A 144179-nucleotide genomic window follows, 5' to 3' on the forward strand; every position below is an offset into this window, starting at 1 on the left:
CCTGATTGCAGGCGACTGTTTCCAGGGAGATAAACTTAAAGATTGGCTATCCATTAAAATCAGAAAGTAATCTCCCCCTCCTTCAACAATGGACATATTTTCAGATTAGGAGTTACTTAAAAAAATTTACGCACTCTAGTGACCTGCTCAGACCCCTGACTGAACTAGAATCGGTTTGCCACAGCAAATCAACTTTGGAGAGGGCCACTTCAATTGCTTATTCGTGGCTACACAAATTTGAAAGGCATGGCGGAGGATGAACACAGGAGGAGGTGGTCGGAGGACCTGAAGACAGAGATCTCAACGAAACAATGGAGGTATGCTTGCATAATGGCACATAAATGCTCTATGAACACGAGACAGCAAGAAACAAGTTACAAATTATTAATGCACTGGTACAATACTCCTGACAGACTTCATAAATGGGATAATCAGAGATCAGAGATGTGCTGGAGGTGTCAACAAGAAACAGGAACATTGACACATATCTGGTGGCAATGTAACCTGATCAAAGATTACTGGGAAAAAGTCAGAAACTTAATCAAACTGATTACAGACACAAGCCTGAATCTAGATGCGGCATGCTGCCTATTACATGTGACTAACTTCTCTTTCAGGAGATATAAAAATTCCCTGACCAAACACCTGCTTAACGCAGCAAAATCACTAATCCCTTTGCACTGGAATTCACCCAGGGTTCCCTCCATCTCGGAGTGGCTGCTGAAAATCCGTGAGATTTGTGAGATGGAGGACACCTTGGCCCAGGAAAGAGGTAATGTGGAAAGATTTCATAAGACATGGCAACCATGGTTTAGTTTCAGGTATTCTCAAACTTACAGGGAAATTGCAAATAACGGACTCTCGTAGACACAGAGGGAATATGTGAGGTCAGAATACATTCCCCGGTCTCTATAACGGTGATTTAAAGTAAACCTAAGAATGGCACATTGGTTCTACATTTATTCTTCTTTATCTTTTTTTCCCTTCCTTTCTCGCTCTCCCTCTTCATCTATACATTCGACACTAAAATTTAAGCGGATGCGATGAATATATAGCATGAGATAATAATACGGACACTCTGTACTTATTAACGATGAACGATGTGAAATTAATGAAAGGAGGTCAGTAAGACTCCTTATAAGTCTGCATTTAACTTTTTGCTGATCAAATACAAGTACTGTAACCATACAATAAGATACATGTTTGTTTAGACTTATAGCCAATCTATGGTTCAAGGTTTGATATCTTCCTTGTTTTTTCTTATGATGTATTGAAAATCAAAACATCCGCAGTTGCATCTGCGAGTACGAACTCTGCATGTTATTACCCTTACTTTCTCCTAAATAAAAATCTTAATGAGAAAAAAAATGGTTCAATTGCAATCGAGCTCATCTTGTTTGCCAAGGGTAAACCACAAACTGAATAATTTTGAACAAAATAAATGCATCTTTAGATTGAGTACCAACATTAAAAATACGTGCCATAATAATAAATAAATGCTTTTCATTCAGTATATTTATTGTATACCTTTACAATAAATCAAGGCAGTGTGAAGTTATTACAATGTAGTTAATTAAAAACAATGCCAGTTCATACAGACAGGTCATTTATTGACAGTGTTCACCTTGTTACATTTAGTGCTTGCAATAATAAATTACAGATATAATACACCAATATAATCACAATTCTACAAACTACAACTAGTGTAGAAACATAATGGTAGCCAGATGATAGAAGTCACAAGACTGCTATATACTAATCAGAAAATGTATTTAGATTTACATTTACTAAAATAATTGCAATTTCGTGTTCTGTTTACTGTGGGAGACCATATATCGTGGATGCAGGATCCTGGGTTTAGTAACACTTTAATTTATAACTGTCTAGGCTTACTTATAACATATTTATATGTGCCCCTTTTTTTAGATTTACTTGGAGTCTGAACCTTGGTTATAAGCTAAAAGGTGACATCACAGCTGTCCTACCAACTGCCTTACCTCATTGTGATAACATTTGCTGTCGAACATGTCCTCTGTATACTTATCAATATTGAGTAGGAGAGCCCTGTCGCTGTGTGAGCGAAAAAAAAACAGGAGAGTCTGTTATTTTATACTGTTATACACACTCAGTAGATTGGAAACAACATGTTATCAGCATGCTGTCAGGATAGCAATGTTCAGACCTAAGAAAACTAATCAGCCATGATTCTCACGGTCAAGCCTGAGCATCAGACAATGTAGGATTCTTATGCAAACCCCATCATAACCCGAAGTCCACAGGGCACATTTTGAGAAAGATTTAGGGCAAAGCGCCAAAGCCTTGAAAGGATACAGTGTCCAGGAGCAGTTGCATTCACAGTAAGAATTCTGCAGGCTTAGTGAGTGAATGTAATCAGCACAAATTAAAGGCGTGTCGTGAGTGTTTTAGTACAAGACTGAACTAACAATACAGAGCAGTCACCAAAATAAATGTGTTTTGAACAGTGGCAATGCATATCAATATCTAAAGAGTACCCACGTTAATGATATCTACAATTATTTACAAAGTCACCATATAAACGGTTCAAATGCCTTGACCTGAAGGAGAAATCATTTCCTTTAGAACAAGATGTAGTAAGTGGTTCTGTTCAGCTGTTAAAAGTGGCCTGCAAGGTAGACAAAATGTGTGTTAGTAGTGATGGAATAGGGCATATAACTAACTATTACTATGATGGGAATACATTACATATTGTTACCTGCTATTAGTCTATAAGAACCAACAGAAATGGAATGTTCCTACATACTCAAATTGGAATGTTCCTACATACTCAAATTGGAATGCTAATAATTTATTTCAGGTACTTATATAGCGCTGTCAATTTATGCAGCGATTTACATATAAAAAATATATAATGCGGCGCTAGATTCAATAACTAAACAACAGTCCAAAGATGGTCTGAGGAATGGGAGGGATCCAATCACCAGGTATAGTGCAGATGAAAAGGAACACTTGTCACCACGTGGTAATGTAGTCTGCTTACCAGAAGGCTGTGGATAGTAGGCATGTATAGATATTCTCAATAGCATCCAGCTCTCTAGAACCCCTCGTACAAACAGACAACTTCCAGATGGATTCCTTCACAGATTAACATCTCGCATAAATCACATCAGCCATGGGACTTCCAAATATGCAGTCATCAAATACCCAGGGAAAGAAATAAGGGACCCATAGTGAAGCCCGCAATAATAATAAAAACAACTTATTGTAGTAACTTACAGTTGAAGTTTAAAAGTGCACGCATCAAATAGGACAATCGGCTGCAGCGTTCAGCATGCTGGTGTCAACCTGCCTAAGGCTGATGTGATTTATGCGAAAATGTTAATCTGTGAAGGAATCCATCTGGAAGTTGTTGTCTGTTTGTACGAGGGGTCCTAGAGAGCTGGATTTGCTGGATGCTATTGAGAATATCTATACATGCCTACTATCCACAGCCTTCTGGTAAGCAGACTACATTACCACGTGGTGACAAGTGTTCCTTTTCATCTGCACTATACCTGGTGATTGGATCCCTCCCATTCCTCAGACCATCTTTGGACTGTTTTTTTTTTAGTTATTGAATCTAGCGCCGCATTATATATTTTTTGGATGTTTACGTTTGATATCAACGAACTTTTCTGGCTGCTTGCTTCTACATTTTGATTAGCGCAGATTTCTCTTTGTGATCTAACTAGCGATTTACATATACATTCACATCAGTCCCTACCCTCAAGGAGCTTACATTCATACATATACTAGAGGCCAATTTAGGCAGGATTCGATTAACCTATAAGCATGTCTTTTCAGAGTGTGGGAGGAATCCGGAGTACCTGGAGGAAACCCACGCAGGCACAGGGAGAACATGAAAACTCCAGGCAGATGGTGTCATGGTTGTGATTTGAACCAGTGACCCTTTTTGCTGCTAGGTGAAAGTGCTACCCACTACACCACTATGCTGCCCCATATCTTATTATCTGTAGTTTTCCAGGAGTTGTAACATTTATTTTATTGTAAAAAATGGTTTAAAGGATATCAAACAATGGAACAAACTCTAAAGCAGGTGTTCTTAACCTGTGGTCCTTGGACCCCTAAGTGGTCCAATGAATGGGTTTCAGGGGGTCTCTATTAGTGTCAGATTAAAAAAAACAACATACTATACAGCCCTCCTACTTGTCCTAATAAATTATTTACCATTGAAAGAAAAACGCACCCTGCCACTGCCTATAGCGTTTCGCCGCTAAGCATCTTTTGACTTGTTGGCCCACGTTTACCATTTAAGCATCATCATTTTCTGCACAACCACCATCTTGTGCCACTCCATAACAGCAAGTGCTAGTTCGAGTAGTAGTAGTAGTAGTAGTTCGAGTAGTAGTAGTAGTAGATTTGAACAGAAACAGAATTAAAGTTGTTTTGTTTAACCACTTCAGCCCCGGAAGAATTTACTCCCTTCCTGACCAGAGCACTTTTTGCGATTCAGCACTGCGTCGCTTTAAGTGACAATATATATATTTATTTATATATATCTTATTATTAATATATTGGATTGACTGATCACGTGCTATATTGGTTTAGGATTTGATATTTACACTCATTGTGTGGCACTTGGCACTTTCTTTGTATTTTGCACTTATATGTATTGTGATATATAATTTTGCACTTTTGTCTCATGTAAGTAGAATATATATATATATATAATAATTTATTTTTATTCACTATGTACATTGGCACCAGATGAACATTTGCTATCTTTGCTTGGATGTCATTACATCTAGCATAACATTTACACGTTGCACTTTAATACATTGATTTATCTTTTGAATATCCATTGCTCTTATTTGTATCTTTTTGCACTAAGGGTGGAAAGGCTATTTATACAGTATCTTCAGCACATCATATACATATTATTTTCTTTAATATCATTTTCTTTAACACTTTGAATATTCTCTATATATATATTTACACCTCAGCGCAGCATATTTTTTTTTATATATCTCCAAAACAATACCTGTTTTACCACCATAAGAGTCGGTGACAGGTGCACTTTAATTCTAACATTTTAAATCATTCACTTCTAATGTTAGTAACAAAAGTCTACCCAGCTCACAAGATTGATCACTGCATTTTAAAGCTTTATAAACTAACTAAATACATTTATAATCAAGTTATACTTTAGGAATTTATTTTTTAAAAAGCATATTTTCTATCTGCCTGAAATAATGTTAAGCTAAGTAAGCCTTTGTAGAGAAGCTTATATTAAAGCTCAACACAAGATTGCAATACAAGTTAAACTGGAAATAATATTTTCTGAGCAGAGGGGATGAGGAGAAGAATTGCATAACATCAATAATAGCCTGCTCAGTGCTTGAATACTCCTTGAAGGCTTATACGAAGATAAACACAAGGATTAACCCTGTTAGGGACAGCTTGAAGTTCTATACATTTGCTGTAAAACAGCTACAGCATGTCTTATACATTAACAGTTGAAAACACCTATTAGAGCTGCAATTCTGGCTAAAATGAGAATCACAATTTTTTTTGCTTAGAATAAAGATCATGATTCTCTCACGATTCTCATGGCGTAACATTATCTTTCACATTATACAAAACAATTGGGCTAACTTTACCGTTTAGTTTTTTTAAAATTAATTAAAGGGTATTTTTTCCCCAAAAATTGCATTTGAAAGACCACTGCGCAAATACAGTGCGACAAAATATTGCAACTTCTGCCATTTTATTCTCTAGGGTCTCTGCTAAAAAGTATATATATGATGTTTGGGGTTCTAAGTAATTTTCTAGCAAAAAATATGGATTTTAACTTGTAAGCAACAAATGTCAGAAAAAGGTCTGGTCTTCAAGTGGTTAAACTGCCCTCATCTACGGACTGAAGATCATTCCTTTCATCCAAAATGAACCGAGAGATACACTGTACGTCTTCTCTTCTCTATCTTTCAGAGCTGAGGAATGTTGATAAACACTGGTCCGCTTTTTTTTTTTTTTTTGACAGCTCTGCACCGTTTACATAGACACGCGGAAACAGCTGATTAGAATCAAGAGAGAGGGTTGAATCGAGAACGAGATCTTTTAACGATTAATCGTGAAGCTCTAACACCTATCCTTCCAAAAAAAACAGCTTACACTAACAGATAACTAAAAAATGTGCAAATTTACCTTTTTTGTTTTGATTAAATGTACACAATTACACACAGTAAATTAAATAGAGCACTGTAGCACTCACCACAGTTCAACTTGAAGTACTTTAAGAGACTCTATATCATTTTCCTGGCACGCCATCTAAAAAGGCAAAATGAAGAGGCTCTTTAAAAGCTTTTACACACTTGAATAAAACTCCTTCCAAGAGTGTCTTAACACAAAGTTCATAAATTGTAGTATACTACTATATTTATTGACCATATGATACATTAGGATTTTTTTAAAAAATCACCTCCTCCAAATAATATTAAAAAGAAGCAGTTGTGGACAAAGTTTCCAGCAATGAAAGATATGCATTTTTAGTTTTTGAGGCCAAATCACTCGATTTTGGCACATGCTGCTTGGGGCTCACCACACGGTAAGTAAACTTCAGGAGGGATTCCTTGAGGCTGGGTTCACATATATATGAATTGGCGTTTTTAAACGCATCCAATTTGCATAATATGTGAATGTTAACGACTTTCAATGGAGCCGGTTTAAACATGTCCGGGGCGGCTGCAGTGCAGTTTGAAAAAGGGTCCTGTTCGTTTTTTGGGTCCAGTTCAGGTGCGAATTCAGGTAAAAACTTGCCCCTGAATTCACACTTGAACCAGTGAACAGAAATGCACTGGACTCCAGACTGCAAATTACAGCCTTACTGTGAGAGATTACTTTAGGGTAGCGTAAGGTTAGTGTTAAGGTCAAAGGTTAGGGGTTTTAGTTCAACTGTTAGGATTAAAATTAACCCATCATGTGCTTTACAATTCTGCATGAAAAAATTCTAGAGATGTCACACAAAGTCAGGCATAGCAGGTGTTGCTGTGGCCTTCCAACCATTTTATATATTTGTTTTTACAGTGGAGACTAATTAGTCCTCAGGAAGAGGCAGCAAAGACTATTAAAACATTTTGGTTTCTCTAACACTCGCCTCAATGATCACAATGACTAACAGCGTAACGTTTTAGTTACAAGGTGGGAGGCAACAGTAGGACTAAGTTCACACATGAGCAGACCTTGCCGTCCCTCTGAAAAGTAATCCCTGGTGGACCGCTTTTTGTCTGGCAATACGTCAACTCCTCAGCGCCTGCTTTAACTTCCTCAAGCCCACACCACTGTTGCAACCGGCTTCACATTCAGTGGTGGTACTATCCAGCAAATGTGATAATTTTTGCCATGGCTGTGCACGTTTACATCCCTGTATGGCTGCCTTTGCAGTAGGGGTGCACATCTTTCCTGGTCTCACGATTCGATTACGATTATGTCAACAATTTTATTCGATTCCACAATGCTTCACGATTACTGCCCATATTTTTATGTGGGCACGGAAGATGGCTGGCGAATGGCTGACAGACATGGGAGGAGAGATGGCGTGCTGGGATGACATCATGACGAGGCAGGTGTGGGGTGTACAGTATACAGGTGTGTGGGGGTGTACATTATACATGTGTGTTTGTACAGTATACAGGTGTGTGGGGGGTGTATAATTTACAGGTGCGAAGGCGCACAATATAGATGCATTGGTCCCTTCACAGTGTGGTATTGTCTCACTGACAGTGGGCTGTAAAAATATGACTCAACTGCCTATCTACCTTTTTTTCTATGCTTTGAGGTGTTGGTGTGGTGTGCACCAATTAAAAAAAAATATATATGATTCTAAATCCTGGCTTAGGAGTTTTGTTTTAGGTTAAAGTGGTTGTAAACCTCAGGCATGAAATATGTACAAATCATATCCCTCTATAATGTGTATTTGTCTCACTCCAGAGCACTAAGTGTAACTTCTGTCCACTGGCTCGTTGCTCTGCTATAAGCATGAATCGCTTCTGACAAGTTTTCCTGAAACCAAGAGAAATATGGTGACAGGGGAGGGAGCTCCAACTGACTGACAGCCCCAGCTTTGTTCCTGTGTGAAAGGGGTAGGTCTCTTCCCTCCAATCAGCATTCAAAGCTCTGTTCATGGATGTAGCTTCCGCTCTCTGCCACCTGCTTTTCAGAGCTGAGTGGTCCTGCTTAAATTCTGCACTTTAAATAGATGAAGGGGAAGACGCTGTAGGTAAAACACATACAACTTATGTAGGAGGATGTGTTTCATCTCTATGTATCACCTGAGGTCAGTCACTTTACTGGGTATATTTATATGCAAGGGTTTACAACCACTTTAAGTGTTAAAGGTTCACTTTAGCTGTTAGGTTAAGTATCTAAATCAAAAAATGATTTAAAGTGTTTGTTAACCAAAAAAAAAAAAAAACACTCATATTCTGGTTCCTTAAAGCAGATTAAAACAGCACAGCTCTTGAGCTGTGTAATCGTCCCCCCTCTAAACTGTAAAAAAAAAAAAAAAAAACAAAAACCCCTGAATATGCCACTTCCTGTATGGCCTCTCTAAACAGACCACGATTACCAGGTGCTGCTCCGCCCTGATCACCGTGGTCAAAGTGCCTCCCTCTGTGATAGGCTGCCTGCTGTGCTCTCTCCCCCCTCCTTTCTGGCGCTCAGCCCCGCCCCCCCCCCCCCCCCCATTATTGAGAAAAAATAAATAAATAATTGTCAATGCCAGCCCCTCTATTAGAGGCTGGCATACCACACTGTGTTAAGCATTTTTAAAATTGAGCACTGTAAATACCCATTTTTAGCTGACTTCGGGCCGGTCACGTAACTTGTGGCCGCTTTACAGCTGAGACAGAGCTTCTGCGGGGGGAGCCGAGAGGCCGCATGATCTCCCCGGCTGACGTCAGAGGGAGATCATGGCTCCTCCTGCAGAAACCATCTGTCGGAGCTGGAAAGCAGCCAGGAGTCATGCGACTGGCCTCAAGACAGCTGGAAATCCGTATTTACAGTGCTCGTTTTAAAAAATGCTTAACACAGTGTGCTATGCCAGCCCCTAATAGAGGGGCTGGCATAGACTTTTACAAATGGGTTCACAAACCCTTTAACCAATTTTGGATACAGTGCTTTTACTAAAGTTAAAGGGAAGGCATTTTCTTCATAATTTTCAGCATGGTACAGGGAGACCCAATTGATACATAATTCATTGGTGATTATCTTTACACATAAATGCAAAGTCCAGGGATGATGTGCTTTGGAGCAGATTAAAAAATTCCCCACAATAACAGCCCTCAAGTTATTAGGAATATGCTATGCTTGAGACGTAGGGAAATAATACTTGCCACAACAGATTGTAATAGCAGAAACACCTCTTCTGTCAAAAAGTTCACTGTAAAAAAAAAAAAAAAAAAAAAAAAAAAAATCTGTGAGTAAGGCTTCCATTGCATACAAATTGAAAGTGTTTAGGTTTAACCTCATATTATATAGTTTTGGCAATTCTAAAGGAAAATTGTACAGGATAATTGTATAATGTGTAGCCAGCCACTGTGAAACAACTATTCTAATACAATTACTCAAACACTGGCTAGTGCACACATTGTGTTTTTAATGTTCCCTCAAAATTTACGGTTATAGACAAATGTTATGATAACATACTGTGTGTGTGTGTTTATATTTATATTACACACACACACACACACACACACACATTGGCGTACCCTAAATTTTAAGAGGGAAGTTTCAGGGAAAAAAAAAAAAAAAAAAAAAAAAAAACTTTCCACAGCCTTTTTTTACATTCCAAAGCCCCCCTGCGCATTACACAGACCAAAGCCCCCCCACACACACACACATTACACAGACCAAAGCCTTGCGGGCTTCGGTTTACTATGACACTTACACAGTGTTCAAAGGATCTATGTGAAAGGACCGGCAGTGATTTTTTTTATTTTTAGGGTACGCCGTGGGCTGTCCCAGGGCCAGGAGAGGCGGGGTGGCCGGCATGACACCTCTAACCAATCCCCACCCCCTGTTGATAAACAAAAAAAAAAAAAAAAGGAGATATCAGCGTATAACACGCAGGCACGGTTTGTCCTCCGTTTTTAGGGGGAAAAGGTGTGTGTTATACGCCAATACGGTGTGGGGGTGTGTGTGTGTGTGTGTGTGTGTGTGTATATATGTGTATATATATATATATATATATATATATATATATATACACACGCATACATAATATATACACACACACACACACACACACAGTATCTCACAAAAGTGAGTAAACCCTCACATTTTATTATATCTCTTCATGTGACAACACTGAAGAAATGACACTTTGCTACAATGTAAAGTAGTGAGTGTACAGCTTGTATAACAGTGTAAATTTGCTGTCCACTCAAAATAACTCAACACACAGCCATTAATGTCTAAACCGCTGGCAACAACAAAATTTGTCCAAATTGGGCCCAATTAGCCATTTTCCCTCCCCGGTGTCATGTGACTCGTTAGTGTTACAAGGTCTCAAGTGTGAATGGGGAGCAGGTGTGTTAAATTTGGTGTCATCGCTCTCACTCTCTCATACTGGTCACTGGAAGTTCAACATGGCACCTTATGGCAAAGAACTCGGAGGATCTGAAAAAAAGAATTCTTGCTCTACATGAAGATGGCCTAGGCTATAACAAGATTGCCAAGATCCTGAAATTGAGCTGCAGCACGGTGGCCAAGACCATACAGCGGTTTAACAGGACAGGTTCAACTCAGAACAGGCCTCACCATGGTCGACCAAAGAAGTTGAGTGTACATGCTCAGCGTTATATCCAGAGGTTGTCTTTGGGAAATAGACGTATGAGTGCTTGTGTCTGCGCTAAAAATTACAGATATATCCCAATTGCTAAAAGGTGTATATATAATATAGAACTGTGCAAAAATTCAATATATTAAAACCAAAAAAGTGCCAGTAATACATGGAATGAATACAATCCTTTTGTGAAAGTATCCCATAAAGTGCAACATGCAAAAAAAAGAAAACAATATATGCATATGATTATAAATATAAGATCAAAGTGCTAATTGTGAAACAATCAAGTGTCCACATCCAAAAAAGTTTAGTTCATTGATAACAAGACGTAAAGTGCAAGTATATAGTGTCCACAAAAAACAGTGTTCATCATGCTCCTCCTTAATGGTGTTCACAATACAGCATGCTTCAGTGCTCTCCTGTGACCCCCCACTTGTGCTTGCGCTCACCTCTAAGTGTGTGACACGGTAATTAAACGGTGTCTAAACACGCATTGGAGCCACTCCTGGGCTCATACAGGGTATGCTGGTGTAAACTCCAACTCTCTCAGATGACATCAAATAGTTTCACATAAAAGAAAGAAAAAGCTCCATAGTGTGATACAGTTCAGGATTTATTAAAAGTATATTAAAACTTCCCTCCAGAAGGGTACTCACAATATGCAGGTGCGTGAGTGCACCAGTCTTTCCAGAGTGTGTTGTATGAAACAAGCTTTTGTATGGTGTGCGGTGTGTTGTTTCTCATCTGCTCCTATTGCTGACAGCTCCGTCCTACCCCTCCCCGACGCGTATTCGGCACAGGGATCACGTGCCTTCCTCTGGGGGATCTCATTGGCTGGATGCTCTGTGTGTTATTTATATGCTATCGGCGGCCATTTTGCCTAGGACCGCCGACAGCTCTAGTGATAGGCTACACACGCGCATAGCGGCCATTTTGCCTAGGTCCGCCTGCCGCTATAGTCATAGGCTACATCTACATGTTACTTCAATAAACAGCGGTGACAGCTGTAAGAAAAATATAGCAAAATATAGCGATAATAGTTAGTTGTTTTCTGTCATTAATGTATATATGTCACCTAAATACTAATCCAGGACAGAGCTGCGCAATTCAGATAACCCCACACCACACCTCATAAGCCATTACTATGAGTATCAAACTACTAAATTAATTATATAAAAAAATATAAAAAACATTACAATCAACCACCAAGAAAACCAGTATACATGAATAATATTAAACTAAAACGGATCCCAGCATATATAAAAGATATAAATCCCAAATCAATGCGTACTCAATTAATTCTCAATGTGAGATCACATCCTAAGTACTAAAACCACCCTAAAAGAAGAGGAATCTAAATCCTATATTCTTTTATTAAAAACTAATCCTCATCTTTAAGAGGGGGCTATTTATAATAGAATCTATCAATTAAAAAATATAATATAAAAACCAAATATATTTAATCTATAAAAATTAATATATTAAAATTATATGAACCCCATTAAAGGTGTCCAGAGGGGGTCTTTATCACAGTAGTACAACAGAAAAAACTTTGGTGTGTGGTGTGTCAAGAAGGGTAATATACATATCTTGGTGGAATCAATAATTCCGCCACCACCGTGATCTTACAATAAAAATCTATGCATACTGTAATCTAAATCTACATAGCCAAGTCGAATAATCAATTGATACATACCAGCCTAATCATATACTATCCGTAATGCGGGCATATATATGGGGTATAATAAAGTATATTAAAAATTACTGAGAAAACATTTTAAATCAAACTCCTTGTTGAGCCCACCAGGAGATAAGGAGCCCAGCTGGTGTATCCACCAAGATTCTCGTTTGCCGATTTCCCTCACAAAATTACAACCTCTTAATGGCGTCTGGGAGCCTCTATTCCCCAAAATTTCATACCAGCCGTGCTTTGATTGTGCACTTTTTTGAAATGTATGGATAGATGGTGCTTATCCGATCCTTTACGTATGTTCCTCACGTGCTCCTATAAGCGATCTTTCAAAGCCCTAGTGGTTTTCAAAAGTGGTTTTAAAATGTTTTCTCAGTAATTTTTTAATATACTGTATTATACCCCATATATATGCCCGCATTACAGATAGTATATGATTAGGCTGGTATGTATCAATTGATTATTCGACTTGGCTATGTAGATTTAGATTACAGTATGCATAGATTTTTATTGTAAGATCACGGTGGTGGCGGAATTATTAATTCCACCAAGATATGTATATTACCCTTCTTGACACACCAAAGTTTTTTCTGTTGTACTACTGCGATAGACCCCCTCTGGACACCTTTAATGGGGTTCATATAATTTTAATATATTTTAATAATTTTTATAGACTAAATATATTTGGTTTCTATATTATATTTTTTAATTGATAGATTCTATTATAAATAGCCCCCTCTTAAAGATGAGGATTAGTTTTTAATAAAAGAATATAGGATTTAGATTCCTCTTCTTTTAGGGTGGTTTTAGTACTTAGGATGTGATCTCACATTGAGAATTAATTGAGTACGCATTGATTTGGGATTTATATCTTTTATATATGCTGGGATCCGTTTTAGTTTAATATTATTCATGTATACTGGTTTTCTTGGTGGTTGATTGTAATAAGTTTTTTTTATATTTTTTAATATAATTTAGTAGTTTGATACTCATAGTAATGGCTTATGAGGTGTGGTGTGGGGTTATCTGAATTGCGCAGCTCTGTCCTGGATTAGTATTTAGGTGACATACATACATTAATGACAGATAACAACAATAACTATTATCGCTATATTCTTCTTACAGCTGTCACCGCTGTTTATTGAAGTAACATGTAGATGTAGCCTATAACTATAGCGGCAGGCGGACCTAGGCAAAATGGCCACCATGCGCGGGTGTAGCCTATCACTAGAGCTGTCGGCGGTCCTAGGCAAAATGGCCGCCGATAGCATATAAATAACACACAGAGCATCCGTCCAACGAGATCCCCCAGAGGAAGGCTTGTGATCCCTGTGCCGAATACGCGTCGGGGAGGGGTAGGACGGAGCTGTCAGCAATAGGAGCAGATGAGAAATAACACACACCGCACGCCATACAAACGCTTGTTTCATACAACACACTCTGGAAAGACTGGTGCACTCACGCACCTGCATATTGTGAGTACCCTTCTGGAGGGAAGTTTTAATATACTTTTAATAAATCCTGAACTGTATCACACTATGGAGCTTTTTCTTTCTTTTATGCAAAACTATTTGATGTCATCTGAGAGAGTTGGAGTTTACACCAGCATACCCTGTATGAGCCCAGGAGTGGCTCCAATGCGTGTTGAGACACCGTTTAATTACCGTGTCACACACTTAGAGGTGAGCGCAAGCACAAGTGGGGGGTCACAGGAGAGCACTGAAGCATGCTGTATTGTGAACACCATTAAGGAGGAGCATGATGAACACCTGCACTTTACGTCTTATCAATGAACTGAACTTTTTTGGATGTGGACACTTGATTGTTTTACAATTAGCACTTTGATCTTATATTTATAATCATATGCATATATTGTTTTTCGTTTTTTGCATGTTGCATTTTATGGGATACTTTCACAAAAGGATTGTATTCATTCCATGTATTACTGGCACTTTTTTGGTTTTAATATATTGAATTTTTGCACAGTTCTACATTATATATACACCTTTTAGCAATTGGGATATATCTGTAATTTTTAGCGCAGACACAATTACTTATATAATTTTGGTATATGCACGAAATGAAACGTGATCAGTGTTTGCAGCTTGTCTATAATTGATTCACCTCACAGAGGCATTAATCCATTGTTGGCTCGCAAGACCTTCACATAATTAGACGTATGAATGCTGCCAGCATTGCTGTAGAGGTTGAAGGGGTGGGGGGTCAGCCTGTCAGTGCTCAGACCATACGCCACACACTGCATCAAATTGGTCTGCATGGCTGTTGTCCCAGAAGGAAGCCTCTTCTAAAGATGATGCACAAGAAAGCCAACAGTTGCTGAAGACAAGCAGACTAAGGACATGAATTACTAGAACCATGTCCTGTGGTCTGATGGGACCAAGATAAACTTATTTGGTTCAGACGGTGTAAAGTGTGTGTGGTGGCAACCAGGTGAGGAGTACAAAGACAAGTATGTCTTGCCTGCAGTCAAGCATAGTGGTGGGAGTGTCATGGTCTGGGGCTGCATGAGTGCTACCGGCACTGGGGAGCTACAGTTCATTGAGGGAACCATGAATTCCAACATGTACTGTGATGTACTGAAGCAGAGCATGATCCCCTCCCTTCGGAGACTGTGCCACAGGGCAGTATTCCAACATGATAATGACCCCAAACACCCCTCCAAGATGACCACTGCCTTGCTAAAGAAGCTGAGGGTAAAGGTGATGGACTGGCCAAGCATGTCTCCAGACCTAAACCCTATTGAGCATCTGTGGGGCATCCTCAAACGGAAGGTGGAGGAGCACAAGGTCTCCAACATTAACAAGCTCCGTGATATCATCATGGAGGAGTGAAAGAGGACTCCAGTGGAAACCTGTGAAGCTCTGGTGAACTCCATGCCCAAGAGGGCTAAGGCAGTTCTGGAAAATAATAGTGACCACTCAAAATATTGACAATTTGGGCCTGATTTGGACATTTTCACTTAGGGGTGTACTCACTTTTGTTGCCAGCGGTTTAGACATTAATGGCTGTGTGTTGCGTTATTTTGAGGGGACAGCAAATTTACACTGTTATACAAGCTGTACACTCACTACTTTACATTGTAGCAAAGTGTCATTTCTTCAATGTTGTCACATGAAAACATAATAAAATATTTACAAAAATGTGAGGGTGTACTCACTTTTGTGAGAATATATTTATTTATATAATTTATTACACACACACACACACACACACACACTCTAGGGCTGCAACTAGCGATTATTTTCATAATCGATTAAGTTGGCTGATTATTGTTTCGATTAATCGTTAAGAACCTTAAGAAAAAGTGTGGTGTATAATTTAGTTAATATGTAAAGTTTAAAAAAAGGCAATTTATTCTTATATATCTCTATGCAGTGGTAAATATAAATAACCAACTATATGGTTAGGAAGCAAAATCTCTAATCCACTCTGGACAGAAGAGATATACTGTATATACTGATAGAGGAGATATACTGTATATACTATTAGAGGATATATACTATTAAAGGGTGAATCTGGTAAATATCAGAATCAAAGATCAATTTTTTTTATTAAAAAAACAATGTCTTCCTTAAAAAAAAAAAAAAAAAAAATGTAATTTTAAGAATGTTCGTTCGATTTTCTAATCGTTAGTGGGATCAAATCGACGTTGATTTTCAACCACAGTGACGGAAAAATTTGGAAATAGAAAACTTCTTGGTCAAAGGAATTTTCAGACAGTGTATGTGGCTTTCGTTCAGAAATTACATTCATTTTAAAAACGGAATGTTAAAAACAAGTGAAAATTTCAAACAACATTCTTTCATTCAGCGAATGTACAAAGATTTTCGTCTGAAAATGTATCCATGTTGCCAGCATAAGGCTCGGTACACACCTATGCATTTTGCTTTTGATCTATTTCTGCAGTGCCTTTTGCTTTGCGTTTTGATTTTTGCACACGTGATTCTGCTGCGATTTGCGTTTTTGCATTTTTTTTTTGGCCAATTTGTTGTTGGGCAGATTAAAAAACACAAATTGCTGCAAAAACGCATTACATTCTTTTCTGCAGCTTCTCCGTTGAAGTATATTGAACCAAAAAAGCACCGTTTTGCATTAAAAAAAGTCCCTGACCCTTTTCAAATATGCAGCGGTTGAAAAAACCATAGATGAGAACGTGTTCCATAGGAAACCATGTGAATGAACTGTAGTGCGTTTCTGCAAAAAGCACCAAAAAACACATAGATGTGAACCAGGCCTAAGACGTTTAGTAACAAAATGGGGTTTAAAAAAAAAAAAAAAAAAAAAAAACACTAAAATGAGCCCTTTATAGTACAAAAAAAGCAAATAATCACTACTGTAAGGGGTTCATTTTTTTTTACAGTAGAACAGTGAAAGTATTATTTACAGTAGCGATTATTTGCTCTTTTTGTGCTATAAAGGGCTCATTTTAGTTTTTTTTAACCCCATTATGTTACTGGCCGATTAATCGATTTATGAAAATAGTAATCGATTCATTTCATAATCGATTAGTTGTCGATTAATCGATTAGTTGTTTCATCCCTAATATACACACACAGGTGGATGCAAAAGATTACAGCAGAACGTGGAGAAAAGGGTACAGATGTAATTTAATAAAGATCTTTATAGTGGTTGTAAACATCAGACATGAAATAGGAACAACGCATATACCTGTATATGATAAAATATATATGCTAATAGTATATAACACCTGCGCCACACCTCAGTGACTTAAGTTAATTAGTGCAATGAGAGCAGCTGCTGTTACAACTAGTGAAAAGTAGGGTGATAGACAGCACTGGATAAACTCCGTGATTAAAAGCGCTTGCTAAATAAAGTGACAACAATATTAAATACAATAAAAAGTAACTGTGGAAAAACTATGTTGAAAATAAATTATATCAAATTAAAAAAACAATCCCTTTACGTGATTCCAAACAGTGAAGTTATAACAAAGTAAATGTGATATAGTCCATGTAGCAAACGATGCAATCCGTGTTCCTGTGTAGCTGATCTGACAGGTACAACTGTAAACACTCAAAATTCAAAGGCTGTGTGGCACATTCCTTCCCAGAGGTAAAGACAGACAAAGACGGATATAGATCCCTACTCACATCGTTGACCCTCTTTCTTATGACAGGAGTCTAATCGGGCACCAATTGCAGATTTCCAGCTGGGACTCCCTTATGCACCGTCCGGCGGTGCTAGATATCCCAAGTGCGGGCTTTCCCAGCTCTGTTCCTGTGAGCCTTGTGGATGGGCGGTGCGTCCCTTTCCTCAAATAGGCTCTCAGAGTTTTCCTAACGGTGCTCTAAAGAGTGTAACTTCAGCCCTCCTCCCACCCTTTTTCTGAACTCTCAGATAAGCTTTAAAATTCAGCACTTTGAACAGATTTAGAGAAGAAAGGGCTACAGATAGACAGGTACAACTTATGTGGGAAGATTTGTTTTATCTCTGTGTATCACCTGAGGCCAGTTACTTCATTGGGTATATGAAAGGGTTTACATCCATATTAACATACATACATTAAAATAGACATTGTATACAGTTGATATAGTGTGTGTGTGTGTGTGTGTGTGTGTGTGTGTGTGTGTGTGTGTGTGTGTGTGTGTGTGTGTGTGTGTGTGTGTGTGTGTGTGTGTGTGTGTGTGTGTGTGTGTCTCTCTCACAAGTATATGGTCTTATTATTTTGTTATTTATATTTCGATTTAGCAGTGTCATTTAGCAGTTGTGTCTGCATTTATATCTACGTACAATATAAAATTGTGTGTACAAGGTTGTGTTTTTCTTTTGCCAACAACCACCAGCTACAGGAGAACTTTACTATGTATTAGTATTCTTATTACATTTAAGTGGGTATTAACAACAATAATATTATTATTAAGTCTTACAAATCTCAACTCCAAAAATAACTAGTTATTTTTGAATCATAGCACACCTAAATTATAATACCAGTACACCTTACAATACCAGAGGTTTCAGTCAAATAATTACAAGGGCAACACCTGCTAGACAAGTAAAGCCAACAAATTACTAATCTGAGCCAAGATACTCCTCCCAGGGTTTTGCCGTCATCTCTATACTAATCACAGGATGAGCCAATAACTAAAACAAGAATATGGAAGCTAAACATTTTAGTGCACAGAGTTATGAACCTCAAAAGTTTATGAAATGTCCAATTCCCTATCTTAGCATAAAGCTTTTGTTACATAAAAAAAAAAATGTTAAATATATATATTTTATACATACATATACACATATAGGATATAAAAAGTCTACACACCCCTGTTAAAATGTCAGGTTTCTGTGATGTAAAAAAAGGAGACAAAGATAAATCACTTCAGATTTTTTTCCCCCCACATTTAATGTGACCTATAAACTGTACAACTCAGTTGAACAACAAACTGGAATCCTTTAGGTGGAGGGAAGTAAAAATAAAAAACTATAATAATTCTGGTTGCATAAGTGTGCACAACCTTACACTAATACTTTTGTTGTAGCACCTTTTGATTTTATTACAGCAATCTTTTTTGGGTATGAGTCTATCAGCATGGCACATCTTGATTTGGAAATATTTGTCCACTCTTCTTTGCAAAAACATTCCAAATCTGTTAGATTGCGAGGGCATCTCCTGTGCACAGCCCTCTTCAGATCACTCCACAGATTTTCAATCAGATTCAGGTCTGGGCTCTGGCTGGGCCATTCCAAAACTTTAATCTTCTTCTGGTGAAGCCATTCCTTTGTTGATTTGGATGTATGCTTTGGGTCGTTCTAATGCTGAAAGATGACGTTCCCCTTCATGTTCAGCTTTCCAACAGAAGCCTGAAGGTTGTGTGCCAATATTGACTGGTATTTTAAACTGGTCATACTTTCCTCTACTTGGACTAAGGCCCCTGTTCCAGCTGAAGAAAAACAGCCCCAAAGCATGATGCTGCCAACGCCATGCTTCACTGTGGGTATGGTGTTCTTTTAGTGATGTGCAGTGGTGTTTTTTGCTCCAAACCTATATTTTGAAATTATAGCCAAAAAAAGTTCAACCTCGGTTTCATCAGACCAGAACATGTTTTCCCACATGCTTTTCAGAGACTTCAGATGTGTTTTTGTAAGAAAAGGCTTCCACCTTGCCACTCTACCCCATTGCCCAGACATAAAGAATATGGGAGATTGTTGTCACATGTACCACACAGCCAGTACTTGCCAGATATTCCTGCAGCTCCTTTAATGTTACTGTAGTCTTCTTGGCAGCCTCCCTGACCAGTTTTCTTCTCGTCTTTTCATCAATTTTGGAGGGCTGTCCAGTCCTTGGTAATGGTTCCATGGTATATCTAATGCCTAGGAAATGGTTTTGTACCCTTCTCCTGACTGATACCTTTTAACAATGAGTTCCCTCTGATGCATTGGAAGCTCTCTGCGGACCATGGCTTTTGCTGTAGGATGCGACTAAGAAAAAGTCAGTAAAGACCTACTAGAACAGCTGAACTTTATTTTGGGTTGATCAGTGGCACTATAAATATTCGGAGGTGTGTACTACGCATATTTAACATCAGTTTGAATATGATTGCTAAATTCTGAACATACCTACAACCCCAGTTATAAGAGGGTGTGCACACTTATGCAACCACATTATTTTAGTTTTTTTTATTTTTACTTCCCTAAAAAGATTTCAGTTTGTTTTTCAATTGAGTTGCACAGTTTATAGGTCACATTAAAAGGTGGAAAAAGTGGGGGTGTGGCCTGCAGTGGAGCCAAATAGCAGCTTAATCCCGGAGCTCCGGTACTTTGGTGGATACAGCGGCTAAAATCGGCACACAGGTCTCCGTTTTTCGACTCCCCCAGCTGGCGAACCGATCCGGGCACCCCTGGAGATTATGATGGACAAACGAAAAGGGTCATCCATGTCTAAATGGCTGAAGGACTACTTTACACAGCCGCAGCATGGAGGTAAGCAAAATGGTGCTGGACCCTCACCCACCCGGACTCACAAACACAAGCCTAAACCGAATAGAGCAGCATCATCCCCTAAAAATAATGAGTCCTACAGCAGCCAGCACTCCCGCCCTTCCTCCTCACCATCAGGGAGCCCCGCTAAAGCCAAATTAAAGCTGGATGGCGCTGGATGCAGCCCCGCAATGAGTCCTGTAACAGACTCAGGGGATGACACCAGAGAACTCCCTGATTCAATTACTACCTTTCCCAATATGAATCAGCCTGTGATGGACCCTGTTCTTAAGGAAATGCTTGTATCTCTCAGACGCACACTGCAAACAGACATGATGAACTGTATGCATAGATTCGGTGGGGAGCTGAGTGCAGTGGAGACCAGGGTGGAGCATATTGAAAGCAAGATGGGGGAGTATACCTCCACCATAAATGAGTTGGTGGATGCAAATGAGGAACAAGAAGAGGAAACAGCATGGATTAAAAACAAAATTGCAGGCATTGAAGACAGGTCCAGCAGGAACAACCTAAAAATTAGGGGGATCCCGGAGTTGGTGCAACCGTCAGACCTGCGATCATATGCGATCGATTTATTTACTTCCCTTCTGGCTGACCTCTGACATGGAAGTTACTATAGACAGAATATATCGCTTACCTAAGCCATCGTTACTTCCTGATAAAGTCCCCAGAGATGCGATTTTGCACCTGCCCTTTTTTCATGTAAAAGAGCAACTAATGCAAACAATGCGCAAACAGGAACAAATTCCATCCCAATATCAGAATCTGCAATTCTACGCTGACCTGTCTCAGCACACACTGCAAAAAAGAAGAAATCTTAACACTATCACAAAAGGTGCTCAGGAACCATACCATACCCTACAGATGGGGGTACCCCACTAGAATCTCCATCACCAAACAGGATCAAACGTATGTTGTGGACTCCCTGGACAAGGGCATTTCCCTGCTAAAGGATTGTAAATTTTTTCCAGACCCCAGTGATGACAACGACGTTACAGCCAATCGACGAACACCCATCCCAGACTGGAAAACAGTAACGCAACGGAAAGCCAAATCGCACAAGTAACATTCTCTGCCGAATAGGAGTTAACATGTGTCCTTACGAGAGGAATCGGGATAGCCTTTAGGCTTGAACTCACCCCCTAAATAACTTGAGCAGCAATTAGCTGCACACAGGTAAAACCCACTAGAACCATATGGAGGACTTTTCCTTTATGGTTCACTTTAAAGTTTGTGGAAAGTTGCAATGTTACTTAACATACTATGTTTTCTATGTTTGGCTTTTCTTTTTCTGTTTTTTCTTATTATTTTTGAAGTTACACAGCTGCCTGTCAAGCCTCAAGCTCATCACACCAAAGTTTCCACAAGTCATGGAAATCAGACTGCATAAAGATCCGAAAAAAAAATATTTTGCATGTTCTGAGACACTCCTAGATTCACAGTGAGTACTTCTATCATGAGACAGATAAAACACTTCTCAAAAAGCCCACAAGAGGGAGCTCGTGTCTTATGTATGTTCACACAAAGATCAAATTCATCATATTTCACAAAAACTTCCTCATGGCTATACGGTTCTTATCTATTAACACCAAAGGGCTTAATCACCATGTAAAAAAGGAAATCCCTATGGAAAGAAGTATTGACAAATCAATCTGACATCCTATGTGCTCAGGAAATGCACTTTTGTAATGCGTCCACTCCAGTGTGCAAACACAAGAACTTTCCATTCACTTTCTTTGCCAATGCAGACTCAAAGGCCAGAGGAGTAATGACTGCAATAAGAGCGTTTGTAGCGTTGGCAAAGAAAGTGAATTGTAAAACAAACGCTACAAACTGTAGCGTTTGTTTTACATGCAGAATGTATAGAGCCTCAAGGACGTTACCGGATTCTGGTGTGTGACATCAACCAGGTGATGTATACTGTACTATTGTAAACGTGTACACCCCAAACAAGCCCCAGATTCGCTTCTTTCACAAACTCATGAGGAAAATAAATACCCACAGGAAAGGGTTTTTTTAGTGCTGTGTGGCGACTTCAACGTAGTGAGAAATTGCGTGAAAAGACTCCTGCGCTGTCAACTGAATCCTATACTAAAGGGACCCTGCTGCAACACACAAAACTGCTCCAAAACAGACAAAACAATAGTATAGATAAGGGGGTGGTAGTTGCGCTGTGATAAAGGAGGGGGAGGGGGGGGGGGGGGGGAGGGGAGGGAGGAGGGGGGAGAAGGAGGGGAACTAAACTAAAGTGAATATAAAAAATATCAGATGACCTAAATATATGAGTAAAATATGTGAAAAAAGGACTCACAGATGTAAATATATAAATAAAGAAGTGGAATACAAGCACAAAAAAATACCACTTAGTAGTGCATAACAAAAGTGCTATAATCGAACAAAAAAATAAATATATAAAAAATAATGAAACAAAGGTATATACCAGCAAGCAAGCAGTGTACAAGGGTATGTGAATCAGCTTCAAAAAGGTGCATAAATCCAAAGTATATCAAATATCACGAAAACTATCAAATGAAATAGCTTAAAAACGTGTATATATATATGTGCTAATATTATGATCAACGGATAGCATAAATACACAAGTGAGTAATTATTAACAATAAAAAAGAAAGAAAAAATGTGAATAAAATATATATAAAATTAATTTGTAAAAGTCCATTAAAAATAGTCCCAGTGGTTGATGTTAGTAACACGCCAACACTTGGCAAAAAAATAAACTCCAAAAATGAAAAAAATGAAAATAAATGCACTTACATTTAAAAATAGCTGGGGGGTAAAACATCCACGAGCGCCGAGCTCGTCACATCCAGCTAGTGTGTGGCAGCGTCCCGTTCGAAGTCACGTGACGTGACGATACGCGTTAGGAGCACGGGACGCTGCCACACACTAGCTGGATGTGACGAGCTCGGCGCTCGTGGATGTTTTACCCCCCAGCTATTTTTAAATGTAAGTGCATGATATTTCGTTACTCATCTAATAAAGTATACGGTATACGGGATTACGCTATGTGCGGTTTCTGTTTTCTATACCGCACATCATAACTCTGCATAACGGGCGGTGAGGAACAGGAAGCGGGGAGAGTTTTTGGAAGATCCAGAGCCTGGGATTATACGAGCTCGGCGCTCGTGGGTTGAGTCGTGCGCTCATTGCTTACAAGTGAGTGCAACCCCCCCTCCCTCTCTCCCACTTCATCCTCCCCCCCCCCCCCCCCCCTCCTGGGTCCTTCACATCAAATGGAATTATACTATATGCCGCTCGTTTTTTGTCTCTGCATATGATATACTGCATCATCAATCAACACCATCTGTTGTACCTTTGGATTTCCCCATTTGCTGGGCCTCCACTACATATGCTGTATACCTTACAGCTGTAAGATAAGGGGCCTGGGAACACGGAGGTGCCCTCACTTGAAGTACACTCTCCTTCCACCCCTTGTCCACCATTAGTATCTAATCTGCATCCAGAAGTGTCACATTTGGTGGTGGGACTGCTGTCACTTTATTTTCATTTTTTTCATTTTTGGAGTTTATTTTTTCGCCAAGTGTTGGCGTGTTACTAACATCAACCACTGGGACTATTTAATAGACTTTTACCAATAATTTTTATATACCATATTTATCGGCGTATAACACGCACCCCAATTTAGGAGGGAATTTTAAGGGAAAAAAAATTTTTAGGAGGGAAGTTGAAGGAAAAAAAAAACTTACATTTAAATGCCCATCATTGCAGCCTTCTCAGTGCAGCCTTGCCCCAGTGCAGCCATGTCAGTGCAGCCATGCATCCTGTGATCCCGGACCCCTGCCATCCTGTCCTTCAAAATCGCCGACCGCGATTTGAAAATGGCGCCGCCGGCGCCGAAAGACACAGAGCCGGTCCTCGGCTCTTCTCGGCGGCTGTCGTTCACTTTCGGCTCCACTCGTAGTCCCGCCCGGGATGGGCGTGACTATGAGCGGAGCTATCCGAACCTAGCCGAGCGGCGCTCGAGTGAAGACGAAAGTGGCCGAGAAGAGCCGAGGACCGGCTCTGTGTATTTCGGCGCCATTTTCAAATCGCGGCCGGCGATTTTGAAGATCTGGCTGCTCCGGATCGCAGGGGATCAGCGTATGACACGCACCCGCGATTTTCCCCTGATTTTAAGGGGAAAAAAAGTGCGTGTTATACGCCGATAAATACGGTATATTTTATTCACATTTTTTCTTTCTTTTTTATTGTTAATAATTACACACTTGTGTATTTATGCCATCCGTTGATCATAATATTAGCACATATATATACACGTTTTAAGCTATTTCATTTGATAGTTTTCGTGATATTTGATATACTTTGGATTTATGCACCTTTTGAAGCTGATTCACATACCCTTGTACACTGCTTGCTGGTATATACCTTTATTTCATTATTTTTTATATATTTCTTTTTTTGTTTGATTATAGCACTTTTGTTATGCACTACTAAGTGGTATTTTTTTGTGTTTGTATTCCACTTCTTTATTTATATATTTGCATCTGTGAGTCCTTTTTTCACATACTTTACTCATATATTTAGGTCATCTGATATTTTTTATATTCACTTTAGTTTAGTTCCCCTCCTTCTCCCCCCTCCCCCTCCTTTATCACAGCACAACTACCACCCCCTTATCTAGACTTCAACTAGTGCCTGTCCCATCCATAGACACTACAAAGGCGAAACATCAAACTACATCCCTTCAAGAAACTCTGCATAAAGAAAACTTATACGATGTGTGGCGGTGCTTGCACTCTCGGGAAAAAGACTTTACATTCTTCTCCACCCCACATCATATATACACATGAATTGACTTGTTTCTGGTGGACCAACAGACTCTAGCCAAAACTGTCTCTTCATCCATTAACATCATGTGGTCAGATCACGCCTCTATAACACTATCTATAACAGATGCCTCCATAGTCAACGCAATTCCGCTATGGAGAACCAACTCTTATCTAATGCAGCAACCAGAAACCAAACAAATTATTGAGGAACATTTACAAGATATTTTTTCCATAAATGAACCCTCTGTGCAAAACCAATTTACTCTATGGAATGCCCATAAGACATATATTCGAGGGATTTTCATAAAACTGGGGGCCAGGGCGAAGAGGCAGCGGCAAAAGAAATTACAAGACATCACAGATGAAATTTTCAACTTAGAATCCAAAAACAAACAACAATCATCCCCTTCAATATCCAATAGATTAAACCAATTGAGATATGATCTCAGACTCCTTTTACTAGAGGAATTAAAAAAAAAAAAATACCAAGAGACTTAAAATGACCCATTATGTACATGGAAATAGGGCTGGGAAGCTCTTAGCGCAACAACTTAAGGGCCATAGAAGTAAAACCAAAATTTCCTATATCCTACACCCCACAAACAAAACCAAAATGCACCAGCCACAGGATATAGCGGATGCCTTCAGCAATTATTATGGCACCCTCTATAATCTCAAAGATGATGCAGACATAACCCAACCCACTACCACAATGATAACTGAATTCTTAAAGCAAGTATCTTTTCCGACACTATCCCTGCAACAAAGAGTGCCTAAACTTGCCACTCGCCATGGAAGAAATCCACAAAACTATAGACTCACTACCTGCTAACAAATCCCTGGGCCCAGATGGCTTCATAGGGGAATATTATCAAACATACAAACTCCTCTTATCGCCTCACCTGGGCAAACTATTTAATGCAGCCGCGGCCTCTTCCTCCTTTACACAAGAAATGCTGAATGCTCTGATAGTGACTTTGCCCAAGCCAGGGAAAGAACCGAACACCCCAGCCAACTTTCGACCCATATCACTATTAAATACTGATTTAAAATTATATGCTAAAATTATTGCAAACCGCTTGATAGATAGTCTACCTCATCGAATACATTAGGACCAGACTGGGTTCACTAGGGGGCGTCAGACCTCTGATGCTACTAGGAGGCTAACAAACATTATTCACATTGCCAAAGCCTAGAGAAAGCCTTCTCTGCTGCTAGCAATGGATGCGGAGAAGGCCTTTGATAGAGTCCACTGGGGTTACTTAAACATGGTCCTAGGAAAATTTGGGTTCTCTGGAGCCATTCTGACGGCAATAATGGCCTTATACTCAGAACCCTCAGCCCAGGTATATATCTCAGGGGTACTCTCCAAACCATTCAATATAACGAATGGAACCCGCCAAGGTAGCCCAATCTCCCCTTTAATTTTTAACTTAATTTTAGAACCCTTGGCAACTTATATCAGATCACACCAATGTATCAAAGGTTTCCTAGTCCACAAATCCGAACATCTCATTAGCCTATTTGCCAACTATATCATTTTGATGGTCACAGACCCTGAAAAATCCCTGGCTTCAGTACATGACGCACTACAAATGTTCAATAAAGTCTCCTATCACAAGGTGAACTAAAGCAAATCCTACATATTAGGTATGGGCTTGAGCCCACGACTAAAAAACAGGCTCAGTTCACGGTTTCCATACATGTGGAGTAGTGATGGTATTAAATATCTGGCAATTACCTTAAAGTTACCTGTAGGTCCAAGAAATATCTCCTAAACCTACGCGGTTTAGGAGATATTTGCATAAAGACAGCGGCGCGCAGGCGCACTGAGCATCTCGCTGCTAACGGTGATATGCCGTTAGTGGCTGCTCCCGTGCGCATGTGCGGGAGTGACGTCATCGCGGCTCCGGCCAATCACAGCGCCGGAGCCACAATACCCAGAAAGAAGATGGACGCTCCGTAGCAGAGGGGACAGTGGTGACATCGCAGGCACCTGTGTCAGTTAAGTGACACATAATGGGCTACTATGCGATGCATAGTAGCCCATTATGCTTTACCTTTGCAGGGAAACAAAGAGGAAGTAAACCCATCAGGGTTTACTTCCTCTTTAACCGCTTCTACAGAAGACCTATTTATGGCCAACTATGTTCCCTTTCTCAACTCCCTGACATCGAGACTTCAGGATTTAGCTAAGTCGGAACTATTATGGTCAGGGTGTTTAGCAGCCTTTAAGATGGCGATACTACCTCAATTAATATATCTGTTCAGGTCGCTTCCTATTCCAGTTCGCAATACTTATTTTTCCAAAATTCAAATCTATAGTCAATAGGTTTTTGTGGAAAGGAAAAAAAAGCAAGCTGGGCCTTCAAAAAATCAATAGCTTCCAGAAAAGTGGGAGGAGTGGGAAACATCTTGATTAAAGATTACTATATTGCCGCAATTCTGGCGCAATTGAGAACATGGTTCCCCAAATCACAAGAATTAGAGGAAAGCCAAACTCTAAACAATAATCTTTATGACTATTTAATGGTAAGTACATTCAATCCTACCTGCATCAATTCTTTAGCTCCCTCGATGGAAGCATCACTAAAGGCATGGAAAACACTGACAGAAAAACAAAAAATTAACTCCCCTACCTCTTCACTACCGATTCCTATCACTAGTCTATCTGGAATCATACCTGATCTCCACATAACGCAATGGGTAGAAAAAGGTATCATGAACATAGCGGACCTTATGATAGGACCTACAATGAAAACGTTTAGAGCACTACAAATTAAATTTGATTTGGGAGAATCTGAACACTATAGAGACCTCCAGATCAATCATTTCCTCTGAAAGAACCCGCCTCTCTCCATACAACTACCCTGGAGAATAATATTATACTTTACCAAACATTCAACTTAAGGTTGAACTGGATGGACTTGTGTCTTTTTTCAACCTGAATAACTATGTAACTATGTAATTTCAAAGGAATCTCTCTTCTTTTATAACGCCCTAAACGATAAGCTAACATTTACTAAACTTTCTAATATCGAGGCTTGGGAACAGGAACTGGGAGAACACTACACCCCAGATCAATGGAAACATGCACTTCAAACAACGTATGCCTCCTCTAAATGCATTAACTTGTGGGAATTAACACAAAAAAATCTTACTGCGCTGGTATCTAACCCCACATAGAATCTCTAAATTTGACACTCATGCTTCCCCATTATGTTGGAGGAAATGTAACACTATAGGTACCTTATACCATATTCTTTGGGAATGTTCAAACATACGTAAACTTTGGGACAAAGTATTTGATATGATTGCACAAATAGTAAAACAAAATTTCCCTAAAACTTCAGGATTAGCTATTCTATCTTTGGGTATAGACTCACTCCCAAAAAACACCAGGGTGATAGCGTCCCACATCTTACTAAGCACCAGGCTAGTGATTACAAGACACTGGAAAGACCAGGAACCCCCTACAATGAAGGAAATAATTATGACGACTAACACACACACCACTTATGAAATTATGTTTGCATCATCCCAGGGTAAATTTCAAGCATCACACAAACAAACAATGGAAACCGTGGACTGACTGGTATAAGTCAAAAAGTTCTGAGTGCTATTGATGATTTACAATCAAAATCTAGGGAGTTGTGTACGCTAACGTTTTAATTTCTATTATTAATTTTTCCTTTCTCCTTTCATTAATGTTTAAAATACAGTGTAATCTGTTTCAAACAGTTGTATTTTCTTGCTCAAAGCAATAGCTAGACCCTAATCAAGATGGGTAAGTTGGTAAGCACTGCAAAGCCTGAACCAAACGCTAGTTCATTAACAGGGATACTGAATCTCCCTTCCCAGGGCACAGCGTGAACCCAGAAGGGGTGTCGGAAGGGGAGATTCACCCTTTCACAATTCATTAAGTTTTTTTTTTTTTTTTTTAAGATATTCTACTAAATAATCCATCATTTTCTACACTGTATAGGGGCTTACTATTGCTTGATTAAATATGAAAGCAGATACTACTTTTATTATGTTTGTATCATGCCATATTCATGGTATAGTTTGTACCTTTTTCTTGATAAAATTCAATAAAAACTATTGAAACTAAAAAGGTGGAAAAAGTCTGAAATGATCCATCTTTGATACATTTTTTATAACATCACAGAAACCTGACATTTTAGATTGTGTGTGTGTGTATATATATATTTTTATATTTATATAGTTCTGTTCTCAGAAAATAAACCCATCATGCTGCTAAACTAGAAACTGAAAGAAAGTCTGCTCACACCTGCAGCAATCTCTTAAAATCATCCACCAGCCCCGAAACCCATGGCAACCCTCCTGTAGTAGGAAATTCAGCTCCTGCCCCACCTTTTTTCCGGGCACCTTTAGTGGTCCAACAATGTGATAAGTATACTTCTGTGCCAACAAAGAAGGTAAGGTATCGGGGGCGGTATAAAGCTTTATGGCTGCATTAAACTGGTTATGTTTACAGTGCCCAAATTTTTATAACGCATTAACACCTAAAAACAAAAAAGCCACAGCAGTTATGGCACAGTGTATTAGGCCGACTATTCAAAATTAATGGGGTGTAACGCACAAAAATGAAGCGCAGTGCAACACACATTTAAAATCCACCACTGCATGAATGGTGTACTACTAAAACATGGGAAGTATGAATGAGCCAATAATAAAATGAAGATACATACCTCAACAGTACATAATGTTTTTGGGTGATGCTATTAAAATTGCATAAAAATTTATAAAGGAAATTTTGTTTTTAACGCCTCAAAGTCAAAAGGAGGCAGTTCCATCAGAAACAGGTACAGGAATCTACACACTATTTGTCATGTTTTGGCATTTATCGACGTGTACAACGTACATCAGCAGATTGCAATCATGTAACTGCTACCCTGTACGGAATTATTTACTTGTCTTCATGTACTTGTTTGTTTTATTTCTGTCCAATAAATGTTCTGGAAAGTAGACTCTCTTAGCTTACTCAGAGCTACAGTCTGAGCATTGCATACTAAGCTGTCAACCATGTCTTATGGTTGAGGGAAGAATGCTGGTGATATTATTGGAGGATTCCACCCCCAGTTGACATTTAGAATTGTAATGACACCGGAAATGGCAGTGAGAGACAATCAATTAAACTATGCAGGCATCTGGGGGGTGGGGGTGGGGGTCTGGAAGGTCCTCACCATGGTTGTGACTGTCAAAAGCTTCCCAGTCATACTTCTCTAGAGTCTGTGCATGTTCTGGTAGAAGTTTTTGAGGAGGCGGCTGAAATGAGAGAGAGAGAGAGAGAGAGAGAGAGAGAGAGAGAGAATCTTAAATTAAGAAATGTTACAATAGTTCAGATGCGAGATAAGTAAACAAAAATACAAATAAGCATTATGCCAAAGGTTTAATGCCATTTTATGTACTCCTCCTAGTACTGTAGGTTTGGGAGAGAGAAGAGTGGAATAGATTATGCAGACAACATGATGTTACAATCTGCATTAGATATAAATCACAGAGCTAGGCCTGCAAGAATATACAGCAATCATTCCAAATCTATTTTTCCTTTTCCAAGTCTTGATCAGATCCCATTCCATTAAATTCTTTGCTCTAGGTTTCACATTATCTTGAGATTCAAGTAATGTTAAACCTGTGTTTTTTTTTGTTTTTTTTAATTAAAATAAAAACAAACATGGTATACTTACCTGCTCAGTGCAATGGTTTTGCACAGAGCAGCCCAGGTCCCCTGCCAGTGCGCTCCAGGTCCCTTCTTTTCAGCGAGTGCCCCCATGGAAAGTGTCTTTTCATGGGGGCACCTGTGCGGGCTTGTGCTTGAGCCGCCCTGTCTGTGCCTATTGACACAGACTGGGCAACTCTTCCGACGCCTGTGCTCCCTCGTCACAGCATTTGATTGACAACAGCAGGAGCGAATGGCTCCCACGGCTATCAATCTGCCGAATGAGAAGGAAGACAGCGGCAAGAATTGCTGCCCTCCTGCACGTTGCTGGATCGGATTGGGCTCAGGTAAGAATATAAACCAGAAGGAGGATCCCATCATTTCATCTGGAGTATGGTGGTCCCATCCCTTTCAATAGAAATAGAAGTATATGCCCCCTAGTTGGGACTTTAAATGGATCACCAACTCCAAGGTTAATTAAAATTATTCTTTAATTTAATGTATTAAAATGCAAATACACAAGATCGCATATATGAAAGAATGCACATCATGTGCTACATAAAACAAACCAATGTATTAAGTGAAAACTCATACAATATAAATGCCCAAATGCACGACACGTTTCCGGTATTGGGTGTTCCAATACCTTCTTCAGGGGCCCAGGGTTCAGAAAGTTTAGTGTTTAAATACATTCTGGTGTAGTCATTCAGTGTCAAAGATCCATGTGAAGGACCAATGGGTTTATATTGACACTGCACACCTCACCATTAGTGGGAATTGTGAATAATTAGCGTGTTGTCTGAGTGGGTGGTACCCGCATAGTCTCACGAAGAGTGCTCCAATTATGAGCCAATGTGAGAGGAGACCAGATTGTTCATCCAAGGCACTGTTGTAAAGTTGAATAGCCTAGGGACCAATGTCCCAATGTTCCACCTTAAATGAAACAAGTCTGTCCCTCCTGCGTGGATGTAGAATTACTGGATGAATGCCAGGTAAGAATAAGGGGGGCTGGGGGGATTCTGCAGCAGAGAAGGCATTTTATGCATTAAGGTAAAAAAGGATAAAGTCAGGCTACTTCGGAAGGCTAGAGAGATGGGGAAAGTTTTATATGGCGGCACTAGGATTTCAATATATCCAGATTTCTCCCCTGATCTACAGAAGCGCAGAGCTGAATTCCTGGGAGTTAAACGTAGCCTGCAAAAGTTTGATGTCACATATGCCCTTCTGTATCCCGCCAGGCTTCGGATAAACGCACTGGGAGGAAGCCAGATTTTTGACTCTCCTGCCAGTGCGTTGGCATGTTTGGAAGACAAGAAGGATCAATTGTCAATGAAATAATTGTGGAAATTGGTTTGAATATATCACATATAGGTGGGGAAGGGTAAAAGAAATTAATATTGCTTATGTGGAGCAGGGATAGGCTCAGACACGGGTATAATGGAAGTTGGTTTTGGATGGAGGTGGATTAAAATAAGTGTTTATGTAGTTGCAGTGATGGGGGGGAGGGAGATGGGGGGGGGAGGGGGGAAGGGGGATTGGGAGTTACGAGTCGGGTGTGGGTGGGGTGGTATGGGACGGTCATTAAACAAGCCTCGAGGGGTAACCTAGAATGGTATGGGTTGGGTGGGGGGGGGGGGGGGGATTTTATAATTCTGAGTTGGGGAGGAGGGGAGGAGGGGAGGGAGGGGGGGGGGGGGTAAAGGGAACACAAGAGGAAGAACACATGGGAGGGTACGAGTGGGTACACTGAATAATAAGAAATTACACGGTACACTAGTTTATATAATAACACACCTGGCACAACAAAAAATCAGGTATGGCATCTGGTACACTGGGTTATGTAATGATATGCAGGGCACAGTAGAATATGAGTATATTAGGAAAGTGTGGAGTGTGGAAACATGGGTATGCTCTGTGAATAAAAGGATCACTAATTTAGTATTTGATAAATAGGGAAATTATTTCGTTGATAATGGGGAGTAAAGTAGAACAAGGGGCAGATTGGATGCAGGTGGTATTAGTGACGGTGGGAGTCCTGGGCATAATATAGCAAGACATCCTGCGATGTATCTCTCCCCTTGTAGTCTTTTCTGCAGATGTGGCTGATAATCATGTTACAGTATAGTCAATGGTATTGAATATTGGATCATGGAATGTCCGGGGGTTGGGTACCTCTGAAAAAAGGGCTGCTGTTTTTGATATGCTGGATATTTTTAAAGTGGGTATTGCCTGCCTGCAGGAGACACACTTGACCAATGACACTAAATGTCAAATAAAGATTAAGCATTATCAGTACCAATACCATACGGTACACACCTCGTATTCTAGAGGTGTATCGTGTTTATTGGTGGAGGGGTAGTGTTTACCTGCAGGCAGTGCAAGATAGATGGGGAGGGCCGCTATATTTTTCTACATTGTATAATAGAAAATCAGGAATGCATATTTGCAAATATTTACATCCCCCCTCCTTTCAAATTAGATGTTCTGTATTGTTTACTGGAGTTTGTAGCTGATAGACCTAGCATACCAGTTATTGTAGTTGGGGATTTCAATGTCGTTATTAACAAAAAAATGGATAGGTTTCTCCCAGGTAATCAGGGATGGGGGCCACAAGAAAAGCGTATGGGTCAATTTCTTGAAGAAGCTGGATTATTGGACCTCTGGTGAATACGGAACCCGGTGGCACAGCAATTTTCATGCTATTCGGGTTCCTATTCCACACTTTCAAGAATCGACCTTATATTGGGCAATAATTTAGCCTCCCAAATAATCAAAGATATAGTTTACCAACCTAGGGGGGTGTCGGATCACTCATTGTTGACAGCTATGGTAAATATAAGGAATAATAAATTAGGTGGGTTGTGGAGGATGAACCCAATATGGTTCGAAATAGAAGAAGGTCAGAATGAGATTGTAGGCAAGTTGAAAGAATTTATAGACTTTAATATGGATACAACAACAAGAGGGGTGATGTGGGATGCTTTAAAGGCGTATCTGAGGGGTTTACTTATCCAGCAGGTTTCAAGGACAAAAAAGACATCGTTGGAATGGGAGGTTAAGATCAGGGCAGAGTTAGCTGCAGCCGAAAGGGAGTATGTGAAGGAGCCATCCTCCAACACTCGTAGTATGTGGGAGAATAAGCAACAAACATATAAAGAGGTAATGGTCAGGAAATCGGAAAACAAAAGATTGTTCCAAAAACAAATAGCGTATGGGGAAGGGGAAAAAGTTGGTAAGATGTTGGCCTATATTGTTAGGGCCAGTGTCCCACCTTCCGCAATCCCCGCTATTAGAACCATGGGCGGAGAGATATCATCTGTGACAGATGAGATAAGCAATACGTTTAAGGAATATTATGAAGAGCTGTATAAGTCCCGCGGGGGTGCGGGAGGGGAGGAAATGGACAGTTTTTTCAAGAATATTGAACTACCCTCCCTCACAGACACTGACAGAGAGGTTTTAGAGGCCCCGATAACAATAGAGGAAATTAGAACGGCTGTAGCAGAGATGGCAAATCAGAAGTCCCCTGGCACCGATGGCCTCCCTGCTGAAACATATAAAAAATATGGGGAAATTTTACTCCCGGAACTCCTTAATGTACTTGACTGGGCAAAGGAAGAATGGAAATTACCTAAATCAATGACCGAAGCCACGATTATTATGCTGCCTAAGGAGGGGAAAGACCCCTTAGAGCCTGGGTCCTATAGACCTATTTCCTTGCTTTGCTCAGATGCTAAAATTCTGGCAAAGATTCTTGCTATTAGACTTAAAAAAAAATTTCAAAATTAGTTCACTCAGACCAAACGGGTTTTATTCCCCAGAGGACAATTAGTAGGAACATCAGGAGGCTTTTTTTAAACCTGCAAATACCTATAGAGAACACGGGTTCAAGGGCGGTTATGATGCTGGATGTGGTAAAGGCGTTTGATAGCCTTGAATGGGGGTTTATGTGGCGTGTCCTGAAGGAGTTTGGCTTCGGCCCATCTTTTAGGAAGTGGGTTGAAATTTTATATAATGACCCCAGCGCCAAAGTCAAAGTTAATAACGTTCTTTCAGATGGGTTCCGACTTGAAAGAGGCACAAGGCAGGGGTGCCCTCTGTCACCTCTGATTTTTGCCTTGGCCATGGAACCGGTGGCCGCAGCAGTGAGGCAAAGTCAGCTTATGGAAGGGTTCCGGAGAAGGGGGAGAGAGGAGAGAATTGCACTATATGCGGACGATGTCCTCATATTCCTAGGAGATACGGAGTGCTCACTTAAGCAAGTGATAGATATATTCACGAGTTTTGGAAAGATATCTGGCCTCACCATAAACTGGGAAAAATCAATGCTATTACCGGTAGACCCAATTAGGAAAAATGCATATTTGGATAGTATACAAATAGAAATAGTGGAGATAGTAAAATACTTAGGTATTTATATAACAAAGGACCCAGGTAACTATATATATCATAATTTGGCCCCCTTGTTGACGAAGTTTAAAAATAAAATAAAATTAATCTATGGAGGAGGCTCCCCTTATCAGTTGCTGGACGATGCAATTTGATCAAAATGCTGTGGTTGCCCCAGATGTTGTTCATATTGCAGAATTCACCAATATGGATTTATAAGAAATGGTTTAAAAAAATAGACACAATGTTAAGAGATCTTATATGGAAAGGGGGACAATCTAGGATAAGCCTACAAACCTTACAATTATCAACTCGAGAGGGGGGTATGGCGGTTCCACACCCCCGAAGCTATTTTTTAGCATCTCAGTTACAGCATATAGGGTCAGGGGATAAAAACAATGAGGGTATAATGACCATGGGAGCGCCACATGAAACATTAGCGGAGGTTCTGGAGGCAAATTCTTTTGCCTCTAGACCCCCCACAGTTAAATTAATGTTGAAAGTGTGGAAATCCATTAAAACTCTGGAAGGTGTGGGAGGAATGGCTAGGTATGCTCCCCTTTGGGATAATAAGAACCTACAAGAACTAATACCAATGAGGAAAATAAAGTCTTGGGAAACAAAGGGAATAGTAAAATTGGCTCAATTGTACAATGGTAGCAGGCTTAAAACATTCACCTCATTAAAGGAGGAATTTGATATTCCGAACTACACGTACTACAATTATCTACAAATAAGGCATGCCCTAAAGGCGCTATTTGGGGAACAGGGCCCGAGATGGAGTTTCTCCCCTATTATTTGCAGAATGGGTAGTTCGGATGGATCCAGGGGCTCCATAGCAGAAATGTATCCATTATTATGTAGAGGTAGTATGGAGAGACCAGGGAAGCTCAAGTGTAGAAGTAAATGGGAAAGGGATGTGGGTAACATATCGGACGAGCAATGGAAAAAGATGCTGGAGGGAGGACATCAGGTCTCGGTATCACCCGCACAGAAGTTTTCACATTTAATGCTCCTACACAGGGCATATTATACACCAAAGAGACTGTTTGAATTCGGGCGGAGGACGGATGCTAATTGCCCAAGATGCCAGAATACTGGAGACTTGATCCATATGATATGGAAATGCCCAAAATTACATCGGTACTGGACAGAAATATTAGAATTTATAAATAAGATCTTTAAATTAGGATTGAAAATGGATGCAAAGTTATGTGTATTGGGTGTTGGGGGAAGGCCAAGGTAGAGGCAACAATATAAACAAAGCAGTGGTGAGATGCCTTTTTCAGGCAAGGAAATGGATAGCTATGAGGTGGCAGGCGGAGGGACCCCCTTCAAAGACTGACTGGATTAGATCAGTGACAGAAACGGTTTGGAAAGAAAAGGTAGTATATGTGAGGAAAAATCTGAAGGAGTTCAAAAAAATCTGGAACCCATGGTTAGAAGAAATAGGGTACCCCATGTAAAGTGTGGGCAGGAAGGAGAGGTGTAGGTATAGAGTGCCAAGGAACTACCTAAGGAGTATCAGTTAAATTCCTGTGTTGGGGGGGGTAGGTACGGTGGGGAAAAAAAGGGAAAAAACGAGTGTACGTTTTAGGATATTTCGGTATTTGGAGTGTTGTGCATACGAATTTTGTAATGTTTACCGTTGATGGTAATTATTGTATAACACTGTGTAATGAATAAAGAATATTTAAATAAAGAAAAAAAAAAAAAAAAAAAAACCCTTAAGGCTTCAGAACCACTTTAAGAACACAATAGACTATAAACTACTTGTTAAACACAAACACACATAACCTTTGAATTTTAACAATGATGTAACACATCAGTTTTGTTCACGCTTTCCCTTTGCGACAGCTGGCCATAACAATATAATGAAAATCTTTTGGTTACCAAATATACTTTTCATTATGCTGGAGCCTCCCATGTATATCTGCTTTAAGTGCCCGTTCATACCAGAACGGAGTGCAGAAAACCTGTGTTACGTGCGCGTTGCCCACATCGTGTTCAAAACACACTACAGTTGCAATCTGCTGTGGGTGTCATCGCTGTAAGTTAACAACAACCCAAAAAAAGGTCACAAACGCAGTGCCTTTACCTGCACCGGATCGCTTGGTACAGAAATACCATGCAATCCAATTGCAGTGCATTTTTGTAAAGTAGTGATGCACTACTTTTGAGGTTTTCCAGTGCGATTTAACCCATTTAAAGTGAATGGGCTAAAATCGCATCACATGTGAATCTCACAGGAATATGCAACACGCTCATGTACAATTTCTGGTGTGAACTGGCTCTAAAAAAGTTTTCTTCACAGAATTTAGATCAATTATCATGCGACTCATCCTCGTACAAAACAATCAATAAAAAAAACCATCATGGAGGTTTGACTATACCCTACTTAATTAACATGTTGTGGCCCAAATAACAGATGTAAATTACTTCTGCGGGTGTCAGTTTTGTATTACCGGATACAACAGATAAACTATATTCCTCTGGCATGTAATTTCAGCTCACCTTCAACCCAGTGTTCAGGATTCTAGAACAACAAAAAAAATCCTCCTCACTACCAATAGCACAATTTTTTTTAGGTGAAAGTTACCAAAACACCTACTCAAAGGTGAAAAAGCCTTTGAGGAAGTCACTAGTGAAAGCCCAAATTAAAGGGCAAGGCATTATCTCACCAATTCACTTCTAGGTCAACTTATAAATCGGTAAGCAGATTGTGGGGATGGTGGAGGAACACTTGCGGTGATTACTGGAAGCACACAGACATGAGGAGATGCATACACTTTATTGTTGAATTTGGACAATTGTAATTACCCTTCACAGTCATCAGCGGGAGGATCTGTACGCTTTCATTTTGCACAGTAAAGTTGCTGCATATATTCATGTATTTATGTTAACTGGAATTTATTGATAAGACATATGTATTATGTCACTTTAAGTATTGATTAATACACTTAGTTTTGCATAGTTTTGCATTTTGTAGTGACATAAAACTGGCTATAGAACACAAAAGACTATGGAAAGGAATTGGACCCCAACAGTTGCAATACATTTTGCCGCACACAGCCATTTGGTTAACAAATTACGTTGCATGATCATAGAACAAGTGAGAAAGTCTTACAGGGGTGGTAGCTGGGATAACCTGCTCCTGAGAAAGGAAACATCTTGGATATAGATCCTTAATATAGGTATCCACAAGGGTTCAAATACATGTTTTCTTGATGACTGATGACCAACAGCTTCAAGAATTAGCATTTTAGCTCCTGGTACTGTTGTCCCATCTGTGTGTGCGAAAAACTTTTGTGAAGCGGTGTAACTGGATTATGTTAAGAATGTTATGAAACCAGGATTCTTCTGCCTTATTTGACTGTCTGCACAGTAAACATGTAAAATGCATTCATTTGGAAACATGCATCATTAAATGTTCGAGTACTGTGAGGAGTGCAGCTTCTATCTGGCTTCACAATCGGTTCCCTACTGCACATGCACGGAGCGCACTGCACTTTCTGAATGGCATGGCGGCGGTGGAAGGAGGAGGGCCAAACTTCCAGGTGATCTTGCCGTAGCGGGCTCTCCCGAAAGTGGGGACAGGTACCTGTCAAAAACAGGTACCCGCTTCCCCCCCCCAAAAAGGTGCCAAATATGGCAGCAGAGGGGTGAGGAAGCAAACCCTTTTTGGGTGGAGCTCTGCTTAAAAGTGATGGTAAAGTCTTTCTTTTTTTTTTTTTTAAATAACAAACATGTTATACTTACCTGCTCTTTGCAGTTGCTTTTGCACAGAGCAGCCTGGATCCTCCTCTTATCTGGGTCACAGTTCCATGTATCCATTCAGACACAGAGCTGCGATCTGGCCCTGCCCCCTCTCGCTCCCGATTGGCTGAGTGATTTTAATTGACAGCAGTGGGAGCCAATCGCACCGGGCTGCTCTCAGCCAATGAGGAGGGGAGTCCCAGGCAGCTTAGACACTCCGGCAGCATCGCTGGATAAAGGCGGGCTCAGGTAAATATTAGGGGGGCTGCTGTACACAGAAGGTTTTTTTTTTTTTTTTATCTTAATGCATTAAATTAAAAAAAAAAAAAAAAAAAAAAAAAACTTCTGCCTTTACAATCCCTTTAAGTATGTTTAACCACTTGCCACCCGCCCACTCTCAAATGACAGCTGGGAGGTGCGGCTCTCGTTCTGGGTGGACGTCATACGACGGCTTCCCAGAACAACGGCGCATGGGGATCGCGCCGTGTTGCTAGGACACGGCGCGACCCTGATATCTGTAAAGAGCCGCGGCTCTTTAACCATGTGATCGGCTGTGTCCAATAACATGTAAACACGGAGATGCCGGTAATCGGTGCTCCTCGCCTCACACTGACAAAGTGTGAGGAGAGGAGAGTCGATCAGCGGCATCTCCTCACATAGGACATCTAGGGATGTAATCAGGGCACTGATCATAAGAGCCCACCACTGCCAGCAATGTGTGCCCACCACTGCCAGCAATGTGTGCCCACAAATGGCAGAAATCTGTGGCCATTAGTGATGCCAGTCATTGCTGGCTATAGTGCTGCCCATCAGTGCCGCCTATCTGTGCCCATCAGTGCCAACCATCAGTGCCGCCTATCTGTGCCCATCAGTGTCGCCCATCAGTGTCGCCTATCTGTGCCGCCCATCAGTGCAGCCTATCAGCACCCATCATTGAAGAAGAAAAATTACTTACTACAAAAAAAAAAAAATAGTAAAGGAAAAAGTAAAAAACCCAGAAGTGATTAAATACCACCAAAAGAAAGCTCCATTTTTGTGAAGAAAATGATAAAAAAAAAAAAAATTCACATGGTTACAGTGTAGCATGACCGCACAATTGTCAAAGTGTTATAGCACTGAAAGCTGAAAAATGATCTAGGCAGGAAGGGGGGTTAAGTGCCCTGTATTGAGGTGGTTAAAAGAGGTTACAGAACAAAAAGACATCTACGGATGACCACATATGAGCACATTTTTCATACAACTAGATTTGACCAATAATTTTGTCATCCGAGATACCAAAGTGAGAAAAAATGTGTTTTAAAATTATGTTGTATGCCAATAACACTTTTCAATCATTTGTATCAACAGAACAGCTTCCTTGTTGCATAAATAGATTAGAATTACTGTTTACCTGCAACAGCATGAGGAGGAGGACACGTGATACTTCACATTTTGCTATAATGTCCAAAAATGCTCCTGCAATGCAAAATATTTCACAAAATACATAAACATAAAAGTCTAATGCATGCATTTTTTTCAATCCTGTGTGTTATTTGTTCATTGTTCTAAATTTTCTTTACTAATTCACTAGACATTCTTTTTTTTCCTTTTTCAATTCAGGAAATATTTTATCACATGGATCTGGTGAAGTTTCTACGTGCAAGGTTTTATTGATTTCTGCAATATTTGGTTTTAAAACTTTACTTTGTAATGAGTAATGAGTTACTAAGACATCTGCTGAAGAGGGATATGGCTTAGCAAATGGCTGAAGTAATTTGCATATATAAAGCATTTTCTTGAAGACATAAAAGAATTTGATTTTAGCAACAACATTTACCATACTACATGTTTAGTTAGGGCAGTATCGCCCAACTTCATCTGTTTCACAAACCTTTTTTTTTTTTTTTTTTTTAAATATAACATAAATACACTTATACCTAAAAAAAAAAAAGTTTTGTAGACTGTTGAATACTTTATTGCTTTTGTTTTTCGACAGATAGATAACCAGATAAAACATTAAAGTGATATTAAAGTATTTTATTTTTTTCCAAACAAAGTTTTTTATTTTGAACCAAATTGCATACAAGTTTTGTTAATTGCATATATGCATACATGTATACATTATACAGTAACTGCACGATAAATAAAGATGTTTACATATATTAATGTTCTGCTTTAAGTTTCTTCTGATGTTCTCTATTATTTTATCACTTAATGTAAAATGTGGATACAATACTTTCATTAAAGGTAAGGTGTATTTCTGGTGTAAAAGGGGTGTATATCAATCATGAGCAAGTTTCCGAATCCTGTAGCCATCGGTCCCATATTTTATTGAATTTATCCTGGCATCCTCTATTGATGTATATAATCCGTTTATAGGGGAGTGTCCCATTTATATCTGATCTCCATTCTTTAGTCTCAGGGGGTGAGGGACGCATCCATTTCCTAGCTATCATCTTCCTACACGAGAAAAGAGCCTCCTGTAAAAATATCTTAGTGTATTTATCCAGTGGGTCTGGAAATATACCTAGCAGACATTGCTTAAGGTCCAGTGTCACAGGGAAGCCCATGTTATCGTGCAGGAAGTTTACTGTTTCCAGAGGCCCTGTATTTGTGGACATGACCAAAGGAGGTGAAAGAATGAACAACCTATGGACTTACACATTGGGCACAAAGCTGAGTAATTTTGTTTGTATCTGGCCACCCTAAGCGGGGTTAGGTATGCACGGTGTATTATGTATAACTGTCAACCTGATAGTTTGGGTGATACCGCTTTACAAGTGAGTGTCCAATGCTTCTTCCCATTCCTCATCTTCTAATATGCCCAGATCTCTTTCCCAACGAGGTTTGAGACTGTATGCTAGTTTTGTGGCTACTGGAGTGGTAAGCATGGTGTAGAAACACGAGATCAATTTTTTTGGGTCTGTGTTTTTTATAATTGCTATTAAAGGATTGGGAGATGACTGTAGTGGGGGCTGTGAGAATTGGGCCAGTGTTGCATGTCTCAATTGGAGAAATCTAAATAACATATTGCCATGCAGATTAAATTCTGCTTTAAGGGTATTAAAGCTTTTGAGGGTTTCATTTGACCATATATGGTGTAGGTAGAATATACCCCTCTCTATCCAAAGCTCAGGGTTTTGGATGCAGTGGAGTTCTGGCAAGTCTCTGTTGTACCATAGGGGAGTATAGTCATTATGTCTAGGTATGTTGAGTTTATTGTTAGCAAGTTCCCAGATACGTCTATAATGGTACATCAGGGACGTCTTATGTATGTTTCCTTCATTGGTCCTTGTGCCCATGGTGATAGCATATATTGAATCTAAGGTTCTTTGTGCCCATTGTGGGCAAAGTAGAAGTCGAAATCTTTCACTATCCACCTTGTCTATATGGTATAGTTGTGACAGTTGGGACGCAATGTAATAGTGATTAAAGTCTGGGAGTGCAGTACCTCCCACGACTATTGGGTTTTTGAGGGCTTGCCATGATATCTTATGTCTATTTTTCCCCCACACAAAGGATTTGAGAAGGGACTCAAATATTTTAAAGTGTTTTAAGGGTATGTAAATTGGGGCATGCCAGAGTATGTATAATATTTTAGGGAGTAATATCATCTTTATAAGGTTGATGCGGCCCCATATCCCTAAGGGTAATCGAGTCCATGATTGGATTTTAGTTTTAATAAGGGAATATAGTGGCTTAATGTTAAGCGTTATATAATCTGCTGTATTTTTGGAGGTGGATATTCCTAGATATTTGATTGTGTCTACTCTTTGTAGTAGTAAGGTGGCTTGGAATTCCGTGAGTGGGAAGGTGTCTATTGGTAAGACTTGAGATTTCCCCCAGTTTATTTTAAGACCTGAGAACTTCCCGAATCGTTCAATTGTTTGAAGGGCTCGGTGGAGTGAAGGGCCTGGGTCGGCTAGATATAGTAATGTATCATCAGCATACATGCTGATTTTTTCCATAAGGGGTCCAATTTTTAATCCTATAATCTCTGGGTCTGTCTGAATAGAAATAGCCAATGGTTCCGCAGCCAGAGCATACAGTAGTGGGGACAACGGACAGCCTTATCTTGTGCCTCTCTGGAGGTCAAACTTCTGAGATGGCCATCCGTTTGCCACCACTCTGGCTGTAGGGTTTTGGTATAGTAATTGTACCCATTTGATGAAGTTTGGACCAAAGCCGTATCGTTTAAGACAACTCCAGAGATATCCCCACTCTACTGAATCGAACGCTTTGGCTGTTTAGAGGGTGACTACTACTCTTGTGCCTACATTTTCATGTGTAGCCTGCAGATTTATAAATAGTTTCCGGAGGTTAAAGGAGGTGTTGCGTCCCGGCATAAAACCTGCCTGGTCAGCATTTATGAGGTTGAGTATCACTTGATTGAGTCGCATGGCTAGGATTTTGGCTAGAATTTTAGGGCGATAAGAGTCCGGATAGCCCGGGTCTTTGCCCGGTTTAGGTATAAGAACTATTGTGGCTTCTCCCATAGAGGGTGGCAGGGTAAATATTTTGAACATATCGTTATAGAGGGTAAGCAATTTGGGAGTGAGTATTTCATTGTAGTGTGAGTAAAATTCTATGGGTAGCCCATCTGATCCAGGGGATTTGGATTTAGCAAAGCTTGCTATTGCGACATCTATTTCTTCTCTGGTAAGAGGGGCCTCCAAAAGTTCTCTTTGTTCAGTCGTAGGTTGAGGGAATGTTACTTCTTCCAAGAAGGGAGCCATGTCATCGGGTCCCTCCTGGGCCCTAGAAGTATATAAATCCATAAAGAATTCCCTGAACTTTGATAACACATCAGGGGGATCGGAGATCCCCTGACCTGAGCCCAGAAGTGTAATAACCACCGGAGGTTTGTCCTCATTTCGAGCTAGAAACGCAAGAAGCTTTCCAGCCCTCTCTCCTTGTTCAAAGTATTTCTGTTTGGCAAAAAATAATTTTTGTCTCGCTTTTTCGTATTGCAGCTGGTTTATGATCCTTGACTGTAATTTGAGGTGGGAGGCATTGGCCTGGGAAGGGTCAGCATGGTATGTCTGTTCTATGCGTGAGAGATCGGCTTCCGCCTTAGCATAGGTTTCTGCTGAATTTGTTTTGATCCTGTTAATACGGGTTATTAAAGAAGCCCTGGCGTGTAATTTAAAAGTTTCCCATACTGTCAGGAAAGAGGCAGAATTTGTGTTGTCCACAAAAAAGTTTTCCCATTCGGTTGACAAGTTATCATCGTCAGGCAACAATGTCAACCAGAATGGATTGAGGCGCCATGAAGTTGGTGGTTTGTCTGTGTGGAAGTTGAGTGTGATCCAATATGGAGCATGATCTGAAAGCAGTCTAGGACCGAACTCTGTCTCTAGGAGACGTGATACCAGATTTTGGGATATAAAAATGAAATCAATTCATGACATAGTGTTATGCGTTGCTGAAAAACAGGAGTATTTACGTGTGTGTGAATATTTATGTCTCCAGGTGTCTATCAAGTGAAAAGGTGAGAAGAGCCTAGCAAGTCTAGTGTCTTTGGGGGTGTTCGTGCTAAGTGGTGTTGGTTTTAATCTGTCCAGCTCTAGGTTAAGTGTAGTGTTGAAATCTCCCATCCATATTATTTGAGCTGCTGGGTAACGTGCTATAAAGGAAATTCCTTCTAGCAGTATAGATGTGGAAAATGGGGGAGGGACATAAACAGCCAGAATTAAAAAGGATTCCCCGTGGAGTTTAGAGGATATAAATATGTATCTGCCTTGTGGACCTGTTTGCAATTCACATTGTTCAAAATGCACTGTTTTTGCGATAAGTAACGAAACACCTCTAGAGTGTGTTGTGTGAGCCGAATGGAACACCCATCTCACCCATGGGCGACGGAGTGTCATCTGAAGTCTGCCCCCTATGTGTGTGTCTCAACCAGGACCACCACATCCGCTCGTTGCCTTTTAAGAAATCTGAGAGCTGCCGCACGCTTAATTTTGTCACGCAGCCCCCTCACATTCCATGTAAGGAATTTCAATGACAGTCGTGGCATTGTTGTTTGCAACTACATAGTTTTATACTATTATAACATTTAACCCCCTCGTAGCAGGGTGTTGAAAATTGTTTAAACAAGGTGGACGAGTGATATGACATACTATATGTATCTAGTAAACACCAGTTAAGTGTAAGACATGCTAGTATTGTATACATGAAAATTAAGGTACGCACATTTAAAATCAACTTTTTGGTTTCCCCTCCCCCCTCCCTCCTCCCCCCTCCCTGCTTTGCATCTTCCCCAACTGATGCTAGCATGCACCCATAACAAAACTTTCTTTGCAGTCTCGGACCTGACGGCATATTGAAAGGAAAAATAATAAAAAAACAATAGGTGAAGTAGGATGGGTCTCTGTGCACCAAATTTAGAACCCTCTTTCCATAAAAAGGAAAAAACAGAAAAAGTTAGCTTCTTAGTACTCAGATGTGTAACTGATGTTTGCGCAATGTCAAGATTGGTGCTGTTATGTCTCTCTCTTCTTGGGCCGTCATCTCCAGGCTTGCATGGGGGCAGGTTGCGCTGCACTCTACTTGTGGTTAATAGGACTCTAGTTATCCAAAGCTCCTCTGAAAGGTATAGCTTGGTGGGTGTAGTTTGATCTCATAAGGAGTAGTCCCAGGAAAGTTCCAACATAATGCATCAGCATTGATCCGCAATACCTAAACTGATTTTATGTCAGCAGCGGGGGAACTCATGCAATCGACTGTTCAATCTCTGCGTCCATTTGCCCCCTTATCTTATTTCACAATGATAACAACTAGTGAATAATAAAGTAAGTGGGGATGGTTTTTCAATAAGTGAGAATGTTAATAGATTACTGCTGCATCTGTTCCAGGAGCTTGTATGTAAAAACTTAATGTATGATTACATACTCACAGTCACCTTAATCTGCCTTGTCCAAGGTAGCTCTGCGTTCCATCCAGGCCATCAGCTCAGCAGGATCTTCAAAAAAAGATGCACGGCCATCGTGTTCCACTCGGAGGCGTGCTGGAAACAGCATGGCATACTTCATGTTGAGACTTCTAAGTTTGCGTTTGGCTTCCATGAAATTTTGCCTGCGTCGCTGGACCTCCGCAGAAAAGTCAGGGAACACTGCTATTTTTACATTGCCAAAGGGGATATTGCCCCGTTCTCTTGCCAATCGAAGGGCCGCATCTCTATCTTTATAGTTAAGCATTTTGGCTATAAAGGTGCGTGGTGGGGCTCCCTGTGGCGGGGGTCTGGCTGGCATGCGGTGCGCTCTTTCAACTGCCAGCATGGGGGGAGAAGGCCTCTCTACCGTATGTCTTAATGAGCAGTTGCTCTAAGAAAAGCGTGGGGTCTTTACCTTCAGTTCCCTCTGGTAGGCCGATGAGGCGAAGGTTACACCTCCTGCTTCTGTTCTCCATGTCTTCTTGTTTGGAGAATAGCTGTTGGATTTGCTGTTTCATGTGGTGCACCTCCGTTCTCATTGGAGGGATAGTGTCCTCCATGTCACTAATGCGTGTTTCAGTTTCTTTAACTCGGTCCCGGAGTTTGTGAAAATCTTTTCTGATCAAGGATATGTCTAGCTTGACTTCTTCTATCTGTGAAGTGAGCGATGTTCGACAGAAAGTTATTGCTTCTAACAACTTGTCTGTGTCTCCCGCTGTGCGCTCCTTGCTGTGTGCAGTGTCACCGTCATTTTCCACCTGATCTTCTTTCTCCTGTCGGCGGTATTGGTCTAGCTTAGACGCGGCGGATTTCTGAGCTTTTGATGGCGACATGATGCCCAGGATCTGGGGTGTTTAGGGGGATGATTGCGGTGAAAAGATATCGCCTGGGGGATGCAGGATGTCGTGGATGGTAGGATAAATGCAGGAGCTGCTCGGAACACGTCCTACTCCATGTAGCGTCAGGCCACGCCCCAAAGTATTTTATTTTTAAATAACAAACATGGTATTCTTACCTGCTCTGTGCAGTGTTTTTGCACAGAGCAGCCCCAATACTGCTCTTCTCGGGTCCCCCGCCGGCGCTCCTGGCCCCTCCCTCCTGTCAAGTGCCCCCAGAGCAAGCAGCTTGCATGGGGGCGGGGGGGGGGACCCGAACAGGCTCGCTCTCAAGCTGCGGCTCTGCATGTTCATTCACACACAGAGGCGTGGCTCGGCCCAGCGCTCTCTTTTCATTGGCTTACTGGCTGTGATTGACAGCAGCGGGAGCCAATGGCTTTAACCTGTTCCCGTTCGCGCTATAGCCGAATGACAGCTACAGTGCGGACCTACATTGCTGGGAGGCCGTCAATAGACGTCCTCTCCTTTGCACGCTCCCTGCACGCCCTGTGGTCACCAAGTCTCCCGGCCCCTTACCACGTGATGAGCTGTCAGCCAATGACAGCTGATCACGTGATGTAAACAGAAGATCGGTAATCGTTTTTTTTTCTCCTCAAAAAAAGTTGATCACCAGCTTCTGTGTAAGGCACATCTGTCCCGAAGAGGCACAACCGCCTCATCTGCGCCTGCCATTGGCACCTGCCAGTGCCCACACAGCGCATATCAGTGCCACCAATCAGTGCCAACTATCAATGCCCACCAGTGGTGCCAATCAATGCCTCATCAGTGCCACCTAACAGTGCTGCCCATCAGTGTCACCTACCAGTGCCAATCACTGCCACCCATCAGTGCCAGATATCAGTGCTGCCTATCAGTGCCCATCAATGCAGCCTTATCAGGGAACATCAATGAAGGAGAAAAAATACCGGTTTGCAAAATTTTAACAAAATATAAAACGGTTTTGTATTTTTTTTCAAAATTTTCGGTCTTTTTTCATTTAAAAAAAATAAAAAACCCAGAGGTGATCAAATACCACCAAAAGAAAGCTCTATTTGTGGGGAAAAGTTACGTACCGGTAACGTCTTTTCCTGTAGTCTTTCAGGACAGCCACAATAGAGAGATAGTCTCCTCCCCTTCCTCTAGGAAACACTGCGCCAGCCCATAAATTCTCTCCTCCCCTGCCGGACCTCAGTTTTTTCAAGATCACCTCCAGCCAGCTTGGGGGACACAAGAACACATTAATAACATACCATCCAATATCATCATGCTGCGTTCTGGTCTTATACAAGACCCCCCAAAGCTTAGGGTGGGTAACTAGGGCTGTCCTGAAAGACTACAGGAAAAGACGTTACCGGTACGCAACTTTAATTTTCCCTTTTCGTCATTCAGGACAGCCACAATAGAGAGGATAATCGAGCACTTACCAATTAGGGTGGGACTACAGCTTGCAGAACTTTTCGCCCAAAAGCCTGCTCACCTGCCGCCACCAGGTCCACTCTGTAATGTCTAACGAAAGTGGAGTAGCTGGACCATGTCGCTGCCTTGCATATTTGCTCTGGCGTTGCTCCAGCCTTCTCTGCCTGGGAAGTTGCCACTGCTCTGGTGGAGTGTGCCTTTATACCTTTAGGGATCTCCTTCCCTGCTAAAGAATATGCCTGCCCAATAGCTAATCTAAGCCATCTGGCAATCGTGCGTCGGGACGCTCTGAGACCCTTCCTGGCCCCGGAAAACAAAATAGAGAATCAGACTTCCTTATTGTTTTAGTCATCTCTAGGTATTGTAGGATACACCTCCTTACATCTAAAAAATGAAATTTTAGTTCCCTTTCTCCTGAAGGATTGGGACAAAACGAGGGTAGGACTATTTCCTGGCTTCTGTGAAAGCCTGACGCCACCTTAGGCAAAAAAGCTGGATCAGTCTTAAGGACTATCCTGTCTGGCAAAATAACACAAAAAGGAGGTCTAATTGATAAAGTCTCAATTTCGCTGACTCTCCTGGCAGTTGTCACTGCTACTAAAAACACTGTTTTTAAGGTAAGCTCCTTTAACAAGCATTTGTCCAATGGCTCAAAGGGAATTCCCGTAAAACTCTAACACTAGAGATAGGTCCCACCCGGGAAAGTGTGGACCTCGGGTAGGTCTCTGTCTTGACAGTGCCCTAAAAAAATCTGACCACCCAGGGATTGGTAGCCAGAGACTTCTCCAGATAAGCACTGAGTGCTGAAACCTGACTTTTAAGGGTGCCTACAGATAAACCCTTGTCTGCTCCACACTGCAGAAACTCCAACACAGCTACGGGACTCTGCACCGAGAAGGAGTTTTCTATGCACCATTTGTTGAAAAGGAGCCAGACCTTTTTGTAAATCTTACGCGTCTCCTTTTTCCTACTGTTGAGGAGGGTGGAGATTAATCTCTGTGAAAATCCCTTAGATTTTAAAATACCCTCCTCAGTAGCCAGGCCACTAATTTCCACTGATGCACCTGTGGATAGAGGACTGGACCTTGTGAAAGAAGATCCTTTCGAGGTAGAAGGAATAGGGGCAGTTCTGCTGCTAACTGACTGAGGATAGAAAACCATGCCCTTTTCGGCCAATGTGGAGCTACTAGAATGAGAGAGGTGCTCTCTAGTTGAAACTTCCTCAGAACCGCTGGTAATAGCACCGGAGGAGGGAAGGCATAGCATGTCCTGAAATGCCAATTCTGAGTTAATGCGTCCACCCCCAGTGCTCCTTCTCCTGTGTTTAGGGAGAAAAAACAGGGGATTTTGGCGTTGTCTCTTGAAGCGAAGAGATCCACTTCCGGGGGTCTCCATTTTTCAGACATGAGATTGAAAACCTCCTGGTTGAGGGTCCAATCTCCTTCCCTTAGACTCCTCCGGGTGAGAAAATCTGCGATTACATTCCTCTCCCCTCTCAGAAAAACCGCTGAGAGTGAGAGTGTGTTGGCCTCGGCCCAGCTTAGAATGTCCTTTGCTAGGGGCAGCAGACTTCCGCTTCTGGTGCCTCCCTGTTTGTTTATATAGGCCACGGTAGATGAGTTGTCCGACCGAACCTGAATATGGTGGCCCTGAAGTTCCTTTCTGAAAAATCTGAGGGCTAGGCCCATTGCCCTCAGCTCTTCCAAATTGGATGATCTTTTCAGTTTGTCGCCCTTCCACATGCCCTGCGCTAGAAGGGATCCCAGATGTGCCCCCCAGCCTTTGCCACTTGCGTCCGTGGTTACGATCTGCGGAACTGGGAAAAGCCACAGACGTCCCTGCGACAAGTTCACTTCCTTCCTCCACCACCAAAGAGATCTCTTTATCTGATGGGGAACCTGTACTAAGGTGTCTAGATCCTTCTGACTGTGGTCCCATATCCTTAGTACATATGACTGCAGGGGACGGAAATGTAATCCTGCCCACTGCACTGCTGGGAGAGTAGAGGTTAGAAGGCCTAGTGTTGACATTATGTACCTTTTGGACACCAGATGGTTGCACTGGAGGGAGAAAACTGCTCTGTCCAGTTTTAGAATTTTTTCCCTTGGAAGGAAAACTCTCAAAAGCGTAGTGTCCAGCAGGTACCCCAGGTACATAATGCGCTGTGAGGGAATGAGACTGGACTTTTCTAAGTTCAGCAGACAACCCAAACCTGTTAGCACCTTCTTTGTTAGATCGAGGTCCTTGATCAAGTGTTCTGGGGATGCTGCAAATAGGAGCAGGTCGTCCAGATAGACTATAACTGACACTCCCTGAAGTCGCAGGAAGGCCAAAGCCTCTGCCAGGACTTTGGTGAATATGCGGGGCGAGGAGGATAGACCGAAAGGCAGTGCCTGAAACGGTAGATGCAGTATTGCACCCTTCAGGTCTATTGCGAAACGGAGAAACTTCTGGGAAGTTTCTGCGATAGGGACGTGTAAATACGCGTCTCTGAGGTCCAGAGACGCCATGAAACAGTTGTGTGGTAACAGGACCCTGACCGTAAAAATTGACTCCATGCGGAATCTTTTGTAGCAAAATGATCTGTTTAAGGGTTTTAAATTCAGAATCAATCTGAATTTCCCTGAGGGTTTTTTCACCAAATACGTGGGAGTAAAACCCCTCTCCTTCCTGCCCCTTTGGTACTCTGTGAACTACGTTCTGAATCTCTAGTTCCTTCAGGGCGTCTACCAAAGCTTCGGTCCTTGCCGTGCAGCTGGAAAGCTGCGTGACAAGGAACCTTTGCGGGGGGGGGGCCTTGTGAATTCCAGGAGATGCCCCCTTCTTATGATCCCTAGGATGAATCGATTGGGGGAGATGGTCTCCCACTGTGGAAGGAAGGCCCCCAGTCTTCCTCTCACCGTCCTTAAAGAGTCATTGATCTTTACGGGCTCTCAGGAGGGCGAAAAATCGCCCCTCCTCTGCCCTTGCCTCTTTGGCCCCAAGTTTTCTTCCCTTGTTTGGGAGTTTCTTTGCCTTTTTGCGGACGAAACCCCTTCTTTGCCTGAGCTGGGGTTTTCCGCTTGAGCGGAAAGGACTTCTTTTTGTCCGCTGTACGGTCTAAGACTGTATCTAACCCAGGGCCAAAGAGTAGATCACCTGTCAGGGGTATCCTGCACAATTTGACCTTAGAGGCGGTGTCGCCCGGCCAAGTTTTCAGCCAAAGCGCTCTTCTGGCCGAATTAGCCAGCGCCGCTGATCTGGCCGACATTCGGACTGACTCCGCCGAGGCGTCTGCAATGTATGCGATTCCTCGCAGAATAGTGGGAAAAGAGGCTAGGATAGTTTCCTTGGCTGTGCCAGCTTCAATGTGCTCCTGAATCTGGAAAAGCCAGTGTTCTAAATTGCGGGCTACCACAGTAACAGCCATTTCTGGCTTTAAGTTACCTACAGTTGGGTCCCACGTCTTTTTTAGTAGTGAGTCTATCCTCTTGTCCATGACATCTGATAAGGCCCCCATGTCCTCAAATGCCAGGTCTGTGTGTCTAGAGACCTGAGAGAAGGCGGCGTCCAATTTGGGATTTTTATTCCAAATGGACGCTGGATCCTCTGAAACCGGGAACCTTCTTCTAAGGGAGCTAGAAAAAAAGGGTTTCCTCTCAGGATTCTGCCACTCCTTTTTAATCGTTTCCACCAGAACTTCATGTACTGGGAAAACTTTTCTTTTTTGATCTCCCAAGCCCTTGTACATAAGGTCATGGAGAGATAGGGGTTTTTTATCCTCATGTATACCGAGGGTTGTATATATTGCCCCTAAGAGATCTTCCACCTCATCCAGGGACAATTTATACCTGGAGATTTTCCTGGACTCCCCGTCCTGGTCTTCCCCTTCTGATTCCTCATGGGAGTCAGACGTGCCACTGTCCGGTTGCCTCTGCTCAACCCCGGAAGGGCCTGAAATCTCCTCTGCCATAACTATATTAGTAGATCTGGCAGGTGCAGAGCCCTGAGCATGAGCCGGGGTTGTGACCTGCTGAACGGGTTTAGAGGGAAGCTGAAACGTCTCAAAAAAGCGTTTTAAAAGATGAAAAGGTGGATGACAGCTCTTTCACAGAAGCTGCCAAACCGCACTGCTGCTCAGATTCCCTTTCCTTAACCAGGGAGTCTATGCACTCTTTACACAAGACCTTGGTCCATGCTTCCCCTAAACTGTCTCTACAAGAGGCACACTTCCTTTTAGAGACATGAGTAAACTTTTTTTTTTCCTGTAGATTTCTGAAATTACATACAAAAACCACATATTACATTCAGCATGTTAAGTGGAAACAACCCTGGGAGTGTACCAGATCCACCTTTAGGGAACTGAGCACACCCCCCCACCCCTGACCACCGAGGGGATCTGCCCCCCTCTAAGTAAGGAACCATTTACATGAGAGGGAACAATCCTTAGATAGAGAGGACCCCTCCCCAGGGAACTCTTACCTTCGGAAGGCTGGAGATAACGTCCGTATGAGTTGCAGCATCCTCCAGCCTGAGCCCGGCCCCCTATCAGCACCGCGACCCGGAACCGGAAGCCGCGGGTCAAAGGGAAAACCGCCACCCCCCCCCCCACCCCCCCGCCGGAAATGACGTCACCCATTGTCCGGCCCGCTGGTTCCAAAAATGTGTGGCCTGTACTGAGGGAGAGCGGACGGTCTCCCTGCTGCGGCCCTGTGGACGCGATAGGGGTCCCCCGCGACCTGATGCCGCGCTCGGCAAGGAAGGGGTGGCTTCTGCTGCGGTATGTACCGCCACTCTTATCCTGGAAGCCCCTGCTTTCCTAGGGATGTTTTAAAAAGGCCACAATCTCCCTGACTGCACCAGACCTGGTTCCTATGCACAGTGTCTCCCCACCGGAGGAAACACTAATAACTGAGGTCCAGCAGGGGAGGAGAGAATTTATGGGCTGGCGCAGTGTTTCCTAGAGGAAGGGGAGGAGACTATCTCTCTATTGTGGCTGTCCTGAATGACGAAAAGGGAAAAAATGGATTTTTAAAACAGCTTACCTGTAAAATCCTTTTCTTGGAGTACATCACGGGACACAGAGCACCATAGTAATGACTGACTATCTGGGTTTATATGCTACCTTTAGGTGATCAGACACTGGCAACCAATATTAAGAAGGTTCCACTCATATAACCCCTCCCATACAGGAAGTACCTTAGTTTTTTAGCAAGCAATGAAGATCCCAGAAAAAGAGGGGAGGGACCTCTGTGTCCCGCAATGTACTCCAAGAAAAGGATTTTAACGGTAAGCTGTTTTAAAAATCCATTTTTCTTTATCGTACATCACGGGAAACAGAGCACCTTAGTAATGACTATCTGGGATGTCTTAAAGCAATGCCTTTGAGGGGAGGGAACATGCCTAAATCCTTTATTTTAGGCTCCAAATTATAAAGCTGCTTGCAGCACGCTCTGGCCAAAAACAGTCTCCTTTTGAGATCTAACATCCAGTCGGTAAAACCTGGTGAATGTATGAACCGAAGACCAAGCGGCCGCTTTGCAAACCTGAGCCATCGACACTTGTTGGCGCACTGCCCAAGACGTACTAATTCCTCTGGTAGAGTGAGCCTTGAGATATCGAGGTGGAACCTTGTGTTTCAACTCATAGGCCTGGATAATGACCTGACGAATCCACCTAGAGATTGTAGAACTAGCTGCTGCCTGTCCTTTCTTAGGACCCTCAGGCAGAACAAAAAAGGAGTCAGACTTCCGACAAGGGGCTGACATATCCAAGTAAACCTTAATAGCTCTCACCACATCCAGTGAATGGAGCAATCTTTCCTCCTTAGATTTAGGGTTAGGAAAGAAGGAAGGTAAAACGATATCCCGATTTAAGTGAAAACTGGAAACCACTTTGGATAAAAACTCCGGACGGGGCCGCATTACCACCTTGTCCTGATGAACAAACAGAAAGGGTTTCTCACAAGAAAGGGCGGCCAACTCCGAGACCCTTCTTGCTGAGGTTATAGCCACCAAAAAAAACAATTTCCTAGTCAATAGGATCAAAGGAATATGCTTAATAGGCTCAAAGGGTTGACTCTGTAGAGCTGAAAGCACTAAGTTCAAGTCCCATGGGCACAAGGGTGATCTAATTGGTGGCCTTAAATGTAGTACTCCCTTGATAAAGGTTCGTACCAACGAATGAGACGCAATTGGCCTCTGGAAAAAAAACGATAAGGCCAAAATCTGTCCCTTTAATGGTTCCTAAGGACAAGTTTAAGTCAATTCCTGCTTGAAGGAAGGCAAGAACCCTCCCAATTGTATAGTTGCGAGGGTGCCATCTTCTCTTCTCACACCATGAGATGTAGGACTTCCACACTCTATGGTAAATTTTTCTAGACACTGGCTTTCTAGCATTTATCAAAGTAGCCAGAACAGAACCACTTATACCACGGTCTTTTAGTACTCTGGTCTCAATAGCCATGCCATCAAATTCAGCGACCGTAAAGAAGGATGGTATATTGGACCTTGGGACAGTAGGTCTGGGTGGAATGGAAGACACAATGGGTCCCCTACTGCCATCCTCACAATCTGTGAATACCAAGACCTCCTTGGCCACTGTGGGGCCACCAGAATTACTGTTTTCTGCTCCATCTGTATCCTGCGTAACAGGTGCGGCAGCATCTGGATCGGAGGAAAGGCGTAATTTAGAGAATACCGATCCCAGGGAACCACCAATGCATCCGTCCCCACGGCAAGTGGATCCCTGGTTCTGGACACAAAGCTGTCCACCTTGTCATTGAACCTGGATGCCAGGAGATCCACCTCTGGCATCCCCCAATGCTGGCATATTTGAAGGAAAACTTCGGGGTGGAGGGACCATTCCCCTGGCAACAACTGCTGACGACTTAGGTAGTCTGCCTGCCAATTGTCCACCCCCGGAATATAGACTGGCGACAGATATGGCACGTGTCTCTCTGCCCAAGTCAGTATATGATTTATTTCTTTTTGGGCTGCCCAGCTCCGGGTACCCCCTTGGTGGTTGATGTATGCCACCACTGTGGAATTGTCAGAATGGACTCTGACCGGAGACCCCCGCAGCCTGGCCGTGCAGAATATGAGGGCCAAGCGAGCTGCTCGGATTTCCAACAGATTGATCTGTAAGGTTTTTTCAACATTTTTTAAGTTGCCGGTCTTTGACCACCAAGAGAGGTCCTGTTTTACCTTTGGAGATAGAGATATTGGATGATCCAAGGCTAGGACAGACTTGTCCCAAGCCTCCAGGATCGTTCTCTGGAACAACCTGGAGTGAAACTGCGCATAAGGAACTGCGCTGAAAGATGACACCATCTTCCCCAGCAGTCTCATGCATAATCAAAATGAGGTTCTTTCTACCCTTTTGACTTTCCTGACCAGCTCCACTATTGAGCTGACCTTCAAGAGGGGTAAAAACACCCTTTCCTGGGTCGTATCCAGGATCAAGCCTAGATATGTCAAGATTTGAACTGGATGAAGAGCTGATTTGTCCATATTCAGAATCCAACCTAGGCATCTCAGAACATGAACTGTAGTTGAAACATTCTCTATCAGGGTGGAATAGGACTGGTCCTTCAAAAGAAGGTCGTCCAGATATCCTATCACCGATATCTTCTGAGACCTTAGAGAGGCCAATACCGGAGCCAACGCCTTTGTGAAGACTCGAGGGGCCATAGCCAGACCGAACGGTAGTGCTACAAACTGGAAATGACACTCTTTCACTGAGAAGCGTAGAAACCTTTGATGTTGTCCGAAAATCGGTACATGCAGGTATGCATCCTTGATGTCTATGGATGCTAAATAGTCCCCTTTTCTTAGAGATGCTATTACTGAACAAACCGATTCCATCCGGAAGGTTCGGACTTTTAGAAAGAAATTGAGGGATTTGAGGTCCAGAATGGGCATTACTTCCCCATTTGGCTTCGGCACTGTGAATAGGTTTGAATAAAACTCCACTTTTCTTTGTGCGGAACCTTGATAATCACCCCTTCACCGCCTTTTTAGCTTTTCTAAGGCTAGGAATAGGTTTTTCTTCTTTTCTAGATCCGAAGGAACACTTGATCTCAGAAATCGATTTGGGGAAAATCGCGGAACTCTATTTTGTAGCCCTGCGTTATAGTGGAGACAATCCACTTGTCCTGCACCCACCCTGCCCACACATCTGCGAACCGCCGCAGTCTGCCCCCCACTTGTAAGAGTGGGGGCGCCCCTTCACAAAAAGGACTTGGCATTGGCCTTATTCGGCTTCTGAGTCCAAGTTCTTTTCTGACCCTGAGGTCTTTTAAAGGCAGGTGGTTGAGGCCGTTGATACTTCTTGGGAGAAGATGCGCCTGGCCCAGGAGCATTCGGAATCTTAAAGGAAGGCTGCTTATTCCTTCTTTTCACAGGAAGCAAGGAGCCCTTTCCTCCTGAATCTTTTGGATATACTTATCCAGGATCTTCTCCAAACAAACGTTCCCCATGAAAGGGAAAAGCCGCAAGTAGCCTCTTGCATGGCATCTCGGCTGACCAGTTCTTTAACCACAAAACTCTGCGCATATGTACTGAGAGTAGCGCAAAGCGAGACATCTGCTGGATTGAGTCTTTTAATGTGTCTACTGCAAAACAAAGCGCGAGGAAGTTCTATTAAATTCATCAGAATATTCCTCCTGAACAGGTAGGTTCCTGACCAGTCTTTTAAAATGGTCCTTCAGGGATTGACAGATCCCAATAGCCGCAACAGCTGGTTGTACTGCTGATCCGGCCACCGCAAAGGAGGCCTTTAGCAAAGATTCCAGCTTTTTCTCTGCTGGGTCTTTAAACCCTTGGGCATTATCCACTGGACAGGTTAAGCTTTTATTTACTGAAGAAATAGCAGCATCCACTAAAGGTGTATCCCACCTTTTTTTGAACTTTTCCTCCATCGGGTACAAAAAAGAAAACCTTTTAGGAGGTAAATATATTCTGTCCGGATGTTCCCAATCAGCGTAAATCAATTGCTCCAATGATGGATGCACAGGAAACGCCTGAGAACCTTGCAGAGGTTACAAGGATCCCAATGTAGAACGGGAAATTTCTGGCCCTTGTACAGGGGGCAAATTGAAACCTGCTCTTACCATTTTGGTTAAAGACTGGATAAACAGCTTTTGGGATTGCGAAGCAGTCAACGGTTCCTCCGAATCCGAGTCCCCTGCAGAGGACTCCTCTGCTTCGGCATCTTTATCCCCTATGGCCACCTCCTCAAAATCCTCTGCCCATTCAGGATCCAAATCACAAGGACCCAATTGGCTAAGGGAGTCCTGGTGCTCAAGTGACTCAGCACTGGGACCAGGCTCAGGAGAGGGAGATCTATTTAGTTTCTTCCCTCCCTACGTTACTGAGGCAATCATACCCGCTATTTTGCCTTCAAGACCAGTGAGAGCTGACGTTAATTCATCCTTAGTAACATAAGCCGAAGCAGGGATATTGGTGGTGGCCACAATGCCTGACAAATGCAATGGCTCAGCCAGGCCAAATGCCACAGGTCTTTCAGGGGAGACAGGTGCTGCAATAGCCTGAGGTTGATCTCCTGTTTTTGAAGGAGTCACTTTAACCCCTGGATTAATCCTGTTCCCTGCACCTCGTTTTCTGGAAGACATGCTTACAAGATTTTGAGGAAACTTACTGTGCTATATGGCTGTATACAAAGCCTACTATAGCCTCCTTACAGAGTTTGCAAATGCCCGACTCACGTGCCCCGCTCTGTGTCCCACTGCAACCGGCTCCTCTGAGCCAAAACGAACAGCACTGACACACGCAGGCGCCCGTCTTCCCTATGTATGCGTGCGTCACGTGACGTATGCATGCCCGGGACTTACTGCGCATGCACACGCCCTTGGCAAACACGCAGCAGCGATGCCGCCATCCCACGCGCTAGAGCGCGCGCAGGAGGGAGCAGGTTGCGCACGCATGCGCCGACTGCACGTGCGCGCTACCCGCATTCACGCTCCCGTGACCCTACGCGCGGTCCCCAACAGGGAACCTAGTCTGTGCAGGCGCTCTCCGGAACCACACAGTGGACACAAAAGGCACTACAATCTGGCATGCAATCTGACATAACATTACTTATATAAATAATGTAATAAAATGGGGCCTTCAAAGGAAGAACTCACCGATCCTCGCAGCAGAGCCTGAGATAGGCCCAATCTTCCCCCATCACCGCGGGTAACGCCACTGAGGACCTTCAGAGACCGGGCCCCCTTTTGTTTTAGGGTCCACACCCCTGGACCTGTAAAGCACCCTTTAGGTTTCCTTGGGCAAATAAAAGACCAGGAATACCATATCACAAGGGTCCAGCTCCATAAGGAAACATTACAGGCAAGACCCTGTTCTCTAACCAGGGCTCGGGGACCATCCACTTTAGCATGATATGCCATCCGAATGGATCCGATTATAACATCCTCACTGGGACATTATCTGAAGCAAGAGCTTTCACAGCCGTGACCATCACCTTCAAGACACTGACAAAAAAAACAAGGTACTTCCTGTATGGGAGGGGTTATATGGGAGGAACCTTCTTACTATTGGTTGCCAGTGTCCAATCACCTAAATGTAGCATATAAACCCAGATAGTCATTACTATGGTGCTCTGTGTCCCGTGATGTATGATAAAGAAAAATGATAAAAATGTCATTTGGGTACAGTATAGCATGACCACTTAATTGTCATTCAAAGCGTGACATTGCTGAAAGCTGAAAATTGATCTGGGCGGGGTTAAGTTTAAGTGCCCAGTAACCAAGTGGTTAAAGCATTGGTTTCACTTAGGGCAACTCCACGTCTTGTGTCCCACTTATGGTTTGTGTAGACCACTGCTGGGCAACTAACTGGGTGCGCTCGCAGAAGGTGGGTCCAATGCTGTAGAGGTAACTTAATGGCTCTCATTTCCAGAATGTCGATGAAAAGCTGGACATCCAGAAGTAGTGAACTTGTGTTCAAGATTAGACCCTGGTACTCCAGAGGGTGTGAGGGCTGGAGGGCAGAATTTGGGAAGCTGATTACCAGTCAAAGGTTTGAGGGGGGGGGGGGGGCGTGACCGGATGGATGGGCGTGTGTGGCGCTGTGTGATGGAGTGAGCAGGGACGCCGTGTTGCTCTCCGTGTAGCTGCCCGGCTTGTCACGTGCCTTGCAGGTGCCCTGTCAGTGCGCTCCGATCTGGATGGAGGCCGGTGGAGACCTCGGACGCTCGGTTGCCTCCCTCTCCTCTCTTTAGCTCCCCGCACTGCAGGCGGGCGGTGTGGAGGGGGGACGTCTGCCTTCCGGTCGTACGTGGAAGACTCGGGACCACCTAGAGCCGCAGAGCGGGGGTATGAAAAGCCTCGGTTATACCTAGGATCACGCAGTCCTACCAGCTAAACCACCACTGCAGGTGAAACACCCAGAGAACCACAAGTGAAGGGGTACAGTAAGTGGTCCGGAATGCTGCATAACAGGTAATACCAAGGCCAGCAGGGAAAACCTGGAAGTAAATGCTAGCGGCGCTGCATCATTCCTTTCTTTTCATACTAACACTCTATACAAAAGGTAAAAAACGGCACATGCCATGATTACAGGAGGGGAAAAGAACTCTGTACTAACTCTGCATTAAGTTATAGTGAGGGGGTCAGTGGACTGTGAGGCTGCGGACATTTCTGGAGGGCGGCTGGAGGGGTGGCCAGCAGTATTTCTGTGCTAGTAAGCCCTGGCCGTCAGGGTAAAAATACCCCTCATGTAATATCTTGAGTCTACACCGATTTGGAAGCCCTGCACCTCCATAGATCCCCCCCAAGGGACTTATGTGTGTCAAAGCTATATTGCTTAAATGAAGGATTGGCTGACTGGGGGTCAGTGAGCGGATACGGTGAATTGTTTAGAGGTTTAGTATTAATGGTGTTAGCACCGTCGTAACCTCCTGTAGCAACTGTGTTAACCAAGGAGGGGTCTGCCTGGCGGCACCCTACTGATTATACTGTGTCACTGAGCAGGGGGCATACGGTGTGTGTCCCCACCCGGTGTAAGTAGCGGTGCGTATTGAGGTAATAATATATAATACACATAGTATCTGCCTGTTGGATCATTCCCTCATTCATATCCAATCTCCAACAAAAAAAAAAAAAAAAAAAAAAAAAAAAAAAAAAGCATAAAATAACATACAATGCAGAACCTGCGATCCGCCAAAGAAAAAACCCGCAACTCTCAGCAGCAGCGTCAGCAGCTGCAAAGTTGGAGCAAAATGCCCACGCCTCAGCTGTGACCCCTCCAAAGAAGGGGGCACAACCGAAAACTCACCAGGGGGGGATCCCCGATAGGAAAAGCCAAGGTCAGCAACTAGCTATGCTAACAGGGGGGGGGTCACAGGCGACCCAATCATCCAAAACCCATAATCCAAAAGGCTCGGGGGCAAATAATCAAAATATAAAAACAGAGATCAGTACTGTTGCAACCTTGCCTTCAGAGAAAGAACCAACAGTTACGGATGTTTTTATGGCTGTAGGGGTGTGTAACTCCTCACTTAAGGAACTTTGCGATCAGATGAGGGGTGTAAAAGCAGACCTGTTATTGGTCAGGCAAGACCTTCAGAAAACCGCTGAGCGAACAGCAGCTTTGGATGAAAGAGTAGGCCTACTGGAGGACGATGTATCTCCCCTGATTAAAGAAATGAAATTACTGAAGGAGCAGGTTTCCAGACAAGCTTCTAAATTAGATGAAATGGAGAACAGGAGCCGAAGGGATAATGTGAGATTGGTGGGCCTCCCGGAGAAAAGCGAGGGTTCTGACCCGCCTAAATTCATTGAAAGGTGGTTGGTGGAGCTGTTTGGAAGAGAATCATTTTCTGCCTCTTTTTCAGTCATAAGAGCCCACAGGGTCCCCTTCAGAGCCCCTTCGGCAGGGGGTTATCCCAGACCTCTGCTTATAAGGTTTCTCAACTACAGAGATAAAGTAGTGTTGCTTCGGAAAATAAGAGAGGTAGGGACTGTTTTTTCAAGGAGGCCAGAGTTTCTTTCTATGCCGATTTTTCACCGGACTTGCAGAAAAGAAGGGCAGAATTCAATCAAAACGCGCTTTACAGAAACTCAATCTCTCTTATGCCCTTCTGTACCCGGCAAAACTACGAGTATCAGCTCTGGGGGGAACTTTATTTTTTGACTCCCCTCTTGGGGTAGAGAAGTGGCAGGAGGAGAATAGAGAAAAGTTTGCAAATTCAGTGTAAGGGGTTTGGGAGTCATGGTCAGTTTGGAAAACCTTGTTGTTGTGTTGGAGGAGGGCTACACAGGCGATGGAGTACAGAAGTGAATGGGGAATGAGTTTGGGATGAAGCAAATGGTAGTAGTGGGAGCTAGATGGGTAACGGTCAACCCCCAGGGGGTTCACCTAGGTAGGTGGTGGGGAGGTGGGAGGGGGGATGGAAGAGTGAGGGGTGGGGGGGATGGGAAGGGTAGCATGTTTAAAAAAAAAAAAAAAAAAAAAAAACACCTACACAGAAAATGTATACACGAGTGGTAAATACCTGGGCTGGAACCAGGGATACACATCTAGATATACACCTAAACACACTTAGTATAATGACAGGAAACTGGCTCTTAAGATAATTTATACACGTTTTAAAATTTACGAGTACACTAAGTATACCAAGTTGGAATTATTATGGTGTTATTTTTTGATCCTACAGGTGGTATACATGGGGTGAAACTCACTTAATAGTAAATAAGCTTAGTCTTGGCAGTAGGACTTGTATCGTTTGCTTCCGGTCCCTCCACCCTATCCCCTTAATTAGCGGTGGATGCAGGCTGAAATGTTGAAAATCAGTTCCTGGGATGCTAGAGGATTAGGGACTCCCCTTAAGAAACTGGCAGTGTTCTCAGTGCTAGAGAATTACGGGGTAGACCTGGTCTGCCTGCGGGAAACCCACCTCACCAGAGATACAATACAAGCCTTACAGATGCATAGATTTCAACATCAAAATCATGCGGTTCACTCTTCCTATAGTAGAGGGGTGAGCATTCTTGTGAGAACTGGGGTTAACTTTTCCTGCAGGCAAACCAGGATCGATGAAATGGGTCGATTCATTTTCCTATTTTGCTCTTTTAATGGCGCCACGCATGTACTGGCAAATATATATATCCCCCCTCCCTTTAACCTAGATGTCATGCTTAAATTGAATGAATTCTTGATAGATAAAAAGGAAGTCCCTATTATAGTAGTGGGAGACTTTAATGAGGTATTAGATAGAAAATTGGACCGCTTCCGTTGAGAACCGTATCAGAGTATACCGCTAAAAGCCGTCTGAGTCAGTTTATAGAGGAAGTGGGGCTGGTGGATCTATGGCGGGTGCGGAATCCGGGGGTGCTCCGATACTCATGTAGCTCAGCGTCACACTCAACCCTCTCGAGGATAGACATGGCCATGATGATAGAACATTGCAGTTAATAGGTGAGATTATCTATGGGTCAAGAGGGGTCTCAGACCATTCCCCCCATAGTGATTTCACTGAAGGTAGGGGGACATAGTCCAAGGAAGGAATGGAGAATAAGTCCGCATTGGCTTGAGGTAATTAGGAAGGGAGATGGAATTTCTTCTATACTGAGGGAGTTCGTTAGCTTTAACCAGGGAACAGTGACACCCGTAGTACTTTGGGATACGTGCAAAGCTTTCCTTAGGGGGGTTTTAATACAACAGATAGCCAAATTTAATAAAGAAGAAAAACGGGAGGTAGAGAACTCTTTAGAAGATGTAATGGAGGCCGAAAACAACTTTATAAGAGATCCAACCCCTGAAAAGGAAAAGATCTGGCAAGAGAAACAGCGGGGCTATAAACAGATTACTATGCAGAAGGCTGAGACTAGGCGGCTCCTCCAGTGTCAGGTATCCCTAGTGGAGGGTGAGAGAGCGGGAAGAGTACTAGCCCAGTTGGTGAAATCCAATAAGGCTCCATCAACGGTCCTTGCTATCAGAGCACAAGATGGAGAGATCCTCTCAAGCCCCTCAAAAATAGTGCAAACTTTTAGAGACTGCTATAAAAAGCTGTACACTTCCCAAAAAAAAAGTAAAGAGACAGAGATGGAGGCTTTCTTGGGGAAGTTATCAATTCCGTCTCTATCGCAGGAGGAAAGGGATTGGTTGGAATCCCCAATAACAATTACAGATTTACAACAAGCAATTAAAAGTATGGCGTGTCTTAAATCGCCAGGCCCCGATGGAATACCAATCGAGGTCTACAGGCACTATGGGGAGGTGCTAGTCCCAGAACTACTGAAGGCCTTGGGGGATGCGCATGAGGGGGGGCGGCTGCTGGTACCAATGCTAGACGCAACAATTATAGTCCTGCAGAAAGAGGGGAAAGATCCCCTCGACATGGCTGCTTATAGGCCAATTTCCCTAATCTGTACAGATGCTAAAATTTTGGCCAAGGTCCTGGCTGCCAGATTGAGCAGAGTCATACATAAATTAATACACGAGGACCAGGCGGGTTTTATGACCAATAGATCTACAAGCCTAAACATTAGAAGGGCCTTCTTGAACTTGCAGTCTACTATGGAGAATGAGAGTTCAAGAGCCCTGTTGACTGGATATTTCCAAAGCCTTCGACAGTGTGGAGTGGGATTATATGTGGCACGTGCTGGGAAAGTTTGGTTTTGGTCCATCATTTATTAGATGGATTAAGATGCTTTATAACAGCCCTAAGGCAAGAGTAAAAATAAACAATGAATTTTCAGAATGGTTTGTATTAGAGAGGGGGACAAGACAGGGGTGCCCCTTGTCCCCTTTGCTTTTTGCTCTGGTAATGGAGCCCCTCGCTATGTCCATCAGAGCGAGCCACGAGATAAAGGGATTCCAGAAGGGGTTGATTGAGGAAAGAATTGCATTATACGCAGACGATATTCTGTTGTTTTTGGATGATAATAAGAGCTCAGTGGCAGGAGTAAAGAGAATAGTGGCGGAATTCGGTAATTTTTCCGGTTTGGAAATAAACTGGGAGAAATACGAGTTCCTACCGCTAGCCCCCTTAGAAACACCAACTGTGCCTGGATTGCCCCAGGTGGCAGTCGTGGAAGCACTGAAGTACTTGGGGATTGTTTTAACGAAGGACCCCAACCAATATGTTGGTAAGAATCTAGTACCTCTCCTAGCCAAATTTAAACAAAAGATAAGCATATGGAGACGCCTCCCCTTGTCAGTAGCGGGAAGATGCAGTCTGATAAAAATGGTCTGGATGCCCCAATTGTTATACATCTTACATAACTCCCCAGTCTGGATCAGTAAGAGCTGGTTTAGGAAAATAGAGACTCTATTTAGGGATTGGATATGGAAAGGTGGGCAGGCTATGCTTCGGTTGCAAGTTCTCCAGCTCCCCACTAAAGAGGGGGGGGGGGGTTTGCTCTTCCTCACCCGGAGCGTTATTTCCTCGCATCCCAATTATAGCACGTAATGGGCTGTGGAGTATCAGAGGGCGGCACTTCGAATGGCAGGTTAATCCTGTTAAATGCTCGGCATAACACGCTTATTGAGGCTTTGAAGGCAGATATGTTCTATCATGAACTCCCGACATTTAAGTTGCTAATTAAGCTCTGGAAAGCTGTTAAGAAACTAATGGGGTATGAGGGATTTACAGAATACACCCCTATTTGGAACAACCGGAACCTACAAGAAGTTCTAAAAATTGGAAAGAGTAGAGGGTGGGAGGCTGGCGGTATTAAAAAGCTGAGACAGCTCTACTCAGGTAATACTCTTAAAGAATTTCCCGAGCTGGTTAGGGAATTTAAGATCCCTCAGAGCTCCCTGTTTTTCTACCGACAGATAGAACATGCTGTCAGGGCACAATTTGGTGATCAGTCCCCGGGCTGGGTGGAAATGCCCTTAGCTCGCCAGCTGCTACAAGTAGTACCTACTAGGGTGCTGATAACCAAAATTTATGAACAACTAAGCAACTCAGAGAATAGAATGAGGATACTCCAGAAGGTAAGAGCTAAATGGGAGGAGGAACTGGGGGTAATCTCTGGGGAACAATGGAGGAGAATATTTGAGATGGCGTCCCTGGTGTCAGTATCCCCTCCACAGAAGATTTCCCATTTAATGCTGCTTAATAGGGCCTACTATACCCCAAAACGGCTCTTTAGGTTTGGTAGAAGGCCTAATGATAGATGCCCTAGGTGCCAAGAGTCGGGGGACCTCATCCATTTACTTTGGCGATGTCCTAAGCTATTTCGATATTGGGAGGGAGTAATCAGTACCTTGGGGGACGTCTATTGCACGTCAGTAAAAAGGGAAGCGGTGGAATGTATTTTGGGCTATAGAAGGGTAAGGGGAGAGAGGAGGTGTATTACTCAAGCAATCCTGAGAAGCTTATTTCAGGCTAGAAAAATGAAAAATGCTAAGGTGGCAATCAAAGGACCCCCCGATAAATGCACGACTGGATAGATACAGTGAACGCCTCTATCGGTAGGGAGAGATTGGAGTACATTAAAAGGGGGAACCTCCAGGAATTTGAAAAAATGTGGAAGCCATGGTTGAATAGGGTGGTCGGATTAAGGGGTAAACTGGGAATGTAAGGGATTAGGTTGTTAACCCAGATATACACGCACTAGAGGAATATAGAATGGGTTGGATACACGATGAAAATTAGGGTCATTAGTGGTTAGATGTAGCTAGGTATTAATAGAAAACACTAAACCTTGTAGATAGGTAGGTTTTCGCATGGGAAGGTCATGGGAATAGAGGGGGGGGGGGGGGGTAGGGGAAGGGGAAGGGGTAGGGGGTTATTATAAAATATTTAATAGACCACTATTAGTACTAATAAGGGGCTTTGGGGGTGGGGATCCCATAAGCCCAGCTTTCTATAAGCGGTCTTCTCCTAGCTCTCTTTTGTTGTATTTCTTGCTTCTCCCTCTCCTCTGTACGTAGGTCTGCAGGTGTCAATGATACCTTTGGTATCCCAGAGAGGGAGGAACAGGATTTATACAACCTGCCCGGCTCAAGAGGGGCTTTTTAAGTAGCCTGAGGTTAATTAGGTTAAGAATTAATTTGGGAGAGTACTCAATAAAGCCTTATATATCTATTTGTATTACAACTGATGAAAGTAATGGGAAAAAAAACAAAAAAAGGGGAAGAAAACCACAATGATGTAAATCCAAGTCAGCGACAATAAATGATCACTACGCTGATTAAGCCAGGCGGCGGCGATTGCTGAAGTGGTAAAAAAAAAAAAAAAAAAAAAAAAGGTTTGAGGGGGCTGAATTGACCTTTGGACATTGGCAGACAAGTTTGTGATTGAGGAGTCCTTCAGCAGAAAAGACCCCTTCTGCTGCGTAGGCTTGGGAGCCATAGGCTTAGAAGACTCAGGCTGGGTTTACATATGCTGCAGCTCACAGCAGGGGGTCAGGTGCATCCCTGTTCACCAATTCAGGGAGGTGTGTGGACCGGCTCCATTGACAGCCGGTCACACTCTCCTGTTATGCGAATTGGATGTAGGGAAACCCGCATCCAGTTCACATAAGTGTTGTAGGGTAAGAGCACCTTTCCACCCAGTGACTTCATTCATGAGTTTACCCAGTGGTGTGGGTGGGGATAAAGTTGTGGCTTGGGGGGCTTGGTATACGTTTAGACCTCTGATCTCTCACCAAAGCCTCAGGATCTAATCATGCAGCCTGAAAAAAAAAAAAAAAATATTCAGCATTTTTTCTGCACAGAACTGTACTGGAACATGGCAAAACGCATAAAAACATGCAACGGAACGCACCTAAATGCATCAAAAACTTACCGGAATGCACATGTTCTTATTTAGGATGAAGGGGAAAAAAAAAAAAAAAAAAGCGAAAAAACGCACTGGAACGCATCAAAAACGTGCATGCAGAAACACATCTGTAATGCGTTTCAGTGGTGTGAACTGGCCCTGACATCTATTGCCTGGACACAGACAGAAGTAAAAATATTAGAACAGAGGTTCTGGTCCTTCCACATTCTATTAGAAAAATTATTTATTTTAATTGTTGTATTCATAGACCATGAGTTCTTTGCAGGTTACCTTTAGATGATTGAACACTGAAAAAAACTTGCTAGGGCTGCCCCTAATAGAGCGCCACTCAGTTTGTGAGACCTTATTTTTTGTTAGTGTCCTTGGATGATGGACCTCTTCTTTTTTCTTCTGAAACTTCTATCAAGGTCTGACTGCTTATTGCCTTGGGCTACCAGTTTCCATATCAGTACCCCTCTGTATTATACCTTGGGACTGAACCCAGACCCCAGAGTGCTAAATAAAGTCCAGTGCCGTGGTCCATCTTTATGGTTCAAAAACCCTTTGGAGGTACACCCACTGTGTCGGGCAAAGCTTGAACCCCAAATGGGCCCAACGATGTGGATAAGGTGAGACAGGGTTCCCCTGCATTTTGGGTTCCTAGGTATTTTAAGCCAGAAATGCAATCAGGATACATAGGCAGAGAAATAAGGAGTGCTTAAAGGTGAAGTACAGCCAAAGCTTGTTTGGCTGTAGTTCTCCTGTGGATCATAGGAGTGCAGTTAGTTATGCACTCCTGGGACCCGTTTACAGCCTACAGCGAGCTGAAGCCCACTGTTAACCGACATCACAGAGCCGGTCCAAGCTGGGGAAAGCTTGCGACCATATCGTCGGGATCCACCCAGGAGCTTGGATCGGTACCTGGCTCAGACTCTCAGTGAGCCCGAGTGTCTGAGCCAGCCGCTCCTGTCCCCTCCACAGCCCAGCGCTCCAGTGAGTGCAAGGGGCGGCAGAGCAGACAGTGATGACTGACACTCATGTCTCTCTGCTCAGAGTGCAAGGGGAGAACTGAACGATCAGTGGTCTTTGATGGCTCAGTTCTCACCCTTAGAGACGGCGGGGGATAGATGCAGCATTGTATCGATGCTGCATCCACCTAGGCAAGTATAATTAAAAGAAAGAAAAAAAAAACCACTCAACTTCATTGTGTTACTCCCGGTTGTAATTGTTGGCAACGTTTTCGGTGCAATATTTACATAATTTTAAAGGATATGTTCACATTTGGGAATGGGATACATGTTCCACCTGTTTTTAAGGTGGAACATGTAACATATTCCCAGTGCTGCAGCCACTGCCCGATCAAAAGAAGTTCCCCATACTAGCTGTCGCTTTTTAAAATCAGCATGGCCACATCTTTCATTCTGTGTGTTAATAAACTACAAGCACTGACATCCTTTGCGGCTGTCAGCTTGTAGTTCTCTAAACTACCACAACGCTGTTGAGCGCCGTGGCAGTTCATTGATTCTTCCCATGAGTGTATCTGCTTGCCCATACGTGATGTACAGGCACACAGATACACTGACAGATCTACACCAGGAATCCCCTCCCTTTAGCAATAAGAGATCACAGGCGCAAGGGAGCTGACTCACACATATTTTGTTAATGGCCTACAGGAAATTCAGAACACCGGTCTGGGTGACAGCTGTTCCCTTGTCCCGCAGCAATGCCCTAATATGACACCGATCCCCTCCTCTGACTCTAGCTTCCTCTTAGGCATGCACACCATGCAGCCTACCTAAAAGCAGAATTGATTTCTCTGCCAGAATTTCAGAATTCTTTGGGAAAAACTTTTGGCACACCTAAAACACTTGTTTTCTAGGTGACACACTACAATTCCTCTCTCCCATGATCACTGTTGAAACCTTCAAACCGGTTTGAGGATGAAGTGGAGGAAAGGGATGGGGGTTTTGAAATCCCTGAATTTTATGAGCCACATGCTATGGCTTCTCAACAAATGTTCTACATTGTTGACACTCTGATGCAGTGTGAACTAGTTTTTGCCTAGCAGCACCTGATTCTTCACAGCCAAAATAAGCCCCTATGGGCAATAAGAGGCTTGGAGAAAAAACAAAATACTTTTCCCATCCATGCACAAACTTTTGAATATTATACATATTAATATTAGAAATATTATAATATATCATATAAATATTATAAAAAATATATCAAACATAAGTATTTTTTGTACTTCTACTGCTCTAGAACATGGAAAAACAGCATGTATTCAAGTTCATGTAAAACAAGCTGTAGAAGTCCCATGAAATACTTACCCACTGGTAGATTACTTCCTGGGGCAGGCAGACCCTTTTCTTGAGCCAGCAACTGCATCTCTGTGAATACTGCAAGAGCTCCATCATAATCTCCTGCAGGGAATATTAGCAAATTCCGATCAATTATATAGAATGCAGAAGACATTTAATTGCTAGCACATTTTATGATGTGAAGAAAGAAATGAAAAAAAGTGTGTGTTGCCAAAAAACGGAGTTCAAAAAGGTTTGAGTCACTGATCTAGAACTAGTATTCATATCTGTAAATCCATAAAACCTTTTTTGTATGCATGTTCCAGGTAAGAAATGCAAAGTAATATAGGAAGAGGATAAACATGACGACCAAGAAACTGATATTTGTGTGTCACGTTTACTCTTCTTGGAAGGAGAAATAGCATCCATGTGTTTATGTTAGTAAATATTTATTTTAAAGATGAACCCCAGGCAGATATAAAAGTACAAATTATTGTAGCTCTTGCAATTATTAATACTTTGGTGGGTTTTTTGTTTTGTTTTTTGTTTTTTTAATGCATGCAGTGTCTGTACCAAAATTTTAATGGCATCAGCCTCTTGCAGTCCCTGTTCAGCACAGCTAAGAAAGGGTAAAGGAGAAGCAGAACAATGCGGCAACTAGCAGAGCAGGAGGCATATAATAGGAGAGAGTAACTGGCATCATACTGCTTCTTTCACTGAACAGTCACAGGGTGGAACCTGTAGGTGAAAGTGAACTTGCAACAGAGAAACATAAGGTTCCCTCACCTTCCAGGTAAGGATGTGCTGTGCAGCAGAGCAGTGTAAATCTCAGGAATTGATGAACAGAAAAAAAAAATTCTTTGTCAAATAAAACAGCTCTCATATATGTATTTCATCTATGTTTTAGCTGCTTGCCTAGAGTTCAGCTTCAAAGTAAATGCCACTAAATGCTGTAAAATAAAGGTGGCCCCTGCAAAAAAAAAAAGTAATAAAAAACTTCTCCTGTAGACAATTTCTGTAAATCTTCATGCACACCGTTTGCTCTGGACCCTTTATTTCTCCTACAGGATATAAGCAGCAGCAAAAACACGGTAAAAAACGCGTTTTAATGACCAAAATTCTGGCCATTAAAATGTATTACCACAGGAATGTGCCTAGCGTTAATGCGCACACTAACATGTGTTAAGGAGATTTGAGCATTTGTAATGCACAAAAGCTCCTTTCCAAAATGCACATGGTGATTATTTTTTCCTGCCTGTAAACTCCCTTGCTGCTCAGGTACTGAAAACATCTTTAACCTCCCTGGCGGTATGATTATGACAGATTTTTCATGCTGAATGCGGTACATTGTTTTGCATGAAAATTTGGCATATTATATTGTAGGCCTGTAATGCTTAGTAATAACTCACTTAAAGTGGAGTTCCACCCACTTTTATAACTCTTCAGCATCCCTCACTAAACTGTGCACTGTAAACGAATTGGATATTTAAAAAAAAAAAATTATCAGCACCTACTGTATATCTGCTGTATTCATTTTTCACTTCCTTCTCCCTGGCCGTGGCCCATCGCATCATTTCCTGTTTGCAATGCCTTCTGGGAAGGGGCAGCAACTTCCTCTGATACTGTCGCTGCTATGGAAACCTGACCTGAAACCTATTACACTGCTTGTGCTGCACTGAGCATGTGCGAGATCTGCAAGGATGAGATCCAGGAAGAAATACAGTCTGGCTTCAGATGGCCACGGCCTGCTGTAAGTTTATAAAATAACAAAATACTGCTATAAATTAACAAAACAGACCTTAGTTTACAGACTAACTTTACTAGAATACATTAAGCTTGTGTATTTTATAGGGGTATTTTTATTTAAAAAGTATAATTTCAGCCGGAACACCACTTTAAATCTGTCCAAACAAGGGTCTAGTAGACATCCCCGGTATGATAAAGTTTGAAACACAAAATCATTTCAATTATAATATAATAAAGAACTATAAATAATCAAAAACAAAATAATAATAATAATAATAATAATAATAATAAAATGTATTCAATAATGTAATCAACTCAAAAACACTGAAATTTGCTCAGTTGCAGAATTGTCGCTGTCATCACTTTCAGTGTCCGATGACGAATTTCCCCACAAATCACTATTGCTCAATTCTGCAAGTGTTCTAATTTTCTATCACTATTTTCTAGCTGTTCTAAAACATCTTTTGACGTAAAGAGACACACTTTTTGGTTGCCATGGACATTCTCAAGTTTCCAGGCAGAAAGAACAGTATATATTATATAAAACGGTATGCAGGGCACTGGACAAAGCATTAGGGACAAAAGGGATTACAGTGTACTGTATGTGCTCTGTTTTTTGCACTTTTTGAATTTCCCGCCAGGCTTCATCCCTGTGCATTGCGCAGCTCGCAGGGAACAGAGCCCGGCATACAGTACATCGAGCGAAGGATAGAGACGCCACACACAGCGCAGAGACATCGTAGGATCCTGGGGTCAATTTTCCCTGGATACTGCGGTGCAGCCCCTAGTGTGGCTTGGGGTTACCACTCTTGGTATGGAGAATTCACCCCGAGCCACACTCGGGAATGCCGCTAAGAAGGTTAAGTGTGCATGGACACATAAGCCAACATGAAGGGGAGTTTAGAGGTACAGAAAAAAAATGCCTGAAGAAGCAGTTTTTTTGAGCTGCAGTGTACATGAGGCCTTATAATGAAGAGAATGCACTGGCTGAAGATCCTGCAGAATTCCAACACGTTCCATCCAATGTACTGGATGCCTGCTCCCCTGTTACACTTGCTACTGTGAACCGTGATGTAGGGGCAGTGAGAGGAACCACAGTGCATAGTAGGTGACCTGGAAATCAATGTTCTTGGAAGTGAATTCTGCGGGATCTTCTGCTAGTGACTCTCTTCCAATACTACAGAAATTGGCAGTGCGAGTGGAAGAAGAGGTGAGTATTCAATGGGGTTGATTTAATAAAAGCAAATAGAGTGTTCATGTTGCAAGTGATGTTGCCCTTTGCAGGATAATTTTCCCCAGAGCCTACTAAATGTGGTGAAAATTCACTTTGCAAAGAATACCCAATCATCTGCAAGGAAAAAAAAAAAAAAAAAAGCATTTATTGTTTCCACATGATTGAATGATGGAAGTCAGCAGAGCTTCACCTCATTTACTAAGCTCTTGCAAAGTCGTCAGTCTGATTACCTTTAGTAGTAAATCAACCCTGTGTTCTTATCTTGAGCCACTTTATTTTACAGTTTTATTTCAGGGACAAACATGTTACAATATATGCATACAATAGCATTCATTTATAAAAATAATGATAATAAATAACAAAATATAACTGGCATTTTCATACAACCTAGAAACCATCAAATCATTTGATCAGACTGCAGCTGTTATTCAACCTTACTAACTATGTACCTGAAATTTAACAAAACACTGCTTAAAAAAAAAAAAAAAAAATACTTGGAAAAATATCCTGACCAGATGACCAGCCTTAAAGTAATCTGTCAAGCCATGAATGGATGAATATTCTATTTTGCGGTTATGCACCCTGTATGCTTTACTGGGAGCAAGAAAACAAGATTGCTACTCACTTGTCAATATTTTACAAGATGCCACATATCCCAGAGAGAGAAGGCATTCAATAGGAACCTGTGTTTGTAACTCTGCTGCCCGTTGGAAATAAACTAAAGCTTCTCCCAGCTTGTTCATGTCCTTAAAAACAAGAAGATTCATTTGTACCAGAACCCTTGATCTTAACAGACTGAATATCATATTATATTCCACTAAACAGAAAACACAATGCAAACATTACCATAATTTAACAACTTCCCCTCTGGAGAAACTGGTTTCATTTTTCGCACACATTTTAATATCTACATTTTTGTCCATAAATTACCTTAAGGCCCCTTTCACACTGGGGGCGTCGGCAGTACAACAGCGCTATTTTTAGCACTGCTGTACCGTCGTTCTTGCAGCGGTATTCGGCCGCTAGCGGTGCGGTTTTAACCCCCGCTGGCGGCCGAAAAAGGGTTAAAATCCCTCGTACAACGCGGCTATAGCCGCGGTATAGCCGCGCTGTCCCATTGATTTCAATGGGCAGGAGCGGTGAAGGCGCTCCTTCACCGCTCCAAAAAAGCGGTTTGCAGGACTTTTTTTTACCGTCCTGCCTGCGCACCGCTTCAGTGTGAAAGCCCTCGGGCTTTCACACTGAACAAACAGCGGAGGCTGTTTAGGGGCGGTTTGCAGGCGGTATTTTTAGCGCAATACCGCCTGCAAACCGCCCCAGTGTGAAAGGGGTCTAAAACCCCCAGAACATTTTATATTTCCTGAAAGCAAAGGACCTGTAGATTTTTTTTAAAAAATCGATAATTTGCAATTTCTTATGTTGCAAGATATTTGCGTAATGGTTTATCAAATCTATATTATCAGGAGAAAAATACACTAAAATGAATTTTAGTGCACATAAAACAATTTGATATAAATTATTTTTTGTACAAAATAAAAGATCAAGTAGCTTTGAGTAAAATAGATACCAAATACATCAAGCCTCAAAACTACATACACCAGCAAAATTTCAAAAAGTAAAATGATTAATAGGCGATGCTTAACCTCCCTGGCGGTGTGATTATGTCGGATTTTTGCGTCTCAAATCGGTACAATTATTTTGCATAGAAATTTGGCGTTTTATATTGTAGGCCTGTAATTCTTAGCGATAACACACTTAAATCTGTCCACCAAGAGTCTAGTAGATATCCCGGGTATGATGAAGTTTGAAACACAAAATCATAAAATATAATAAATATAATTATAAAAAATAATATAATAATAAAATTAATTTCCCCACGATTCACTATTGCCCAATTCTGCAAGTGTTCTAATTTACTATCGCTGTTTCCTAGCTAGTCTAAAACCACTTTTGACATAAAGGGACACTTTTTTGGTTGGACAATCTCAAGTTTCCAGGCAGAAAGAACAGTGTGATAGATAGATAGATAGATAATATATATAAATCTATCTATCTATCTATCTATCTATCTATCTATCTATCTATCTATCTATCTATCTATCTATCTATCTATCTATCTATCTATCTATCTATCTATCTATCCACACATACACACAGGCAGGGCACCGGACAAAAGGGATGTGAAATAATTTCATACAGTAATGTAATCTGTAAGATTACATTGTGCTGTATGTGGTCTGATTTTTCACTTTTTCGAATTTGCCGCCGGGCTCCACCCCATGCGTAGCGACGCTCGCAGGGAACGGAGCCTGGCACAGAGAGGCTTCGGGCGGAGGACAGAGCCCACAGACACAGCGATGGGACATCGCAGGATCCTGGGGACAAGGTAAGTACACCGCACCAGGATCCTGCAATGCAATACCGAGTGTGGCTCAGGTTACCGCTAAGAGTGCTGAAATTTAACCCCGAGCCACACTTGGGAACACCGCCAGGGAGGTTAAGGCTGTATCCCCATGGGTGTTTAGCCATGATGCAAAACACATATGATGCAAGTCATATGTGTTGACAGCTGCACCTACCGAGCCCACAGCTATTCATGACTTTGCACAGTCAGGGATTACCTGCAGTGATCATGGCTGGAAGCACAATGTGTATCCAGCCATAATCACCGCAGGTAATCATTGGCTGTGCCAAAAAGTCACAAATAGCTGAAGCTGCCAACAGCTACTCATTACACTGTGCAAACTCGGCAGCCACAGCTATCCACACACAGCTGTCAATCCCTGCCGCAGGAATCAGCTTTTGCTGCTGGGAATTGCAGTGTGACTAAACGCCCATGTGAATGCATCCTTAAAAGGAGTTGTAAAGGCAGAATGTTTTTTAACTTAATGCATTAAGATAAAAAGCCTTCTGTGTGTAGCAGCCGCCCTAGCACCTCCTAATACTTACAGATTCTCCGTGTCTGAATGGACACATGGAGCTGCAGCTCGGCTCGGGTGCCCCCATAGCAAACGGCTTGCTATGGGGGGCACTCGACAAGAGGGAGGGGCCAGGAGCAGCAAAGAGGCACCCGAATAGAGGAGGATCCGGGCTTCCCTGTGCAAAAACCAACTGCACAGAGCAGGCAAGTATAACATGTCTGTTATTTTTTTAAACAAGACTTTACAATAACTTTAAATGCCTTTACAGCTTCTCAGGTCAGAGTTAAGTTAACCATAAATAAGGGACTTAGAATTATTTCTCTTACTCCAGCATGCATGGCAAGGCCCAATATGTGTTGCGCTATTGTTTGCACCATATGTTCATTCATATGTGCACAAGGAGTGGGGTGGGGGGGTGTGTAGAATTATGGATGGATTTAGGGGAGTCTTTATATTCTTTGTATTAGATTTTTCGACTGTTCCTAGTGAGAAGAGGTTCCATTAAAGGAATTGGACGTATGTGCTGGGGACATTTATACTTGCAATTAAGAAAAAGAGGAAAAAAAAAACAAACAAAAAACGCCACAATGATGTGAAAATAAGTCAGGATAAGATCGAACTGTAAAGTTGAAACATGCCCTTCTGAAAACGGTCACCGACGTGGTAAAAAAAAAAAAAAAAAAAAAACAACACACACACACACGAGACTTTACAATAAATTTAAATGCCTTTACAGCTTCTCAGGTTAGAGTTAAGTAAACCATAAATAAGGGACTTAGAATTATTTCTCTTACTCCAGCATGCATGGCAAAGGCCCAATATGTGTTGCGCTATTGTTTGTACCCTATGTTCATTCATATGTGCACCAGGCATTGGAGGTGCTCCTTTACATTTTTTTTTTATAATGTATTAGCCATTTTTAAACAGTTTGTCTTTTATTCTGTCACTTAAAGTGTTTGTCACCCTAAAAAAAAAAAAAAAAAAAAAAAAAAAATAGATCCTGTTCCCTTAAAGCATGTTACGCAGCATAGTGCTTGTGCTGTGTGATTTGCCCCCTAGTATTACCTGAAATACCTGGTTGATCCTGCCTGGTTCTGCCCTCCCCTTTGTAAACTGATCACAGTTTATCATGGCTGCTGAGCCCTGACAACATGGTCAGTTTACGCGCCTCCGTCATCCACAGCTCTCCTCTGTCCTTCTCCCCATCCCCCTCCCCCTGCCTGTCAGTTTGTGACAGTGCCACTCCTGCTGCTATAAAACTATCATATGATCATACAATCCCTTCTGTTGAATAAGGACATGTGCCCCACAGTATGTTTTATATAAAAAAGATGCCGATTTCTACCTTTTTTCAGAGCGTCTCCCGGCGTTCACGTGACTCCTCTGCTCTCTCCTTCACTCCTCCTCTCCTCCCGGCTGATGTCAGCGTGAGTTCTCTGGCACGCCCACAGGAGCTGTCAGCCCAGGAGAGGAGAGAGGCGAGGAGTCACGTGAGCGCTGGGAGATGCTCTGAAAGAAGGTAGAAATCTGCATCTTTTTTTATAAAACACATGCAATGGGGCACAAGTCATTATTTAATAGAGGGGATTGTATGGTCATACAATAGTGGCTTTACAACCACTTTAACATTATTGCTAGCACAAGGGGGCCAAAAAGTCCTCTGAATGGGCTGCCACCCATGGGTTATGTGAAAGTGAATATGCGGCTCTACAGCTGCCAAGATCCTTTTTACAGAAAAGCAGCAAGTCGGGTGATCAAACCTCATTACTGCAGCCATGAGCTTCTTTTAATGTCCAAAGCTTGATTGTATGCATACAAAACTATTTGGGTAATTACACTATACATTTTTAAGAGGTTATTCACTTTACACTGTATGCATTGGCAAGCATTAGCCTGGGTTCACACATGTGAGGTGCGAATTGAAGCTCAGGTTTCACTGAGGAGATAAAAATCTCCTGTTTTAGCTCAGGATCAGTGAGCAGGGAGAGGGGGAGGTGTAGTGAGGAGCAGAAGGAGAAAATCCATGTTCAGAATGCAATGCATCTGCGAAGCAGATGCATTCCCATAGAAGATAAGGGGCTCGTAATTCGCACTGCAATGCCCAGAAAACGCACACGTTTTTTGTGCAATGCGAATGCAACGCACATATGTGAACCAGATGCATTCATATGAATGTATTTTAAAATGTCCTGCGAATTAGATGCGGTGTAAGCCGCATCTAATTAGCATAGGTGTGAATGGGGGCTTAAGGTATGCTTTTTGTTTAAGCATCCTATTAACAAAAGTCGCAAAAAAAAAAAAAAAAAAAAAAAAAAAGGAAGGAAGAAGGTCTTGCCATATTTCTTTTTTTTTTCAGCTGAACTCGCACTATTTCATTCCCATGTGTCAGTGCCGGTTTCGGGGGCAATTTCAGAGATATCTGTGCAGGTTTCTGCACAGATGTCTATTGAAATCGCATCCCGAAGTCGCCAAAAGTGACATGTCAAATCGCATGCCAAGTCCCTGCAATTTGAACCAGGGCTAAAAGAGAAAAAGCACTGAACATAATAAATAAGGGCACATTGAGTATGTAGGATTTATATTTACTTTAGATTTACTTTTGCCTGCACACTAAAGCTCGGTTCACACATGGGCGGCACGACTTGCAGGTCGCCTCAGCGAGGCGACCTGCAAACGACTGCCGGGGCGACTTGCGAGACGACTTCTGCATAGAAGTCTATGCAAGTCGCCCCAAGTCGCCCCCAAAGTAATACAGGAACCTTTTTCTAAGTCGGAGCGACTTGCGTCGCTCCGATTAGAACGGTTCCATAGCACAGAACGGGAGGCGACTTGTCAGGCGACTAGGTCGCCTGACAAGTCGCCCCAGTGTGAACCCCTTCTAACTGCAAGGTACCCGTTTTGTTGATAAACAGGAATTTACTAGAGGAGCTAAAGGGCAGACAAGAGTCAGACTTTGTATTGGAGTAAATGAACAGTCTGCCACTTTTCTTCCCTTCTACGCCCTCTAGTGGTGGCCAGAAGCAGCTGTTGCAGGAATACGGGATGAAAGCACACTGCTTCCAGGCGGAAGGCCCCCATATCCAAAACTCCAGTTTGCCTGAAAATCAAGTGCCCTTACTAAATGCATTTTATGCAGTCTGCAGGCATAAGAATAAAGCAAGAATAAAGGATACGTTCTGAAAGTAAATTTAGTTGCTAAAACCAACAATATCAATGATGAATAATTCAATAAAAAAATACCAAAGATGGCTTGATAGTGAAATACCTTTAATGCATTTCCCAGTTCTAAACATAAGCTGGCTGCCATCACAGGCTGATTCAGTTCAATGTATACCTGGAAAAAATAAATATGTTAAGAAATCTGGTCTAATGACAGTTTAAATCCCTAAATACAGCCCGGTAACCAGTCTGCATTCGTATACATGTCACACCTCTAGACTCATCTTGCTTCTTGATTACAGTGTTCAAGTCTCACATATGCCTTAAAATGGATCTACAGTCACCTTCGCACCAGCATTGTGGTATACTGGAGCTCCCTGCCAGATGCTGACATGTCGGCCAACTTCTGGATATTGATCGCTGAACACTTTTATTGACCATACATAACAAAACAGTGTTGCGCTTCCTAAATAACTACCAATAAATCCTTAAAGAGAATAGATGATTAACTTGCAATAAAGCAAGATACTGAGTGCACAATCAAATATTCGTGTTCTCTGAATGGGAATAGTGAACAATACACAATAATAAAATATACGTGTTCCCTATATGGGAATATTAAACAATAGACAATAAAGTCCACACACTAAAAAAAAAAATATTATATATATATATATATATATATATATATATATATAATAAAAATAAGTCCAAATGCGCAAAAATTTAAAAAGTTAATCATCTATTCTCTTTAAAGATTTATTGGTAGTTATTTAGGAAGCGCAACACTGTTTTGTTATGTATATTCTTTATGTGAAGTGAATGCATTTTCTGTGTGTGCAGCCGCCAGGTGGGGGGGGTATTTTTCAATTTTTGGTTTGTGGTGGGATCTTGTCACATCACCTACTACACATATCACTACATAGCGATTAAGGTTATTATCCTTTGCGCATTTTCTGTGTGTGCGCAGCAGCCAGGTGGGGGGGGGGGTATTTTTCTTTTTTTGTGGGATTTTGTTAGATCACCCACTACTCATAGGTTATTAATATTTGCGCTGATAGAAATTTTATTACTTTCATTGACCAGGCCGAGATGATGTCCCTCCTGTGCATTTGTTCAGTCATTTTGGCATTGCCACACTTGAATTACAGGGATGGACAGGCAGGAAAGTAACTTTAATGTAGAAGAGACATAGCCCGTTTCTTCTGCATTAATCCTGCTTGTTCGCCCTTGTTTTATTTATTTTTTTTATAGGCATGCGCATACTTATTTGAATCTTGGTATCTTTTGTGTATTTTTTCCAGATCTGTGCAGTAATCCACTGTGAATGTTTGCCTTTGGGCAGGATTTTCCTGTAATTAAGACTAGTCGATGCTGCTCTGTTTGTGCAGGGTGACTGGTCTTGTATCTGCCCCACTGTAGTTTTCTGTAGGCACCTGGTATTTGGTGGACCTACTGGGTCCCTTTCACAGCTCTATAGACAATTTGTCCAACTTTTGACCGATGGATGCTTAAACACTTTTAGACTGTAACTGCAACTGTAAACCACACCTACAAGCTCATTAATTGAACTCCAGGTTTGCAAACTACTAACTCCAATTAGCTTTTGAAGTAAAGAACATTCAAAAAATCCGATAGGCTGGTTGTACTGAAGTTTATTGATGGATCGACTTCAGTACAACCAGCTTGCCCATAGATGGACTGAATCCTGCTAAACTGGATTTGATCCATCTATGGCCAGCTTTAGATGAGGATTAGATCACATTTTAGGGCAATTTACTGCAGAAAAACTGTTAATTCCAAGGGGCTCACAATGTCCCCTTCACGACAAAAGGTAAAATAAATTCTAACGCCTAAACACTTCTGCAACTTTGACACGTGTTCATAAAACTACATATAATCACAACTACTTGGTGCATCCAGATGCATTATATCTTTTTTTTTTTCCCCAAGACAATTCGGTCTTTCATTTGGTCGTAAATGGTCATAATGAAATAATATACACTACAGGTTCAAAGTTTTAGAATGCCCCCCATTTTTTTTTTTTGAAAATCTAGTTGAATGCCTCAATGTACTTTGAAAATAAAGCATAGAACAAAGAAACAATTGGACACAAAAAAAAAGAAATTATGGAATAGTTTTATTTAACCACTTGCCTACTGGCCACTTTATCCCCCTTCCTGCCCAGGCCAATTTTCAGCTTTTAGTGCTGTCGTACTTTGAATGACAAATGTGTGGTCATGCAACACTGTACCCAAAATAAATTTGCATAATTTTTTCACACAAATAGAGCTTTCTTTTGGTGGTATTTATTTAACCCCTTCCCGCCGACCGTACGCAGATATGCATACTCGGCTTTCCGGGGTTATACCGGGATGATGCCCGCAGCTGCAGGCATCATCCCGGTACCATTGTTTACAGCGGGCGATTGGCTACCCGTGTATGACAACCGATGCGGCTAAAAGCCGCTCGGTTGTTATACCGGAGGAGCGGGAGGGGACATCCCCCCCCTCCCGCCGCTGTTACCGGGCCTCCCGTGCGATCGGGAGGCCCGGTGTCCAATCGGGTACCTTCGGCGGCTGGGGGCGGGCTGGAACGAAGCTGTGAGTGGCTTCGTTCCAGCCTTCTTGTTGTAAACGCGGAAGCGACATCATGACGTCACTTCCCGTTTACTCGGCTGCCAATGGCGCCGAATTTAAAAAGTACACAGTATTCAAAATCGCCGTTTTCGGCGATTTGAATACTTTGAAGTGTAAAGGAGGGATGGGGGGTCTTTTAGACCCCCCATCCCTCCATAAAGAGTACCTGTCACCACCTATTACTGTCACAAGGGATGTTTACATTCCTTGTGACAGCAAGTAAAAAAAAAAAAAAAAAAAAAGTTTTTTTAAACACAATTTATAAAGTAAAAAAATAAATAAAATAAATTAAAAAAAAAAAATAAATTTTAAAGTGCCCCTGTCCCCGCGAGCTCGCGCAGCGAAGAAAACGCATACGGAAGTCGCGCCCGCATATGTAAACGGTGTTCAAACCACACATGTGAGGTATCGCCGCGATCGTCAGAGCGAGAGCAATAATTCTAGCCCTAGACCTCCTCTGTAACTCAAACCTGGTAACCGTAAAAAAATTTTTAACGCGTCGCCTATGGAAATTCATAGGTACCGTAGTTTGTTGCCATTCCACAAGTGCGTGCAATTATAAAGGGTGACATGTTTGGTATCTATTTATTCGGCGTAACATCATCTTTCACATTATACAAAAATATTGGGGTAACTTTACTGTTTGGATTTTTTAAAATTCATGAAAGTGTCCCTTTTCCAAAAATTTGCGTTTAAAACACTGCTGCACAAATACCGTGTAATAAAAAATATTGCAACAATCGCCATTTTATTCTCTAGATTCCCTGCTAAAAAAAATATATATATAATGTTTGGGAACTCTAAGTAATTTTCTAGCAAAAAATACGGATTTTAACTTGTAAACACCAAATTTCAAAAATAGGCTTAGTCATGAAAGGGTTAATCACCGCTGGGTTATTTTTTTTTTTTGTTTAGCAAAAAAGACTGAACATTTAAAAAAAGTTTCATTTTTCTTCTTCACTGATGAGGCTGCACTCATAGGTGGCACTGATTGGCAGCACTGGTGGGTATTGTTGGCACTGCATTTATAATCAGGACACAGTGTCCCTTTAACACCAGCTGGTTATTGGCTCTCTTCTCCAAAAGGTCAATAACCAGCTTGTGTTTACATCCATGATCAGCTGTCATTGGAAACAGCTGATCACGTGGTAAAGGGCCGCTGTGATTGGCCCTTTACCCTGATCTGTGAGCAGTTAAATCCAAAGGACTCAGCAATCACAGGGTATGCATGGTGCATGATCTTGGGAGGACGTCCATGTACACCCTCCCAGCTAAGTAAGCCGCCAATGGAGCTGTCCGGCTATAGCGCAGGCAGGAAGTGGTTAACAAAATGTCATCTAAATTTATAAATTTCTACTTATACTTAAGTAGCCACCTTTTGCAAATATACCAGCCAAACACACTTGTGGCATTCTTTCTACAATGGAAATCAAATTTTGTTTGGAAAGTTCTTCCCCACACTATTGCAGAAGTCCCCACAATGTGCTGCACTTGTAGAGTGCTTTGCTTTCACCCTTCTGTCCAGTTCATTCCAAACCAGCTCGACGGAGTGTAAATCTAGAGACTGTGCTGGTCATTCCATTATTTGAAGCCTACATTTTTTCTCTTTTCTTCCAAGGTTGTTCTGACACTGGGGGGGTAGGTTTTGGGTCATTATCTTGCTATAGGATGAACCCATGACCAACTGGGCATATTCCAGAGGGTATTGCATGGCACTGCAAAATGCTGTGGTAGTAGTTTTGGTTCAAGGTGCTACTCACTCTGTCACCGAATCTGGATCTAGTAAAAGAGCTCCAGACCATGTTGTAGAATCTCATATTAGCCAATGTATTTCATATTATTCATATTGATTTGCATGTATTGTATTGATTATTATTATTATTGTAGTGGTTTTATCAATATTATTATTCAATAAGTAAAGCAACAATTATTAATCTTTAATAATGTATACTGTGTTTTCCAAATTTAGAAAAAAGTTAAAGTTGAACTTTAAATGACCTCTGCTTTATGACAAGTACTTGTACACAGGTGTTCTCGAAAATGTATTAAGATAGTCTACTGGGTGAAAGTTCATTAGAATAGATTCAAGTAATATAGAATTGTCTCAGACAGATAAGAAAACAGGTGGTTAAAATAATTAGGTGGAATACAGGAAAGTTATGTACAGAACATTAATTAAGTTTGACAGGGTCAAACAAAGGTCTGCTTGTGCCCTCATTAAAACTGTTAAAATACATGCATATAGTGAAACATATAAAACATCTGGTGGGGTTATTGAAAGTTAATTGTCTCAAAGTCGTAAATCTGCAAATCCTTGAAGCTAGTTAAATCTTATCAAGATAAGGAGAGTTTGATAACACAGCTGGGTGCCAGACTGTCTCTATACAGGTGTTTTTAATTGGACAAAATCACTTTAATGAACATATAGGAATTTTGGGAATAATTAAGTTTATCTGGTTGTAGAACAGGTGTCAGATTTATAGTTGGTTACTTTGACGTAGATCTTAGCGACCAATCATATGTAAGAGAGATGGTTGAGATAAGACTTGTAAAATGGTATATAAATGCAAGCTCTGCAATTGTTAGACAGACAAGTCAGATAGGAGCTCATAAGGCTGAACTCTGTGTATGCTGCCCTATTGCACGGGTCATAGAGGTCAGAACCAATGGGCAAGTATCTGTCCTAACTTGTCTCCTCGTACGAGTCAGAGAAGACTTCTTGACTTGTTCCAGAATGTGGTCTCAGGTGAATTTCCCTCACAAACTTGGTCGAGCTGGAACTCAGAACTCTGTGAGGGGACCAGACCACCGGCCAATTGGCTGGTCCCTATCAGGTGACAGGTTCCCAAGAATTGGCAGTAAAGACCCATTCTGGTTTAAGGTGAGAACAATTCACAATTGTTTCAATTGGGTTAGAGGATAAGAATATTTATATCTAATATGCATGCATTGTAAGAAACTGTATAAATTAGACCTGTATATTGTAATACTTTGAACATAAACCTGTATGTTATCAGCTGTTAATAAACCTGCATTGCTGAAGTTCTGCCTGGTTCGATACTTTACTATTCTACTTCAACCAGCACGCTTCCTCCTCAGTGTTTGACAGTTGGTGTCACACACCGAGGAACCATCCTTTCACCTACTCAATGGCGTAACCCCTCAAATTCTGAATCATCACTCCACAAGACCTTCTTCCATTCTTCAGTAGTCCACTGGCAGTACTTCATGGCCCAGCCAAGCCTCTTTCTTCTTATTGTTTTCTTATTGTTCTTAGCAATGATTTTCTTACAGCCACTCGACCTGTGAAACCAAACTTTTTATTTACTTACACTGCTGTAGAACTGAGTTAACTCATTACTTCTTCCCTGAATATTGAGGTCAGGAGACTGAGATGGCCACTCCAGAACCTTCACTTTATTCTGCTGTAGCCAATGACAGGTCGACTTGGCCTTGTGTTTTGGATCATTGTCATGTTGGAATGTCCAAGTACGTCCCATGTGCAGCTTCTTGGCTGATGAATGCAAATGTTCCTCCAGTATTTTTTGATAACATACTGCATTCATCTTGCCATTAATTTTTAACAAATTTCCTGTGCCTTTGTAGCTCACACATCCCCAAAACATCAGCGATCCACCTCCGTGTTTCACAGTAGGAATGGTGTACCTTTCATCATAGGCCTTGTTGATTCCTCTCCAAATGTAGCACTTATGGTTGTGGCCAAGAAGCTCAATTTTGGTCTCATCACTCTAAATGACTTTGTGCCAGAAGGGTTGAGGCTTGTCTCTCTGCTGTATGGTGTATTGCAAGCGGGATACCTTGTGGCATAGTAGTAATGCCTTTCTTTTGGTGACTTGACCATGCAGCCCATCTTTTAAGTGCCTCCTTATTGTGTATCTTTAAACAGCCACACCACATGTCTTCAGAGAGTCCTGTATTTCAACTGAAGTTATTTGTGGGTTTTTCTTTGTATCCCGAACAATTTTCCTGGCAGTTGTGGCTGAAATTTTAATTAGTCTACCTGACTGTGGTTTGGTTTCAACAGAACCCCTCATTTTCCACTTCTTGATTAGATTTGAAAACTGCTGATTGGCATTCTCCATTCCTTGAATATCTTTTTATATCCCTTTCCTGTTTTATACAGTTCAACTACCTTTTCCCGCAGATCATTTGATAATTCTTTTGCTTTCCCCATGACTCAGAATCCCGAAACGTCAGCGCAGCACTGGATGAAAGGTGCAAGAGTCTGTCAGGAGTCCAGAAACCCATTGACCTTTTACACACACTAAGTACAAGCAAACAGATCACAGGTGAGGATGGTTACTTTTTAATAGTCATTCAAATCCCTTTGTGTCAACTTGTGTGCATGTTATCAGGCCAAAATCACCAGGGTATGTAAACTTTTGATCAGGGTCATTTGGGTAGTTTCTGTTGTCATTATGATATAAAAAGAGTAAACACGGTTGATTGATAATAAATGGCTTCAGCCAAACACTAACCTAAGTGAAAGAAAAGTTTTTGTGTTATCATTCATATTCTCTGAAAAATGGCCAAGAAATCATAAATTCTACCAGGGTATGTAAACTGATGAGCACAACTGTATATGTGACCCCACAGATAAAGACCAACTTTTGTGAAGCCGAATATACTGTATGTGTACAGGTGGCAGGAAGGAGTTCATAAAACTCTACCTTGTTGGGTTTTTTTTTTTAGCCAGGCATTTAAAGTGCTGTATCTCCCGACTAAACACTAACAGCTCCTTTCAGTACGTTTAGAATGTTTTAATTTGAACCTTTTATATATTTTTTTTTTTTTTTTTATAGCTTTATTTCCTTTGAAACATATAGAAATTTAAAGTGGAACTAAAGATTGTCAAATAAACTGTGAGCAGACTGACTCTTTATTGCAGAGGAGACATGTAAAGTCTCTTCTGCAATAAAATCCACCTATCTGGTTGTTCACAGTTATTTGTAGAATGTACACTTAGTTGCACATACACAGCTCAGTTTACATTTTGCCGCATCGCCTGTGTGCCGGGATGACAATGTTTTTGTGTTTTATTTACTTGTAAAAGCTTCTGGAGGCGGAGGCATCTATAGGTAATGAGGCTACAGCTTGGTACTGCCATATTGGATTATTTAGCACCCTCAGCAGCTACACAAATGGCTTTCCAGGGAGGTGAAGGAAGGAGCTGGACCAGCACAGAAAGCAATTAGACACTCCCTGAAGAGGAGAAGGCTATGATGTGCAAAAAGGAAGGGGCCAACATTTGTTTTTTTAGTCCATACAATTTTATATATATATATATATATATATATATATATATATATATATATATATACATACATACATACATACATACATACATACATACATACATACATACATACATACATACATACACACATACATACTATATCTGCAACTAACGATTATTTTCATAATCGAATAGTTGGCCGATTATTGTTTCGATTAATAATATAAAAAAAAAAAAAAAATCAAAAAAAAGAGTGTGGCGTATAATTTAGTTAATATGTAAATTTTTTTTAAAAAAAGGCAATTTATTCTTAAATATCTCTATGCAGTGGTAAATATAAATAACCAACTATATGGTTAGGGAGCAAAATCTCTAATCCACTCTGAGAATAACAGACAGAAGAGATATACTGTATATACTATTAAAGAGTAAATCTGGTAAATATCAGACTCAGAGATCACATTTTTGTATTAAAAAAAAAAAACAATGTCTTCCTTCAAAAAAAAAAAAAAAAAAAAAGTAATTTTAAGAATTTCGTTTTCGATTTTCTAAAGGTTAGCGGGGTCAAATTGACGTTCATTTTCAACCACAGTGACGGGAAAATTTGGAAATAATAGAAAACGTCTTGGTCAAAGGAATTTTCACACAGTCTATGTGGTTTTCGTTCAGAAATTACATTCATTTTAAACAGAAATGTTAAAAGCAAGTGAAAATTTCAAACAACATTCTTTCATTCAGCGAATGTATAAAGATTTTTCGTATGAATATTTTCGTCTGAAAATTGATTGTTGTGGCCAGCATAAGGCTCGGTACACACCTATGCAGTTTGCTTGTGATCTGTTTCAGCAGTGCTTTTTGATTTTTGCACACGTGATTTTGCTGCAATTTGCGTTTTTGCATTTTGTTGGCCAATTTGTTGTTGGGCAGATTAAAAAACACAAATTGCTGCAAAAACGCATTACACGCTTTTCTGCAGCTTCTCTATTGAAGTATATTGAACCAAAAAAGCACAGTTTTGCATGAAAAAAAAGTCCCTGACCCTTTCCAAACACGCAGTGGCTGAAAAAGGCATAGATGTGAACATGTCCCATAAGAAACCATGTAAATGAACTGTAGTGCGTTTCTGCAAAAAACACACATAGATGTGAACCAGGTCTAAGATGTTTAGTAAAATAATGGGGGTTAAAAAAAATAAAATTAGCCCTTTTATAGTACAAAAAAAAAAAAAAAAAAAAAAAGCAGATAATCTCTACTGTAAGGGTTAATTTTTTTACTGTAGAACTGTGAAGTAATATTTACAGTAGCGATTATTTGCTCTTTTTGTACTATAAAGGGCTCATTTTAGTTTTTTTTAACCCCATTATGTGGCTCAAAGAAATCATTTGAAATCAATTCAAACCACATACAACGCAGCCCAGTTAAAACGTCTACAGAGAAAAGGACTCATGCATTAGGTTTTCTTAGACTGGAATGTGAAACGATGCAAATGTTAAAAACTAGAAAGAACTGAATGGTTGGAGAAAAGGAAGAGCTGCATTCTGACCCAGAAAAACATGATTTTTCTACCTTGATAGCAAAGCTGTAGCAGTTGATAGCTGCCTGCAAATGCTCCTCAAAACCGGGGCATTGTAATCGCTGAGTCTCCTTTTCCTCTTGCAGGAATAGGCGGGCGGCTTCAGTCAGAGACATGGCTTCTCCCGATGCATTAAACAACGTTTGTTCACACCTGTATTAATCAATATGTCACTACCAACCGGTAAAAATGCTGCAAATGTTACATTACAATAAACATTATGTCTGGTGTGCTGTCACCACTGCTCCATTGCAAAAAACACGTTAAAAACGTATATGCATTTTTGACGCATTTCCACTGTGTTTTCTGGTTGCCGGGCTCCAATCATGCATCAGTGAAGCATTTTTGAAGCTTTTTGAGTCACGTGTATGTAATGCATTTTTGATGTGTTTGACACACTTTCCAATCATTTTAATGGGGAGCTGCATTTTTGGTGTACTTTTGAAAAGCGTACCAAAGATCCACAAAACGCGTTGACCCTTCTAGCAGTCTTTATGCACAGACTTGTTTTTAATGAACTATGTTGATAGCAATACATGCTTTTTATATTGTGTAAAATAAAGACAAAATTCTTTTAGACATATTGTATGTAATATCTGTTTCTATGGTATCGTGCACACAGGGGTATATCTAAAGTCCCAAAACCCACTCTTCCTCTTTGCTACTATATACGGGATGATACCCCTGTGTTCACATGTTTTCAATATAGCTACACTCCTTCCCACAAACTCCTCACATAGATACTAAACGTGTCATTTTTAAGAATTGCACACAATCGTAAAATGGCATCAAACTTTGGTACTTAAAAATCTCCATAGGCCTTGCATTAAACATTTTTACAGGTTACTAGTTTCGAGTTACTGATGTTTGCAGCAATACTTCACATATGGTGTTAACGCCATTTTACATATGCAGGCACAACCTACGTATGCATTTCGCTTCTGCATGTAAGAGGATTGGGGGAACATTACATTCTTTTTTTACACTGTCCCTTTAATCTTTTTTTATCACTTTACACAATGTAAACATCCCTTGTAATAGGAATAAGGCATGACAGGTCCTCTTTATGGAGACATATCTACTCTACCCTGAAAAGTGTGAGTAAAAAATAAATAAATAAAATAAAAAAAAACACGATCTCTGCTTTCCAGTGAAAATACTAGCAGTGTTTACATCTGCCAGAGCCAGAAGTGACGTAATGGCCTCCCAGGGTCATAAATGATGGATGGCTCCTGCTGCTATCAATCTGTCCAATGAGGAGAGATGGGGACGTGCACGCCGCTGGATCGGATCGGGCTCAGGGAAAAGTGAGGGTCTGAAAGGGAACTGCTGCAGCATAGGTTTTTCCACCTTAATGCATTAAGGTGAAAAACCTTAAGGCTTTACAACCACTTTAAGTCAAACTATTTATCTAGTAATAGCCTTTTTTAGGTAACTTATCCTGTAACTACGATTTCTGAAGCTGTATAGAAAAGATGTCCACTGTATTATCTGATTTACAGTCTCTATAGAGTGGTGCAAAATTGTATTTGTAGATGCAAAACTCACCGGGCCATTGCCAAGTTACAGAACCCAGCATACTGAAGGCAGTCCTGCTGTTTTAGCTCCTTTGCCAGCTGACCTAACAGAAAAATGCACATGGAAATCAGTCAGTCAGTCATCAACGGATAAAAACTGAGCACACAGCTTAAATACACCAGCAATGCGCACTGCCACATGGCCGTTGGTGTGTGATGTGAAGACAGCAGTGCCAATGTAAATAGCACATCACACTTTAACCTTTTTTTCTTAGAACTTTATTGAAATGTTACAAAAGTGAGATTTTTTTTCGGTGCACACCATCGCTGTGCAGTGGTGTGAAATGCCATGATAGGGAACAAGGCTTTTTGCTTTGGGTATGAGTTGGGACTGCATTGGCTCTGTCTTCATTGGCAAGGCTCTGTGAATGGGCCCTTACAATCTGAGCATAGAGCACTGTGGTGACCTTCTAGTGGTAAAATGGAGTTACAACAATGAACAATGCCAGAGAGGGGTGGGAGGGGTGTACTGCATCCTGATCTGTTTTAAAGGCATCAAAAACTTTCCTCCTTGTTTTTTCACCTGAGTAAGATGTACATTAAATGCAGTTTGACTGTGTCATTTATTGCCCAATACACAGCCTATAGTAGAGTAAATCTTCACATTCCTGTGTCAGAACTTTCAGTTTGTGGTCACACATAGTTACAGTAAACAGTTTATCACAGTTAATGAAACCACCTTTGATATATTTGAACATTGTAATCAAGTGAGCTGAACTAAATGCTCACTTCTTTACAGCCAAGAAAGCTGCCATCTTGATCTTTATTTGACATGGTGCTGCACGTGATCAACTATGATGCAAGCCATAGGGCAGCTTGACAGTTCAGTTGAGGACCAATATATAAGCAGTAATCCTAGTAACCACAACAGTGATCATTCATGGTGTGCGTGGAATTTAAAGCGGTTTCTTACCTGCAAGGCATACTAGCACATTATGTGAAACTTACCTCAAAATGAAGCATACCAGCGATGCGATGTCATCGTTGGAACTGCTTCCATCTTCACCCGGTCTTCCTTCCAGGTTCACAAACTCCAGCTCTGTGACTGGCCAGAGCCGCGATGACGGCAATCCCGCGCGGGAGCCGCCGGTCACGGCACAGGGAATTGAAGAAACGGCACAGACAGCCGTTCCTTCAGAGCTTGAGATAGTGTTTTCACTGGCTGTATGTACAGTAAATATCTCCAAAACAGTGCATGTTTAATAAATATTTACACTACCTATAGGTAAGCCTTAATATAGGCTTATCTATAGGTAAAACTCAAAGTGGAGTGCCACTCAAAGTGGAACTACCGCTTATCCGTTTCCTCCCCCCTCCAGCGCCATATTTGGCACTTTTCAGGGGGGGTACCTGTTTTTGATAGTGCAACCCCCTTCTCCTTCCTCTGCCGCCGGACCAATTAGAATGTGCAGCGCGCTTCGTCCACGCGCAGTAGGGAACCGGCTGTGAAGCAAAAAGGCTTCACTGCTGAGTTCCCTTACCAGGAATGGAGGCGGCTGCACCTGACATCCGATTTGAAGATCGGCTGGGGTGCCCACATCGCGGGCTCCCTGGACAGGTAAGTGTCCTGATATTAAAAGTCAGCAACTGCAGTATTTGTAGCTGCTGACTTAATTTTTCATGGGGGGGCTGGACCTCCTCTTTAAAGATGGAAGTTTACTTCCTCTTTCACTGTTTTAGAAAACACATGTGGAACTTTAGTCAGAAATTAAGTCCTGCTAGATTACTTCAGGTTGGCCCCTTTTGCAGCTATAGCTATGTGAAACTATGCTATGTTAAAAGCCAGCAATACACGGTCTCACCTTGCTCTGCACATGCAGTTTCTCTACATTTTTAGGCACTGCCTAAAAGGAAACTGCTTCCGTTTGATCTGCAACTGCCATGGTGCTGCACACATGATCAGTTGTGACACCAGCCATTGATGGTTTGACAGTTTGGTTGAGGACACAAGCAAATGTGACAGTTATCATTCCAGGAATGTAATTTTTTTAAAACTGTTAAATCCACAGCTTTATTTCCACTTTATGATATACAGCTGTTCAGGGGGTTCTGGGCTTCAGCAAAATGGCAGCCTCCAGCAAGATTAAACAGGAACAATACCGGGGGCAATTTATGGCTCACACTAATTTTTGTAGCATAGTTATTAATGTGGAATCTATATTCCTTTCTAAAGAACATGATTTTTTTTAATCGAGTTGTTATGGGTAAAGTTCTGCTTTAAATATGTGGGTTTAGTTCCGCTTTAAAGTGGCACTTTAGTAAAAAAAAAGTCCCTATAGATAGATCACTTTAGGTTGGCCTCTTTTGCAGGTACGGCTAATTAAAACATTACAAAGTGCCTATACGGTATGAAATCCAATAATACACTGTCTCACCCTGCTCTGCACATGTTAAAACATGACCTCTGTCTTTAGTCTAAAAACTGACATATCCGGTAAAGGAACTACATATCCCACAATCCCTGGGTCTTTTATCCTTGTGCAAGCGAGAGCTAATAATTCGATTTTACACAGACATTAACAGAGAGATCACAGTTTCATGACATTAGCACTCCCACATTTGTGATAAAGACGCAGAGGAATGGCAAGGCATGAATTGGACACTGTGAGATTGGGAACAGAAGTTGCTGGACCCTTTTGAAAATAGGGACAAGCTAAGTAAATGAATACATGGACATAGGAGAATCGATCAGCCAGAACACTACAATCTGAGCCAATCATTACAAGGTAAGGCAAACGACATAGGAAAAGAAATACACGAATACCTAGTTAAGACAAAACATTGAAAGTGTACAATTCCTTTAAAGTTTACTATAGCTGGGGCACATTTTAAAAAATTTCCTAGAGTAGAACTTTGTTGAGTAATTATGGAAACAAACAACTGTAACCACACATAAACGAAACAATCCTGGGGGTCGGTTCACACCAGGAATCACACAGGGATGCATTGCCCATTCCTGTGCAATTCAGCATGGCGTGATTTCAGCTCATTCATTTTAGGCTGAATCGCACTGGACTGCAACAAAACGAGTGCATGCACTACTTTTAAAAAAATGCAGAGCAACTGGATCACTTTGGACCATGCGATCCGGTGCAGGCAAACACACACACTGTGTTTGTAGTGTCATTAACTGAATAACATTGACACCCGCTACAGATAGCAACTGCAGTGCGTTCAGAATGCCTGCACCGCATTGTGGTGTGAACGAGCCTACACTCTGTATTAATCTTGTAGGGCTGCAACTTTTTCATCAAGCCAAACATGAACACTTTAGCGGTGCACAGCAAATTATTATTTTTTTTGCATACACTATAGGATTTTAACAGGCCTGGGACACCTTTGGGCACTCCAAAGAGAATAGTGATGTGGTGTGCATAGTACCCCCTCACACTTCTGTCAGACCCTGTTCCGAGCCATATTCCAATATTGTGTCCGGGTTTCAGGCAGACTGAAACCCGGACACATGATTCAAAACTCGGACTGTCCTGTTGAATCCTGGACAGGTGGCAACCCTAATCATCTGTACTACCGATCACTCATCATTAAGGAGGAGCTCAGGCGTGTTCACAACTGCACGTGCCCGCCAAGAAGCTGACACTTTGCAGCGCTAATCACAGGTAGTGAGACATTTCCCGATCTGTGCAGCCGCGGATCAGAAAATGCCTCACTATCTGTGATCAGCACTGCAGAGTGTCAGCTTCCTGGCAGGCACGTGGAGTTGTGAACACGCCTGTGCCCATTCTTACTCGTCATGTAAAACATGGGACTTTGCTCACCAAATTGCTCGCTGGCTTCAGCAACATTCGGCTTGCGGAGAAATCTCCTACAACGAAAGACAGGAAAAAACAAAATTAGTGAAGATCATTTTCATTAAGTTACATTAATGGGGAAAAAAAAAGTCTTACAGTTGCAACCAAAGAAGTTTACTATATCAAAACAATCCACAACAAGTTCAGATCCCTATAATATGATCTGTGACACCTGACCATACACTATATAATCAGATTGTACAAAATCCTTTACAGTTTCTAAGCTATGTAATATGAAGACAAACCCACACAGGTTTTGGTAGATCTAAAGCTCACCACACTCTACAATCTGACTGTACAATCTCCTTTAGATCTACTAATAACTATGTAGAACAAGGGCCTGTCTGATTGGATAGTTTAGATGGGTCCTCTTTATTACAAAAGATGGTTGTGTGGTCAGATTGTAAGGTGTCTGGTGAGCCCTGACAATGAGATTGTGTAATGTATGGTCAGAATAAGATCTCATTCAGAGAAGTAGAAGAACGCCAGATCTCTGTGTAGATCTCTGACATGTCCTGGTGATATGGTTGCCACTTCATCCCTTTAAACCCGAACACATATTAATTACACAGGTTCTGTGGCTGATTAAGGTGGTAATTAAACTCACTTGTTGCCTTATCTGCATTTAATTAGCCTCAGAACCTGTGTAATTGATATGTGTTCGGGTTTAAAGGGATGAGGTGGCAACTCTACCTGGTGACAAGATCCCTCCTGTGGTCCTTACACCCCTATAGATGACAGCTGTACAGTCAGGGGTGTCATGGCATACAGAGGAGCAGGGAACCATGCTCGGAACATTAGCCTGCTCTCCCCGGGATCACAACACATAGATAACTCTACTAGGGGAAGTAACGCACTTCTTTAGCTTGTTGGACACCGCTCGATATCTCAGTAAGAAGTCTCCATCGGCCGCCATTCTGATTCCACAACACACAGCGCTCTAGGACCTCTGATGATGTCACGGTCACATGACCAGGGTTACGAGCTCTATGGGCTCGTGGGCGTGGGCGTGGCCGTACAGGCAGGTGTAGTGCGTGCGCAGTGGTCGCTGCAGGGAGGGGATGGAAGAGTCAGAAATAAAACTATAATGTGGGAAGAGACTTTGATACTTGATGGAGGGCAATGGACGCAGTGTGTGTGTACAATACAGAGCAGGAGAAGAAGGTGTATTCAACATGTGAGTGAGGACCTATTTACAATAGGCAATTTACATCATAGAGGCTCTCTCTCACACTGACGGTGTTCTATCAGTCAGATTATCATCAGATTGTACAACGGAAGTGATGTTCTAACCAAAAAAAACTGCTCACGCGCAATGCATTCCACCATGTGTTCCAAACATTTCATGATCTGACAGGTAGCAGTATTCTGATAGAACAGCGGCAGCGGATATCTTAGTACACCAAGATACATCTTGAATTGCAGAGTAATTTTAGTAATAAAGTGAGCGCATAGTTGCCAACATTGTAAAAAAAATTTTAGGGACACTTTTTTGGCAGTAGGTGGAGTTGCATTAAAATTAGGGGGCGGGGCATGCATCTGTAGGCGTGGCCCAGTAAAACTGAAATAATGCGGCCCAAAAAATTGGGCGAGGTTTACGTGAAATAGTGGGCGTGGCTCAAAGGGGTGTGGTTAGAGTCTGAGATGAATAAGGGATGGAAAGGGGGAGGAGAGGGATGGAGGGACAGCAGCCCCAGATCCTACATCACAATAGAAATATGTTTATTCCAGAGTTTAACAATCAGCAGATAAAGATTCTTCAAACACCTGGTGTTAGCACTTCAATCATCCCGGCACCATGGTTGTTATGTAGGATGATTGAAGTGCATTATTTCTATTATTACATTGTAATAGAAAATGAAATCATTCAACTCACCATAATGCAGAATCAGTGGGAGCCCTGAGCGTGTCACCTGCCACCAGATGCCCCCAGCAGAGTCCGTCCTTACATCAGGTGCCCCCATCAGCGGAGCCCCTCCTTACATCTGTGTCCCCATCAGCGGAGCCCCTCCTTACATCTGGTGTCCCCATCAGTCCCTCTTACATCTGGTGTCCCCATCAGTCCTTCTTACATCTGGTGTCCCCATCAGTCCTCCTTTCATCTGGTGTCCCCATCAGTCTTCCTTACATCCGGTGTCTCCATCAGTCCTCCTTACATCCGGTGTCCCCATCAGTCCTCCTTACATCCGGTGTCCTCATCAGTCCTCATCAGTCTTCCTTACATCCGGTGTCTCCATCAGTCCTCCTTACATCCGGTCTCCCCATCAGTCCTCCTAACATCCGGTGTCCCCATCAGTCCTCCTTACATCCGGTGTCCCCATCAGTCCTCCTTACATCCGGTGTCCCCATCAGTCCTCCTTACATGCCCGTGGTGTCCCCATCAGCGGAGTCCTCCTCACATCAGCGTCCGTCCCCAGCAGCGGAGCAAAAAATAATAATGAAAATGCCATCAATCTATCCCCTATTTTGTAGATGATATAACTTTTGCGCAAACCAATCAATATACGCTTGTTGCGATTTTTTTACCAAAGATATGTCGCAGAATACATATCGGTCTAAAATGAGGAAAAAAATAGTTTTTCACATTTTTTTTGGATATTTATTTTACCAAAAAGGAAAAAAATATTGTTTTTTTTTTTGTTTTTTTTTTAAATTGTTGCTTTTTTTTGTTTATAGCACAAAAAAAAGACGCAGAGGTGATCAAATATCACCAAAAGAAAGCTCTATTTGGACATCAATTTTGTTTGGGTGTAGTTTCACACGACCGCACAATTGTCAGTTGAAGCAACAAATGGCCTGGTCAGGAAGTGGGTAAATCCTTCCAGTCCTTAAGTGGTTAATGCAGATACTGGAAACAGGTCATTTCTATAGTTAGTGACCTGCTGCGTGTTCAGTTGCTCTTTTGTTGTTGACAGATTCCCTTGAGGATCAATTAGAGTCAATAGGAATCATGCTGTTTGTGTGCATGCACCCACTAGTCAGTGCATCATTATGACAGATGGGATGCAGCCTAAAATACAGGAATATAGGAGTGAGCAATAGCTGGAGCTGGGAGGAGGGAGGAGGGGGCAGGATAGACGCAGTGAGAGTAGACAGATGATCTATTCTGTGTTTGGTTTCTCTTTCCACTGCTCTAATCAATAGATAGAATATGGATGGATGGATAAATAAATAAATAGATTGATAAATAAATGCATGGATAAATGGATGGATAGATGGATGGATGAATAAATAGATTGATAAATGGATGATTAGATAGATAGATAGATAGATAGATAGATAGATAGATAGATAGAGAAGGGGAAGCATTGATGAGAGGGGGACATGTGGACAGACGATGGATGGATGGAGAGGGATCAGTGTGATGATGACGGGAATGATGATCTCCTCCTGGTCCCTCCTCATACAAGGTGCGGTGAGTGACAGTTGTCGGGAGGGAGGCGGTCGATCGGTAGGTGGGTGGGTGGGTCGATCGGTAGGTGGGTAGATCGGTAGGTGGGTGGGAAGGAGGACTGCGCTCTCCTCTCAATGCTGAGCACCAATTAGAGCCGGTTCACACTAGAAGCGGTACGACTTGCAGGTCGCCTCACCGAGGCGACCTGCACACGACTGCCACGGCGACTTGCAAAACGACTTCTGTATAGAAGTCTATGCAAGTCGCCCCCAAAGTAGTACAGGAACCTTTTTTCTAAGTCGGAGCGACTTGCGTCGCCCCGATTAGAACGGTTCCATTGTACAGAACGGGAGGCGACTTGTCGCCTGACAAGTCGCCCCCGTGTGAACCGGCTCTTAGTGTTGGTAGTGTGTGCTCTGATGTGTTGATCAGGGCGATATAAGGATCGGTACCTGGAGTGTGCGCTGTGTGACCCTCCCTGTGTGATGTGAGGGGGAGCGGAACACTGATGAGGATCACACTGATGAGGCGGATGGGCGCGGAGCTGGCAGTGCAGAGCCCGGCACGGAGCGCGGTGTAGCCGGAGCCTGGAGGTGAGTGCAGGGATCGGGGTCCAGCCGGGGGCATGGAGGCTCCCCCGGAGGAAGGGGGGATTACATGGGGAGCAAAAAGAACAATGTGCAGCAACCCTTCTCACTGCAAGGCAATGACAGATCCATCATCCGGAGTGTCTGGGATAATCGGAGCACCCACTGATAGGACTCTGGGCTGCCTGGGTGTAATGGGTTAATACTGGCACCATTCTTATTTAACAAACTAAAGTCCCCCAAAAAGGTTCAACACAAAGCTGGCTCTCCTATAAGGATAATAGCAAGCTGTTCAGATGTGCAAAGGAAGGAACCGACACACTTACACTTCTTTAATGACACAGCCAGGCATGCATTGTGATCCTGCACTTTATATGGTTAGATTGTATCTGCTATAGTAAGCACTGGCTGGTTGTGGATTATACAGAGATCCCCTGTGACTGATTACAGATTATCATCCAACCATTGGAAGCACATTTCAATAGATTACTAGGGGTTACCGCACTTTGCCGACAGCTCAGTTTTCACTTTTGCAGGCAAAGATTTTTTCTAGTTTTTCAAACAAAAATCATGTCCCAGATCCAATAGATCACCGAAGCCTACAGGTACTTCTTACCCTGGAAATGTCATTGCCTCCCTCCTTCATGCCGGCCACGTCTGTCGTGTCCCCTTCAGCGGCATCTAGTGCATTCCCGGGTTTCTCTGTGTGTTCAGTGGAGAGGGGAGGGGCCTCCTCTCTCCACTGAACACAAGGGGAGCAGTCCTCACGGTGGCAGCGGGCGGCTATCTTCTTGTAGCCCACCGGCTGTTTTAAACAGGACGAGGGTGCCAAAATTGGGATTGTCCCGGGAAAATCGGGACTGTTGGCAAGTATGTGAGCGTATATAAATCAATATCACAGATATCAATATAATATATTTATTTATATCCACTCACTTTATTGCTAAAATTACTCAGGAATTCAAGACGTAGCTGGGTGTAGTAAGATGTCTGCATGGTGTCTATTCCACTGCGGAGCTAGAACTACCACTTAGGGTTGCCACCTGTCCAGGATTCACTGAACAGTTCGGGTTTGGAATCATGCCTTCGGTTTTCAGACTGCCTGAAACCCAGACACATTATTTAGACTAGACTAATAGCTTCCCAGCAGGGTTGCTGGCTGCAGCTGTCTAAGCTGAGAGTGTCTGTAATGCCGTGTACACACGGCCGGACTTTTCGACCAAGCTTGTCCGACAGAACGAATCCGTCGGACAATTCGACTGTGTGTGGGCTTTATCGGACCTGTAGCGGACCTTTTCTGTCAAAAATGTGACGGATTGTAGATTTAGAACATGTTTCAAATCTTTCCGATGGATTCGAGTCTGGTCCAAAAATCCGTTCGTCTGTATGCTAGTCTGACGGACGAAAACCGACGCTAGGGCAGCTATTGGCTACTGGCTGTGAACTCCCTTATTCTAGTCCGGTCGTACGTCATCACGGTCAAATCCGTTGGACTTTGGTGTGATTGTGCGTAGACAAGTCCGATTCGACGAAAGTCCGGCAAAAAGTCAGGTCGTGTGTACACGGCATTACACTCTTTTACACTGCCCAAAGCCAGCACTAACAACCCCCCCAAACACACACACAGACAGGAGAGAAGAGAGGGCGCGATCTGCACCTCTTCCCCCCCACCCCTATCTCTCTGTGTCTGCCCACACTCCAATCCCCGGCGCTGTGCCTCAGAATAGGAGAGTAAGTTGGGGCCCGAAATTTGAAGTCCAGCAGCCTCAGATACATCTGGATGAGAGGTGCTGACTACCAAGGGGTAAGTGAGCTCATCATCCATTCCTGTCTGTAACTGAAGTCTCCCCCTTCTCTCTCCTGTCTCTAAGTACACCAAGGCAAATCAGGGTTCTCAGAGCACCCCTTACAGCAGATTTCCACTTTTGACCAGAGGACACAATGTTTCCCCTTACATCAGAGTCCTCTCCGTACATCAGAGTTCTCGGTGTTCCCAGAGGATCCCTTATGTTAGAATCCCCAGAGTTCTCCCTTACATCAGAGTCCCCTCTTACAGTGAAAGGGAACTCTGTGAGTTCAGATGTAAAAGGGGAACTCTGTGGACTCTGATGTAAAGGGGGACTCTTGTTCTTAACTCCATATGATTAGAAATGTTATTTAATAGCAAACTATATGTATAGTTTATACTATTAAAAAAAAAATTGCTGTGCGCCGCTAAAGTGTTTGGGTTTGACTTGAAGAAAAGGTGGCAACCCTACTACCACTAGGGGACGAGAGTGTCCCCTGTGAGAGAAAAATGTGTCTTCAATGCATGAGGGGTGGTGTTCTCTCAGAATACCGCTACCCATCAGATCATAAAGTGTGTGGAAATGATCTGATGGGTAGTGGTAATCTGATAGAACACCAGCACATGGCTGAGGAATTTTGTACCATGTGGGCGGAGCCTGATGGGGATCTGGGAGACTACTTCCCCCATCATGTCTGCATTGCTATTGATTGGCAGTGGGCAGATCCATAGCTGTTATTCAGTCCAATAGTGGCTTTTGAATTTGGACACTTGTGTGTTGTCAGTCAAAGCTAAAGCCAACCTGATGGCTCCCAGTAGCCTCCAAGATCCCCATAAGACTCCGCCCATCCAGTGACAAGCCATTGGTAATGACATCCGCTGCATCCCTGTTTACATTTAGCTTTCAGCTGGAGCATCTCCCAGCAGACCGCTGAACAGGGCCAGGGATACAGTGCTATGCAGGAAGCTCCCACATACATGACAGCTTCCCCATACAGGCATGGCCTGCTCTCAGTATCTCTATATGCCAGCTTAGAGCTGGTCTTGGTTACCGCTAATGTTTTATTCTGAGAACTGGTAATTCTTTAACCACTTCAATACCAGGCACTTAGACACCTTCCCGCCCAGGCCAATTTTCAGCTTTCAGCGCTGTCGCGGTCATGCTACACTGTACCCAAACACATTTTTTATCATTTTGTTCCCACAAATAAAGCTTTCTTTTGGTGGTATTTGATCACCTCTGCGGTTTTTATTTTTTGCGCAACAAATAAAAAAAGACTGAAAATTTTGAAAAAAAACAAGTTTTTCTTTGTTTCTGTTAAATTTTTTTGTAAATAAGTACGTTTTCTTCTTCAATGATGGGCACTGATACGGCTGCATTAATGGGCACCGATGAGGTGGCACTGATGACTGATGGGCACTGTTGATGGGCACTGATAGGCGGCACTGATGGGCACTGATAGGTGGCACTGATGGGCACTCATAGGCGGCACTGATTGGTACTTATGGGTGGCACTGATAGGTGGGCACTGATGGGCACAGATGGGCACTGACAGGTGGCACTGATGACACTGATTGGTGGCACTGATAAAACTGATTGGTGGCATTGCTGGGCAGAACTGAAACATAATGGTGCCAATCAGTGCCCATTTGTGGGCACTGATTGGCACAGATTGGGCACATGTGGATGGCCAAGGGGTAAATACCTGGCCATCCACATGTTGCCCCTTCCCTGGTGGTCCTAGTGGTGATCCCTGGTGGTCCAGTGTGGTGATCTAAGGGGGGGCTGTGCTGATAAACAATAACAGGAGGGAGGAGGTGGAGGTGGACCTCCTATCACAATTTGGATTAGCAGCAAGGATGGGAAGTGTCATCATAATGGGGGATTTTAATTATCCAGGCATAGATTGGGCAGAGGGAACCATGCATTCATCTAAGGCTCCCCAGTTCCTAAATGTCTTGCAGGACAATTTCATGGGTCAGATGGTAGACACACCAACTAGAAAACCCCCGTTAGACTTACCGGTAACGGTATTTACAGGAACCTTCCAGGACAGCTACTTGAGAGATGATCGGCTCCGCCCTCTACAGGAAACACAAATCAGATAGAATTTAAAAGGCCCCTCCCTTTCCTCTGACCCTCAGTTGTTTAGAAGATCAAGTAACCTCCACCGAAGGTGCACTCGGCAGAGGAAAAAAATAGAAAACATAAAACACACCACCACCAGGAAAACATAGTTGACCAGTGAAAAAATAGAATAGGGTGGGAATATAGACGCTGTCCTGGAAGGTTCCTGGAAATACCGTTACCGGTAAGTCTAACGGGGGTTTTCCCCCCTCACCTTCCAGGACAGCTACTTGAGAGGATAAGCAAGATATTATACCTTAGGGAGGGACGATAGCCTGAAGCACTTTCCTACCAAAGGAAAGGTCCTGGCTGGAAAGCATCTGAACTCTATAATGCTTGACAAATGCATGAGAGGAGGACCAGATGGCAGCTTTAGAGATATCTTCCCATGAAGCTCCTACTCTTTCTGCCCATGATGTGGCCATGGATCTTGTTGAATGGGCCCTAATTCTAGAAGGAGGGGTGCGACCTGACGCTTTATATGCCTCACAGATAGCTCCCCTAATCCACCTAGCAATAGAACTTTTAGATGCTTTGGACCCCTTCTTGGGACCACTAAACAAAACTAACAGTTGGGAGGAACTCCTAAACCCACTGGTCTGGTAGAAGACATCTCTTTACGTCTAAAAGACCAAACCTTTCCTCTTCCGCATTTTTGGGAGAGGTGCAGAAACTAGGGAGGACTACCTCCTGGGACCTATGAAAGTTGGAAGAAACTTTGGGTTAAATAGAGTGGATCTGGTTTAATCACCACCCTGTCCTCTAAAATCCTCAGGAAGGGATCTTTACAGGAAAGAGATTCTAGATCAGAAATCCTTCGTCCTGACGTAATAGCCAAAAGGAAGGACAACTTCAAAGAAATCATTTTCAGGGAAGTCTCATGCAAAGGATCAAAAGGAGCCCTTGTTAGTCCATTTAATACCAACGACAGATCCCAGGGAGGAACATGTTTGAGGATCCTGGGAGTATGCCTAGCTCTGGCTAAAGGAACCTCCTGACTAAGGGATCTACCGCTAGTCTTCTCTCTGAAAATAAAGATAGGGCAGCAACCTGAACCCTAAGGGTGTTGACAGAGAGCCCCTTTTCCACTTCCTCCTGCAGAAAATCTAAAATGCAGGGAGTGGAATAAGAATCTAAACCAACTTTCCTTTGCCAGGAAATAAAAGTTTTCCAAACTTTCCCATAGATTCTTCTTGTGACCAATTTACCGCTGTCCAGGACAGTATGAATAACCCTCTCTGAACATCCACTTAACTGTAGGATGCGCCGCTCAGCCTCCAGGCCGTCAAATGGAAGGTCTGAGGGTTTGGATGCAATACTGGTCCCTGACGGAGTAGATCCTGCCAAACTGGAAGGGGCCAGGGAGGATACACAGATAGGGCCTTCAGAGAGGAGAACCAACTCCTCCTGGGCCACCAGGGGCAATCAGAACGACTTCTGCTCTGTCCTGAATAATCTTCCGAACCACTAGGGGCAAAAGGGGAAAAGGAGGGAAGGCATAGGCCAGGCTGAAGTCCCAAGGGAAGGACAGTGCATCCGTCCCCAAGGACTCCGTTTCTCTCTCCAGAGAGAAGAACGCCAGTAGTTTCTTGTTGAGACTGGAGGCAAAAAGATCCACTTTGGGGAGACCCCATGTTAGCACCACCTCCTGGAACGTGCCTTGATGTAGTTCCCAACCGCTGGAACTGATGCTCACCCTGCTCAGAAAGTCTGCCAGCACATTTTCTGACCCCTTGATGTGAACTGCCCTTACTGAGGAGACATAGATCTCTGCCCAGGACAGAATCTGCTGCGTTAATGACAGAAGTGATTCCGAGCGAGTGCCCCCTTGCTTGTTCAAGTACGCCACTGTTGTGGCATTGTCTGAAAATATTAAAAGGTCCTTTGAATAGACCCTCTCTCCCAGAGACATAAGTGCTTTCCTCACAGCCAGAAGTTCTCTGAAATTCGAGGAGCGACCTGCTTCTTCTGGCAACCAGGCTCCTTGAGCCTGCCAATCCTGTGAGTGGGCACCCCAGCCCCACAGACTGGCGTCTGTGGTAATCTTGACCAGGCAATGTTGTGCCCAATCCTTCCCTCTCTGCAGATGTTCTCGCTGCTCCCACCAGGCGAGATCTAGAAAATTCCCTTCTGGTAGTTTTACCAGCTGATCCAGAGAATTTTTCCTGCGATCCCAATGGAGCAAAAGAAAAGCCTGAAGGGGTCTGGAGTGCAATTGAGCCCAAGGCACCCCTGGAATGGCTGCAGTCATCAGTCCCAGCAATTGCATGATTCGCCGAAGGGAGGTCTGAGGTAGCAGTTTGAAGGTCTGCACAGAGAGAAGAATTTTCACAATTTTCTCTTCGGGAAGAAAAATCTTTAGGGCAACAGAGTCTGTTAGATAACCCAGGAAAAGTATGCTCTGTGAGGGTACTAGGCAAGATTTCTGTTGGTTGACCTTCCACCCTAATTTTTGAAAGGTCCGCAAAACCAACTGTAGGTCTTGAATAAGGGACTCCTTGCCCTGAGAAAAAAATCAAAAAATCGTCTAGATATGGGATGATTGATACACCTTGAATCCGAAAAAAGGCCATGACTTCGGCCATGATTTTTGTGAAAATCCTCGGTGCTGCCGAGAGACCAAAAGGAAGGGCATTGAACTGCCAATGAGACTACTCGTTTCCCACGAGCACTGCAAACCTGAGGAACCTTCGGTGGCTCTGGCAGATTGGTACATGAAGATAAGCGTCCTGAAGGTCCAGGGTCACCATGAAGACCTCTGGTAACAACAGATTTCTTACTGAATAAATGTTCTCCATGCGGAAACGTCTGTAAACTATGTATTGGTTCAGGATGCTTAAATTTATGACCATACGAAAGCCGCCGGAAGCTTTCTTGACCAGAAAGACGTGAGAATAAAATCCCCGGAACGTCTGATCTTCTGGGACAGGAGAAATAACTCCCTCTGTTTCCCACACAGAGATCAAATTCAACATGGCTTGCTGTCTCTCTTGGTCTCTCGGCAGGTGGGTAAGAAAAAACCTCTGGGGGGGAGATTTTTGAACTCCAATCTGTAACCCTTTACCAGAGTTTCAAGGATGAAGGAATTGGTGGAAATTTCTGCCCATTCCTTGATGAAATGGCACAATCTTCCCCCTACCCCTAATCTGGCGTCACTGGGTATTCTTGGAAGGGGCTGAAGGAGCAAAGGGAGTTCCCCCTTTGAGTTTGTCTTTGTTAATGGACCATTTCTTTTTAGCCTGTTGCCTGTTGGCTTTAAAATTAGCCTTGTTTTGGAAGCCACGAAAAGGCCTCTTATTCTGGGGCTTATTCCTTTGGGAAGAAGGAAATCGTTTACCTTTCTCAGAGGAACGAGATAAGACTTCTTCTAAGGAGGAACCAAACAACAGTTTGCCTTCGAAAGGAATGCCACAGAGCTTATTCTTGGAGGTAAGGTCACCTTCCCAAGATTTAAGCCAGATAGCTCACCTAGCTGAATTAATGAGAGCAGAAGCCCTAGCTGCGGATTTCACTGAATCTGCTGCTGCATCAGCTAGGAAGGCGACTGACTTGGCAATGAGTGGGAGGGATTCCCTAATCTCTTCCTTGGGGGTGTCAGATGCCAGAAGATCATCTAGACGCTGAACCCATACGTCTAAATTTCTGGCCACACAGGTAGATGCTACCGCTGGTCCTAAAGAAAAAGCTGAAGCATCCCAGGCCCTATGCAGCAATGAGTCGGCCTTCCTATCCATTTGATCCTTAAGGACCCCAGAATCCTCAAAAGAAAGATCTGATCTTTTGGACACCTGCGACATAGGGGCATCTAATCTAGGACACTTAAAGAAAACCTCCTCAAAGTCAGGCTGAAAAGGAAATCTTCTTTTGTGTCCTCTGGATTGGAACAACCTTTTTTCAGGTTCTTTCCATTCAGATAGAATCATGTCTCTAAGAGACTGATGTACCGGAAAGGTTCTAGATTTCCGTCCCTGAAGACCCCTATACATTTTATCCTGCACAGATTGAGCATGCTGTGGTATCTCAATCTGCTCTGAGGTATAAATTGCTTTTAATAGTTCATCAATATCCTCAACTGGAAAAAGATACTTGGATGAGCTACCTGTATCCTCCTCTGATGCAGACTTTTCATCAGATGAAGAGACTGAATTCTCACCTTCCTCCAGATCAGAGGTATTGCAGGAACTAATAGTCTCAGATACTAATAAGGGAAGGGACTTGGCAGAGTTTGAAGGATCTTGAGCTATGGGTCTAGAGGAGGAAGGGCCTATACTAGTAACCCTGTCATTCAGTGACCAAAAAGAATCCACTACCTCCTTCATAGAAATCATTGACTCCCTAAAGGAGGAAGACTCTGAACTAGCTCTGTGTGGGATACAGTCCTCACAAAATAGCTTTTTATAACTATCAGAGAGCCTGGCTCTACAGTTCCCACATTTCTTCTTCAGCGGTTTGGCCTAGAAGAGAGCAGAAACAAGGGCCATGAAAAAAGGATCCATACAAAAGAAGTCCCTTGCTGTAGCTATCCACAGACCAGGGCTTACCTTGGGGGCAGTATGGGACCCGGATGCTGCCGCTGGTTCAATACGAGCCGACATTCCATCCTCAGACCTGTCCTCAGGCTCCATGAAGCAAGCGGAGAACGGTCGCAGAGAAGACTGCTGCTGTACCGCAAAAACTGCGCCTAGAATGGCATTTTTAGCAGGCCATTCCCCTGCAGCATGTCCTCAGTGTCTCCACACCATGCTCCTTATGAAACTCGGCGTCCGGAAGTGCGTCATGTGACTTCCGGTTCCGGTGCCATCTCGCTGCATCACCGGAAGTCCTCCTGACGCCATCTTGGGACACCGGAATGGAGCATTTGGGAGGACACAGTTCCACACAGCAGCGCTGGGGAAAGGAAGGGAGTTGCCAGCATTTTACAAGGGCAAGTAACCCTTAGAAATAGGGAATCCTTCTGGACTGGTACAGACCATCATCCAGGACTTGGCCTCAACTAGTACTGGATGAAACCAGAGAAGGGGGGTCCACTAACCACAGTTACCAGACCATAGGAAAACAAAAAACGTGGCGGTGCTCCTGGAGGGACTGGAAACACAAAACAACTGAGGGTCAGAGGAAAGGGAGGGGCCTTTTAAATTCTATCTGATTTGTGTTTCCTGTAGAGGGCGGAGCCGATCATCTCTCAAGTAGCTGTCCTGGAAGGTGAGGGAGGAAATAAAGTGTTACTAGACCTACTGATTATCAACAATACAGACCTGATCACGGATGTGGACATATGGGGCAATTTAGGAAACAGCGATTACAGGTCAATTGGCTTCAGTATAAATCACACAAATAGGAAACATAAGGGGAATACAAAGACACTGAATTTCAAAAGAGCTAACTTCCCTAAACCTTGCTAGAAGGCATACATTGGGATAAAATCTTAGGAACAAAGAACACAGAGGAGAGTTGGTTTGCTTCAAGAGCATATTAACCACTTGCCGACCGCCTAACGCAGATATACTGCGGCAGAATGGCATGGGCAGGCAAAATCACATACCTGGTACGTGATCTGCCTCCCGCGGGCATTCCCCCCCTCCCCCCGGTGCCCGAGGCGGTCGGCACCGTTAGGGGAGTGATCCAGGCTGAGGGAAGACCAATCATTCGTGGCCACCCCCTTGCGATCGCTCCCAACGAATGAGAATCTTCCTCTGCTGCTGTATAGTAAACAGTGGCAGAGGAAATGATGTCATCTCTCCTCGGCTCGGTATTTTCCGTTCCGGCGCCGAGGAGAGAAGACATCTGAGTAAGTGCACAACACATACACTTACAGTAAAACACACCAGGCACACTTTACACCCCCCATCACCCCCTGATCACCCCCTAATCACCTCCCCGTCACAGTGACACCAATAGCAGTTTTGTTTTTTTTTACTGATTACTGCATTGGTGTCAGTTTGTGACAGTTATAAGTGGTAGGGCAGTTAGTGGTAGCCCCCTTTAGGTCTAGGGTACCCCCCTAACCCCCCCTAATAAAGTTTTAACCCCGTGATTACCCCCCATCGCCAGTGTCACTAAGCGACCGTTTTTCTAATCGCTGTATTAGTGTCACTGGTGACGCTAGTTAGGAGGTAAATATATAAATAAATATATAAATATAGGTTCGCCGTCAGCATTTTATAGCGTCAGGGACCCCCATATACTACCTAATAAAGGTTTTAACCCCTTGATTGCCCCCTAGTTAACCCTTTCACCAGTTATCACCGTATAACTGTTACGGGTGACGCTGGTTAGTTCGTTTATTTTTTATAGTGTCAGGGCACCCGCCGTTTATTACCTAATAAAGGTTTAGCCCCCTGATCACCCAGCAGTGATATAAGTTAGGTTTTAGGGTCAGATAGGGTCTGCGTCGCCCCAGGCAGCGTCAGGTTAGCGCCAGTACCGCTAACACCCACGCACGCACCATACACCTCCCTTAGTGGTATAGTATCTGAACGGATCAATATCTGATCAGATCTATACTAGTGTCCCCAGCAGTTTAGGGTTCCCAAAAACGCAGTGTTAGCGGGATCAGCCCAGATACCTGATAGCACCTGCGTTTTGCCCCTCCGCCCAGCCCAGCCCAGCCCACCCAAGTGCAGTATCGATCGATCACTGTCACTTACAAAACACTAAACGCATAACTGCAGCGTTCGCAGAGTCAGGCCTGATCCCTGCGATCGCTAACAGTTTTTTGGTAGCGTTTTGGTGAACTGGCAAGCACCAGCGGCCTAATACACCCCGGTCGTAGTCAAACCAGCACTGCAGTAACACTTGGTGACGTGGCGAGTCCCATAAGTGCAGTTCAAGCAGGTGAGGTGGCAAGCACAAGTAGTGCCCCGCTGCCACCAAGAAGAAGACTTACACAGGCCCGTCGTGCCCATAGTGCCCTTCCTGCTGCATTCGCCAATCCTAATTGGGAACCCACCACTTCTGCAGCACCCGTACTTCCCCCATTCACATCCCCAACCAAATGCAGTCGGCTGCATGAGAGGCATTTTCTTTATGTCCTCCCAAGTACCCCTACCCAACGAACCCCCCAAAAAAAGATGTCGTGTCTGTAGCAAGCACGGATATAGACGTGACACCCGCTATTATTGTCCCGCCTGTCCTGACAATCCTGGTCTTTGCATTGGTGAATGTTTTGAACGCTATTATACACTAGTTGAGTGTTAGCGTAGGGTACAGCATTGCACAGACTAGGCACACTTTCACAGGGTCTCCCAAGATGCCATGGCATTTTGAGAGACCCGAACCTAGAACCGGTTACAATTATAAAAGTTACAGTTACAAAAAAAAGTGTAAAAAAAAAAAAAACCACAAAAAAATATATAGAATAAAAAAAACAAAAATAGTTGTCGTTTTATTGTTCTCTCTCTCTCTATTCTCTCTCTATTGTTCTGCTCTTTTTTACTGTATTCTATTCTGCAATGTTTTATTGTTATTATGTTTTATCATGTTTGCTTTTCAGTTATGCAATTTTTTATACTTTACTGTTTACTGTGTTTTATCGGTAACCATTTTTTTGTCTTCAGGTACGCCATTCAGCTGCAGCGCGGATTTATTTATCTTGACAGCAACAGCGTTTGCTCCCACGATACATAAAGCCGTGACTCCAGCGATGTCGGAGGTGATATATGCCGAAGCATGGGGGCAGCAGGGGCGGAGGAGCGATTTACTCCTAACTTTTGGGGCGGATACCTCCATGCTTCGGCATATACAGTATAAATGGTGCATGTATGCCCATCATTAGAAGTGGGTGGGTGGATGAAGGGAGGTATTCTAAAGGTGGGCATAACAACCAATTTATTTATTTTTTTTGTTCAGCCCACAGGCTGCATAAAAAAAAGGTTACAATATATGCCCAACAAGGACCAGCAACGTACTGGTATGTTGCTGGACTTTGAGTGGTTATACCAGAATGATGCCTGCAGGTTTAGGTATCATCTTGGTATCATTCTTTTCAGCCAGCGGTCGGCTTTCATGTAAAAGCAATCCTAGCGGCTAATTAGCCTCTAGACTGCTTTTACAAGCAGTGGGAGGGAATGTCACCCCTCCCACCGTCTTCCATGTTTTTCTCTGGCTCTCCTGTCCCAACAGGGAACCTGAGAATGCAGCCGGTGATTTGGCCAGCTGACCATAGAGCTGATCAGAGACCAGAATGGCTCCAATCATCTCTATGGCCTAAAAAACCGGAAGCTACGAGCATTTCAGGACTTAGATTTCGCCAGATGTAAACAGCGCCATTGGGAAATTGAGAAAGCATTTTATCACACTGATCTTGGTGTGGTCAGATGCTTTTAGGGCAGAGGAGAGATCTAGGGTCTAATAAACCCCATTTTTTCAAAAAAGAGTACCTGTCACTACCTATTGCTATCATAGGGGATATTTACATTCCCTGACATAACAATAAAAATGATTAAAAAAAAAATGAAAGCAACAGTTTAGAAATAAGATAAAAAAAGCAAAAAAAATAATAAAGAAAAAAAAAAAGCACCCCTGTCCCCCCCTGCTCTCGCGCAAAGGCGAACGCAAGCATTGGTCTGGCGTCAAATGTAAACAGCGATTGCACCATGCATGTGAGGTATCACCGCGAAGGGCAGTAATTTTAGCAGTAGACTTCCTCTGTAAATCTAAAGTGGTAACCTGTAAAGGCTTTTAAAGGCTTTTAAAAATGTATGTAGTTTGTCGTCACTGCACGTTTGTGCGCAATTTTAAAGCATGTCATGTTTGGTATCCATGTACTTGGCCTAAGATCATCTTTTTTATTTCATCAAACATTTGGGCAATATAGTGTGTTTTAGTACATTAAAATAAAAATTGTGTTTTTTCCCCAAAAAATGCGTTTGAAAAATCGCTGTGCAAATACTGTGTGAAAAAAAAATGAAACACCCACCATTTTAATCTGTAGGGCCTTTGCTTTAAAAAAATATATAATAATTAATAATATAATGTTTGGGGGTTCAAAGTCATTTTCTTGCAAAACAAATATTTTTTCATGTAAACAAATAGTGTCAGAAAGGGCTTTGTCTTCAAGTGGTTAGAAGAGTGGGTGATGTGTGACATAAGCTTCTAAATGTTGTGTATAAAATGCCAGGACAGTTCAAAACCCCCCCAAATGAACCCATTTTGGAAAGTAGACAACCCAAGCTATTTGCTGAAAGGCATGTCGAGTCCATGGAATATTTTATATTGTGACACAAGTTGCGGGAAAAAGACAATTTTTTTTTTCTTGCACAAAGGTGTCACTAAATGATATATTGCTCAAACATGTCATGGGAATATGAGAAATTACACCCCAAAATACATTCTGTTGCTTCTCCTGAGTACGGGGATACCCCAAAAACCAAGCACCGCCTTCAGGGTTTCTAAGGGTGTAAATTTTTGATTTCACTCCTCACTGCCTATCACAGTTTCGGAGGCCATGGAATGCCCAGATGACACAACCCCCCCCCCAAATGACCCCATTTTGGAAAGTAGACACCCCAAGCTATTTGCTGAGAGGTATGGTATTTTGCAGACCTCGCTTTTTATCACAAAGTTTTGAAAATTGAAAAAAGAAAAAAAAATACATTTCCTGACAGACTCCATGGCAGACTACGTGTGGGTTGACCCCGCCTCCTCTCCAATGCTATAGGACCCCATACCCATAGAAGAAAGCTCACCTTTCAGGACTGTGTTCCTTTTTTGTCCTCCTCCATTGGACCCTACATCACGTTACTCTTGTTCGATGTCTGGATGTTCCTGCTACTGATGTCAGCTATACGGTGCAACCCAGGGCCCAGCCATGGGTGGGTGAGTGGTTTTGGGCTTGTAAATACCCCTATGGTGGAAGGGAAGTTGCCCACATATACCAGGATGGACGTCGAACAGCGTCATCTTGGCTGGCAAGGTCTGAAGTTTTCTTCTATTGTCTCCATGGCAGTTGCTTTCCTAGTTGCTATTACTTCAGCCAATATGGTTTCCAAGATTGGTTCTCTGGGCTGTTAAGAGCCGTTTCTGACTTTCCTCCCGGACCAAGTGGTCCTCATTCCTATGCTTGGCTCAAACCCGGAGGTCACCTAGGTGTTTCATGAAAATCAAGAAATCGTCCTAAGTACATTCAGGTCCCCAGAGTCTTCCGAGATGCATCCTCTGGATGTAGGCAAAATACTGAAGGAATACCTACAAGTTACCTCTTCTTTCAGACGTTCTGATCACCTGTTCGTCTTGCACTCTGGCATTAACAGAGGGAAGCAAGCTTCATCCAGAACAGTTGCGGACTGGATCGTCCAATCCATTCAGCAGGCCTACAGAGCTAAGGGCTTGGCCCCTCCAGAGTCGGTGACAGCACATTCTACCAGGGGCATAGCAGCCTCATGGGCAGCAGTTCGACACGTGGCTCCTGATGTCATCTACAAAGCGGCTTAGTGGGCCTCAATTAATACCTTTATGTCACATTCTTTGCATTGAAACTGCTTCTCTTTCCTCTGAGAACTTGGGTTTAAGAATCCTGTCAGTTGACGGGGCAAAATAAAACTCTTTTTGGTTCAGCATACCCTCCCGTGTGACTTGGCTAGTTATTTCCTACACGTAGTCTGCCGTGGAGTCTGTCAGGAAAATGGAAAATTTATTATCAAATACTTACCGTAATTTTCCTTTCCTGATGGACTCCATGGCAGACGGAGTTCCCACCCAAAAAAAGAGAGAAAATGGGTCTAAGAGTTGGCTAGTTACGGAACGCAGTCCTGAAAGGTGAGCTTTCTATTATGGGTATGGGGTCCTATAGCATTGGAGAGGAGGCGGGGTCAACCCACACATAGTCTGCCATGGAGTCCATCAGGAAAGGAAAATTATGGTAAGTATTTGATAATAAATTTTCCATTTTTTCTTTTCTTTCTTCATTTTCAAAAACAAAGGAGAGCTGCAAAATACTCACCATGCCTCTCAGCAAATAGCTTGGGATGTCTACTTTCCAAAATGGGGTCATTTGGGGGGGGGGGTTTAGTGCCATCTTGGCATTTTATGGCCTTCGAAACTGTGATAGGTAGTGAGGAGTGAAATAAAAAATTTACGCCCTTGGAAACCTGAAGGCGGTGATTAGTTTTCGGGCCCCGTATGCAGCTAGGCTCCCAAAAAGTCCCACACATGTGGTATCCCCGTACTCAGGAGAAGCAGCTAAATGTATTTTGGGGTGCAATTCCACATATGCCCATGGCCTGTGTGAGCAATATATCATTTAGTGACAACTTTTTGTAATTTTTTTTTTTATTTTTTCTGTCATTATTCAATCACTTGGGACAAAAAAAAATTAATATTCAATGGGCTCAGCATGCCTCTCAGCAATTTCCTTGGGGTGTCTACTTTCCAAAATGGGGTCATGGGGGGGGGGGGGTATGTACTGCCCTGCCATTTTAGCTCCTCAAGAAATGAGATAGGCAGTCATAAACTAAAAGCTGTGTAAATTCCAGAAAATGTACCCTAGTTTGTAGACGCTATAACTTTTGTACAAACCAATAAATATACGCTTATTGACATTTTTTTTACCAAAGACATATGGCTGAATACATTTTGGACTAAATGTATGACTAAAATTGAGTTTATTAGATTTTTTTATAACAAAAAGTAGAAAATATTGGGGGTTTTTTTCAAAATATTCGGACTTTTTCCGTTTATAGCGCAAAAAATAAAAACCGCAGAGGTGATCAAATACCATCAAAAGAAAGCTCTATTTGTGGGAACAAAAGGATACAAATTTCGTTTGGGTACAGTATTGCATGACCGAGCAATTAGCAGTTAAAGCGACGCAGTGCCAAATTGTAAAAAATGCTCTGGTCAGGAAGGGGGTAAATCCTTCCGGGGCTGAAGTGGTTAAATAAGGGCATTAGCCAGTGCATCCCATTGGGTAATAAATTTAAAAGAGTGAACAAAAGTCCTGGATGGCTTAACCCCAATGTAAAAATGCACATAAAAGCAAAGGAGAAGGCCTTCAAAAAATACAGGGTTGAGGGATCATCATCAGCATTCAGACTTTATAAAGAATGCAACAAGAAATGTAAGGGTGCAATTAGGGCGGCTAAGATAGAACACGAAAGACAAATTGCGGAGGAGAGCAAAATCCCAAGAAATTCTTTAAGTATGTAAACAGTAAAAAAGGGAGGGCAGACCATATTGGCCCCATAAAGGAAGGACATCTGGTTACAGGGATGGGGAGATGGTGAAGGTATTGAATTTATTCTTCTCAGTCTTCACGAGGGAATCGGGGGGGCTTTAGTAACCAAAACTGCAGTGCTTATCCTCATGACACGTCACAGGAAGAACCCTCATGGCTAAAAGAGGATAGAATTAGACTTGGGAAAATTAACATTAATAAATCATCAGGACCGGATAGCTTGCACCTGCGGGTACTTAGGGAACTCAGTCAAGTAATTGCCAGACCATTGTTCCTAATTTTTACTGACAGTCTACTGACTGGAATGGTACCAGCTATTGGAGAAAAGCCAATGTAGAACTAATAATTAAAAAGGGCCCAAAATACATCCCTGGGCGTTATAGACCAGTTAGCCTAACATCAATAAATGTAAGCTCTTGGAGGGGATGATAAGGGACTATATACAAGATTTTAGTAATGAAAACGGTATCATTAGCAGTAATCAGCATGAATTCATGAAGAATCGTTCTTGCCAAATCAATCTATTGGCCTTCTAGGAGGAAGTGAGTTGCTATCTAGACAAAGGAAGGCCCGTAGACGTGGCGTATCTGCATTTTGCAAAAGCATTTGACACAGTTTCCCATAAACGTTTACTGTACAAAATAAGGTCTGTTGGCATGGACCATAGGTGAGTACATGGATTGAAAACTGGCTACAAGGGCGAGTTCAGAGGGTGGTGATAAATGGGGAATACTCGGAATGGCCAGGGGTGGGTAGTGGGTCCCACAGGGTTCTGTGCTGGCACCAATCCTATTTAATTTGTTCATAAACGACCTGGAGGATGAGGTAAACAGTTCAATCTCTGTATTTGCGAACGATTCTAAGCTAAGCAAGAAGATCTGAACAAATTAATGGGGTGGGCAACTACATGGCAAATGAGTTTTAATGTAGAAAAATTTAAAATAATGCATTTGGGTGGCAAAAATATGAAGACAATCTATACACTGGGGGGAGAACCTCTGGGGGAATCTAGGATGGAAAAAGACCTGGGGGTCCTAGTAGATGATAGGCTCAGCAATGGCATGCAATGCCAAGCTGCTTTGGATAAAGCAATAATTCTTCCACTCTACAAGACTCTGGTCCAGCCGCACCTAGAGTATGCTGTCCAGTTCTGGGCACCAGTCCTCAGGAAGGATGTACTGGAAATGGAGCGAGTACAAAGAAGGGCAACAAAGCTAAAAAAGGGTCTGGAGGATATTAGTTATGAAGAAAATTTGCGAGCACTGAACTTATTCTCTCTGGAGAAGAAGACGCTTGAGAGGGGATATGATTTCAATTTACAAATACTGTACTGGTGACACCACAATAGGGATAAAACTTTTTCGCGTAAGGGAGTTTAACAAGACACGTGGCCACTCATTCAAATGAGAAGAAAAGAGGTTTAACCATAAACTACATAGATGGTTCTTTACTGTAGGAGCGGCAAGGATGTGGAATTCCATTCCACAGGCGGTGGTCTCAGCGGGGGGCATCTATAGTTTTCAAAAAACGATTAGATAAGCACCTGTGTTACCAAAACATATATGGATATACAATGTAATACTGACTTATAATCACACACATAGGTTGGACTTGATGGACTTGTGTCTTTTTTCAACATTACCTATCTACTATTTTTTTTTAACTTAAATCGGAGTTCCACTCAAAAGTGGAAGCTCCACTTGTTTGCTTCTCCTCTCAGCCAATCGGGTCTCATATTATTAATTATTAATTCTCTATTGTCACACAACTGGGTGGGCTCAGGGCACAGTGTTCTGCGTCCTAAGCCTACCCTTCTTTGAAGCCAATTAGAGCCTCAGGCTCTAATCCTGTGCTTCAAAAAAAAAAAGAACCCCACTGGAATCCATGCATCCAGCGCCCTGCATGTAGATTAGGGGCTAGGCACATGGATTAGGGGGGCCGCCACTTATTACATCTACAGCTTATGGTACCTTAATGTGATCAATATGTTGATGTGGTTGTAAACCCTTACCAGTAGCCCTTGCTACCTCTATAAAAGGCAATCTCCAACAGATTGCTTTTCAGAGGGCATTGGACAGGCTGTGAGAAGGCAATATGTCACCCTGTTGGAAGTAAAAAACCAACCCCTATTTCACACCTCCTCACTGCCTGTTTTAACCATTAAAAGGCTGCATGACCACAATTACACTTAAATAGGTTATGTTTGTCAGGGGTCTTTTTTGCCACAAAGCATTGCTGTTGTGGCATGTGTTCAGCCCCGAGTGGCTGCATGCCCTTCTTTAGGAGGTGGGCGGTTGGGGGAGGTACAGCCACAGCTCAATCGTCTGCTTTTACTGTTCCCTGGCTAACCATGTGAACAAAGTGAATGCTGATTCAGGTTACTTCAGTTTGCACATCTGACTCTAGGTTGTGTTTTTTTACATGCCTTTTTTTTTTTAAGTTATGAAAGAAATTAGTCATAGGTGATAAGAAGAAAAACCCAAAGGGACCAGATGAGAAACTGGGACTATTGTGGGGGGCTGAACTTAAGTAGGAACTGCAGTCTGCTCACATAATTTGTAATAAAAACATCTTTGCCATTCTGAAGCTTCCCTCCAACCACTTTGCATATTATTTTATATATCCTGTGATTCTGTGCTTGCCAAATATGCTGCAGAAATCTCCCTCCACTGAGTCTGGCTGCAACCATTTTAAAGTGATTGTAAAGTCTTGTTTTTTTTTTTTTTCTCTAAAAATAGCAAACATGTTATACTTACCTGCCCTGTGCAGTGGTTTTGCACAGAGCAGCCCAGATCCTCCACTTCTCAGGTCCCTCTTCAGCACTCCAGGCCCCTCCCTCCTGTCGAGTGCCCCCATAGCAAGCAGCTTGCTATGGAGGCACCCAAGCCGAGTCACAGCTCTTTGTTCTTTCAGAAATTGAGCCAAATCCCCTCTCTTTCCTGATTGGCTAACTGACTTTGATTGACAGCAGTGGGAGCCAACGACGCTGCTGCTGTGTCTCAGCCAATCAGGTGGAGACTGCCCAGGAACTCATGGACATCGCTGGATAGAGATGGGGCTCAGGTAAATATTAGGGGTGCTGGAGGGTGGCTGCTGCACACAGAAGGTTTTTTTTTATCTTAACCACTTATGGACCGCCCGCCGTCGTTATATGTCAGTACTTTGAAGAGGGATATCGTTGTTATGGCAGTAGCTATCTACCATAACCCTGGTATCCTCTTCTTCAGCGGGCGGTCCGCTTTCAGATAAAAGAGGTCTCTGCTGCGGATTCACTTCAAGATCACTTTTATCGGCAGCGGGAAAGGGCCCCCCCTCCCACCATGTTCCGGTGCCCTCCGTCGCTTACCGGAGCCGTCGGTAGCAGCGGAGGCGATCGAGTTCTTCTCCCTGTTAGGTATGGAGGGGAAGATGGCCCCCACCCTTCTCCATACCATTGCAGGGCGGAAGCAGCGTCGAAACGTCACTTTCGCCCATAGCTCTTAAAGAGCCTTTTTTTTTTTATTGCATTTTAGTGTAAATATGAGATCGGAGGTCTTTTTGACCCCAGATCTCATATTTAAGAGGTCCTGGAGACAGGTTACCATTTGTACGTAACTTTTTTACAAGTTTGCCTCTGTTCCGCAACCTTCACAGAAAGAACACTCCAGCATGTGGCACCGTAAGGAGGAACCGGAAGGGCTTTCCTCAAAGCCTTGTCAACAAGAAGCTAAGAAGAGGGGAGACGGCGAGTTTATGGAATGAGGAAATTCTGGCTGTGAAGTGGGACAGAAGCATGTCTACATGCTTTCTTCGATCCACAACAATACATTCATTGAGATCACCAGGAGGAATGGCCCAATCCAAAAACCAACATGTATCCACGAATACAATATGTTCATGGAGGGGTGTTGACTTCAACGACCAAATGCTCGAACCCTACCTTGCCACAAGACAAACATGCTAATTTGTAGTCCTGTGAGCCTCCAGGTAATTGACCAAGTCTGGTCTCCAAAATAGTGTATCTTTGCAAATGATCAGCTGCTAACATTACGCATGTCTCATAACCATGCAAAATAGTTAAACCAAATAGTACACATGCTGCGCTTATCAAAATAAAAATGTAAGAAATTTCTACTAAAATATTAATAAAGTGATAAAACATACAAAATATACAAAATCTATTCATACTATACATTAATGTGCAATAAACTTCAATGAATGAATAAATAGGTAAAAGTGCTCCAATCAGCCTGTGTATTGCAAATATTCCACAAAGCTTGTGCAATTTTCAAACATTAATAGATAATTCAAAACAAACATCCATGCAATTTAGTGTTGCATCCATGCATTTCAGTGCTGCATCTATGCAATATGGTTTTAGTGCAATGTTCAAACAATAAAAAATAAAAAAATACAAAAAACGCATCCATGCGATTTGGTGCTGCATCCATGTGATTCTATGCAATTCAGTGCTGTGTTGCTGTGCAATGATCAAATTAACAGTCCACAGATCTTCCACAATCCATTCATGTGTTATTGTGAACACAAACTAAAGTGCTGTGTGCTCATACAAGTGCTTCCCCCCCAGGTGATAGCCCCTCACCTTAGGGCGTGTGACCTTGCAATTAAGCTTGGTCCGAATGCGCCTTAGAACCTCTATGGGTTCGATGTTATATGCAGGGTCCTGGATAGATTTGCACTGGTGCCTCTGTTCATTACAGCAGTCCCGTTTGCACCTCAATATATCAACACAAAAAGGACTTCATGGTGCAGTATGTACTAAATTTATTAAAATCATAAACAAATCCCGCAATGGGTACTCACAGTAACAGGGCGCCACACTAAAACAGCAGAAACGAACGGGCAACAGCGGCCGGTATGGGGTGGCGTGCTAATCTTTCCCAACAGGTTGTATAACGTTCCGTCCTGTCCCCTTCCCCTACGCGTGTTCAATACAAGGGGTATTTCGTATCTTCATCAGGGGGTGATTTGATTGGACAGTGAACCTGTCAATTAATATATCCTCTCCGTGGCCATTTTGTTGTGGCCTGCTGACACTCTAGTAAGCAATCAATGTGATTCTATGGTAGAAACGTCTATATGCAAAAATAGATGGATACAAATGGCAAAAGAGAATAGCCATGGATTCCCCATTTTGCCTGATATATATAGTAAAAACATTTAACGATGATATCACTACGTTAAACTACTCAGGACGGACGTGGGACAATTAGATCGTCACCCCCTATGTAAACCAGTTGCTGTGAGAGATATAACATAGTAGATCTACAAAACGACAATATAATATAGGATTGCATGTAAAAAGTAAAAAAATTAAAATAAAGATAAAAATCCAAAGCTCATACGAATAATAACTCGTCTATATGAGCATACATAATCAAAATTTAATACATATACTTAAAACCACAACAGAAAAATAAAAAATAGAAAATAAAATATAAATCAGTATATTGATAGCAAACACTGGTTAAATATTAATTAGTACAAAAAAGGTGTACCTAACTTATAAGATAGTGTTATCAATATGGATATTAACAGGATATGCTCATAAGCGGTTGTATATAGCCAATAAGGGGCAGTATATACTCCTTGGCTCCACCATTCCTATGCGTGTAGTCATACTGGTGTGATATGATGTTGGGATATATAAAAAAATATATATGTGCTTAATGGTTACTTAAAAAACATCGAAGATCAAAATCTTTATTTAAACCTCCAGTGGCCAGAGAGCCCAACTAGTGTATCCACCATGATTCTCTTCTGCTGATTTCCCTAACATAATTGGACCCCCTCCAGTGACGTTTGGGTGCCTCAATGCCCCAAAATTGCATCCCTACTGTACTCTTGTTGTGTACATCTCTAAAATGTAAAGATAAAAAATGCTTATCAAACCTCTTTTTTATATTCCTCACGTGTTCTTCAATACGCTCTTTTAATGCCCTAACCGTTCTACCAACATAAATTAAATTACATGGGCATTTAACCGCGTAAACTACACCAACTGTATCACAAGAGATGAAGTCCCTGATGGTATATGTGTGGTTGTTGAGTGGATTGACAAAATCTTTTACTTTCCTAACATTAGTAGGAACTCTGGTGCAACTATAGCAGCGACCACAACTGTGGAAACCTATCATATCCCAAAACAACTTGGGTTTAGGAGGGGGAGGCTCTACTACATTGTGCACCAGTAGGTCACGTAGATTAGGTACTCTCTTGTATACTATCCTAGGTTTTTCTGAGAGACTCCCTTTTAAATGGACGTCTTGTTTTAAGACGTTCCAATATTTATGGATAATTCGCTCAACGTCTTTATTCTGTAGATTGTAGTCTAGAACAATACAAGTACCCATATCATTGCTGGTACTAGTTTGTCTGACGCTATCCTTGAGTAAATCCTCCCTATTGAGATTCTTAATTTTTTTTTTTCTCCTTTTCCAGGAAATTCTCACCGTATCCTTTCTGTTTGAACATAGTGGTTAACATATTAGATTGTGTTTCAAAATCTTCTACCTGTGTGCAATTCTTCTTAATTCTCATGTATTGGCCTCGAGCCAATACCTCTAGCCAAGCTCTGAAATGACAACTCATAACAGGGATATATGAATTGCGATCTGTCGCCTTAAAGTATGTTTTTGTTTCAATTCCTTGAGATGTATTGCTAATTTCCAGATCCAGGAAGTGTACCACACTTTTACTAATGTTCCATGTCAGATTGATATTGTGATTATTGTTGTTCATTATTTCAAGCTTTTCTGCCAGGTGATCCTCATTTCCCTTCCATATGATCAGGAGATCGTCTATGAAACGTCTATAGAGCAAAATATTGGGATCTCTAGTGTACAAAATACCTTCAGACTCCCATCTGACCATATACAAATTGGCGACGATTGGGGCGAATTTAGCGCCCATCGCGACACCTTTAATTTGTAAATAAAAAGTATTCTGGTACCAGAAAAAGTTATGTTCCAAACAGAAACTTAAACATCTCAATATGAATTTACGTAGCTTCTTTTCCATCCTGTTATTGTTTTTTAGGGCCCATTTCACTGCTCTCATGGCCCCTTGGTGGTCGATACTGGTATAGAGAGATGCCACATCACCAGTTGCCATCACCAACTTTTCATTTTCATTCAACAAGAGGTTGGCGATGTATGTCTATATATTCTCCTAATGTCTCCTATATTCTCCTAATCGGGAGGTTAGGGAATCAATCCTGCTTACAATAGGTATATATTATATTCCCAAAATTCATAAGGATAGACATAACCCCCCGGGTAGACCTATTGTAAGCGGGATTGATTCCCTAACCTCCCGATTAGGAGAATATATAGACATACATCTCCAACCTCTTGTTAAGGAAACTCACGCATATCTTAAGGACACCAAACACACATTACAGTTATTGAATGAATGTACCTCTAATGAAAATTTGGTGATGGCAACTGGTGATGTGGCATCTCTCTATACCAGTATCGACCAACAAGGTTCCATGAGAGCAGTGAAATGGGCCCTAAAAAACAATAACAGGATGGAAAAGAAGCTACGGAAATTCATATTGAGATGTTTAAGTTTCTGTTTGGAACATAACTTTTTCTGGTACCAGAATACTTTTTATTTACAAATTAAAGGCGTCGCGATGGGCGCTAAATTCACCCCAAGCGTCGCCAATTTGTATATGGCCAGATGGGAGTCTGAAGGTATTTTGTACAATAGAGATCCCAATATTTTGCTCTATAGACGTTTCATAGACGATCTTCTGATCATATGGAAGGGAAATGAGGATCACCTGGCAGAAAAGCTTGAAATAATGAACAACAATAATCACAATATCAATCTGACGTGGAACATTAGTAAAAGTGTGGTACACTTCTTGGATCTGGAAATTAGCAATACATCTCAAGGAATTGAAACAAAAACATACTTTAAGGCAACAGATCGCAATTCATTTATCCCTGTTATGAGTTATCATTTCAGACCTTGGCTAGATAACATTCCTCGAGGCCAATACATGAGAATTAAGAAGAATTACACACAGGTAGAAGATTTTGAAACACAATCTAATATGTTAACCACTATGTTCAAACAGAAAGGATACGGTGAGAATTTCCTGCACAATGTAGTAGAGCCTCCCCTTTCTAAACCCAAGTTGTTTTGGGATATGATAGGTTTCCACAGTTGTGGTCGCTGCTATAGTTGCACCAGAGTTCCTACTAATGTTAGGAAAGTAAAAGATTTTGTCAATCCACTCAACAACCACACATATACCATCAGGGACTTCATCTCTTGTTATACAGTTGGTGTAGTTTACGCGGTTAAATGCCCATGTAATTTAATTTATGTTGGTAGAACTGTTAGGGCATTAAAAGAGCGTATTGAAGAACACGTGAGGAATATAAAAAAGGGGTTTGATAAGCATTTTTTATCTTTACATTTTAGAGATGTACACAACAAGAGTACAGTAGGGATGCAATTTTGGGGCATTGAGGCACCCAAACGTCACTGGAGGGGGTCCAATTTTGATCTTAGATGTTTTTTAAGTAACCATTGAGCACATATATATTTTTTATATATCCAAACATCATATCACACCAGTATGACTACACGCATAGGAATGGTGGAGCCAAGGAGTATATACTGCCCCTTATTGGCTATATACAACTGCTTATGAGCATATCCTGTTAATATCCATATTGATAACACTATCTTATAAGTTAGGTACACCTTTTTGTACTAATTAATATTTAACCAGTGTTTGCTATCAATATACTATTTTATATTTTATTTTCTATTTTTTATTTTTCTATTGTGGTTTTAAGTATATGTATTAAATCTTGATTATGTATGCTCATATAGACGAGTTATTATTCGTATGAGCTTTGGATTTTTATCTTTATTTTTAATTTTTAACTTTTTACATGTAATCCTATATTATATTGTCGTTTTGTAGATCTACTATGTTATATCTCTCACAGCAACTGGTTTACATAGGGGGTGCCGATCTAATCGTCCCACGTCCGTCCTGAGTAGTTTAACATAGTGATATCATTGTTAAATGTGTTTACTATATATATCAGGCAAAATGGGGAATGCATGGCTATTCTCTTTTGCCATTTGTATCCATCTATTTTTGCATATAGACGTTTCTACCACAGAATCACATTGATTGCTTACTAGAGTGTCAGCAGGCCACAACAAAATGGCCACGGAGAGGATATATTAATTGACAGGTTCACCGTCCAATCAAATCACCCCCTGATGAAGATACGAAATACCCCTTGTATCGAACAAGCATAGGGGAAGGGGACAGGACAGAACGTTATACAACCTGTTGGGAAAGATTAGCACGCCACCCCATACCGGCCGCTGTTGCCCGTTCGTTTCTGTAGTTTTAGTGTGGCGCCCTTAAGCGCCTTGTTACTGTGAGTACCCATTGCGGTATTTGTTTATGATTTTAATAAATTTAGTACATACTGCACCATGAAGTCCTTTTTGTGTTGATATATTGAGGTGCAAACGGGACTGCTGTAAGGAACAGAGGCACTAGTGCAAATCTATCCAGGACCCTGCATATAACATCGAACCCATAGAGGTTCTAAGGCGCATTCGGACCAAGCTTAATTGCAAGGTCACACGCCCTAAGGTGAGGGGCTATCACCTGGGGGGGAGCACTTGTATGAGCACACAGCACTTTAGTTTGTGTTCACAATAATACATGAATGGATTGTGGAAGATCTGTGGACTGTTAATTTGATCATTGCACAGCAACACAGCACTGAATTGCATAGAATCACATGGATGCAGCACCAAATCGCATGGATGCGTTTTTTTGTATTTTTTAATTTTTTATTGTTTGAACATTGCACTAACACCATATTGCATAGATGCAGCACTGAAATGCATGGATGCAACACTAAATCGCATGGATGTTTGTTTTGAATTATCTATTAATGTTTGAAAATTGCACAAGCTTTGTGGAATATTTGCAATACACAGGCTGATTGGAGCACTTTTACCTATTTATTCATTCATTGAAGTTTATTGCACATTAATGTGTAGTATTAATAGATTTTGTATATTTTGTATGTGATATGACTGATTTCTGATTGGGACTCTAAAACAAAGTTAATACTGCAGCTGCAGGAACAGATTCACAGGACTCAATCACTGTGTTTAAAATGTCCGTTCAGTGAAAATGTATTATTACATGTTATTTTATACATAGATAAGAAAGGGGTGGTGTGAGATGTTATTAAAAACTAACAAATAGAAATATGTTATTAAAAGCTAACAAATAGAAATATATTATTAAAAACTAGTGAATAGAACAATTGCCAAAGTAAAACCTTGAGAAGGGAGGGGGGGAGTAGAGAGCGTTCAGTAGGAGAAGTGTCTGTGTGTTAGGTGAAGGTTACAGAACACATTTCCTTGTCAAAAGAAGTTTATTGAGTATACAATGTTATAAAGATACATAAAGTAAGTTTACAAGGATCTATAAAGTAAGCTCATTGTTTTACAGTAGGGTTTATATAGGTAAATATCATGAAATTTCAAATATTAAACATTGGGTTCACATAAACCTAAATTAAAGATATATATCATTTCCTTAGTTACTTTTGTAGGTATTTAAATGATTTATACCTACTATACATATTGTTTACAAGTAGAGTGTATATAGGTCAAATAAATTCTGATAATGAGCTTTAATCGTAAAGTGGAGAAAAGGAAAGAGAAAGAAGAAAAAGGGTTGAAAGGTAGAGGTATGGTCCACAAGGTTGTCCCGCTCGTCAGTTTATTATTCTTTTTAGTTCTCTTTGAAGCCTTAGAATGGGTGTCTCTGTAAGTCATTTAATATGTTACCATGGCAACAGGACAGAGTCATTGAAGTTTGACAGGAACTGTTGTTTTATCCAAGGATGCCAAAGTTTTTCAAATTTTGGAATTTGATTTTGATCGATGGCTACCATCTTAGCATGGGACATTGTATTATTCATTCTGTGAATTGTTTCTGCTAGTACCAATGTAGGAGATTTCCATGCCTTGGCCACTGTTTGTTTTGCAGCCGTTATTAGTTGGATCATAAGTTTGAATTGGGAGAGTGTTAACCATTCCGGTTTTAGATTAAGTAAAGTTAAATATGGATCTGGTTGTATTATTTTTTAAAATATTTTAGATGCAATCACGAAGACTTCCTTCCAGAAGGTTTGGATTACTGGGCACGTCCATCATATGTGTAAATATGTGCCTATTTCTGGGCATCCTCGAAAACAAAGAGCTGAGGTATTAGGTGAATATTTTGCCACTCTAGCGGGTACAAGGTACCAGCGAGTTAGGACTTTATAATTTGTCTCCAGTGCTAAGATGTTGGGTGAAGATGACTTAGATGTGAGCCATATGTTAGACCAGTCCGTGTCTTCTAAAGTTCGTCCCAGGTCCTCCTCCCACCTCTGAACGTAAGAGGGTCTATTAAGAGTTGCTACTCCATATAATTGATTATAAAGTGATGAAATTGTACCTTTAGCAAATGGATCTTTTGTACAGATTGATTCAAAAATGGATAATTGGGATAATGGTGTATCCCCCTTTAGGAATGGTGTATAGAAATTTTTGATTTGGAGATATCTAAATATCTCAGAGTTTGGTAGATCATATTTTTCTCTAAGCGATGGGAATGAAAGGAATGATTTAGATGCTATGAAGTCATTTAGTGTCTGAATGCCTGATGTTGTCCAAGCTTTAAAAGAATTTGGGTAGATCCATGCCGGATAAAAGGCCGGATTTCTGATAAAAGAAAGGAGAGGATTGTGTGGAGATTGTAACTGATATTTGGTTTTTAGTTTATCCCAGAGAGATAAGAAGTGTTTAGTTATGGGATTATGAATTTTAAAGCGGTCTTTAGGATCAAGCCATAATAAATTTGATATTAATAGAGGGTCATTTTCTGAAGCCTCTAGAAATACCCATAATGGGATTTCCTGTTTTACATGGTATTTGGACAGACTGGCCAAATGTGCTGCTCTGTAGTAGTTAGTAAAATTAGGGTATCCCAGGCCTCCTTTATTTTTGGGAAGATGTAGTGTGTGTATAGGTATACGTGGTTTAGAAGAGCCCCATATAAACGAAGTTGCTCTTTTTTGTACTATTCTCAAAAAATAGGAAGGAATTGGAATAGGGAGGACTCTGAATAGATAAAGCAATTTGGGTAGAATAGTCATTTTGATTGCATTAATCTTCCCTATCCAGGATAAAGGAAGTTGCGACCATTGTTTTATTAGATTTGTGATCTGTCTTAATACAGGAGGATAATTAGTTGAGAATAAGTCAGAATGAGATGCTGTTAAATGAATTCCAAGATATGGGATTGATTTTTCTGTCCATGTGAATGGGAGTGCAGCCCTAGCCGGGATCAATTCCATGTTTGTGAGTGAAATATTAAGCACTAGGCATTTCTTAGGATTAATCATAAGGCCGGATAGGGCTGCAAATCCATCAAGAGCTGGTATTAAGTTAGGACCAGAGACCTGTGGTGATGATAGAAAAAGTAATATATCGTCTGCAAATATACATAATTTGTGTGTAATACCTCCTACTTCAATGCCAGTTATAGTTTGGTTTGTTCTGATGTATTGGGCCATGGGTTCGAGTATAAGGGCAAATAATAAGGGAGATAATGGGCAACCCTGTCGGGTACCTCTTTCGATATTAAAGGCTTCAGATTTGTATCCAGCATATTTTATATAGGCTTTGGGTTTATTATATAATGCTTTGATCCATGTTAAAAAGTGGGGTCCAAAACCCCATTTTTGGTAATGAATATTGCATATATTGCCAGGATACTGTGTCAAATGCCCTCTTAATATCGAGAGATAGAAAACATAAAGGGATTTTCCGTTTTTTAGCAATATGTGCCAATAACACTGCCCTGCGTATATTATCACCTGCCTGTCTATTTGGCATGAAGCCTACTTGATCTCTATGTATTAATTTTCCTATAATGCTAATGAGGCGTTTTGCTATTATTTTTGCTAATAATTTAATATCGAGGTTTAACAGAGAGATAGGCCGATAATTCACACAGGAAGTATCATCAGAAAGGGGTTTTGGGATCATACAAACAATTGCCATTAGTGTTTCTTGCCGAAAAGAATGTCCATCTAGAAGTTTATTAAAAGTTTCAGTGAGAATGGGAGAGAGTATTTCTGAGAATGTTTTATAGTATAAAGCCGAGTAGCCGTCTGGGCCTGGTCTTTTGTTAAGTTTTAGGTCTTTTATGGCGTTAGCAACTTCATCTATAGTTATAGGCTCATCCAAACTGCTTTTTTGATTCTGAGATAACTCAGGTAAGGTTATTTTTGAGAAGAAGGATTCAGCCTCTGTAGGATTAAATTCATTGTTTGTCTTGTATAAAGTTGCGAGATGTGAGTGAAATTTATGGACTATTTTAACTGGATTACAAGTGTAAACATTTTTTGATAATTTCAAACGTATTGGTTTGAAAGATTTGTTAGTTGAATTTAATGCCCAAGCCAAATATGTACCTGGTTTGTTTGTATTCATGTAGAAATTGTGTTTGGAGCGTTTGAGGGATTTATCAACTGACTCAGTGAGAAATAGATCGTATTCCAATCTAGATTTTTCCAGATGAGATTTCGTACTCTGAGATGGATTATCTTGAAATGATATGTAGGCTGCATTAAAATTGAGTTCTAGTTTTTTTGCTAGATTTTTGCGTTCCCGTTTAAATAGGGCCATTTGTCTTTGTATTGTACCACGCAAGACAGGCTTATGAGCTTCCCACAGTGTTATTGGGGAGATGTCTGTTGTATTATTAATTGATATGTATTCCTTTAAAGCTTGTTCAATGGCCATCTGATGTAGTGGGTGTTTGAGCATTATGTCCGGTAAGTACCACGTTGGGTCATGCGCTTTTGGTATGGCTGAGGCTATAGTAGTGTATACTGCATTATGGTCAGACCACGGAATCGGAATTATATCTGATGCAATAATTTCTGGTATCATTCCTATTGTTAGAAAAATATGATCTATTCTGGTGAAGGTTTGATGAGGGTGCGAGAAATAAGTGAATTTCTTTTTCATTGGGTTACTTTCTCTCCATGAATCTACCAGATCGTATTTGGAAAGAAGTTGAGAAAAAGGTAATCTAGAGGTTATTTTGGATGGTGTAAAAGGTGATTTATCTAGAAATGGGAGGAGGACCTGGTTCGAATCCCCACACATTATCACTGTTCCTATTTTGTGTGTATTAATCACTTGTAATATATGTGAGAGGAATGGTGTAGGTTGTTTGTTAGGAGCGTAGTAGGAAATCACCGTGATTGCTGTATCCATTATATAACCCATGAGTATCAGGTATCTACCTTCTGGGTCTTTAATTTCTGATGATAAGGTGAATGGTGTGGATCGGTGAAATGCAATTAGAGTTCCCCTTTGCTTGGTACAGGCAGAAGCCGTGTAAATTTGTTGATAAAAAGGAGAAATATATTTTGGAGTAGAATCTTTGGTGAAGTGTGTTTCTTGGAGGCATACTATGTGAGCCTTCTTGTTATGGAAAGTACGGAAGGCTTTGGTCCTTTTTTGAGGGACATTTATTCCCTGAACATTCAGGGAAAGTATATTCAGTGGTGCCATGGCAACAGATCAAATAGTTTTGACTTACTTTTTGTTATGCAGAGCTGACTGCGCAGATCAACCTGTGTGGACTGAAGAGATGAATAGATAGAAAAGAAACCAGTGAATTCTGGAGTAAAGAGTAAACAAAAAACATATGAGATTAGATGATACATTGTATAAATTATTTTTTGCAAGTAATCACAATTTACCCGTGAAAGAGAATAAATATCTCTCTCAGGGGAATAAGTGCCTTCGTCACACTCCCACATAATATGGTTGGGAGAATGAGGAGGGCTAATGGTGGTACACGGATCTTCCACTTACAGGAGAGAAGTGCTATGTCAAAAGACATCAAAATGATGTTTCATTAATTGGAGTGCAGAATATAGTTTTTGTTGAAATTATTTATTCCAGGGTGGTTGTATATGGTTAGTCTTGCCCTAGGCTAAATAATTCAGTTAGAAAGGTATTGTTAATAACTTTGGTATTGATGAAGATAGTTTGAATTATTTTGGGATTTTAACCCTTTTAGAGTAAACAATTACATATTTTATTCATATGTAACTGTTTAGATATGTTAACTCATAAAATTGAGGTTGTATTGCTTCAGATTAGAATAAACAAAAACATAATTCTAGGAACTAGTTAGGTAATAATATATTTGTTTTAAGAAAAGAAAGAAAAAGCTTCCATTACTTCTGGATTATTGAACATATTTGTCCTAAAAAGTAATAAATCTATTGTTACTACCTGATAATATATAACTGAACAAGAATTTCCTTATTTCACTTATATATTCTAAGGCTATATGAATCAGAAGTAATAAGAAATTTAACTGGAATGTAACATGATCCCACACAGTGTGTGACTATCAGAATGCAGTTACATTCAGTTATAAATACAGGTTTTTTATAGAGAACCATCTCTTAGTATAATAAATGAAGAGATATCAGGAATTAGGATGTCAGTCCATTGAATCTTCTTGGTCCATGGATGATGTGGCATAACGGCCTCTTTTGTGAGAATGATGATTTTGTTCTGAAATTTTCTGAGTGCTGCCTGAAGGTGAAGATGATGCCATTCTTCTGCGTGTGGGAGAGTTGCTGCTTGTGGGTTCTGTCAGATTTAATTTTAAAAGGGTTTGTTGTAGTTCATCTGCTGATCTGCTTCTGTAAATTGTACCTCGGTAGTTAAATCTGACTGAAAAGGGGAAGCCCCATTGATACATAATGTTGTGGCATTGCAGTTCCATTAGTTGGGGTTTCATGAATCGTCTTTTAGTAATAGTAAATTGGGATAGGTCAGCAAAAATTTGATAATTGTGTCCTTGAAAATTAAGTTCCTTTTTTTCTCTTGCAGCAATTAGTATTTGTTCTTTCGTTCTGTAATAATGAAATTTTGTGATTATATCACATGGGGGTCTATCTTTCTTTTTGGCTGAGGGCTCTGTGTACTCTGTCCAGTTCTAAATGTTCAATAGGGATATCTGGCTTTAGTTCTTGTAATAGAGCAGTAATAGTAGATTGCAGGTCTGTCACAGTTTCAGGTATTCCCCTTATGCGCAAGTTTGAACGTCTGGCTCTATTTTCGCAATCTTCGAGCTTAGTTTGAAGTATTAAATTCTCTTCTTTTAATTGTTCCAATTCTGTTATATTTACTTGGGTTGTAATTTCAATTTCATCCATTTTTATTTCTAGGGCTGCGGTGCGGTTTCCCAGCTCTCTTATTTCTTTGGTTAGGCTTTTTGTTATTTGGTCTGAGGTTTGTTTTAAAGCCTTATGAAGCATCTTTTCAAATTGTAATAATATTACTGGGGATGCTGAGGAGGCTTGTGGAGAAGTTTGTGAGAGGATTTGTTCTGTATTTGACTCAAATGGAGAGTCTTGCTGTGACATTTTCTGTCTGTGAGAGCGCCCTGATGCTGTATCTTGTGAGGTGACTGGAGCTGCTTTAGTTGCAGTGAGTGCCTGTGAGCTCTTTGTGAGGTGATTTTTATTTCTGCCACGGTTTCCTCCCAGTACCATATTTCCTGCCCAAACTTTCACAGTTTGTTCCCTGGGGCAAAAAGGTTCAAATGGATACCTTTTGAGCCTGCAGGCTCCGCTTTGTCCTTCTCTTCTCTCCTCAGCGGTGCGGAGCTCTAACAATGCATGTCTGCTCCGCTAGGCTCCGCCCATCTCCCTCCACAGAACACATTTCAACAGTGAGAACAAAATGGAGTCTCTTGTGCTTAAATGAACAGTACAGTGAATGTCCATGTCATTTCCCCCTTTTGTTTATTTGACACCATTCTTCCCCGCGTTACATTCAGCTGATTGCTGGTAACTCCTGTTACATTAGCGCAGAGAGACGGCATCCTGTTCAGCTCTCTCCTAGCTTTCTCACAATAATGGGTTCATCAGGGCTGGTGGTACATTTGTTGGTACAGCGGGTAGTCACACAGAGGCATAGCCTGATGAGGAAGTAAATAACAAATATGAGAAATAGGAACATCACAATGTAAGCGCCTAGTTTCTGTAACCATGTTGCTATGCCATATAAAAAATCAACAAAACCTCCTAAACCCTGAAAGGGGTTCCATCCATCTTCAGCAATATCTCTGGCCTTATTCTGTAGTTCTCTTATCTTAGCAAGATGCCCTTTAATATTGTCCTCATTATCAGAAATGTATATACAACAGTCAGTGCGAAATACCTTACACATCCCATCTTGAGCTGCAGTGAGATAATTTAGCGTTAATCTGTGCTCTAATACTACTTTTTTAAGCTGAGCCATTTCTTCATTTAATAAACCTATATCAGTGGTAGTAAGGTTAATAATTTCATCTACAATTCTAGTGTAATTATTTAGTCTTTTCATTGCTTCAATTCCCCATCCTGTCCAGGAAGGGAACCATGACCATGCCATGTCACCTTCAGTGAACAGCTCTCTTTTGAACACTAAAGGGTATTCTGGACTTTGATCTGGTCGCACTGTATCTTTGCAAACAGCCAAAGCAGGTACTAACTTCCCAGTATAACATGTACCTGTAACATTAGTAGGAAGCCAGGCGTAAGCTTTATTTTCACATATATAATATAACCCTCTACGTATGGACGGTATGCCTGCTCCTAAAAAACTGGAAGCAATAACATGGAATCTCAGGTAACCGATATTTTCACATATTGGGAACTGTGAGCAATTTGTACTATAAAGGGTTCTATTTAGTTCTGGATCTGGGATATAATAATATTGACCATAGTTTCCTCCATAAACTGTAATTTTTGCTCCGGTGTAATCTGAATTGCCCAACCGTGTACATTTAGTGTTAAACGGGCATGTAATGTTTAAACAAATCTGTGGAGTGTTTATCTGTTTTGAAACCATCAAAGTTACTGATCTGTGCTCATTAGCTATAGAGACTATGTATGAGCTATTTATTCTGGTCCTGTTTAGATCAGTGAAATTGAGAGGTATTGCTATCCTGGGTATTGTACCTGTTTGGGGATGTAAGTGAGAACACACCCAGCAGTTACTAGCGTTGCTATGGGTTGCATACAATTTTAACATTTGGATGAAAGGGTTATTTTTCCATGTCTCAGTTCTCACAAACAACAAAAAGAAAAGAAACATTATCATAATTTTTTCAAAGGATATCATCACTTCAGGATTTTCTTGCAGTGACTAGCGTGAATCCAGGTGGGCTTTCCTTCCAACTTGACAGCAGAACCGGTTGTCAAAAGCACCAAATGTGGTCCATCAAATTTTGGTTCTAGTGGCTTTCTGGCGTGTCGCTTGACCACCACCCAGTCACCTGGTTGGATTCTGTGAATACCTGAAACAGAATCTGGGTCGGGGATATATTTATAAACACCTTCATGTAATTTATTCAATGTTCTTTCCAAAATCTGAACATATTCTAACAGAGTAGAGTGAGAAGCCTGCAACTGTTGGGGAAAATATAGCCCTGTTTTGGGTGGCCCTCCAAATAAAATCTCATAGGGGACAGCCCATGTGGTTGTTTAGGGGTAGTTCATACAGAATATAGGGCTAATGGCAAAGCTTCCACCCATCCTTTTCCTGTATCTGCTTTAATTTTTGCACATCTGTTTTTCAAAATTCCATTAAGTCTCTCAACTTTACCACTACTTTGTGGATGATAAGGTGTATGGAAAGCTTGCTGTATGTGAAGAGCTTCCATTACCTCTTTCATTATTCCCCAGTAAAATGGGTTCCTCTGTCACTCTCAATAGTTTCAGGAACTCCATATCTACAAACTATTTCATTCAAAATTTTCTTTGCTGTTGTTTTTGCATTTGCTTTAGCTACTGGCCAGCTCTCGGGCCAACCTGAGAAGATGTCAACACACACTAAAGCGAACTCATAGGTGCCTATTCTGGGCATCTGAATGTAGTCTATTTGAATTCTTTGGAAAGGGAAATCTGGCTTAGGAGAATGCTTTTGGGGAACATGGACAGGCCTCCCTGCATTGTACAGAGCACAAGTGAGACATGAAGCACAAAACCTGGCTGCAAATGCACTAAATCCAGGTGCTATCCAATAGCAGTCAGTAAGTGCCACCATCGCGCCCTTAGCAAGATGACTGACGCCATGTGCTAGTTGTGGTAAAACTGGGTACAAACTCCTGGGTAGACACGACCTGTTGTCAGCGCTCCACAGGCCCTGCTGATTTTGGGTAGCATTACATTTGATCCACTTATCCTTCTCTTCATCAGGGGCCTGGTTCTGCAACTGAATTAGAGTTTCTACATCCCACTGCTCTTGATGAGGGGAATCTGTCCCCGCTATCTGGGCGACCCCTACAGTGGATGTGACTCCAAATGCCATAAGGGCAGCATCCTTTGCCGCTTGGTCCACTAAAGCATTTCCTCTGGCTGTCATGTCATTTCCCCTTGCATGCCCTTTTACCTTCAAGATGGCAACTTCTGCTGGTTTCTGAAAAGCCTCAAATAGCCGCTCTATGAGTTTTGCATGTCTCACTGGCTTCCCTGCACTAGTCAGAAAGTTCCGTGCTTTCTAGATAGTCCCAAAATCGTGGGCTATTCCAAATGCATATCTGCTGTCAGTGTAAATGTTTCCCCTTTGATTCTCTAGATGACATGCTTTGACTACAGCACACAACTCCGCTTCCTGTGCTGACATCTGGGGTTTCAATGCTTCCTGATGTAAAATGGTGTCTGTAGTGGTTATAGCAAACCCTGTGTGTGGCTGACCATCATCAGTGTAAAATCTGGAACCATCTACAAATAAGTGTGTGTCACAATCTGATAAGGGCTCATCTTTTGCTGGTGTGACAGAGGCCCTTTCTACCTCCATAAGAGCCATACAATCATGAGAAAAACTCTCAGGTTCTACATCAGTACCATTTGTTGCATCTTCTTCATCAATTATAGGAAGAAGAGTAGCCGGATTTAAAGTAACACATCGTTTGATTGTTAAATTCGATGGAGCAAAAAGAGCAGACTGGTACTTGTCAAATCTACTGGCAGACACATGTCTAGTATTTACTTGATTCATGATTTCCTGTACTGCATGTGGCACATACAGGATCAGAGCAGAATCTAGTACAAGCTCAGTTACTTCGTCTAGCAGCAAAATGCAGGCTGCTATGGCTCGCATACAACTGGGGGAGCCTTTGATGACAGGGTCTAATGAGGCTGATACATACATCACAGGCCTCTGTTTGTCTCCATGTAGCTGGGTGAGTACACCTGCAGCAAATCCATTGACTTCATGACAGAACAACGAGAAAGTCTTAGTATAGTCAGGAAGTCCAATGGCGGGAGCTTCAGACAAAATTTTAATAAGCTCCTTCATCTGCAATTCATTGTCCCACGTGAGTTTGAAAGGGTTTCTAGTGGTAGCCTCATATAGAGGAGCCATAAGTTCTGATGCATTTGGAATCCAGTCCCTACAATATCCCACTAACCCCAAGAAGGCACGTAGTTGCCGTACATTTCTTGGCTTTTCAAAGTTTTGTAGAGTTTTAACTCGATCTGGGGTTGGGTGACGGATTCCATGTGAAATGCAGTGACCCAGGAAGATCACTTTCTCTTGGCAGTATTGTAGCTTATCTTTGCTAACTTTGTTGTTACTGTTATAGAGAAACATGAGAAGGCTTACTGTTTCTCTGCTACAAATGTCCTTTGTATCAGAACAAATAAGCAAATCGTCTATGTACTGAAGCAAAACTGTTTTTGGGTGTGAGGGGGACCATTGGCCCAATACTTGCTTTAACGCAGTATTATATTGAGGGGCTACTCACACAGCCTTGGGGCAATCTTGTCCATGCTAACTTTTGGGCATCATGGGTAAATGAAAAAAGGTGCCAGCAATCTGGGTGCAGGGGCACCGAAAAGAAAGCATTTGCAAGATCAATCACTGTAAAGCAGGTGCTGGAAGCACGATTGGGGTATCTGCCTCTATTATATTGTTAATGGCTCTCAAATCATGCACCACGCGGTATGTCACCTGCCCACCCTTCTTGTCTGGCTTCTTTGCAATTGGGAACAGGGGTGTATTGACCTGGGATTTAATTGGTACAACAACCTGTGCTGCTTTCAGTTGAGTGATTTGATCCTTTATCCCCTCAGTCTGAGCAATACTCAGTGGGTACTGTTTAATCTGTGGGAGATGGGCTCCTGGTTTTATTTTCATCATGACTGGGGTGCAATCCAGCAGATCTACATCATATTTGCTGGTGGCCCATAATTCAGCAGGAATCACTTTCAAATCTGGTGGAAATGGCGGAGTGGAGTCCTGGATTAAAAATACTCCACAGGCAGAATTTAAAACTTCTCCTGACAGACTACTAACCACTTGGACTCCTGTAGGAGTGTAGTCTATGTTTGCTAAAATTTGGTTCAAAATGTCAGCTCCCAAAAGATTGGTAGGAACTGTGTCTGAAACTAACACTTTAGTGACAATTTCTGTTTGCTGTCCTAGCCTGAGTTTAAGTGGCTTGGACTCAACCAAATCAGTAGAGGTCCCGGTTAGGCCAACACCAAACAATTGTAGATAATAATCCTGGAGGTAAGTCCTCTATATTAAAAACACTTCGGCTTGCACCAGTATCAATTAAACAGGTTAATTCTGTTTCTCCTCCAGGATAGGGGATTTCTTGTAAAAATACTTTTACTCTGGCCTCGGGACCATTGTCTCCCCTATTTAACATGATTGATACTGGCATGCCATTTTCCTATGCCTGATCCACTGCTTTTGGCAAAGAACTGGGATCAGCATGAGGTGCCTCTAAGCTCTTTTCTAGTCTACGGTCAGGAAGATGGCAGAATTTGGCTATGTGTCCTTCCCCATCACAATTGTAGCATATAATTGGTCCTCGATTGCCATGATTTCTGAAATTGCCTTTGCCTCTTCCTCTTCCTCTCTGCTTCCCCATGTACATAATCTTGGGTTTGCTGTCTTTTTGGTTAATCCTGTTTTCTATGGATAACAGGATAGGCAAGACATCTCGAATAGACATATTGCCTGCCTCCGGCCTTGCTGTGAACAACTTTTCTTTCAACTGGGGTATTAAACCATCAAGAAACCTTTGTTTCACCAGTTGTGTAGATGGACTTGCAGTTTCTCCCGCCTTCTCTTCCTCTATTTTAATGCCTGCTTCCTCAGCCATATCGCTTAACCGCCTCCAATAAGCCCCTGCGGATTCCCTTTCCCTTGCTTAACATTCATAAATTCAGCATGTCTGGTTTGTCCATATATTTGGGGCAAGTTTTCCTTTAATTTCTCACAAACCTCCCGTCCACTAACCATTTTACCTAGATTTTTGACGTCTACACCACATTCTTTAAGTATATAGCCAGACATGTTGCTTCCCACTGCTTTAATAAGAAGCTGATGAATGTCAGTAGCAGAAGCCTTATATGCTTCCTGTGCAGTGCTAAGTTTGTTTGCACACCCAATTGGATTCTTTCTAGGATCTCCCAATCCCTCTAATATGGCTCTCATATCTTGGGGACTAAAAGGTACATGCCATTTAATTTGAGACTTACTGTCAACAGCATCACCTTCAAAAACAAATTGGGTTCTGACAGGATAAACTGCAACATTGCTCTATGCCAGGGGTAGAAGGGCTGGCATCTCCCTTCCTACTCTGTTCATCTTGCTGCCACAATTTGGAAAATTATGGTTTGCTCCGGAAGTTCAGACTCTATCTCTCTTTCTCTGGCCAAAGCCTTAAGTTCAGAGAGATCTAGTTTTGCATATGTGCCTTTTGATTTATGCCAATCATCTGTTTCTAAGATACGAGCCAAAATCCTCTTTGTAGGTTGATATGGGGCTGTTAAACCTCTGCTCTCTACTATATTGCATAGCTCATCTTTTGTGTGTTCCATGTAATCTAATTCTTTTGCTTTTGTGCGTGGACCCCTTAAAGCCAAACTGGCAGCCACATAAGGTGGGGGGTCCTCCTCTACAGAGTCTTCTGGCCAAACGTAGTAAATTTGGGCAGTACTTTTATTAAATATCTCCGTCAAGCCAGTTTGATTTGCTACTTTAGCTTCTGTCTCCCATGTGCAAGCTATCCTCCATGTTCCTTCACTGCACAGTAGTGGGCCATAATCGTGCAGAAAAGTTTTCCATACTTGTAAATCAAAAGTCCCTTCAGATTTTAAAGGTTTAGCTGTTCCCTTTGTCCATTCTACCCATTTATCTAGGGGCTCAGTATAGGCGGAACCGTACCATCAGTTCATATATTCTCTAGTGCTCATCTTGCGCTGGGCATTTTCTGAAGGCCTCTCTCCCTTCATTCCCTTAATTAATTTAATGCCCATAATGACTGGCCAGTCTTCTCTACTTGTGTCTATACCCTCTTGCCTCTAAAACAAATAGTACAGCAAATCTGCAGATTTACAAGAATAGTCTCCACTTATCTACGTGGATAGAAGGGGTTTATGACAATAGACAAAACACTCATTAAGAGACCCTCCTCGGCTCTTCTCTTCTCTGTGAGTTTTATCTGACCCTTACCATGCGCCTCTGACCCAGGTCGCCCACAAGGAGTCAACGCAGGGAACTGCAGAGGATTTTCCCTATCTACACACAGTCCAACCCGTGAAGGGGGACACATACACATTCACACACACACACGTTACCCAACCAGAAAGGTCCGAGAGTGGTCTGGTTTTCTTGAGAACCGACAGATAGGATACATAGGAAAAGGCAGATATATAGCAAGCTTAAGGGCAGCTTACCTAGCCGGCATTTGAGGTCTGCGTTTCCCGATGATCCCGATCGAAGCGCGGTTCCTTCTGGAGACTCTGCCAAACTCCTGGCTGGCTCGCCAAGCTGATATGACTTATTTCTGATTGGGACTCTAAAACAAAGTTAATACTGCAGCTGCAGGAACAGATTCACAGGACTCAATCACTGTGTTTAAAATGTCCATTCAGTGAAAATTTATTATTACATGTTATTTTATACATAGATAAGAAAGGGGTGGTGTGAGATGTCATTAAAAGCTAACAAATAGAAATATATTATTAAAAACTAGTGAATAGAACAATTGCAAAAGTAAAACCTTGAGCAGGGAGGGGGGAGTAGAGAGCGTTTAGTAGGAGAAGTGTCTGTGTGTTAGGTGAAGGTTACAGAACACATTTCAACAGTGAGAACAAAATGGAGTCTCTTGTGCTTAAATGAACAGTACAGTGAATGTCCATGTCAGTATGTTAAGCACAATATCACTTTATTAATATTTTAGTAGAAATGTCTTACTTTTTTATTTTTATAAGCGCAGTGTGTGTACTATTTGGTTTCACAAGACAAACATACCAATGGTATAAAAAAGTTTCAATTTATTTGTTTAATTTGGCCATATACAACAGCTATAAAAAGCGGAAAACCCCAAATCGTTCCTTGGCTACCAGGAGGAAATCACCACTGCCCTTATATTCCTGAACGGCCCACCAGAAAACATTCGAACCAATGTGATTAGCAGACTCTCCGAACGCCACTTTCCCGATAAAATCCCTCTCAGACCAACAAGCCAAAAACGTCGGAAAAAATGCCAGGTGTGCACCAGAGGAGGAGTTAGAAGAGACACCACTTATCATTGTCCCCAATGTCCTTCCCAACCAGGCCTCTGCATAGTTGACTGTTTCCGCCGTTACCATACTTCACTAAATTATTAGTGAAGTATGGTAAACATAACCCTCACTTCCTGCCATTTACCTTCACACCCCTTATGCCTCTACTTGCTCTGTAACTGACTCTGGCTTGTTATTCGACCACGCTTCTGCCTACCGATTCTGTTCATACCTCTGCCTGATCTGGAACTGACCCTGGCTTGTTATTCAATCACGCTTCTGCCTACCTATTCTGTTCATACCTCTGCCTGATCTGAGAACTGACCCTGGCTTATTATTCGACCACGCTTCTGCCTACCGATTCTGTACATACCTCTGCCTGATCTGGAACTGACCCTGGACTGTTTGACCATGCTTTTTGCCTGCCCCTGGGACTGATCTTGTACCCTGCCACTGGACTAGTGGGATTCATAACACAGGGGTCTCACATATGTGAGGGGCTCTCATTCCTAGATTAGGGTCTGGAGACTTGGAGGCTTCAAAGAGATTTGGGTGGAAGAAGCCTCTACCCCTGTCCCCATTCTGTCCTGAACGAGACCCGCCTGCTGCCTGTAGAGGTATATCGGCCCTAGTTCGAACCCAGTTTGCCTCCTCCTCCACTTTCCCGATTACTAACGGGACCCGACAAGACTGCCCACTTTCCCCTCTCCTTTATGCCCTATGTATTGAGCCCCTAACAGCCCATATCAGAAAGAACCCAAACATTCACGGCATCCCTGTATGTATTAAGGACTTTAGGATATCTTTATTTGCGGATGATGTTCTGCTTACCCTTACGCAGAGGGGTAAGAAGAATTTTGGGCTAACTTTACTGTTGTCTAATTTCTTAATTCAAAAAAGTGTATTTTTCGAAATGCTACATATAATGTATGCTTTATTTAGGAGGCTGTAGAAAAGAGAGGGCTACAGATAAACAGGAAAAACCTATGCAGGAGGATTTGTTTCATCTGCGTGTATTACCTGTGGCCAGTCACTTTACTGAGTATATATAATGTTTTACAACCACTGTAAAGAATGCCCCCATGAATTAAAAAAATAATAAAAATTGACCATTGATAACAACAAGGAGGGGGAGGGGACTGACTGGGATGGACGTGTGGTGAGCAGCTCTACCTGGCACACTGCAGTAACTTCCAATGATTTGACCTTTCCCGATTTTCCCTGGATTGCTATGCGGATCCTCCTGAGACAACAACTGCTCACAGCTCTGTGTGAGAAGGGAAAAGAAAGCGGTGTGTAGCTGAGCCCTGTCGACCCCGCTGAATGCTGAGAATGCTGTGCGGAAACACCTCGGGAGCTCCGGAGTCTAGTGAGGGCTCTGGGAGAACCTCGTGCCTAATGGAGAGAGTATTCAGTGGGTATACACGATTAGAGTCGCGTATTATCCGGAGCTGCACGAGACGAGTCGGACCCTGCTGGGGGATCGCATTTTGTGCCAGGGACCTCCAGAACATCTCGAATCTCGCCGAGTGCCCACGAATCGAGCCGAGGGGGACCGAGTATCCCAGAGGTTCGCCGAAGCCCGTGTGTCGGGACACTGGATACTCCTATATCTTACCAGGTAAACCAGAGAGAACTTAAACGGTGCTGGATCCCGATGCGATCGGGCAAGATCTCCCAGTCTCCCTGTACCCAGCATAGTAGGATATAAAAAGCAGAGAGAGCGCTAAGGACAGCTATTAAAGGAATGTAAAAACGGAGTCCCCTGCTTTCAAATAAGGTAAAGGACTGGCTGATAAGAGTATATATCCTCTTTTCTTCTGAATGTGACATTATTTTTGACATTTATCATTTCTGGTGGCTTAAAGCCTTAATAGACCTGGAGACACAGTGATCGAGGGTTCAGAGGACAATTGAATGTGGTAAAGCTATTTGATAAAGCTCAAAAGCACCATTTGAAGACATATAGGTGCATTAAAAATAATAGAGATTTTAGGTGAGAGCTATATTTTTCTATTTTTAGTTTAACACTCTGCATACAAAATGCCACCTAAAAGTTCACATACGCAAAAAACAAAAAGGGGATCAACAGGGGGGATGATGAAACCCCCCCCAAACCCCAATTTGTGTCAGAAACAGGCATTAAAGGTTATTTTCAGGATTCGCAATCAGTAGCCCAGCAAGAAGGTGTAGGAGCAGCTGCATCGTATCCAGCCTCCCCAGACAGTATTGCAGAGTCTAGATCAAATGGCAGTCCTGTGGGCAACACTCAACACTCTACAACAGACCTGGAAAGAACAATAGATAGCCCTAGTTGGGATATGCAGGCATATAGCGAATCTTTACCGACAAGAGAGGATATGGATAAATATGTTTATAGACTGGAAACCTCGTACAAGGCTGAGATACAGGCATTGAAAACATCTCTAGTTAATACACAAAGCAAAGTTGAGTTATAGAGTCCAAAATGGCAGCTATTAATCAAAAAATGTTAATATTGAAAGAAAAAAATCAGGAACATGATCGATATTTAAAATACATAATCAACACTACTGACGATCTTGAAAATAGAAGTAGACTAAATAACAAGATTAAGAGGTTTGCCAGAAACAGCAGGTACAGAAGATTTGAAGTTGATACTCCAAGGCATATTTAATACCTTATTAAAATGGCCAAAAATGGCAGAAGTAGAGATTGACCGTGCACATAGAGCGCAAGCCCCTAAAAGTCGAGATCAAGAGAAACCAAGGGATGTAATATGCAGGATATGTTTTTTTCACATCAAAAAAAGCATCATGGCAGCAGCACGGCTGCAAAGGGTATTTGAGTTTGATGGTGCCCAACTCATATTCCTGCAGGATTTGTCTAGATATACGCTGACTAGAAGAAAGGCAATTAAACCCTTATTAGAAGCACTAAGGGAGAAGCAGATTTTATATAGATGGGGATTTCCCTTTCAGATTTTAGTCTATAAAAATGGACACAAAATAACATTTCAAGATATTGGGGATCTCCCTGACTTTTTGAATCATCTTCAATTGCCAAAAGTGGACATACCATCATGGCCACAAATATAACAGGATATCAGGAGACTTTGGGAAGGCAATACAAAATTAGATAAAACAATAGGAGGGAGATGGAGAGGACAATGGGGTGGGGGGGTGGGTAAGGGGGGGAGTGGGACGGGGATTCGTATAGAAATTTTTTTTTTTTTAAATGCATACTATATAAAGACACAAGCAAACAATGGGCAAATTGATGGTACTCTGAGGCTGTATTGATATTTATGTTTATTGGTTTTGCATATAACATAGCATAAAAAAAGGTTAGATGTCATGCCGATTTTCGTTTGTTCTATATAAAGAAAAGACGAGGGAAAGGAAGGAGAGGAAAATATGTTTTTTCTGGAGATTGAACCTGAATGCAGTGATATGATGTAATTATATGGAGTAATAATACACATTAGGCTTGTATATAATATTGCACTATTATGGATTGGGTAGAAGAAGCAGTCTCACGGGTTTGGGTTGGGAAGATGGTTAGTGGGGGAGGGGGGAGTAATTTAAATTTTTTTTAAATTTAAATTTTTTTTTTTTTTTTTTCTGAAACGCATATTATATAAAGGCATGAGCCAATCAATAGTTCAATTGAAGGTTTGATGGTACATTGAGATTGTATTAATATTTATGTCCACTGGTTTTGCATATAACATCTCGTGTTGTCCTATGGGCACTTTAAAAATATGCTCCTTTAATGTTAGAAGTAGCAACAAAAGGATCACAAAAAAAAGATCACAAGTTCTGCACTTTCTCCATAGACAAAATGTTGGCATTGTTCTCTTTCAGGAGACGCATTTTCGCTCAGACCACATACCTAATATACAAAATAGACATTACTCTGCTTAGTATCAAGATACTTATCCTTATTCCAAATCGAGGGGAGTTTCTATAGAAATTCACAAGTTAATACCCCATCAGGTAGTAGAACATTGGACGAACCGAGATGGTAGGGCAGTATTACTGAAAGTCATTATGTATGGTAAAAAAAATATACATTTATTAATATATACCTACCAAACTTGGATCAGATTAAAATAGGTACTCAACTGTTAACAGATCTTATGGAAAGAGCAGAGGGGGTGACAATAATAGAGGGAAACTTCAATTTCGTTTTCAACCTGGATATGGACACTACTGCACCCTCAATGCCCCAGAGGAGCACTGATAAAAAGAAATGTAATGATATGATATATAAATACTATTTAGTTGATATATGGAGGACCTTTCACCCATTGGAGAAAGACTATACATTTCACTCAAAAGTTCATGGCACATATCATAGATTAGATTATTTTTTGACAAACCAGATAGGAATGGCCGTGGTCTCCTCCTCTGAGATAGGTAGTTTTCTATGGTCGGTCCACACCCCTATATTTCTGGTGACGGATTTACCAAGTGGCAATACAATAAGAGGCACTTGGAAATTAAATGACAACTTATTATACGATGAGGTCTGTACTTCAGAGATCAGGTTGGCAATATTGAATTTCACACAGGATCATGTAAAGGACAGTACTTCCTTATCCATTTAATGGGAAACATTGAAATGTGTATTGAGGGGTTTATTTATAAAGCACAGAGCTAGGTTAAAAAAAGCAAAAGAAAATAGATCAGCCCAGCTTTTACAAGAAATAGCTCAATTGGAAAAGCAACATAAACAAAATTCAGCACGGGAGATAATAATGGATCTAACAGAAAAACGACTTGAATTACGAACTTTATTAAATGAACAAACATTACGGGTTAGGGATAAAAATCGCACCCTATATTATCAACAAGGAAATAAACCCGGTAAATTACTAGCCAGAGTATTACGCCAGCGAATAAATACAACATCTATTGTTAAGGTGAAGACAGAAACAGGCGACATGGTATACGACCCAAAAGGAATTTTGAAAACATTTCATACTTTCTATTCCCGTTTGTACAATATACTTAATCAACTAGCAGAGAGGGATCCCGAAATATTTCAGCAAAACATACAATATAAATTATACTGCTATACCGACTAACATCTGCAGAGGTAGAGCAATTAGAAAAGGAATTCTCAGATACTGAAATACAGAAGGTAATCGATTCATTAGTACCAGGAAAAAGTCCTGGTCCAGATGGTTTTACCCCACGGTTCTATAAGGCATTCAAGGATTTGCTAGTCCCAATTATGAAGCGGACCTTTAATTCAGTGTCTGCCTCTCAACCATTTGTTCCACAGGGTATGCAGGCATATATTTCACTCATACCAAAACCCGAGAAAGATCACACAATATGTGGAAATTACCGACCAATCTCGCTGACAAATATTGATCTACGATTATATTAAAAAATTATAGCCAACAGACTTACACCGAAACTGCCGATATACATCCACTTGGATCAAGCGGGGTTCATAGAGGGATGAGAAGCAAAGGATAATACCCTGAAAACCCTGACACTTGTGGAATATGTCCGGAAACACGCCATCCCATCCTGCCTCTTGGCAATCGATGCTGAGAAGGCTTTTGACAGGGTGGGATGGCGGTTTTTTGAAGAGACATTAAGACAATGGGGAGTGGGCCCAATGCTTCGGGAAAAGATAATAGTTCTATATCATAGTCCAACTGCCAGAATAGGCACAAATGGTGATTTATCTGATATAGTTAGTATAGCCAATGGAATTCGACAGGGATGTCCCCTGTCTCCATTGCTATATGTATTGGCTATGGAACATCTGACGACAGCGATCCGGAACAACATAGATATACAAGGAATAAAAGTGGGAGACAAGGATTATAAAATGTCGGTTTAGGCAGACGATTTGCTATTATATATTACGAACCCAGCGGTGACAATACCAAATCTAATTAAGGAATTTAAACGCTGAAGCCTTGAATATAACACTACCTATGAACACTGTGGAACTCCTTAAAAAAACTTTTCTTTTAAATGGCAGGAAAACACAATCAAATATCTTGGAACATTCATTCCTAGGGAGCTGGAGAAGCTCCAGGAGTATAATTATCTTCCAATAACATAAAAAATAATCAAGACACTCCAGCAGTATGACAAGGGAATTTTCTCTTGGATGGTCAGGATAAATATTATAAAAATGGACATTTTGCCTAAAATACTCTACATATTTCAGACT

At 41.9% G+C, this 144179-nt stretch overlaps 2 protein-coding genes across 3 annotated transcripts in view; both read right to left on the reverse strand.

The window, feature by feature from the left end:
• Nucleotides 1–1589: 1589 nt before the first annotated feature.
• Nucleotides 1590–94263, reverse strand: LOC141103291 (40-kDa huntingtin-associated protein-like). 2 transcript variants are annotated; one of them, XM_073592716.1, is made up of 12 exons: nt 94113–94263; nt 93223–93269; nt 89418–89490; nt 87863–88022; nt 78507–78575; nt 72946–73066; nt 69371–69463; nt 40510–40574; nt 30499–30580; nt 9369–9415; nt 6251–6306; nt 1590–2644 (listed from the first exon to the last, which is right to left on the reverse strand). In XM_073592716.1, exons 1-12 carry the CDS (start codon nt 94169–94171, stop codon nt 2563–2565), a joined length of 954 nt encoding a protein of 317 aa, XP_073448817.1. In that variant the 5' UTR covers nt 94172–94263; the 3' UTR covers nt 1590–2562. The 2 variants fall into 2 exon arrangements, with proteins under 2 accessions (XP_073448817.1, XP_073448818.1); XM_073592717.1 differs by lacking the exon at nt 9369–9415.
• Nucleotides 94264–130222: 35959 nt separating this feature from the next.
• The window catches only part of FAM234B (family with sequence similarity 234 member B), a gene marked incomplete in the record, with an annotated part of 274001 nt that continues 260044 nt past the window's right edge, over nt 130223–144179 (reverse strand). Inside the window, 1 exon segment of the mRNA XM_073592718.1 lies at nt 130223–130405. Within this exon segment, the coding sequence (XP_073448819.1) occupies nt 130352–130405 (54 nt within the window).

Source organism: Aquarana catesbeiana, linkage group LG07, assembly GCF_042186555.1.
Source record: "Aquarana catesbeiana isolate 2022-GZ linkage group LG07, ASM4218655v1, whole genome shotgun sequence".
NCBI classification, from domain to species: Eukaryota; Metazoa; Chordata; class Amphibia; order Anura; family Ranidae; genus Aquarana; species Aquarana catesbeiana.

Coding starts and splice junctions, on each gene's coding strand:
- LOC141103291 (XM_073592716.1), bottom strand. CDS start 94,171: ATGGCGGCCGATGGAGACTTCTTACTGAGATATCGAGCGGTGTCCAAC. Junction 89,491..93,222: donor TGAAGCCAGCGAGCAATTTG/GTGAGCAAAGTC, acceptor TTTTTCTGTTAG/GTCAGCTGGCAAAGGAGCTA. Junction 88,023..89,417: donor TGTAACTTGGCAATGGCCCG/GTGAGTTTTGCA, acceptor TGATTAATACAG/GTGTGAACAAACGTTGTTTA.